Source organism: Nomascus leucogenys, chromosome 10 (assembly GCF_006542625.1).
Source record: "Nomascus leucogenys isolate Asia chromosome 10, Asia_NLE_v1, whole genome shotgun sequence".
Lineage (NCBI taxonomy): Eukaryota > Metazoa > Chordata > Mammalia > Primates > Hylobatidae > Nomascus > Nomascus leucogenys.
Genome location: NC_044390.1, coordinates 78,925,844 through 79,069,056, shown reverse-complemented (window position 1 = coordinate 79,069,056; position 143,213 = coordinate 78,925,844). Strand labels below are relative to the sequence as shown.

Sequence of the window (143,213 nt, the reverse complement as noted above, 5' to 3'; positions counted from 1 at the left end):
TTTAGTATTAGGGTAATGCTGGCTTCATAGAATGATTTAGGAAATGTTCTCTCAGCTACTGTTTTCTGGAAGAGATCGTAACTAATTGGTATTGCTTTTTTCTTTTTTCCTTTTTTTTTTTTTTTTTTTTTTTGAGATGGAGTCTCACTCTATCGCCCAGACTGGAGTGCAGTGGCGTGATCTGGATTCACTGCAACTTCTGCCACCCAGGTTCAAGCAATTCTCCTGCCTCAGCCTACCAAGTAGCTGGGATTACAGGCGCCTGCCATGGCACCCAGCTAATTTTTGTATTTTTAGTAGAGACAGGGTTTCACCATCTTGGCCAGGCTGGTCTTGAACTCCTGATCTTGTGAGCCACCCACCTCAGCTTCCCAAAGTGCTAGGATTACAGGTGTGAGCCACCGCGCCCAGCCAGTATCGCTTCTTTCTTAAATGTTTGGTGGAATTTACCAGTGAACCCCCATCTAGGCCTGGTGCTTTCCTTTTTGGAAAGTTACTAATTATTGATTCAGTTTTTAAATAGATACAGGCTACACTAAAATGATCTGTTTCTTTTCGTGTGGGCTTTAACAGATTGTGTCTTTCTGGGAATTGGTCCATTTCATCTCTTATCAAATTTGTGAGCATGGAAGTATTCCTAATATTTATTATTCTTTTAATGTTTATGGGATCAGTAGTGATGGCCCCTCTTTCATTTCTGATATTAGCAATTTATGTCTTTTCTAGTTTTTTCTTGGTTACTTTGCCTAGAGGTTTATCAATTATATTGATTTTTCCCAAAGAAACATATTGGTTTCATTCCTTTTCTCAATAGATTTCTTATTTTCAGTTTTATTTATTTCAGTTTTTATTTTTGTATCTCTTTTCTTCTGTTTGCTTTAGGCTTACATTTCTTTTCTTTCTCTAGTTTCCTAAATTGAAGCTAAGATTATTGATTTTAGATGTTCTTTCCTAATATATTCATTAAGTGCTATAAATTTCATTGAAGTATTGCTTTCACTGCATCCCACAAAATTTTGACAAGTTGCATTTCATTTTAATTTAGTTCAAAATATTTAAAAATTTCTCTTGAGACTGCTTGACCCATATGTTATTTATTTATTTATTATTTTTGAGATGGTCTTACACTGTTGCTCAGGCTGGAGTGATCCTCCTGCCTCAGCCTCTCGAGTAACTGGGACCACAGGTGCACACCATCAGCTAATTTTTAATTTTTTGGAGAGATGGGGTCTCCCTGTGTTGCCCAGGCTTGTCTTGAACTCCTGGGCTCAAGCAATCCATCCCTTTGGCCTCCCAAAGTGCTGGGATTACAGGCATGAGCCACCATGCCCGGCTGACCCATGTGTTATTTAGAAGTGTGTTGTTTCATCTCTAGATATTTTAGGATTTTCCAGCTATCTCTCTTACTGACTTCTAGTATAATTACATTTTTAAGAAATTTATTTTTTATTTTTTAAATTGAAATAAAAATATAGATCTGATTTACCATCTTTACTATTTTTAAGTGTACAGTTAATAAATACTTTATATATTTTTTCAAAAATAATTTCATTGTGGTCCAGGAGCATACTTTGTATGATTTCTATTTTTAAAATTTTGCTAAACTATGTTTTATGGCCCAGAATGTGGTCTTAGGGAATGTATCATATGAGCTTGAGAAGAATGTGTATTTTGCTTTTGGCGAATGAAGTGTTCCATAAATATCTTCAATTCTCAGCTACCTTTCATGTCTTCTTAGTGGAGGTAGGAGTAGACATAACTTTTTTTTTTTTTTTTTTTTTTTTGTGGTGATGAGGTTTCACCAAGTTGCCCAGGCTGGCTTGAACTCCTGGGCTCAAGAGATCCGCCCACCTCAGCCTCCCAAAGTGCTGGGACTACAGGAGTGATCCACCACACCTGGCTGGGTATAACTTTTTAATAAATTATCCACTGCTTTCAACATAAACCACTTCTATATCCAATTCCCAAATCTATCTTGGAATTTTTATAGCTCTTCTAAGAGGATTTTAACTCTAAGGGAGCAAGCCTTTACAACAGTGTCAAAATTACCTCACTGGTCTGTTTGAATATTCTCCAAGGTTCTTCCTCCTTCCTTTACCCAGAGAGGATTTTTATTTCTTTTTTTTTTTTTAATAACAAATAAACTGGTCTTTTTTTCCTCTCTGCCTTATAGTATGAGCCCTATTCTCTTAAGGAATCCAGGTCTTGACTTCTAGGAACATGACTCTCCTAGCTTCTCAAAAAAGCACCCCCACCCCCCCCTTTTTTTTTTTTTTTTTTTTTTGAGACCGAGTCTCGCTCTGTTGCCCAGGCTGGAGTGCAGTGGCACAATCTCAGCTCACTGCAAGGTCGGCCTCCCGGGTTCACGCCATTCACCTGCCTCAGCCTCTCAAGTAGCTAGGACTACAGGTGCCACCACCATGCCCGGCTAATTTTTTTGTATTTTCAGTAGAGATGGGGTTTCACCGTGCTAGCCAAGATGGTCTTGATCTCCTGACCTCATGATCCGCCCACCTCGGCCTCCCAAAGTGCTGGGATTATAGGCGTGAGCCACTGCACCCAGCCTTCTTTATTTTTTTTATTTTTTATTTTTTTTGACAGAGTCTCATTCTTGCCTAGGCTGGAGTGCAGTGGCGCAATCTCAGCCCACTGCAACATCCGCCTCCCAGGTTCAAGCAATCCTCATGCCTCAGCCACCCAAATAGTTGGGACTACAGGTGCACACCACCACCCCCAGCTAATTTTTGTATTTTTAGTAGAGACAGGGTTTCATCGTGCTGGCCAGGCTGGTCTCGAATTCCTGGGCTCACTTGATAGGCACACCTCGGGCTCAAAAGCACAACTCCTGTTTTGTTTTGTTTTGTTTTGTTTTGTTTTGCTTTTGGAAACAGAATCTTGCTCTGTCACCTAAGCTGGATTGCAGTGGCGTGATCTTGGCTTACTGCAACCTCCACCTCCCAGGTTCAAGCGATTCTCCTGCCTCAGCCTCACAAGTAGCTGGGATTACAGGCATGCATCACCATGCCCAGCTAATTTTTCTGTTTTTAGTAGAGACAGGGTTTCACCACTTGGCCAGGCTGGTCTCAAACTCCTGATCTCAAATGATCCACCCTCCTCAGCCTCCCAAAGTTCTGGGATTACAGGCATGAGCCACCACCCCCGGCCATCCACTCTTAATAAATAAAAAATAATTTGATCCTAAGACTATTTTTTTCTGCCAAGGATTCAGCTTCCCAAGTAGCCACCATGCTGGGCTAGTTTTTTGTTTGTTTGTTTGTTTGTTTTGGTAGAGATAGGACCTCACTATGTAGCCTAGGCTGGTCTCGAACTCCTGGGCTCCAGCAGTCCTCCTGCCTTGGCCTCTCAAAGTGCTGGGATTACAGGTGTGAGCCACCATGTTCAGCCCTGCCAAAGATTTTGAGAGCCCATTTTGGAACTCAAAACCAAAAATTTGACTCTGCATTCTTATTATTTGATTCCTTTCTTCCTGGGACAATAAACTTCAGCCTCACTGTCTCTATTTAGTTAGAAGAGCTTTCAGTAAGAAGGAATTACTGAGAAGGAAATTATTAATAAGAGGAGAAAATACATTGTCATCCAATTCAGAATGCTATTCTGAAAATTATATAATATTTATTAATACTTCTATTGCTTCCCTTTTTTTCTCTGTCTTTCGCTGGCTTGGATAGATTTCCTTTATTCCTTTTCTTATTCCTATGTTAATTTGTAAAGTTTTACTTTGCTTGTCAATACTCAGTTACTCTAGTGGTTACTTTCCTATTTCTAATAATCATGAATAAAGCTCTATCATTATATCAATATAAATAGTAAGTTATAGCAGTTAAGTGCTCCATCAAAATAATTTACTTGTGGCCAGGCACAGTGGCTCATGCCCGTAATTCCAGCACTTTGGGAAGCCAAAGCAGGCAGATCACTTGAGATCAGGAGTTTGAGACCAGCCTGGCCAACATGGTGAAACCCCATCTCTACTAAAAGTACAAAAATTAGCTGGGACTGGTGGCATGCGCCTGTAGTCCCAGCTACTTGGGAGGCTGAGGCACAAGAATCACTTTAACCTGGAAGGTGGAGGTTGTAGTCAGCTGAGATCACACCACTGTACTCCAGCCTGGGCGACAGAGCAAGACTCCATCTCAAAAAAAAAAAAAAATTTATTTGCCATTCCCCTTACCTTTTTCTACCATGAAAATATAATTAAAAGGTTGAGCACAAATATTCCAGGCAAAAACAAATAAGAAGAAAGCAGGGATTGTAATGTTCAAAACAAAGTAAAATTCAAGATTAAAATCATTAATTTTACAGGCAGTGGCTCACACCTGTAATCCCAGCACTTTGGGAGGCCGAGGTGGGCAGATCACAAGTTCAAGAGATCAAGACCATCCTGGCTAACATGGTGAAACCCCGCCTCTACTAAAAATACAAAAAATTAGCTGGGTGTGGTGGCAGGCACCTGGAGTCCCAGCTACTCAGGAGGCTGAGGCAGGAGAATGGCGTGAACCCAGGAGGCAGAGGTTGCAGCGAGCTGAGATTGCGCCATTGCACTCCAGCCTGGGCGACAGAGCGAGACTCCATCTCAAAAAATAATAAAATAAAATAAAATAAAGTAAAATAAAATAAAATCATTAAAGAGGAAAAGAGTATATGTAGTTATAAGAGGTACACCCAAAAAAGAAAATTTAAGTCATAAATTCTTGGTTTTTCTTTTCTTTTTTTTTTTTTTTTTTTTGAGATGGAGTCTTGCTCTGTCACCCAGGCTGGAGTGCAGTGATGCTATCTTGGCTCACTGCAACCTCTGCCTCCCTGGTTCAAGTGATTCTCCTGCTTCAGCCTGCCAAGTAGCTGGGACTACAGGCACGTGCCACCACGCCCAGCCAATTTTTTGTATTTTTGGTAGAGATGGGGTTTCACTGTGTTAGCCAGGATGGTCTCAATCTCCTGATCTCATGATCCGCCCGCCTCAGCCTCCCAAAGTGCTGGGATTACAGGCGTGAGCCACTGGGCCCAGCCTAAATTCTTGTTTTAAAACAATATGGCAATCAAGAATGAAATAATATATCACTGCAGACCTAACAGATACCAAAAGAATAATGAGGAACCACTACAAACAGCTTTACAGACGTACATTTGATACCTTAGATAAATAGACCGATTTCTCAAAAAGCACAAACTATTACATCTCACCCAATGTGAACTAGATAAGTTGAATATCTTTATAGCTATTAAGAAAATTGAATTTCGCCAGGTGCAGTGGCTCATGCCTGTAATCCCAGCATTTTGGGAGGCTGAGGCGGGCGGATCACCTGAGGTTGGGAGTTTGAGACCAGCCTGACCAACATGGAGAAACCCCGTCTCCACTAAAAATACAAAATTAGCCAGGCATGGTGGCACGTGCCTGTAATCCCAGCACTTTGGGAGGCTGAGGTGGGTGGATTACCTGAGATTGGGAGTTTGAGACCAGCCTGACCAACATGGAGAAACCTCGTCTCTAGTAAAAATACAAAATTAGCCAGGCATGGTGGCACGTGCCTGTAATCCCAGCTACTTGGGAGGCTGAGGCAGGAGAATCGCTTGAACCCAGGAGGTGGAGGTTGCGGTGAGCCGACATCATGCCATTGCACTCCAGCCTGGGAAAACTCCATCTCAAAAAAAAAGAAAGAAAAAAGAAAATTGAATTTATAACTTCAACTCTCCCAAGAAAAATAATCAGGCCCAGATGGTTTCACTGGAGAATTCTAACAAACCTTTAAAAATGAATTAACACTAATTCTACACAATCTCTTCTAGAAAAATAAAAGAGAAGGAAAAGGAACCCTATGCAATTCATTTTATGAGGCCAGCGTCACCCTGATACCAAAACCAGAGAAAGACAGTACAAAAAAAGAAAACTACAGACCAATATCCTTCATGAATATAGATGCAAAAAATATTTAACCAAATATTAGCAAATAAAATTCAGCAATGTGAAAAAAAGAATTATACACTATGACCAAATTTTGTTTTTTCCAGGGATGCAGGATTGGTTTATATTTGAAAATCAAACATTGAATTCACCATGTTAGCAGGCTAAATAAGAAAAATCCCATGATCATATTAATTGGTACAGAAAAAAGCATTTGGCTAAGCTTTACATCCATTCATGATAAAAACTCCCAGAAAACTAGGTAGAGAGTGAAAACTACCTCAATGTAATAAGAACATCTACAAAAAGCCTATAGTTAATGTTTTACTTAATGGTGAAAAACTGAATCTTTCCCCCTGCAGGATACAGTAGCAACATATAAAAATCAATTATATTTCTGTATACTAGCAATGAACAATTTAATCAAAATAAAAATACAATTTAAAATCACTCAAAAAATGAAATATTTAGATGTAAATTTAACAAAATATGTACAGGACCTATTAAATGAAAACCACAAGACACTGATGAAAGAAATGAAAGATGTAAATAAATAGAGATTTGCTGTGTTTATAAATTGGAAGACACAACGTAATAAAGATACCAGTTCTCCTCAAACTGATACATAGGCTTAACCCAGTTCGTATCACAATCCGAACAAGATGCTTTGTAGATACAGAAAAGAAAATTTTAAAATTTATATTTTACAATATAAATTTTCTAAAAGACAAAGGAACAAGACTAGCTAAAACAATTCTGGAAAATAATAACTTGGAGAAGTCGCTCTTTTCTGTTTCAATAGTATGTGGTATTGCTGATGGGATACACACATAGATCAATGGAACACAGGAAACCCTTAAATAGAGTTTTTGCACTTTTTAAATTTAGCATAATATTCTTTTTTTTTTTTTTTTTTTTTGAGACGGAGTCTTGCTCTGTCACCCAGGCTGGAGTGCAGTGGCGCTATCTCAGCTCACTGCAAGCTCCGCCTCCTGAGTTCATGCCATTCTCCTGCCTCAGCCTCCCGAGTAGCTGGGACTACAGGCGCCTGCCACCACACCCAGCTAATTTTTTGTATTTTTAGTAGAGACGGGGTTTCATCATGTTAGCCAGGATGGTCTCGATCTCCTGACCTCGTGATCCGCCCACCTCGGCCTCCCAAAGTGCTGGGATTACAGGCATGAGCCACCGCGCCCAGCCAATTTAGCATAATATTCTTGAAGTTCATCCACATTGTAGCAGGTGTTATTATTTCATTCCTTTTTTTTTTTTTTTTTTTTTTTTTTTAAGAGTTGTGGTTGGCCGGACATGGTGGCTCACGCCTGTAATTCTACCACTTTGGGAGGCCAAGGCAGGCAGATCACAAGGTCAGGAGATCGAGACCATCCTGGCTAACACAGTGAAACCCCATCTCTACTAAAAATACAAAAACAAAATTAGCCAGGTGTGGTGGCAGGCACCTGTAGTCCCAGCTACCAGGGAGGCTGAGGCAGCAGAATGTTGTGAACCTGGGAGGCGGAGCTTGCAGTGAGCTGAGATCATGCTACTGCACTCCAGCCTGGGCGACAGAGCAAGACTCTGTCTCAAAAAAAAAAAAAAATTGTTGGGGTTTCACTCTGTCACCCAGGCTGGAGTGCAGTGGTGCAGTCATGGCTCACTGCAGCCTCAAACTCCTGGGCTCAAGAGATTCTCCTGGCCGGGCGCAGTGGCTCATGTCTGTAATCCCAGCACTTTGGGAGGCCAAGGCAGGTGGATCACTTGACCTCAGGAGTTCGAGACCAGCCTGGTCAACATGGTGAAACCCCGTCTCTACTAAAAATACAAAAATTAGCTGGGCGTGGTGGTGCACATCTATAATCCCAGCTATTTGGGAGGCTGAGGCAGGAGAATCCCTTGAACCTGGGAGGCAGAGGTTGCAATGAGCTGAGATCTTGTCATTGCACTCCATCCAGCGTGGGCGACAGAGCAAGATTCCATCTCAAAAAAAAAAAAAAAAAAAAAAAAAAAATGGAGATTCTCCTGCCTCAGCCTCCTGAGTAACTGGGACCACAGGTGCATGCCACCACAAACTGTTAAGTTTAAAATATTTTTAAAGACAGAGTATCACTATGTTGCCCAGGCTGGTCTGGAACTCCTGGCTTCAAGCAGTTCTCCCACCTTGACCTCTCAAAATGCTGGGATTACAGGCATGAGCGATTGTGCCCAGGTCAGCTCATGCCTTTTTATTGCTGAATAGTGGTCCATTGTATGGATATACTACATTTTACTTGATGATAGACATTTGGATTGTTTTCATTTAATGTATAAGTAACATGCTATAAATACTTATGTACAAGTTTTTGTATGGATATGTTTTTGTATTTCTTGGGTATATTATGCATATATGAGTGGAAGTGCTAGGTCATAGGATAACTGCATTTATTTAGTATTTTAAGAAACTACCAAGCTTTGATTCAAAGTGGCTGCACCATTTTACATTCACACCAGTAGTGCATGTGGGTTCTAATTTCTCTACATCCAGAATCTGTGTTTTTTATCTTTAACCATTTAGTTCCTAGCATATAAATATTTCTTAAAAGTAAATGTTTAAATTTAACAAATGAAGTCAATAGGAAAATAAACAAATGAACTGAGGTCAGATTAGTTTGTTGGGTCTTTTTTTTTTTTTTGAGACAGGGTCTCACTCTGTAACCCAGGCTGTAGTGCAGTGGCACCATCACAGCTCACTATAGCCTTGACTTGGCCTGGGCTCACTGAGTCTCCCACCTCAGCTTCCCGAGTAGCTGAGACTACAGGCGCAAGCCACCATGCCTGGGTAATTTTTATATTTTTAGATTATATTTTACCATGTTATCCAAGCTGAGCTTGAACTCCTGGATTCAAGTGATCTGCCCCTCAGCCTCCCAAAATACTGGGATTACAGGGATGTGCCACCACGTCCAGCCTGAAGCCCAGATTTGTATCCATTGCCTGTTTCTGTGGTATAAACACTCCCACCACCATAACATAACAAGATAAGGTGGTGGAGTGTACATATATACGGGGGAGAGTTATGGGAGATTTTCTCCCCATGGCAGAGTAGTTATCTGGAACCATATTACATATACAATGGGGATGTGATAAAAGACCTTACAATTTTTAAAGCTTTATGTCTAAAAGCGGGGTGAAAACATTTTACAGTTGTTCAACATTTTGCATTCTCATTAGTAGAGGAAGACTGCCTTTTTTCTTTTTTGAAAAAATACTTTAGTGATACTTTTGTGCCCCTTTCCCACAGCTTGCCCACAAAAAATGACAAAATTCAAGAATGAAGTTTGGGGGAATAAGAGGCTAAACTTTTTTCAAATTAGTGTAACACTTTGCCTTCATTGTGGGCAGAATTGCATCTATCTGAATTTATGATGGTGTGATCTGGGTTTTCAGTAAATTATTTAAAAAAAAAATTTTCCCTCTCACTGAGCCCAGAGAATGAAATGGAGTATGACCCCAGGTTAGGAGGAGTTTCCATCAGACATTCCTAAAAGGACAAGAAAAGATGTCAGGTTGGGGCCAAGGAGAGAGAGAGCCAATCCAAGTCCCCCAGGGAGGGGCTTGGCCCCTGGGCTCCAGGAATACTAATATCTATAACATCCAAATGTGTTTTCTTTCCCATATCGTCATTCCCTTTGTTTCCCTCAAGTGTAGATAAAACTAGAACTGAACTTGGCAGTGCTTTGGGTAAGTAAAAGAAGGACCTGGTTCTCCGCTGGCCTGAGGCAGCACAGAGAAGACAAAAGCGGTCCAGAGAAGGCAGATAGGATGGCAAGAAGTCACCAGTTAACACCAGAGTCTCTTGGGGCAGCACCTGGCTGGGTCACAAGTGACTACCAATGGCAACACGTAAACATTCCTCATAATTCCCCAACACACTGGGGAGAGGAACCAGGAGAAAGGCTATACTTCCTAGAGGCACAAACACACCATGCAGAACAGACTATTCTCCCTCATGCTTAAGGGAACTCTGACTCTTGAACCTAGACATTTAAGATCCCAAGTTCCATGTACCTGCTCATTCATTCCTGCCCCCATTAAAACTCATCCTTCCCTGCCACAGTCTATCCTAAAGGGCTTCAGCCTTATTTGGCTGGAGTTTGGGATTTATAAACATTCAAAATTTACCTAATGAGCTTTAAAAAATTAACAATATTGTATCTGAACAAGATTTTGTATTGTGCAGTGGCTATGGACTGGCAAAAAGCATCCTACCTGACTGGGCACAGTAGCTAATGCCTGTAACCCCAGCACTTTGGGAGGCCGAGGTGGAAGAATCACTTGAGGCCAGGAGTTCAAGACTAGTCTGGGTAACATAGACCTCCATCTCTAAAAATAAAAATAAAATACTTAGCACAAGAAGCTGAAGTAGGAGGGTTGCTTGAGCCCAGGAATTTGAGGGCTATGATTGTGCCATTTCACTCCAGCCTGGGCAGTAGAATGAGACCTCATCTCTCTTTTTTAAGAAAATTTTGGCCGGGCGCGGTGGCTCACGCTTGTAATCCCAGCACTTTGGGAGGCCGAGGCGGGCGGATCACGAGGTCAGGAGATCGAGACCACGGTGAAACCCCGTCTCTACTAAAAATACAAAAAATTAGCCGGGCGTGGTGGCGGGCGCCTGTAGTCCCAGCTACTCGGAGAGGCTGAGGCAGGAGAATGGCGTGAACCCGGGAGGCGGAGCTTGCAGTGAGCCGAGATCGCGCCACTGCACTCCAGCCTGGGTGACAGAGCAAGACTCCGTCTCAAAAAAAAAAAAAAAAAAAAAAAAAATTTTCTCCAAAGCAGTTTATTAATTTTTTTAATTCTAATTTTTGTGGGTACATGGTATATATATATTTATGGGGTACATAAGATGGTTTTATACAGGCGTGCAACGCATAATCTCATTATGGAGAACGGGGTATCTGTCCCCTCAAGCATTTATCCTTAGTGTTATAAACAATCCAGTTATACTCGTTTAGTTATTTTAAAATGTACAATTAAGTTATTACTGACTATGGTCACCTTGTTGTGCTATCAAATAGTAGGCCTTATTCTTTTTTTTTTTTTTTTTGTACCCATTAACCATCCCTACCTCCCCCTACCCTCAACTACCCTTCCCAGCCTCTGGTAGCCATGCTTCTATTTTCTATCTCCATGAGTTCAGTTGTTTTAACTTTTAGATCCCACAAATAAGTGAGAGCGTGTGATGTTTATCTTTCTGTGCCTGGCTTATTTTACTTAATGATCTCCAGTTCCATCCATGTTATTGCAAATGATAGGATCTCATTCCTTTTTATGGCCGAATAATACTCTGTTGTGTACATGTACTGCAGCCTCAACTTCTGGGGCGCAGGTGATTCTCCCACCTCAGCCTCCGGAGTAGCTAGGACTATAGGCATATGCCACCACTCCTGGCTAATTTTTTATACTTTTTGTAGAGACACGGTTTTGCCATGTTTCCCAGGCTGGTCTCAAACTCATGTGCTCAAGCAGTTCACCCACCTCAGTCTCCCAAAGTGCTGGGATTACAGGCATGAGCCACTGCACCCAGCCCACATTTTCTTTATCTATTCATCTGTTGATGGACACTTAGGTTGCCTCCAAATCTTGGCTGTTGTGAACAGTGTTGCTACAAATATGGGAGTGCAGCAGATACATCTTCAATATACTGATTTCTTTCCTTACCGAGCAATGAGATTGCTGGGTCATATGGTAGCTCTAGTTTTAGTTCCATAGTGGTTGTACTAATTCACATTCCCACCAACAGTGTAGAAGGGCTCCCTTTTCTCCACATCCTTGCCAGCATTTGTTATTACCTGTCTTTTGGATATAAGCCATTTTAACTGGGGTGAGATGATATCATATTGTAGTTTTGGTTTGCATTTCTCTGATGATTAGTGAACAGTCACCTTTTCGTATGCATGTTTGCCATTTGTGTGTCTTTTTTTGAGAAATGTCTATTCAAATCTTTTGCCTATTTGATCAGATTAGATTTTTTCCTATGGAGTTGTTTGAGTTTCTTTTTTTTGAGACGGAGTCTTGCTCTATCACCCAGGGTGGAGTGCAGTGGCTTAATCTCGGCCCACTGCAAGCTCCGCCTCCCGGTTCACACCATTCTCCTGCCTCAGCCTCTTGAGTAGCTGGGACTACAGGCGCCCATCACCACACCTGGCTAAATTTTTGTATTTTTAGTAGAGACGGGGTTTCACCATGTTAGCCAGGATGGTCTTGATCTCCTGACCTCGTGATCCACCCGCCTCGGCCTCCCAAAGTGCTGAGATTACAGGCATGAGCCACTGCACCCTGCTTGAGTTTCTTATATACTCTGGTTATTAATGCTTTGTTAGATGGATAGTTTGCAAATGTTTTCTCATATTCTGCGGGTTGTCTCTTCACTTTGTTGATTGTTTCCTTTGCTGTGCAGAAGCCTTTTCACTTGATGTGAGCCCATTTGTCCATTTTTACTTTGGTTGCCTGTGTTTGTAGGGTATTACCCAATAAGTTTTTGCCCAGAGCAATGTCCTGGAGATTTTTCCCCATGTTTTCTTGTAGTTGTTTCATAGTTTAATGTCTTAGATTTAAGTGTTAATCCATTTTGATTTGATTTTTGTATATAGCAAGAGATAGGAGTCTAGTTTCAGTCTTCTGCATATGGATATCCAGTTTTCCCAGCACCATCTATTGAAGAGACTGTCTTTCCCTGTTCTTGGCATCTTTGTCGAAAATGAGTTCACTTGGTGTGCGGATTTGTTTCTGGGTTCTCTATTCTGTTCCATTGTTCAGTGTGTCTGTTTTTATGCCAGTACCATGCTGGTTTGGTTGCTATAGCTCTGTAGTATAATTTGAAGTCAGGTAATGTGATTCCTCCAGATTTGTTCTTTTTGCTTAGGATAACTTTGGCTATTCTGGGTCTTTTATGATTCCATATAAATTTTAGTATTGTTTTTCTATTTCTGTGAAGAATGTCATTGATATTTTGATAGGGATTGCATTGAATCTGTAGATTGCTTTGGGTAGTATGGACATTTTAACAATGTTGATTCTTCCAATCCATGAACATGGAATATCTTTCCACTTTTTAGTATCCTCTTCAATTTCTTTCATCAGTGTTTTATAGTTTTCATTACAGAGATCTTTCACTTCTTTGGTTATGTTAATTCCTAGGTATGTAATTTTATTTGTGGCTATTATAAATGGGATTACTTTTTTATTTCTTTTTAGATTGTTCACTGTTGCATATAGAAATACTTCTGATTTTTTATGTTGATTTTGTATCCTACAACTTTACTGAATTTATCAGTTTTAATAGTTTTTTTGTGGAGCCTTGAGGTTTTTCCACATACAAGATCATATCATCTGCAAACAAGGTTAATTTGACTTCTTCCTTTCCAGTTTGGATGCCTTTTCTTTCTTTCTCTTGTCTTATTGCTTTAGCTAGGACTTCCAGCACTATATTGAATCACATTGGTGAAAGGGGGCATCCTTGTCATATTCCAGATCTTAGAGGAAAGCATTTCAGTTTTTCCTCATTCGGTATGATACCAGCTATAGGTCTGTGGTATATGGCTTTTATTATGTTGAGGTATGTTCCTTCTATAACTAGTTTTTTTTTTATAAGGGTTCTTATCATGAAGGTATGCTGAACTTTATCAAATGCTTTTTCAGTATCTACTGAAATGACCATATGGATTTTGTCCTTCATTCTGTTGATATGATGTATCACATTAATTGATTTGCATATGTTGAACCATCCTTGCATCCCAGGGATAAATCCCACTTGGTCATGATGAATAATCTTCTTAATGTATTCTTGAATTAGATTTGCTAGTAATTTTTTGAAGATTTTTATCAGATATTCATCAGAGATATCTGATATTCATTAGAGATCAATGCCTGTAGTTAGTTTCCTTCCTTCCTTCCTTCCTTCCTTCCTTCCTTCTTTCCTTCCTTCCTTTCTCTCTTTCTTTTTCTTGGTGTGTATTTGTCTGGTTTTTGGAATCAGGGTAATATTGGCCTTGTAGAATGAGTTTGGAAGTATCCGTTCCTCTTCTATAGTTTGAGTAGGATTGGTATTGGTTCTTCTTTAAATGTTCAGTAGAATTAAGCAGTGAAGCCATTGGGTCCCAGGCTTTTCTTTTTTGTTGTTTGTTTGTTTTTTGTTTTTTGAGATGGAGTTTCACTCTTGTTGCCCAGGCTGGAGTGCAATGATGCGATCTTGGCTCACTGCAACCTCCGCCTTCTGGGTTCAAGTGATTCTGTTGCCTCAGCCTCCCAAGTAGCTGGGATTACAGGCGTGCACCACTATGCCCAGCTAATTTTGTATTTTTAGTAGACAAGGGGTTTCTCCATGTTGGTCAGGCTGGTCTCAAACTCCTGACCTCAGGTGATCTGCCCACCTCGGCCTCCCAAAGTGCTGGGATTATGGGCATGAGCCACTGCACCCGGCCCTTTTTCCATCTCTTTATTTTCAGTCTGTTTGTGTCTTTATAGGTGAAGTGTGTTTCTTGTAGGCAAAAAATCAATGAGTCTTGCATTTTTACCCATTCAGGCACTCCATGTCTTTTGATTAGAGAGTTTAGTCCATTTACATTCAGTGTTGTTATTGATAAATAAGCACTTACTCCTTCCACTTTGTTATTTATTTTCTGGTTGTTTTGTGGTCTTCTTTTCCTTCTTTCTTTCCTTCCTGTCTTCTTTTTTTTGTAAAGGTGCTTTTCTCTGATGATATAGTTTCTTGTGGCCAGGTGTGGTGGCTCATGGCCATAATCCCAGCATTTTGGGAGGCCGAGGCAGGCAGATTACCTGAGGTCAGGAGTTCAAGACTGGCCTAGCCAACATGGAGAAACCCTGTCTCTACTAGAAATACAAAAATTAGCTGGACGTGGTGGTGGGCACCTGTAATCCCAGCTACTTGGGAGGCTGAGGGAGGTGAATTGCTTGAACCTGGGAGGCAGAGGTTGCAGTGAGCCAAGTTCGCGCCACTGCACTCCACCCTGGGCGACAGAGTGAGACTCTGTCTCAAATAATAATAATACTAATATAATAATAATAATAACAATTTAGTTTCTTGCTTTTTATTTTTTGTGTATCTATTATATGTTGTTTTGGCTTGAGGTTACCATGAGGCTTGCAAACACTATCTTATAACCCATTATTTTAAACTGATAACAACTTAACACTGTATAAACAAACAAGCAAAAAGAAAACTAGTAAGAACTCTACACCTTAACTTCGTACCTCTGCTTTTTAACTTTTGGTTGTTTCCGTTTATATTTTACTGTGCTATGTCTTGATAAGTTGTTGTTGTTGTTATTATTTTTGATTGGTATATTATTTATTCTTTCTACTTAAAATAAGAGTAGTTTAAACACCACAGTTACAGTGTTATAATATTATGTGTTTTTCTGTGTATTTACTGTTACCAGTGAGTTTTGTACCTTCAGGGTGATTACTTATTGCTCATTAATATTCTTTTCTTTCTGATTGAAGTGCTCCCTTGAAAGCATTGCTTGTAGGACAGGTCTGATGTTGATGAAATCCCTCAGCTTTTGTTTGGGAAAGTATTTCTCCTTCATGTTTGAGGGATATTTTCACTAGATATACTATTCTAGGGTAAAAGCTTTTTCCTTCAGAACTTTAAATATGTCATGCCACTCTCTTCTGACCTGTAAGGTTTCCACTGAGAAGTCTGTGACCAGAAATACTGGAGCTCCACTGTACGTTATTTGTTTCTTTTCTTTCTTTCTATTTTTATTAAAAAAAAAATTGATTTTCCCAGCTCCAGCCCCGGCAGTCCATGGGGCTGAGGAAGCCTGGCTGATTTGTTTGTTTTCTCTTTCTGCCGTTAGGATCCTTTATCCTTGATTTTTGGGAGTTTGATTATTAAATCCCTTGAAGTAGTTTTCTTTGGGTTAAATCTGCTTGGTGGTCACAACCTTCTTGTACTTGGATATTGCTACCTTTCTCTAGGTTTGGGAAGTTGTCTGTTATTATCCCTTTGAATAAACTTTCTACCCCTATCTCTTTCTCTACCTCCCCTTTAAGGCCAATAAATCAGATTTGCCCTTTTGAGACTATTTTCTAGATCCTGTAGGCATGCTTCCTTTTTTCTTTTTCTTTTTGCTCCTTTGGCTGTTTATTTTCAAATAGCCTTCTTCAGGGTCACTAATTCTTTCTTCTGATTGATCAATTCTGTTATTGAAAGACTCTGATGCATTCTTCAGTATGCCTATTGCATTTTTAGCTCCAGGATTTCTGCTTGATTCTTTTTAATTATTTCAATCTCTTTGTTAAATTTATCTGATAGAATTCTGAATTCCTTCTCTGTGTTATCTTGAGTTTCTTTGAATTTCCTCCAAGACAGCTATTTTGAATTCTCTGTCTGAAAGGTCAGGTATCTGTTTCTCCAGGATCAGTCCCTGGTACCTTGTTTAGTTCGTTTGATGAGGTCATGTTTTCTTGGATTGTCTTGATACTTATAGATGTTTGTCTGTGTCTGGGCATTGAAGAGTTAGGTATTTATTGTAGTCTTCGCATTCTGGGCTTGTTTATACCTATCCTTCTTGGGAAGGCTTTCCAGATATTTGTAAGGACTTAAGTGTTGTAATCTAAGCTGTATCTGCTTTAGAGGGCACTCCAAGCCCAGTAATGCTGTGGTTCTTGCAGATTCATAGAGATACTGCCTTGATGGTCTTAGACAAGATCCAGGATAATCTGGATTGCCAGCCAGAGACTCTTGTTCTCTTCCCTTAATTTCTCTCAGACATACAGAGTCTCTATCTCTGTCCTGAGCCACCACTGGGGGTGCAGTGACACAAACACCCCTGAGGCCACCACCACTATGACTGCACTGGGTCAGACCTGAAGCCAGCACAGTACTGGGTCTTGCCCAAGGTCTGCTGTAACCACTCCCTGACTATTACCTATATTTGCTCAAGGCCTTGGGGCTCTACAATCAGCAGGTGGCAAGGCCAGCCAGGCTTGTGTCCTTCCCTTCAGGGCGGTGAGTTTCCCCGGGCCCTGGGTGGGTCCAGAGGAGCCAGGGACTAGATTAAAAAACCTTAGAAGTCTGCCTGATGTTCTGTTGTACTGTGGCTGAGCTGGCACTCAAACCACTAGATGCAGACCTTCTCACTCTTCCTTTCCCTTTCCAAAGTCAGAGGAGCCTTACCCTGTGGCCACCGCCACCATGGGCCCATGGGGTGTACTGCCAGACTACTGCCAAAGTTCCCTTAAGGCCCAAGGGCTCTTCAGTCAGCTTGTGGTGAATGCTGTCTGGCCCAGGGCTCACCCTTCAGGAAATTGGGCTCCCCTCTGGCCCAGGGCAGGTCCAGAAATGCTGTCCAAGGCTAAGTCCTGGAATCGGGGACTCTAGCCCACTTGATACTCTACTCACCTGTGGCCAAGCTGGTACCTAAGGTGTAAGAGAAAGTCCCATTTACTCTTCCCTCTGCTTTTCTCAAGTGGAAGGAGTCTTGCCCCATAACCACCACAGCTGGGAATGTGCTTAGTCTCACCTGAAGCCAGCAAGTCTCAGACTCTCAGACTCTCACCCAAAGCCCTGGATGTAGTGCCTGGGTATTATTGCTGGTTATTCAGGGCCCAAGAGCTCTTCAGTTAGCAGGTGATGAACGCGGCCAGAACTGAGTCCTTCCTTCAAGACAGCAGGTTCCCTTCTGGCCCAGGGTGTGTCTAGTATTATCATCCAGAAGTTAGGACCTGGAAAGTGGGCCCCAGAACTCTGACCAGTGCCCTGTCTGGCTGTGGCTGAGATATAAGACAAAGACCTCCGTACTTTTCCCTCTCCTCTCCTCAAGTGGAGGGAAGGGGAGTCTCTCACAGCTATGAGCTGTGCAGCCTGGGGTGAAGGGGGAGGGGTGATGCCCTTAGCCACCCCAGCTGGTTTCAAAGTAGGTCATGACCCCACCACCCTCTCACCCAGTCCACTGTCTCAGGGCCAATTCAGCACTAGGACTCACCTAGATTTTGCAGTCCTTGTGTCCTAGACTGCCTTTCAGGTTTCTTTGGGGCCCCAGAACACTTTAGCCCATGGTGGTGAGGCTTGCAGGAACTCAAGTTCCAATGCTGGGATCTATCATTTCCCTCTGGCTAGAACTTGTTTAAATGCTCCTTCTGTTGGCAGGCATCAGCTGTGTTTGGTCCAGTTATCCTTTCTGATATTTAATTCTTATGAATGTGCTTTTTTGTGTGTAGATAGTTGTTAAGTTGGTGTCCTTGCTGCGGCGGGATGATTGGTGGAGCCTTCTATTCCACCATCCACCCTGCCTAGACACCATCTTTAAAAAAAAAAAAAAACATCCTGCTCAAGGTACAAATATTGCCACAGTTGTGACAGTTTGATTTGATTAAATTATTCACTTGGTCAACATTTATTGAGCATCTGCAGTGAGCTGGGCCTACAAAACTGAATAATGATGCCAACTTGCCACTCCATTCTGTCAGGATGTAGTAGGGGAAAAGACATTTTAACCCATAATAACTACACAATGCAGTAGATTCATGACAGATAGCAGCATCCATTTGTATGGCTTTGGTTTCATTAGAGTCACTGAAGAAGCACCTCTGTTCTGGGCAATTAAGGACATGTCTTTCCCTTCAGTTTTTTTTGTTTTTGTTTTTGTTTTTTGTTGTTGTTTTTTTAATGGAAGGAAAAGGTTCATGAGGCAGCAGATTCACTCATTTCTGGGGAGGGATGCAGGTCCCACCACTTACTAGCTAGCTCTAGAGCAAAGTCTTCAGTCTCTGTTTCCTCATGTACAAGATGGAGGTTTTATTGGGAAGTTGGGAGGATTAAATTAAGGCAATGAATGTAAAGTATTGCTGTAACACAGTGCCTAGAACAGAATGAATGGTTTTTATTTATTTGAGACAGGGTCTTGCTCTGTCGCCCAGGCTAGAGTACAGTGGTGGTATCATAGCTCACTGCAACCTCAAACTCCTGGACTCAGCAATCCTCCTGGCTTAGCCTCCTGAGTAGCTGGGATTATAGGTGCACACCACTATGCCTGGCTAATTTTTTTTTTTTTTTGTAGAGACAGGGTCTTACTATGTTGCTCAGGCTGATCTTGAATTCCTGGCCAAAAGTGATCCTTTCAACTTGGCCTCCCAAAGTGTGGGGATTACAGGCATGAGCCACCAAGCCTGGCCTAATGTTAACATTATATTTGCTTTGTGCTCTCTTCTCAGAGAAGTAATTGCCACCTCCAGAACTCTATTACCTGCACTGGAGAAGTTCCTTCTGATATTCAGTCAACAAGATATTAATGTAAATAAATTTTTAAAAAATGAAAACTAGAGGAAAAAATATTTATTTTTAGTTTTTTTTTTTTTTTTTTTTTGGAGACAGAAAAAAACCCCAGAGAAGGGAGTGCAGTATGACTCCAGGTTAGGAAGACATTCCATCAGGCATTCCTGAAGGGATAAGCAAAGATGTCAGGTTGGGGCCAGGGAGAGGGATGGCCGATCCAAGTTTCCCAGGGAAGGTCTTGACCCCTGGGCTGTCCAGTAGCATTAATATCTGCAGCATCCCATTTCTTTCTTTCCCACAGTATCATTTCCCTATGTTTTTTCCGTGTCAGGATAAAAATCTAGAGCCTGGGCTTGGCCATATTTTGGTGAAGTAAAGGAAGGGCCTGGGTCTCCACTGGCCTGGGAGAGCACAGATAGGACAAGATTGGCCCAGAGAAGGCAGGTAAAGAATGGCAAGAAGTCACCACCAGAGTCTCCTGGGGTAGCACCTGGCTGGGTCACGTGTGACCACCAATGCTATTGTGTTGTCACTGGAAGGTACAAGCATTACTCAGAAGCCCCCAAATATTAACAGCGAGAGGCAAAAGAGTGTACTTCCTAAAGACAGTCATACATGATGCAGAAAGCTGTCCCTTGAACCCTGGAGATTTCAGGCCTACCATATCTTCTTTGCTCTGCCCACATTAAAACTGGTCACTTCCCTGTAATGGTCTATTCTAATGGGCCTCAGCCTTCATGGTTAGAGTTTGGGGTTTCTAGACATTTTATAATTCATGTGAGAGTTTACAAATATGTCCAATTTTCTAACATCATTTCTGAGAACATTTATTCAAACACCTGTTCTAGGCAAAGCACAGTGGCTTATACCTGCAATCCCAGCACTTTGGGAGGCCAGGGCAGGAGGATCACTTGAGGCAGGAAGTTCGAGACCAGCCTGTGTAATATAGTGAGACCCCCCATGTCTTAAAAAAAAAAAAAAATGGCTGGGCGTGGTGGCTCACGCCTGTAATCCTATCTCTATTGGAGGTCGAGGTGGGCGGATTGCCTGAGCTCAGGAGTTCGAGACCAGCCTGGACAACATGGAGAAACCCCGTCTCTACTAAAATACAAAAAAAAAAAAAGAAAAGAAAAAAAGAAATTGGCCAGGCATGGTCACAGGCATGTGACTGTAGTCCTAGCTGCTTGAGAAACTGAAGCAGGAGGACTGCTTGAGTCCTGGAGTTCAGGGCTGCAGTGAGCGATGATCATGCCACTGTACTCCAGCCTGGACAACAGAACTAGAACCTGTCTCAAAAACAAAAGAACAAAAACCAAACACTTGTTCTAATCTTGGTTTCCCATCTTCAACATGGTCTTGATAGGGTTTGAGCTACAACAGGGTTTGAGCTACCAACCCTGAAGCTCAAATCAGTCATAAGAATAAGCAACTAAAATCTTAAAAGTCTATTACAAAAAGACTCCTTATTTGCTAAATTTTGTAACTTCTTTGTCCAAGGCTGTGAAATCCTGTATTGGCTTTATGTATTGATTCCCAGTTATCTACTTGCCTTTTGGTCCTTAAAGAGCTCTATTAAATCAGCCAAGAATCATCATCCTGTGTATAAATCATGATTTATATTGTGATTCCCTTACCCTTGATGCTTTAAATATGTGATGATCATTCTCTTTCATTACAGTCACCATCAGCATGCCCACTATGAGGGTTACCCCTTCTGTAACAGTTCTCTGTACAAATGCTTTTCAGCATTTTCACATCTGTTTTTTTTTTTTTTTTTTGAGATGGAGTTTCGCTCTTGTTGCCCAGGCTAGAGTGCAGTGGCACGATCTCAGCTTACCGCAACTCCACCTTCTGGGTTGAAGTGATTCTCCTGCCTCGGCCTCCTGAGTAGCTGAGATTACAGGCATGCACCACCACGCCTGGCTTATTTTTTATTTTTAGTAGAGATGGGGTTTCTCCATGTTGGTCAGGCTGGTCTCCAACTGCTGACCTCAGGTGATTTGCCCACCTTGGCCTCCCAAAGTGCTGTGATTACAGGCCTGAGCCACCGCGCCCAGCCTAGAGACCTTTAGTTACACAGTTTCACTTTTGTCTTCAAAACTCTCAAGTGCCTACCAACTGATAGCATGAGTTCTTTCTTTTTTATTTTGTTTTTTTGAACCAGAATCTCACTCTGTTGCCCAGGCTAGAGTGTGGTGGCGCGATTGTGGTCCACTACAGCCTCTAACTCCTAGGCTCAAGGGATCTTCTCGCCTCAGCCTCTGAAGTAGCTGGGACTACAGGTACATACCAGCATGCCCAGCTAATTTTTTAAAATTTTCTTGGTAAATTTTTTTATGTTGCTCAGATTGGTCTCAAAGTCCTGGATTCAAGCCATCCTCTTGCCTTGGCCTCCCAAAGTACACTATGATTACAGGCATGAGCTCCCACGCCCAGCCTGATATCATGGTCTCTCATTGTGAATTTTGATCTTTTGGCATAAAACTCATCGTGGATTTGATTATCAGAATCAGACCTGAGAATTTGTGACCTGGTTTTCCTACCTGTTTCCCTTGTAGTCACGTATCCACAACTGAAGACTTCGTTTTGGATTTTGCTTTGAAGTTTTTATTGCACTCAGAGTAACTAACATAAGTTTCTTGAAAGCAGACAGTAGGTGTTATCCTTTGGTTTGCTCTGTTATCGTGCATAGAGTGGGCAGTTAGAAGAGAGGCTCGGCAAGTGTATGCTCGGGGACTGATGCTCAGGACCTTCCCTGAGACAGAACATTTGCTCAGTCTGTAGCTCTATCGTACCTGAGAAAGATTTTGCATGTGCCATGCCTAGAGACTAGCAATTCCCATATTTTGAGGTTGGCTCTGGTTAAGTCATTGACTTGGCCAACACTTATTGAGCACCTACCATGAGCCAGGCCCTCAGAGCTAAATAAGATGCCAACCTTATTGACAGCCATGCTGTCAGGATGTAGTAGGGGAAAAGATACTTTAAACTGTAATGACTACACAATGCCATAGGTTCATGATAGGATCGACATTCATTTGTATGGCTTTGGTTTCATTAGAGTCACTGAAGATAAAGCCGTGTTCTGGGCAGTTAAGGACATGTCTTTTCACTCACTTTTTTTTTTTTTTTTTTGAGACAAAGTCTTGCTCTTGTCCCCCAGGTTGGAGTGCGATGGCATGATCTCTGCTCACTGCAACCCTGGCCTCCCAGGTTCAAGCGATTCTCTTGCCTCAGCTGGGATTACAGGCGCCTGCCACCATGCCCTACTAATTTTTGTATTTTTAGTAGAGATGGGGTTTCACCATGTTGGCCAGACTGGTCTCGAACTCCTGACCTCAGGTGATCTGCCCGCCTTGGCTTCCTAAAAAGTGCTGGGATTACAGGTGTGAGCCACTGCGCCCAGCCTTTTTTTTTTTTTTTTTTTTTTTTTTTTTTTTTTTTTACCTGAAGGAAAAGGCTCATGAGGCAGTAGATTCACTCATTCCTGGGGAGGGATGCAGGTCCCACCACTTAGTGGCTAGCACTAGAGCAAACTCTTCAGTCTCTGTTTCCTCATGTACAAGTTGGGGACTTCACAGGGCAGTTGGGAGGATTCAATGAAGACAGTAAATGTAAGGTGTTTAGCACAGGGCCTGACACAGAATGGAGAATGTTACTGTTATCTTACTATGTCCTTACTTCACAGAGAAATGACTACCACATTGAAAGTTCTGTTACTTGTAATTTGAGATGTTCCTATCAATTGCCAATAAACAAAGTATGAACTTCAGTAGAATTATTAAGACAAAAAAATGAAGAAACAAATACTTCAAACAAGAAGTTAGCACCTTAGCAAGGGGCATCTTGCCTAGGTTGCCTTCCCATTCTTTAGGTACCTGGACTGAGAGTTCGAGAAGTGCCTGGATCAGGTCTAGCCTTTTCTAGAGAGCCCCAAACATTAGGAGTCCCAGTTATTAGGTCACAAAAAGCCTAACTTACACATTATCCACAAACAGGCATTTCTGTAGCTTTATGTTAAAATCTCATTTTATGAATAAACTTCACAGGGCAAATTAAAACAACACATCACATAAACAACTTTTGTAATGTAATGTGTAGTTATGATTGGGATATAAAATTCTAGAAAAGCAATATGTACATATGCAGATAGTATTGCATGTTAAACAAAGTAGATGGGAGATGGCATTACCTAAAAACAGGCAACTCAAAAATTGGTCCTAATAAGACAAGACATTGATAGGAATGCTTCATAACAAAAATTTAATTAAAATGGTTTCATTAAATGTGATCATGTAAAAACAGTAGTTTCTCTTACATATAATTTTAAATTATAGGTACTCGATTACTAAATGTACCCAATTACTAAAATGAAAGTAGAAAAAAATCCCTCCTTCCACATTAGTACATTTTACAGATTACAGACTTTTGATCAGAAGCACAGCAGCATAAATGCCTACTTCATCTCTGGAGTACTGAGCCTCCTCCTCACCCAGTGTATCCGCTGTTAGCTTTATTGGATGACTCATTTTTTGCCTCTTCTTCCTGTCCTTTGCCTAGTTTCTGTTCTGGTGCAACCTCTTCTGGAGTTCCTTCTGTGTAATCTTGTGACCTCTGTAATATCTCCTTTCTAGCTCCCATACTGGCAAGAATAATTAGACCTGCAAATAATGCTAAAAGCAACAGGGGGACTATGTACACTAACTTCCCTAGGCTTTTGTTTTTATCATTACTCACATCACCTCTTTGGGGATTACCATGACCAACACTATGATTTCTATTTTCTTCTGTACTTATAATTTCATCACTTGGCCTACCAGCAGGGCCACTATCCACACTGCCTCCATTTCCTGGATTTTTACAGTCAGGAGGGGCAAAACCAGACTCACAATGGCAGTGCCTTAAATTGTTGCAAACTCCTTTCCCATGACACGATTCCTCTGGTCTGCAGTCATACAGGAGTACGGAGTGATGAACACAGGAGTGACCCATGCAGACTTTGTTTGGGGCACAAGAAGTGCCGACACGCACATCTCCATCATCAGGGATATCAGTAATGTTATGGGCATCCATGCTCCAGCACCAGTCATTGTCATGAGGGATCTGGATCACTGTATGTTGAACTTTGACTCGTGGTAAGGATTGAACACCTGTACATATGAGTTTCCCACAAAATACACTATCATCTGAACATGTAACATATGTTTGCTGATCCTCAGTGGGATGGCCACAGTTTCCAAACCGGTCTCCTCTGGTATTTATTGAAATATAACAGTCTTCCGGGGCAGATCTTGCAGGGTACCCATATATATTCGCACATTGGTTATCAGGGTTCTTACACTGACCCCCAGAGCAATAGTGAATTCTATCACACAACGTGCCATCTTGTTTGTAGCTATCTGCAGGGCATTCTGCAGAGCTACCGTCACAATATTCTGGGAGGTCACACTCATCCTGAGTAGGACGGCATAAAAACCCCTTCCTTCTGAAAGTGCAGCCCAGACAGCAGAGGCCATGGCTGCACTCAGCATTCTCCTTCAGAGTACATGTGGGATCACAGCATGGGTCGAGGTGACAGGCAGAACCACAGTCACACTGCTCCATGTCCTCCACCACGCCATTTCCACAGGCAGAATCCCTACGCTTGCGGCCCCTGGGCCATGGCTTGTTAAATAGGCAGGCCCCTTTGTGTTCTCGAAGGAACTGGTAGAAGTAGTCAGAGCTGCAGTTGCTGAAGCCACTTTGTTTTGTGATATTTTCATGCATGAGGCAAAAGTGCTTATCTTTACAAAAGCAGGCCGAGTGGTCATGCTGAATACCCAGGTTGTGCCCGAGCTCATGGACCATCAGGGCTGCAAACAACAGCACATCTTCATGATGGAAGGATTCAACAGCTGCTGCAAAACCGCTTGAGCAGGCACCACTGAGAAAGGCCTGGCCCATATTCTGTCCAGGGCGATGCCCAATGATCATGTGGGCAACATCGTGCTTTGCACGATGGAAGAGCATCTCTTGTCTCCAGCGATTGAAATTCCTGAGTGTGATTTGCAAGTCCACTGCGACATCTATTAGGTCCCCCTCGGTCCAAATCTCCATTCCAGCCAGCACCACCCTTGTGTTTATTCCCCTAGTGAAGCTGTTGGCCAGAGCAATGACATCCACTACTCTCTGGACCGTCTCATTGACATTACTGTCCCACATCTGGAACCGCTGGTTGTTGACCACGACAAACATCTCCACGTACTTTTTGTGTGACCACAAGTAGGACAGCGCCTGTAGATCATGAGGCTTCCTGCTCCCTTGTTGCCAGCTAGTGGACACCACATGGCTGTCTCTGGAAGTGACACCACAGGAGACTCGCGCTTGATGTGCCATGGTGTATAACACATGTTCAAACCGTCTTGAAGAGTCCATGGGCTCAATGCTGTAAGATTTTTCCTCCTTAATCAGGATGCCCCTGAGACCTGCACAGGTGTTGACAGAAACAAAAGAACCTGACACTCCTTCTATGTAGCCTTCATAGTGGCAGTCATGTGAGATGAAAGGTAATTCTTGCCCTAGGATGCCATTGTGGTAACTGTAGACTGGAAAGTTATTCACAAAATGGTTTCTCTTCACCTTCAGGTGAACCAGGTGCTTCTGGCCTTGCATAAATAGCAAGTAGGACAGTCCTTCCACTGGGCCATCTCCTCCCTGGACTGTCAGCCTCTTTGGAATAATTATTTCATAGAAAGAGTAATAGATTGATCCCAGGTGACAGTACATGCTTGGCACAAAAATCACCAAAAGCATCAAAATCTCTAACCTGATACATGAAGGTCCTGGTACTAGCCCCAGCCTCAAGTTCCACTTCTGTGGAGCCCAAGTTTGAAACTTTATCTTAGCCTCTTCCAAGGCCACTTGGTTTTTCCATAGAGAAAGCAGGATGTTGGCAAAGTCTTTTAATAATGCCACCACTGACATGGCCCAAATAAATCAGTTTGATTCTGGGCCTATGTCCATCAGCAGAGCTCTCCCTCGCACAGAAACCCTTGGAGGCTCAGGTGTTAGTCTCAGGTCTACACTGGCTCCTTTATTGGCAGTTCTTGCCCAACTCTGAGTCTTAAACAGAACTTCAAGCTGTGTTTCTCTTCCTGCTTCTCTCCTGGACTTCGGCAGTTTCTTTAGTATGTCTTCCTTCCAACAGCAACAACTTTAATCTTCCTTAGTTATATTCCTTTTACTTTCATGGGAAGATATTCCAAGTAGAAGGCCTGTAGTGATCTAGCCAGTACTGTAACTCAGGCAAATTGTTCTTTATCCTCAGCTCAGGCCACACAACTTGATATCCGTTAATCTCCTCATTCTTTGAAACCCAACATTCTGTCAGGGGGTGGGGGGAAGGGGGCAGGGCTTCTCTGGGGATCTCTGAAAAGGACCAACAAAGTTCTTTGTGGCCCACTGCCTCTTTCCCTCATTTCTGCAGTTTTCAGGGTACCGTTTCTCAGTTCAACTCTCCTTTGTCAGTGTCTGGGTTTTTTTTCTTTAATTCAAGAAAATCTGTATGTGGATGTCCAAGTTTTCCCTCATTATCGTTGGTTCCTAACAAATGAGTTTAGATATTTTATATCTGCATATAATCTTCTCTACCAAGTTTTCCTAATGCACAGATATATTACGTGTTAAGTAAAATGGGCTCAGTTTCACCATGGGAGTATATAAAGGATCAGGATCAAAGTTCAGTTCCTCCAACTGCCCTAACATAAAAACAGTGTGGGGCCCGGGCACGGTGGCTCACCCCTGTAATCCCAGCACTTTGGGAGGCCGAGGCGGGCGGATCACTGGAGGTCAGGAGTTCGAGACCAGCCTGGCCAGCATGGTGAAACCCCGTCTCTACTAAAAATGCAAAAATTAGCGGGGCATGGTGGCAGTTGCCTGTAATCTCAGCTACTCAGGAAGCTGAGGCAGGAGAATCGCTTGAACCCAGGAGGTGTAGGTTGCAGTAAGCCAAGATCACACCATTGCACTCCAGCCTGGGCAACAGAGAATCCGTCTCAAAAAAAAAAACTGTGGGGTCAAAATAAAAGCTGACTAATGAGGTGTCTAGTTAACATTTCATCAAGAAAGAAAACTGGGCTATATAAGAACTTTTAAAAGATTTCTTCGGTTTGGAACTAAAATTGACCTGAAATGTCTGTGGAAGTCCTTGAATTTGGTTTTGATGTCAATTTCCTTGGTGTATTTAGCAGTACAAATTTAAAAGGAAAAGAAGCCCTATGCACCCATTCCTTACGCAGTTATTCTGTGCATTCTAGATGAAGAAAAATAAAACTCTACATTTTTTATCTTGTATAATTTTACAGCAAGTCAAATATTTACAACATGAAACCTTTCAAATATGAGATATGACTACAGAAAGGAATGTAATGGTAGCATAAGATCTTAGATAACAGCATGAGAGCAGATCAATTTATTCACTTTTCCTATTAAATATTTAATTCCTAATACAGATAATACAATGTATCATTAGCATCTAGCAAGAAAATTTATACTGTCACAAACCCACTAAAAAAATTTACAGCAAGAAAAGTGAAATGATTTCCAGCTGTATTTCTTCTTGTGATTTATGTAAGCACAAAGTTTCTTAAAATTATATTTTGAAAATTATCACAGATTTTAGGGTGTTTCCCTGTTTCTTAACCAAAATAGGCATGGCAAATTAGGTTAAGCCATTTGGTGGGATAAAAGAAGATTCAATAATGGAAGAACATTCTACTTTTTAAATAAATAATTAAAATAAAATACCCAATTTTCTAATTCTCAAATTGAAACATATTTTCTTCAATAAATACATGCACATACACATACCCACACACAAGACCTTATTTAAATCTTTTGGCTTCTTTGACCAACAATTACCATTTCTTCAACTTGTTTTTTCTCAAATGAATACAAGCAACATAAACTCTTTTTAAAGAGTAATTCCTGCCAGGCACAGTGGTTTGCTCCTGTAGTCTCAGCTACTTAGAAGGCTGAGGCAGCAGGATTGCTTGAGTCTAACCTGGGCAACATAGCAGGATCACGTCTTTTTTAATTTTATTTATTTCTGAGACGGAGTTTCGCTCTGTCACCCAGGCTGGAGTGCAGTAGTGGTGCGATCTCCACTCACTGCAACCTCTGCCTCCCGGGTTCAAGCAATTCTCCTGCTTCAGCCTCCCGAGCAGCTGGGATTACAGGCACATGCCACCACGCCTGGCTAATTTTTGTTATTTTTAGTAGAGACGGCATTTCGCCATGTTGGCCAGGCTGGTCTTGAACTCTTGACCTAAGGTCATCTGCCCACCTCGGCTTCCCAAAGTGCTGGGATTACTAAAGGCATGAGCCACCACGCTGAGCCATATCTGTGTTTCGAACAAATTCAGACTGGCATTCTCCTATGTTCATACATTAGTCAGAGAGAGGTAAGTTTTTTTTTTTTACTAAATCAAGCCGACTTTTATAACTGTGGTAAAGTCTAAAAGTATCTGATTGACCAGTAATGGCTTTAATAAGCAGGTTAGTAAATCATGTAGGCAAACAAGAGAGCATAACCGGCTGCTTTATAAGAATTGTTTTTACAGTGTTATGTTTCCACAGGTATAGGTGTTAGGCCAAAAAATATGAGAAAGATATCGTTTCACTTCCAGTTATGTGCAAATTTCGAGTAGCAAACCTGACAGTTATGTTAAAGCAGAATTTACTGCTGGACTAGGAATACACAAACAAAACTCCACTTCGAAGACCAAGCCATGCTGAGTCCCTTGGGAGCTACTGTTTTTTTCAAGGCATGCTGTTGCATTACAACAGCTGGGGCATCCTCCAGAGTGTTCACAAACTTCCAGCTTGGTGCTCATTTGGATGTGTCTGGACACAGCACTTACATTGAGGGCCACATGAATTCAGCTTGAAGTGACTGAAACATGGGCAACAGATGCTCAGAGTCAAAGGAAGTATCACTTTGGATACCTTTTCCATCGCACCTAAAATTCAGCAAACACTGAAGGAAAAAAAATCATCCTGAGCCTTTTTAGAAGACACCCAAGTCACAAATTTAAGAAGTTACGGATATACTGGATATGCTAGAATATTCTTCTAAAGAAAGAGAAGACTAACAAAGGTAATTACTGCTTTTTTCTCCTCATGGAATACTGAACCTCTGCCCTAAGATAGGAAAACTACAGTTGTTCTAATATTACACAAGGAAGTGCAGTTTTCCTAACTGTAAGAAGTGATCTGTAAGATTTGCATTTCACTGAAAAACACGACAGGCACTTAATTCAACTCTCAGCCAAGTTTTCTGGTCAGTAAATTTAAAAACATTGGTTTTTTTTCTGTTGCCTGTTAGATTTTGCCATCATGAAAAGTATTCAGGTCGCGCGCGGTGGCTCACGCCTGTAATCCCAGCACTTTGGGAGGCCGAGGTGGGCAGATCACGAGGTCAGGAGTTTAAGACCAGCCTGGCCAATATGGTGAAACCCCGTCTCTACTAAAAACACACAAATTAGCTGGGCGTGATGGTGTGTGCCTGTAGTCCCAGCTACTTGGAAGTCTGAGGCACAAGAATCGCTTGAACCTTGGAGGTGGAGGTTGCAGTGAGCCGAGATCAAGCCACTGCACTCCAGCCTGGGGGACAGAGTGAGACTCTGTCTTGGTGGCAGCGGGGGGTGGTGGGGGGTGAGACATATTCAATTCTCCTTACAGGAAATCCATTTGTAACAGTTATCAGTCACCTAAGATTAGTGAACTTTATCTCAAAAAATATCTTTTAATTACAAATTCTCCAAGATAAAAAGGAACCAATGTAGGCCGGGTGCAGTGGCTCACACCTGTAATCCCAGCACTTTTAGAGGCTGAGGTGGGCAGATCACAAGGTCAGGAGATCAAGGCCATCCTGGCTGACACGGTGAAACCCTGTCTCTACCAAAAATACAAAAAGAAATTAGCCGGGCGTGGTGGTGGGCGCCTGTAGTCCCAGCTACTCGGGAGGCTGAGGCAGGAGAATGGCGTGAACCTGGGAGGCAGAGCTTGCAGTGAGCCGAGATCACGCCACTGCACTCCAGCCTGGGCGACAGAGCGAGAATCCGTCTCAAAAAACAAAAAAAGGAAGCAATGTAATAAGGTAATTCTTAAGACACTTTGTGTTTTTATCATCTGTTCCCACAGGCAGTCACACACGTACAGGGCATACTAACCAAATGTCACCCTGAAGACTCAGGGTGGAGGCATTACTCAGCACAGTGGAGGAGTTAGAAAGTAAGTTGCTGGTGAGATCAATTTTGATCAAAGAGAAAGCAATGAGAAAAAACTGAATAACAGATGACTATCCTCTCCCTCTGCTCTGCGAGCTGGAGTCTACCTGCCAGCTTTTCTATGTACCAACATAAGTACCCACCCAAAACTGCTACACACACACACACACACGAAAATTGGTTATGGAAACCCATACGACAACAGAAAACTGAAAAAGGACCTAGCCTTATTTTTCCTTCAAACAGCTGCTCTCGGGGCCAAAACCACGCTTCCTGAAAATGAAGGGTAATAAACAAGATAAATGCAGCCCAGAGGATGCCAACACAAAACCCAGGCAGACATATTAGAGAAACAAGGCAGTCTTATGAAAAACAAAACCAAAACTGGATCATCTTATATGATAGTCCAACAGTCCCACTTCAATTATATGTAAATTTCTCAGACAAATTATTCCAAAAACAGGACCAGAGGAACAGGGAACAGAAACAAGGAGTGATGGAGCTGGTGAAGGCTGCAGAGAAGGGTAAAGGACAAAGCAGGACCTCCTGGAAGGGGAAAGGGAAGCTCCGGTTAAACAAAGAATAGGCCAGGCTTGGTGGCTCACGCCTGTAATCCCAGCACTTTGAGAGGCTGAGGCGGATGGTCAGGAGTTCGAGACCAGCCTGGCCAACATGGTAAAACCCTGTCTCTACTAAAAATACAAATTAGCTGGGCATGGTGGCGGGCGCCTGTAATCCCAGCTACTTGGGAGGCTGAGGCAGGAGAATCACTTGAACCTGGGAGACGGGTTGCAGTGAGCCGAGATCGTGCCATTGCACTCCACCCTGGGTGACAAAAGCAAGACTCCATCTCAAAACAAACATATAAAGAATAAACCCAGGCCGGGCGCAGTGGCTCACGCTTGTAATCCCAGCACTTTGGGAGGCCGAGGCGGGTGGATCACGAGGTCAGGAGATCGAGACCACGGTGAAACCCCATCTCTACTAAAAATACAAAAAATCAGCTGGGCGTGGTGGCAGGCGCCTGTAGTCCCAGCTACTCGGAGAGGCTGAGGCAGGAGAATGGCGTGAACCTGGGAGGCGGAGCTTGCAGTGAGCTGAGATTGCGCCACTGCACTCCAGCCTGGCGACAAAGAATAAACCCAAGGCTGGGCACAGTGGCTCACGCCTGTAATCCCAGCACTTTGGGAGGCTGAGGCAGACAGATCACCTGAGGTCAGGAGTTCAAGACCAGCCTGGCCAACGTGGTGAAACCCTGTCTCTACTAAAAATACAAAAATTAGCCAGGCATGGTGGCGGGCGCCTGTAATCCCAGCTACTTGGGAGGCTGATGTGGGAGAATCGCTGGAACCTGGGAGGCGGAGGTTGCTGTGAGCAGAGATAGTGCCACTGCGCTCCAGCCTCCACTACAATAGCAAGACTCTGTCTCAAAAACAAAAACAAACAAAAAAGAATAAACCCAAAAGAAAACCCTGTTAGATTTAAAAAACACACAAGTACCCTTTTAACAAATATGACAAAAACGAAATGTTCCTGCTTTTCTCTTGGGAATTGGGGCAGGAGAAATGAGGGCTCAGCTCCCTCTTCTTCCATCATGGAAGTTGGCTCCCCAAGCTCAAGTGTGCCTCCTTTGAGTTCCAGCAAGCAGTCTGCAATGACAGTCACAAAAATGTCTTGGCAGTAGAGCTAATCTAGCAATGGTGTGGAAAATACACACACAGGGCAATTGAAACCAGAATCCAGAGTCCTTGATTCAACTGTTTACTAATCAGAAAGGTCAGTATAGTCGGTCCTTTATCTACTGCTGGCAAGTGATTTTTGTATATTTTATTACAAATAAAACAATATTGCTTGACAGCATCATCTGTCATCTTACAAATATACAACTACACAGTCCTAAAGTAATAGTATATCTCTAGAACTGAGCTTTTCTTAAAAACAAACAATAACTATACTATTATTAAGTCCTGCACCCTAAATCTATACAGCAACTTTAATCAATGTGGAAATGAAATTATGATTTATTAATTTACATAAAATTACTTTATACATTAAAGAATAATTTTTCAAATTGTTAAAAAAAACAAAGTTTGAAGCTGTCATTATTGGGATTCATGGGACGTGGTTTGCTCTTCTATCACCTGCTTCACAATTTCTGCCAGTTTTAGTCGATCTACTTTATCTGTGAATCCACGACCTGAAAGCCAAAAAAGAACAAAGTCAGTCCTCAAATTCTTTTAGAGGTGGCAGACTCTTGACAGAGACCCAATAAGGTCCACCTTACCAGTATCAAATTCACCCTCACCAGTGGAGGAACCACCCCCACCACTGATCAAAAGCAGTTCAGATCCATTTTTCAGGTAGCAATTGTATAGTTCCACTAACCTGGCAGTAAAAATCCAAAGCTCACAACACACAAGCAAACCACAAAGAGAGACAAGATCTTTGTAGTACAGACAGCTGACAAAAGACTCATATCCAGAATATGTAAAGAATTCCTATATATCTATAAGAAAGACACAACTCAGTGAAAAAAAATGGGCAAAAGACTTGAATAGGTACTTCACAAAAGAGGAAATCTAACTGGTCCATAAACATTTAAAATGCACATCAGTACATTTTAAGGGTACATTTAAGGGTAATGCAAACTAAAACCACATTGCAATACCACCTACAAACTAACGAGGATAATGAAGATTTTTTTAAAAGACAATAGCAAGAGTTGGTGTGGACGTGAAGTAACCAGAACCCCCAAACACTGCTAGTGGGAGTTCATAAATTCATACAACCACTTTGAAAAACTGGTACCAGTACCCACTAAAGCCAGACAGATGAAGACCTCCATGAACCAGCAATTCTAATCCTATACATGTCAGATAAATGAGCTCATCAAAAGACATTCACAAGAATATTCACCACAGCCCTTTTCTCAATTCCCCAAATCTGGAAATAAACCTAAAGTCCATTCAACAGTAGAATGGAGAAATATAGCACACATTCATATGGTGAAAATGAATGATCTGCTGCTACACACAACATGGATAGATGTCACAAATATAATGACTAAAATTTAATTGACTAAAAGAAGCCAGACATAAAAGAACACAGACTTGTCTGACTCCATTCACAAAGAATACAAAACCAGGCAAAATTAGGCTACAGTGCTAGAAATCAGGACTGTGATTACCCTTGAATGGAGGGAGGGAGTGACTGGAAGAGGACTCATGTTCTACTACATGATCTAGGTGCTGGTTACAGAAGAGTGTTCACTTTGTGAAAATTCATTGAAGTCCGTATTTCATATGTGATCACTTTTCTAAAATGACATATTTCAAGTTTTTTTTTCTTTTTTTTTGAGACGGAGTCTCGCTCTGATGCCCAGGCTGGAGTGCAGTGGTGTGATCTCAGCTCACTGCAACCTCTGCCTCCCGGATTCAAGCGATTCTCCTGCCTCAGCCTCCTGAGCAGCTGGGACTACAGGCGCATGCCACCATGCCCGGCTAATTTTTTTTTTTTTTTGTATTTTTAGTAGAGGTGGGGTTTCACCATGTTAGCCAGGATGGTCTTGATCTCTTGACCTCATGATCCGCCTGCCTCGGCCTCCCAAAGTGTTGGGATTACATGCATGACCCACCATGCCTGGCCCTCAAATTTTTCTTTAAAAAAATCCCAGGGAAGTGAATCTCCTCCAAGAATGGGAATGGCCAGGCTAGCACTTTAGATTTCTTATGGCATGTCTAAGAAACAAGAAGGCAGGCCGGGTACAGTGGCTCACACCTGTAATCCCAGCACTTTGGGAGGCCAAGGTGGGTGGATCACTTGAGGTCAGGAGTTTGAGACAAGCCTGGCCAACATGGTGAAACTCCATCTCCACTAAAAAAAAAAAAAAAAATACAAAAATTAGCTGGGCATGGTGGTACGTGCCTGTAATCCTAGTTCCTTGGGAGGCTGAGGCAGGAGAATTGCATGAGCCCAGGACGGGGAGGTTGCAGTAAGCCAAGATCGCACCACTGCAATCCAGCCTGGGCAACAGAGTGAAACTCCAACTCAAAAAAAAAAAAAAAAAAAAAAAAAAAAAAAAAAAAAAAAAAACCCGGAAACAAGTGAGGCATTGAAATCTTAAGTTTGCTCCCTTCCCTGAGCATCCTGGAGCATAAGTCTAGTACAGTTTGCTCAACTGGAAAGACGATATTAAAATCAGTTCAAGCCAGGCACAGAGGCTCACGCCTGTAATCCCAACACTTTGGGAGGCTGAGGCAGGTGGATCACTTGAGGCCAGGAGTTCAAGACCAGCCTGGCCAACATGGTGAAACCCCATCTCTACTAAACAAAAATTAGCTGGACATGGTGGCACTTGCCTGCAGTCCCAGCTATTCGGGAGGCTGAGGCAGGAGAATCACTTGAACCCGGGAGGCAGAGGTTGCAATGAGCCAAGACTGCGCCACTGCACTCCAGCCTGGGGGACAGAGTGAAACTCCACCTCAAAAAAACAAGGCAGTTCAAGAAATTCATCTCTACCTTATTTGCTTCAGGAAAAAAATTTAACCAGCAGTAGATTTGGCAAACTTTCTCCTCTTTTGTGAAACAGCTCTTCTCTAAGTTAAGCAGATCAGCGGGATCAGCAGGGTGGACTCGCTGGCACTTTGTCCTCTTTCTCCCCTTCAGCATCTGTTGCTTCTTAATGACCTGGTGAATAGTCCTGGTATCTGAGAGAAGTTCTGAAATTTGGATTTTTTTTTACCCAAGTGGTGTGTGATGGGGGCTTTCTAGTGTTGAATCTGCAATACACAATTCACTTCAACTCCGGAAAATAAGTGAAAGGGCCAGATATCCAGGTATGCCTGGGTAGTTAATGTAGAGCTAACCCCCATTCCACAATGCTCCACTCACTCTCCAGCCAGCCTCACTTCACTTCAAAACAGCCACAGCTCAGGCCCCAAAGAGATCCTATATGTTCTAAACATAATCATTTGTCTGCATTCCTGGGGAAGGGAGTTGATGAAGGCTCCTACCATTCCAGCTGAAGCTCTGCAGAGTATCTCTTAGGAGTTTGCATTCCCGGTTATACTTCCAAGCCTCCTGCATTACTTCATTCAGTTTCTCATCTTCATTCTCTCCTGTTGGTAAGGATGAAGAGGAATTTGCATTTTTCCTGCAGCATCATGGGGTTTTAGTGTAAGAGACGGAAGGACGTGATGTCCAACTAGTTGAAAAATGATGACTGAATGTGCAAAACTTCACCAGACAAGGGCTTTACTGCTAGTCCCTACATTATGTAGACCGCATCTGGTATTTGGACTCTTTTTTACTCTGACGTCTTTATACAGATCCACTGATGGCCCCAGGGTCTTAGCACCGGGGGATGGGAAATAGGCTGTGGCAGACTCTATTGCTGAACAAAAGACACCTGGTCAACCAAAGACCAAAAAGTGGGAGAGTGGGCTACTTTCTCTCCCCTAAGCTCATTTCTTACTTTAGAAAGCTATCTGAGCTACACTACATGAGTTCTCTTAAAACCCAAGGAATCTAGGGAGATAGACAGGTCAACCCAACTGTTTTCTGGCCTAGTACATGAAGCATCTCATTTATCTGCTGAGAATAGCCCCTCACCCGCCGATGAGTGGAGAGAGAACATACCGAAAGAAAGCTCTCACTCCAAAGGACCCACGTGTAAGTCACTCTGCCCATGATATGAGTAGCAGCACGAGCTGCTTCTGAACTAGGGATGTGTTCTCTTATTTATGAGCTAATGGCAGCCCTGCACTCTAAAGGATCTGGAAATGGTGAACAGCCTGCAATGAGATTCAGACCCTACCCACATTTTCCATTCTCCATCCCCCGACCTGTGCCCTTGTTGTCAAACTAAGAAAACACAAAATTGCATGCTTGCACCTGACACTGCCAATTAAGTCTAAACTAGAAATTTCACAGAAACAAAAGAGGGGCAGAACTTAACTGCATTTCTGAGCTCCCACTGTCCAATCTTTTTAGTGGGCACAGACTACCTTATATAATGTACTTTTCTTATAACACAAGATGAAACAGACAACCCGAAATGAAACCATTCCTTTTGCCATGTGCATGCATACACCCACCCACCCCCGCACACACACACTCACAGACACACAGAGGATTAGTAAATGGTGTGACCTTTACCAGCCTGGGGGAGAATACACTGAGCAATCACATCTCGGAGTTTTTCCAAGGCAACATTGGAATCCTCGGCTCCATTCTCATGGTCGTGGATATAGACACTGTCCTTTGGCTTGGTGCTTTAAGAGTTTGAGGGAGGGGTAATGACAACGTGAGACCCCAAAAACCAACTCTGGACGATATTAACTCTAATACAATAAGGCAACAGATATATCAGAAAAATAACAATAGAAAAATAACAATAGTGTCCAACTCCTGATACTATTTAAAGAGCTTATCCTCTCCACCCTCTTCAGAGGCTAAAGAAAGACCCCTAGCTGAGCAAGTTAAATTTCTTAAATTTCAGAACCCAGCACTCAGCCATTCCAGCCATGAAGAAGAATCGAAGAAATAAGCTCAGTTACCCAAGTAACTTCCTCTTCCTCAGAATGGGGTTGTTCACTGAGTGCAGGGGTTTGAGGCTGACTTTCAGATCCTGGATTCTCATGTTGGCCAACTGTTCCGCGTGAGCCTGCTGGATTCCTGCAACCACTGCCTGAATGCAAACACTGCCGTCAGTTTTTCATATTCATTGCTGGGCACCTAAAAAGCCAGTCTAAGAAAGTGGAAAGGAAAAGCTCAAAGTACTAAGAATGTAAGTTCACTCTTATGATGAAGGAATATAAATATTTTGATAAGGCAGAGGACTCTTCCCCACGGATCAGCAGGAACCAGGAAACACCAGGCAACCAAAGGTCACACAACAACTAGCCCTTCTTCCCTGGTGGGGGGACAGAAATGTGAGTAAGAAATACCAGCAGGACCCCCACTCACAGCCACTACTGAGGGGAAGTGTAAAGAGAGGCACATATGGACATCAGCAGAAAGGCTGGCAGGCTGCTGCCCAAGAAGCCTTACAGACGGTATTGATTCACCTCAGCCCTGACGGCTCAGAGCCCTGACCATCTCACATGGAGGGCATGGCCAAGGCTGAGGCCACATGACCGAGGCCACAACCAGTCAAGTAATTTACAGTGAGAAATAGCTGTCATGGTGTCTGGAACTCTTGAAGTTTGTGCTTTTATGAACAGTGTATGATCTCACTAGAGGCAGACCAAATCATCAGAAGGCTTCATAGGAATATGATCCCATTTTTGTATTTTTTTTTCCATTTTTGTATTTTAAAAGAAGGACAAAATGGGTGTATGTGTATGTGTATCCCAGAAAACGATCAGGAAGTATACATCAAGCCATAGATTACCTCACCTCTGAGGGGTGTGACTGTGGCAGGGGAATGAAAGGGAACTTTCACTTTTTCTTTTAACACTGCTGTACCACCTGAATTTACACAACAAGAATTTTTTTGAGACAGAGTCTTGCTCTGTCTTCCAGGCTGGAGTGCAGTGGTGCAATCCTGACTCACTGCAACCTCTGCCGCTGTCAGGTTCAAGCAATTCTCCTGCCTCAACCTCCCGAGTAGCTGGGATTACCAGCGTGTGCCACCACGCCCAGCTAATTTTTGTATATTTAGTAGAGATGTGGTTTCACCACGTTAGCCAGGCTGGTCTCGAATTCCTGACCTCAAATGATCCATCCACCTCAGCCTCCCAAAGTGCTGGGATTACAGATGTGAGCCACCGCACCCAGCCAAAATTTGACAATTTTAAAAAGTAGTTCTGTGGTGAGCATGAAATTAGATCAGGAAAAGTTGGAACTCATTTAAGGGCTCTGTATACTCATGGCCAGCCCTGGCTATGCCTTTCTGCATCTTCACATCCACCTCATCAGTAACAACCTGACAGAAGAAGGAAACAGCTCAAAGTCATGAGCTTAGGCTCCTAGACAGTGCACTTGGGTGGACAGTGTTCTACACTTCCAAAGTTGACCATTCACATCCTCATCACTTTTTTTTGAAACAGTCTCACTCTGTCGCCCAGGCTGGAATGCAGTGGTGGATCTTGGCTCAATGCAACCTCCGCCTCCTGGGCTCAAATGATTCTCCTGCCTCAGCCTCCTGAGTAGCTGGGATTACAGGCGCATGCCACCACACCCAGCTAATTTTTGTATTTTCAGTAGAGGTGGGGTTTCCTCATGTTGGCCAGGCTGGTCTCAAACTCTTGACCTCAAGTGATCCGCCCGCCTCAGCCTCTCAAACTGCTGGGATTACAGGCGTGAGCCACCATGCCTGGCCTTATCTCCTCATTTTTAAGATCTTGAGTAATGCCACATTGTAACCTCTATGTGCTGACAACCAGGATCTAAGTAATCCCTTTGGATTTTTGAATGACCAAACCATTTCTGGACTACAGAAGACAACCACCCACAAATCAAAGAGAAGGCAGAGAACTGTACTTTCCAGTTCTCCTTTTTCTTCCATGCTCCAGCTAAACTTAGAAAAAGACGTCTTACACTTCCACCCTACCCCTTCAAAGCTGGTAACACTCAAGTCTGTGTCACCACTTTGAGCTCACAGCCACACTATGGTCCCACCCTACAAATCTCATTCATTTGAATGTTCCTCTGCCATCTCAAACAATATCTAAAACCTAAGAGACTCCCTCTCACCCAACCAGCCTCCTTCCTAATCTGTCAATGTTATCACCAGATATGCCACCCCTGTCCCCTTATATCTAGTCTATCACGAAAAACTGTAGAAATTTTTCTTCAAAAATATTGAGCCTGTTTATTCACCTCTACTTCTCTGCTCCCACAGCCACCCCCGACTTCTAGATTACTGCAGAATTATTAGGCTGGCAAGTCTGTGAGTTGCCAAGTCTGACTGACTATCTCTAAATACCTTCCTAGGGGCAAATCTCTTCTCAAAAAGCTACCATGGCCTCTCAGTTGCATCCCACTAAGACTTAAACCCCTCTGTCTACTTGTAAAGCCTGGCCCTGCCACACCCATCTCATTAACTTCCCATTAGTGAGGCCAAATTATTTTTCCTGATGATGTATTTGCACGTGTTTTTTTGCTTATGCTGTTCACCACGCATGGCATTTACACTGTCTACTCAAATTCTTCAAGGACAGTGCATGCCCAAACATGAGAAAGAACTCAGATGCTGCAACACAGAAGACAGTTAATACATGTGAGGGGTTCTGCCTTCTGTTTGGGCAAATTACATCCCTTCAAAGATGTGCTCTTTTTCTGAATTCCCACAGCATTCACAGAAAAGTTAACATGCAAAGCTCTGATATTTGAAATGTTCCCTCTTTGTTTCATGTTTATTGGTCTTGCCTTCCCAGCCAGTCTTGTTTAAACCCCTTGGGGAAAGGGAGGGTATCTTAAACTGTTCTGGGCCCACAGCCCCGTAGCAGAAATATGGAGGCTATTCCTTTGAGTGCTCCCTTAGTTTATATTCACCAGGCCTTGACTTGGTCTTTTACCGAAAGAAGTTCCTTATTTTGGATCCTGACTCTCAGGAAACCAGAGATGTTTCTCTGGGAAGGATCGTGCACTCTGCACTGTTTTGCCTTTAACCCCTCACTGAGCCAAGCCCCAGCATTCCTTCCCGACACAGTCTTTTCAGCCAACAAAGTAAACATCATTCAAAACCTTGTCCATCATCAGCTGAGCAGAAGGCAGCACATTATCCAGGGCCTCGGTGGAATTGAGCCAGGGGTGGTCCAGCACTCCCTCGATGGTGAGTCTCTCCTCCGGTTTGACCTTCAGGAGCCTGTGGAGAAAACGCCAACAGGGCTGCCATGCAGTTGCTACCAAAAGGCCATAGGAAGTTCCTGGATCTGGCTCTAAACAGCTCTGGTTGCTTCTTACTTCTGCAAGCCTGGGCTTTCCACCTGCAGATCACAGGTGGGATTCTAGTCTCCAACCACTTGTAGGAGTACTATGGCTTGAGGCAGTCCTTTCTATATTGGAAAAAGTGAGATTAAAATGGTAGAAAAGGGCTTAATCCAGTGATACTTTTGAGTTCTAGGGTTTAATAAGGTAATCCTACATATGGCTTATAGTTCCTCAGACCTTGAATCTCCATACTGAGGTTTCTAGGACAATGGGCTTTAACTTCCAAAAGGAACTCAGAGTGCTCTTTTTGGCTGACAGTGGCTGCAGAATTAGTTGAAGGGTCATGAGGTTCTGGAAAAGCAGGTTGCTACCCAATATAAAACTCTTAGATGTTACCATATGGCAGGACATGAGCCCATTATTCCACAGACATTCAAAAGCTAAAAACCTAGAGCCTCTGAGACGGGGATGGCATTTCCTTCTAAGCCCAGGGTGTTGCTTCTGTGCTGTCTGCCTTCAGATCATGCTTCTTTCCATCTTGTTCATTCCCACTGATGTGGTTCCTAGCTCATCTCAGCCCGTTCTCTCCTTCCAACTCCATCTCTCATTACAAATGTCAGGACAACATGCCTAACTGCTCCTTCAGCTTGTCTGCCACCTTCTTCTGGATCATTCTGAACAGATGGCTTCAGATTCTAAAGAAAGGATTATCTGGAAGATCCCAAAACCAAAAAGATAATCAGTGTTGCTCTAGGGACAGGAAATGTATTCTATAGAAAACTGGCAAAGAACTACTTACAGGACACTGAGGTTTTGGTCAAATAGCTGGGAATACAGCAAGGAAATAGCATGTCAAGACAGATGGTGATTTAATCGTTGCACCCATGTTCCTAAAAACTTGTACTTGTCTATTTTAGAAAACAGTCCTCTTTATAGCATACAGAACCTGCCCCCAACCCCCACCCTGTAATCAACAGGACAAGCTTACTTTTGAAAGGGAGTAATGTCCATGGAGAAATGGCTGTACTGTCGGGAGACAGCTCCCAGGTGTTGCCCCTAAACACGTACCTTCATCCCATTACAGAGGAAGAAACTGAGACCAACAAGGGAGACACTGCTCAGTGAAGACCCAGCAGTGGGAAGACAGGAGCAGTGCCTAAGTCCACGGACACCCAGCCTCCCACACAGGTGGGCAGAAAAAACAAACATATTCGAATTTAGGCCTGACTTCTTACCTAGTCCTCCAGCTACCAAAAGCCTCTGAATAACAACTCTCCGTCATCCACTCACTAGCCCTAATTCTGGATAAATCTTCCCATCTTAAGATATGCCAGAGCGGCTGGGTGCGGTGGCTCACGCCTGTAATCCCAGCACTTGGGAAGGCCGAGGCAGGAAGATCGCTTGAGATCAGTAGTTTGAGATCAGCCTGGCCAACATGGTCAAACCCCATCTCTACTTAAAATACAAATATGAGCTGGGCGTGTTAGCGGGCGCCTGTAATCCCAGCTACTGCCGAGGCTCAGGCAGGAGAATCACTTGAACCCCGGAGGTGGAAGTCGCAGTGAGCCAAGATTGTACCACTGCACTCCACCCTGGGCAACAGAGCGAGACTCTGTCTCAAAAAAAAAAAAAAAAAAAAAAAAGGTATGTCAAAGCAACCAACTGGCAGTGCAAAGGTGGAGAGTGGGGTCCAGGCCTGACAAACCCACATGCCCACAGCATCCAAGGATGCTGTTTGTCATCTCAGCACCTAGTTCACCTCCTGGCATTGTGTCTGTCCCAAATGACATGCCAGCTCACACGTAAGAAGGACAGCACACCAGGTTTATAATTTAGGGTCCTGAATTAATGTGCAGAGACTGCCTATGGAGGGACCTGGGTTCACACCCTGGGACAAAGTCTAGGGATGCAACAGGAGGGAGGAAAGCTTCATTCGCACCAAGGTGTGGACACTGAGAACAGTCACTTCAGGCTCTAGAGAGATTTCTGAGATATTAAAATGGAGAGGAGCCTGCCTAGGAAACCAATGACTTTTCTCTACCCACATTCCCTTGAGCTCCACCACCTAGAGGCCTCCTTGGCCTCCCTGCCCAGCAGCCCGTGAACTCACTTCCTCACAACATCTTTGGCCATCTCTGAGATCTGACTCCACTCTTCCTCTGGGAACTCAAAACTGCCTGTCATGATCTTTCTTCGCATATCCTTTGGGATAGTCCGGCTGTGGTGTTTGGAGTAAAAAGGAGGGTATCCGCACAGCATCACATAGATAATCACCCCTAGGGACCACAAGTCACAGCTCTGAAAGCAAAAAAGAAAATGGTCACTCACAGCAGAAGCAGAGCCCCCAAATAAACACCCCATGACAGGCTCAGGAATAGCCCCTGCAATATATAGGCTGATATAAACTAGAGTCACTTAACAGAGACTAGGAAAGCTGAAGGAAGTCTTAGGAGAACTAGTCTTTATCTCCATATTTTCTTTCTTTTTTTTTTTTTTCTTTGAGACAGAGTCTTGCTCTGTTGCCCAGGGTGGAGTGCAGTGGCATAATCTCAGCTCACTGCAACCTCCGCCTCCCAGGTTCAAGCAATTCCTCCTGCTTCAGCCTCCTGAGTAGCTAGGATTACAGGCGTGTGCCATCATGCCGCCTGGCTAATTTTTGTATTTTTTTTTAGTAGAGACAGGCTTTCACCATGTTGGTCAGGTTGGTCTCGAACTCCTGACCTCGTAATCTGCCCACCTCGGCCTGGGATTACAGGCGTGAGTCATCACACCCAGCCTCTCTCCATATTTTCAATAAGCTACCAATACTACATACATGCATCCCATCATACAAAGCCAGTCTGGGATAAAATGTACAAGTACTTTCATTCTCACTCTTTAGGCCCAAGCACCTATCTGATCCCTGTGTACAGGTGTAGGATGCTTTGCCCCAGCCAGAAAATAAATAAATATAAACCAGCTGGTTGTGAAACCTCTATGTAGAAACAGAGCAACTAAGAGACAGGTAGGCTCACCTACAGTACAGCACAGGCCACTTCATAAAGGCCCAAAGCAGTTTGACACAGATCATGGAGAGGACTGGAGGGAAGAACAGAAGGTCTAAATGCATTCCTTTGACCATGAAGGACTCACTAGGTCCATTTGCAAGCTCTTACACCATTCTGGGGGAAGATACTGTGAAAAAAAGAAAACTGCTACCAACTACCATGTCTGCAGGTAGTAAGGTGACTCCACGGCCTATATTCACTGCATAAAGAAAGGACTCCTATTTTAGTTAAATGCAGCTCCATTTGCTTTGAAAACTGGGTTTGCAGAGGCTTCAATTCAAGCCTTTCTTGAACAGCGAGATAAAAGAGGTGCCTGCCTAAGATGGCAGCCCAGTGAGCCTGCCACTGGGGCCCCACACTCCCCCTCACACCACAGCTCTGTGGTGCTCTGCACAAAGGCTGAATAATGGGGTGTCTCAGGTACTCTCGCCTGTGTTTTCTTTTTTTGAGACGGAGTCTCGCTCTGTCGCCAGGCTGGAGTGCAGTGGCGCGATCTCAGCTCACTGCAACCACTGCCTCCTGGGTTCAAGCGATTCTCATGCCTCAGTCTCCCAAGTAGCTGGGACTACAGGCGCCCGCCACCACACCTGGCTAATTTTTTGTATTTTTAGTAGAGAGGGGGTTTCACCATGTTGGCCAGGATAGTCTCGATCTCCTGACCTCGTGATCCGCCCACCTCGGCCTCCCAAAGTGCTGGGATTATAGGGGTGAGCCACCGCACCAGGCCTGCCCATGTTTTCACATTATACTAGTAGATATTTGTGGATGACACAGCCCATGCTGTAGAACAGAATCACAGAATAAAATTACAGGGGTGGAAAGGGACCTTCAATCCCTCACTTTCCAGAAAGGGAACTAATACTGCAGAGATCATGTCATCTCTCAGGTCCTCTGTCAAGAGTGAAACCAAGTGACCTCACCAATGTCACACAGATTAAGAGTAGTGGAGCCACAGCAAGTGTCCCAGCCTAGTGCCTTTTTACCATTCTCAGCCCCTTCTGTCATCTATATCTAGCCTCAAGTCCCCAAGTAGCATCTTTTTTCTGATCTACTTACTCAGTGACTCCAGGGCCTATTTCAAGAGGCCCTAAGCCTCTTGTGCTTTAGAACAGACAGGATCGGCTGGGTACGGTGGCTCACGCCTGTAATCCCAGCTCTTTGGGAGGCCGAGGCGAGTGGATCACCTGAGGTCAGGAATTCAGGACCAACCTGACCAACATGGTGAAACCTCATCTCTCCTAAAAATACAAAACATTAGCCAGGCGTGGTGGCAGGCACCTGTAATCCCAGCTACTTGGGAGGCTGAGGCAAGAGAATTGCTTGAACCCAGGAGGCGGAGGTTGCAGTGAGCCAAGATTGTGCCACTGCATTCCAGCCTGGGCGACAGGGTGAGACTCTGTCTCAAAAAAAAAAATATAAGACAGGATCAATATATGGGCTACAGGCTGGGTGCAGTGGCTCACGCCTGTAATCCCAGCACTTTGGGAGGCCAAGGTGGGCGGATCACTTGAGGTCAGGAGTTTGAGATCAACTTGGCCAACATGGAGAAACCCCGACTCTACTAAAAATACAAAAATTAGCCGAGTGTGGTGACATGCACCTATCATCTCAGCTACCTGGGAGGCTGAGGCAGGAGAATTGTTTGAGCACAGGAGGTGAAGGTTGCAGTCAGCTGAGATCACACCATTGTACTCCAGCCTAGGCGACAGAGCAAGACTCTGTCTCAAAAAAACAATAAAAAAAATGTGGGCTACAGATTAAGAACCATAATATTACCAAGTAACACTTAGGAGCCCTTGCTATGTGTATCAGATACTGTTCTAAGCTGGGTATTTTATGGGGTAAGAAAGAATGGTGCCATAAATGACCACAAAGTGTTCTCTAGCGTCTGTGTCTCAGAAATGGCCTCCACCTCAAAAGCACAAGCCAACCATATCTCTTCAGTGTGGCCAGTGGACCATATGGACAGTCAAAAAAATAACCTGATTGATGATCACAGTCCCTAATTACCGCTGCAAAAGCTAATTGGGTACAAACTTTATTTGATATTTCATTAAACAAAAACTTGAATTCCAAATACTTTTCTGCGAGTCTGGCTGAACCTTATCTGATATTTCATCAACAAAAACTTGAATTCCAAATACTTTTCTGCAAGTCTGGTTGCTTCTTTGGGGCAGGAATATTAAGGGGTGAGAAAGGAATTGGCCACACTCCCAGAGGGCCACAAACACCTCACTAAAGGAGAGGGGCTGCATCTGTCAAATGAAGAGAAATATCTCTTCCTGTACCTTGTTGTAAGTGTAGGGCGTCGGTGAGGTAGGTATGATGCCAGATTTCTCCTTCTGATGCCTTCTTTGTGCCTCCAGTACCTGTCAAGAGTCAGACCAAAGGGGACCATTTAATGAAAATCACACCACCAATAACCTGGCCTTGAGACAGGCTACTATAAGACTGAAGGAGGTAAACAACTGGCAATCAGCCATCGAAAAAAAACTCCACATAAACACTACACTTCCAAAAACATTTTTTTCTTACAACCAGTAATTTATCCATCAGCCAAGGAAACACTCAGGTCAAGGACATGAAGACGAAGTTCCTAGGAGATTCCTCTCTTCTTCCTGCCCATCAAGGAATCTGAGATCACTGACTTTTTCCTGGGGATAGCCTTTATGCCTATGCAAAAGCAGATGAGCTTTAAGCCATCTGTTACCATCAGGGACTATGACAGTCATGTCAGTCTAGGTGTTAAGTGCTCCAAGGAGGCAGCCACTGCCACCGTGAGATCATTATCCTGGCCAACCTCTCTAATGTCCCATGAGGAGGGACTCCAGAGGGGGGCACAACATTAGCGGCCCCACACTGTTCCTTGAAAAGTGACAGGATGCTGAGGCTCTGTGCAAGGGGACTTCATCTCACACCCCGACCTACTTGATACTGTCTCAGCCCCTGTGCCCATGAAGCTGGGGCAGATGGGATACAACTGTTACCGCTTAGCCAGGGACTGCAGTGCCATCTTGGGCAACTTTGCAAAGGCTATCTTCAGTGCCACCTCTAAGACCTGCAGCTATCTCACCTAATAGAAATTCACTGACCATCTTATAAAAACCTACACTAGGCTGGGCGTGGTGGCTCACACCTGTAATCCCAGCACTTTGGGAAGCCAAGGCAGGCAGATCATAAGGTCAGGAGTTCGAGACCAGCCTGGCCAACATGGTGAAACCCCCATCTCTACTAAAAATACAAAAATTAGACGGACAAGGTGGTGGGCGCCTGTAATCCCAACTACTTGGGAGGCTGAGGCAGAAGAATCACTTGAACCCAGGAGGTGGAGGTTGTGGTGAGCCGAGATCGTGCCATTGCACTCCAGCCTGGGCAACAAGAGCAAAATCCCATCTCCAAAAAAAAAAAACAACCTACTCTAAAGTCTCCATGCAGAGGACCTGGGCTCCAACCATGACCACCATATAGAGTTTTTACACAAGAACAACAAAGTGAGTTAATTAAACCTGAAAAATAAAACACCATTCACAATAGCAGAAAAAATATTAAGCATTAAGAATAAATCTCACAAAGATGTGAGAGACCTATAAACTGACTACATAATATTGCTGAGCAAAATTATGAGACAAACATGAATGGAGTGATATAGCTTGCTCATAGGTCAGAAGACTCAATATCACTAAAATCTCAGCACTCCCACATTGAATGATAGCTCTAAAACAACCCCAGTCAAAATTCCCAGTAGGCTTTTTTATAGAAGTCAACAGCTGACTGTGAGGTTCACATGGAAATGCAAGGAAGTCAGAATAGCAAAAACAACTTTGAAAATGAAGAACAAAGGTGGAGGGCCAACGCTACCTGATTTCAAGAATTATTATAAAGCTACAGTAATCAAGACAGTGTGGTACTGGGATAAAGACAGAAAAAGAGATCAATGGAATAGAATAAAGAGTCCAAAAATAAATTCACACATACATGTTGAATGATTTTTGACAAAGGCTCAAAAGCAATGCCGCAGAGAAAAGATAGCCCTTTTCATGAACGGTTACTTCTGAGGGTGGGGCTTAAAAGATAAAAATTAAGGCCGGGCACGGTGGCTCACGTCTGTAATCCCAGCACTTTGGGAGGCCGAGGCAGGCAGATCACGAGGTCAGGAGATCGAGACCATCCTGGCTAACACGGTGAAACCCCGTCTCTACTAAAAATACAAAAAATTAGCCGGGCATGGTGGCAGGTGCCTGTAGTCCCTGCTACTCGGGAGGCTGAGGCAGGAGAATCGCTTGAACCCTGGAGGCAGAGGTTGCAGTGAGCTGAGATCCGCCACTGCACTCCAACTTGGCGACAGAGCGAGACTCCGTCTCAAAATAAATAAATAAATAAATAAATAAATAATAAATAAACAGAACAACAAATGGTGCTGGAACAACTGGATATCTAAATGCTAATAAGTGAACTTGGATCCATACTTCATGCATTATATAAAAATTGACTCAACATGGATCACAGACCTAAATGTAAAACCTAACACTATATAAAACTTCTAGAGGAAAACATAGGAGACTGATCTTGGGTTAGACAAAAATTTTCAACATAGGAAACCAAAAGCACAGGCCTTAAAAAAGTTTTCTGATAAACTGGCATTCATGAAAATTAGAATTTTCTGCTCCTCAAAAGACACTGTTGAAAGAATGAAAAGATAAGCCACAGACTGGAAGAAAATCTTTGCAAAGCACAGATCTAATTAAAGATTCGTATCCATCTCTTGACAACCTGGGAGAGTTTAAAAAAAAAAAAAAAAAAGAGTCAGAGTCAGTTGGATGTGGTAGATCATGCCTGTAATCCCAGCAAGTTAGGGGGCTGAGGCAGGAGGATCACTTGAGCCCAGAAGTTCGAGACCAGCCTGGACAATGTGGCGAGGCCCCATCTCTTAAAAAAAAAAATTTTTTTCTTAATTAGCCAGATGTGATGGCGTATGCCTATGGTCCCAGCTCCTAAGGAGGCTGAGGCAGGAGGATCGCTTGAGCCCAGGAGGTTGAGGCTACAGTGAGTCGTGATCGTGCCACTGCATTCCAGCCTGGGTGGCAGAGCAAGACCCTGTCTCCAACAAAAAAAAAGAAAGAAAGGAATTCATATCCAAAATATGCAAAGAACTCTCAAATTCAATAATAAGAAAATAACCCAATTCTGTAAATACAGAAAAGGTCTGAACAGACACTTCCCAAAGAAAATATACAGAAGGCAGGTGCACACACAAATGTGTACACAAAAGAAAAGATGGCAGACATCATTACTCATTAGGGAATGCAAATTAAAACTACAAAGAAATACCACTACGTATCCACTAAAATGGCCAAAATTAAAAAGACTGACCATACCAAATGCAGGTGAAAATGTAGAAGACCTGAAACTTTCATATACTGCATTAAAAAAATGAGCAAATGGAGTCATTTATAGGCCAGAAATATTAAAGAAAAAAATAGGCTGGGCATGGTGGCTCACGCCTGTAATCCCAGCACTTTGGAGGTCAAGGCGAGTGGATCACCTGAGGTTAGGAGTTCAAGACCAACCTGAACAACATGGCGAAACCCCGTCTCTACTAAAAATACAAAAAATTAGCCAGGCGTGGTGGCACATGCCTTTAATCCCAGCTACTTGGGAGGCTGAGGAAGTAGAATCCCTTGAACCCGGGAGGTGGAGGTTGCAGTGAGCACTCCAGCTTGCATGACAGGAGCAAGACTCCATCTCAAAAAAAAAAAAAAAAAAAAAAAATTAAAATTAAAATTAAAACCACAATGAAATATTACCTCACACCTTTTACAGTGGCTATTAAAAAAGATAAAAGATAACAACTGTTAACAATGATGTGGAAAAAAGGGAGCCTTTGTACACTGTTTGTAAGAATGTGTATTAGTATGACCACTATGGAAAACAGTGGGAAGGTTCCTAAAAAAATTAAAACTAGAAATACCTTATCATCCAACAGTGCCACTACTGAGTATGTATCAGAAGGGAAGAAGGGAAGGGAAAGCAGAAAGAAAAAAAGGATGAAAGAAAAGGAAAAAAGGATGAAAATACAAAAGATCAGAACTCCAGTTCCCTGTACAGTCTAATATACATGTCATTGATTGGAAGTCTCAGAAAGCAAGTAGAGGAGTAGAAAAATCGTTGAAGAGATGATGTCTGAAAAATTTCCTAATTTTTATTTGATATGGTGTTTATTTGATAAACACCATAAACCAACAGATCCCGGGAGCTCAAGAGATCCCTGGCAGGAAAAACAAAGGAACAAGAATGCACACATCATCAAATTGTTGGGACTTTTTTTTTTTTAACTTTTATTTTGGGTTCAGGGGTACATATGCGTTATACATGTTAATTATATAGGTGAATTGCAGTGGTTTCACAGGGGTTTGTTACACAGATTATTTCGTCACCCAGGTTTTATATAAGCATAGTATCAGGTAGGTAGTTTTTGATCCTCACCCTCCTTCCACCCATTGTTGGGATTTCTGTTTCTGCTAGGATATAGAAAGCTGGAAAGTGTCAAAGATAAATTATAAAATCATCATTTTTTTTTTTTGAGATGGAGTCTCGTTCTGTCACCAGGCTAGAGTGCAACGGCTCAATCTTTGCTCACTGCAACCTCCACCTCCTAGGTTCAAGCAATTCTCCTGCCTCAGCCTCCCGAGAAGCTGGGATTACAGGTGGCTGCCACCACACCCGACTAATATTTTGTCTTTTTAGTAGAGATGGGGTTTCACCATGTTCGCCAGGCTAGTCTTGAACCCCTGACCTCAAGTGATCCGCCCCCCTCAGCCTCCCAAAGTGCTGGGATTACAGGCGTAAGCCACCGCGCCTGGCCTATCACTTTTTTTGAACCCATCAAGGATCAGGTCTCAGGGCAAACAATTATTCTGAAATCTTTCAGTCAGGCCCTTCCAAGGAGAGATGGGGAGTGAAAGCTGGCTCACCTATGGCAGAGCCCAGGAGGAGGTGATATCACATGCCATTTGGGTAAAAAGAATTCAGCGAGGTTTTTAACAAACTGCTAAAGGCAAAATGTGGGCTAGGATAAGAGTACAGACCCTCTAGGAGCCATAGAAACAAGGAAGACTCATGCCTACTCCCATGCTCTTCTGCACAGACTTCCACCAGATGTTCATGAGACTCAAGAACACAGGTCCTGCCCAACAGCAGAGAAACAGATACCTCTCGGTCCCCCACTGCCATCTCCCTTTCTGCAGGCTTGCAGGGACAAAGCAGTAACTGACAGCAATCTATTGCTAAGGGGGGGCCAAGACTGTAAAGAGAGATCCCCTCTAAGGTACAGGTGCACTAGCAAGGCCAAGACTGAGGGTAGAAGTGGAATATTTTTTTAAAAATGGCACTTCAGACCCCACCTAACCATAAGGTAACAAAACAGGAATCCCATGCCACTGAGGCACTGAAGACAATGATAGCAACAACAAAACTCACACTCAGCTCAACTTTTGAGTAGACTGATTTAACCCTCAAACTCAACACTAAAGGCCGAGCAACAGAAGAGGCACGCCCACTTTTAGGCTCTCAAAAAAGAAAAAGAAAAAAAAAGAAAATCCTAATAAATCTACAAAAAATTTACTAGATTTAATAAATGAATTTAGCAAGGTCCCAAGACACAAAGTCAATATACAAAAATCACTAGTATGGGCCGGGTGCAGTGGCTCACGCCTGTAAACTCAACACTTTGGGAGACCAAGGTGGGCGGATCATGAGGTCAGGAGATTGAGACCATCCTGGCTAACAAGGTGAAACCCTGTCTCTACTAAAAATACGAAAAAAAATTAGCCAGGCATGGTGGCAGGCGCCTGTAGTCCCAGCTACTCAGGAGGCTGAGGAAGGAGAATCGCTTGAACCTGGGAGACGGAGATTGCAGTGAGCAGAGATCGCACCACTGCACTCCAGCCTGGGCAACAGAGCAAGACTCCATCTCCAAAAAAAAAAAAAAAAAGGTCACTAGTATGGCTGGGGGCAGTGGCTCACACCTGTAATCCCAACACTTTGGGAGGCCAAAGCAGGTGGATTACCTGAGGTCAGGAGTTCGAGACCAGCCTGGCCAACATGGTGAAACCCTGTCTCTACTAAAAATATACAAATTAGCCAGGTGTGGTGGCGGGCGCCTGTCATCCCAGAGGCTGACAGGAGAACTGCTTTAACCCAGGAGGCAGAGGTTGCAGTGAGCTGAGATTGCGCCACTGCACTCCAGCCTGGGCAACAAAGAGCAAAATTACATCTCAAAAAAAAAAAAAAAAAAACCCAAAACAAACAAACAAAAAAAAACACTAGTATTTCTATAAACTAGTTACAATTAGAAAATGAATTTTTTAGCCCTCCCTCCCTCCCTCTCTCTCTCTCTGTCTCTCTTTCTTTCTTTCTTTCTTTCTTCTCTGTGGCCCACGCTGCAGTCTACTCGGCTCCCTGCTGCCCCACCCCGCAGGCTGCCTGGAATTGCCGGCGCCCGCCACCACCGCTGCCTGCTTTTTCTCCTTTGCCTGCAGGCGCGGTTTCGCCATCTTGGCCACGCTGGTCTCCAGCTCCTGACCCCGAGTGCTCTGCCCGCCTCGGCCTCCCAGGGTGCTGGGACTCCAGACGGAGTCTCGCTGACTCGGTGCTCGGTGTGGCCCGGGCTGGAGTGCGGTGGCGTGGTCTTGGCTCGCTGCAGCCTCCGCCTCCCAGCCGCCTGCCTTGGCCTCCCAGGGTGCTGGGATTACAGCCCCTGCCCGGCCCACGCCCCGTCTGGGAGGTGGGGAACGTCTCTGCTCGGCCGCCCCTCTGTCCGGCCGCCCCGTCTGGGAAGTGAGGAGCGCCTCTGCCCGGCCACCCATCGTCTGGGAAGTGAGGAGCGCCTCTGCCCGGCCACCCATCATCTGGGAGGTGAGGAGCGCCTCTGCCCGGCCACCCATCGTCTGGGAGGTGAGGAGCGCCTCTGCCCGGCCACCCATCGTCTGGGAAGTGAGGAGCGCCTCTGCCCGGCCGCCCCGTCTGGGAAGAAGTGAGGAGCGCCTCAGCCCGGCCGCCCCGTCTGGGAAGAAGTGAGGAGCGCCTCTGCCCGGCCGCCCGTCGTCCGGGAAGTGAGGAGCGCCTCTGCCTGGCCGCCCCGTCTGGGAAGTGAGGAGCACCTCTGCCCGGCCTCGTCTGGGAAGTGAGGAGCGCCTCTGCCCGACTGCCCCGTCTGGGAAGTGAGGAGCGCCTCTGCCCGGCCGCCCCGTCCGGGAAGAAGTGAGGAGCGCCTCTGCCCGGCCACCCATCGTCTGGGAAGTGAGGAGCGCCTCTGCCTGGCCGCCCCGTCTGGGAAGTGAGGAGCACCTCTGCCTGGCCTCGTCTGGGAAGTGAGGAGCGCCTCTGCCCGACTGCCCCGTCTGGGAGGTCTACCACGGAGGCCAGAAGCAATGTGGGGGCTGGACGTGGTGGCTCACGCCTGTGGTCCCGGCACTCTGGGGGGCCGAGGCGGGTTGATCACTTTGGGCTAGGAGTTCGAGACCAGTCTGGCCAACATGGCGAAACATATGAAAAATACAACAGACAAACCAACCAACCAACCCAGTGACAAGGCAAGTCTACCCTGGAGTCATACTCTAGTTTTTTCTATTTTCCTCCCTTTCTGATCCTTTGTCCCACTTTCTTTTTCTTCCTCTTCCTTCTCCTTCTTCTTTGTCAGAGAGAGGATTGAGTTGTTGTCACTGATCCATATAAAGTCCCTCTCTCATTTGTTTTCTTTGATTCCCACTCCCCATTTCTATTCCCCATCTTCCCATGTGCAACCTCCCTAGTATGTTTGATACGCATCTTTTTGTTTGTATGTATTTTCAGAAAATGTTTATTGTTTTGTGTGCAAAAAATTAATTAAAAAAAAAAAATGAAATTTTTTTTTTTTTTTGAGACACAGTTTCACTCTAGTCACCCAGGCTGGAGTGCAATGGCATGATCTCGACTGACTGTAGCCTCCACCTCCTGGGTTCAAGAGGTTCTCCTGCCTCAGCCTACCAAGTAGCTGAGATTACAGGCACCGGCCACTACGCCCAGCAAATTTTTGTATTTTTAGTAAAGATGGGGTTTCACCATGGTGGCCAGGCTGGTCTCGAACTCCTGACCTCAGGTGATCCGCCTGCCTCAGCCTCCCAAAGTGCTGGGATAACAGGTGTGAGCCACTGCGCCCAGCTGAAATGTTTTACAATATCATTTCCAACAGCAGCCAAAAACAAAATTTAAGGATAAATTTAAGAAAATATGTGCAAGACCTGTAACATTAGGAAGCATAAACATTTTTGAGAAAAATTGAAGACCTAAATAAATGGAGAGATATATACCTTGTTCATCGATTGGGAGACTTTTATATTGTTAAGATATCAATTCTCTCCAAATTCATCTATAGATTAAATACAATCCCAGTCAAATCCCAGGAGGCTTTTCTGTTATACAGAAGTGAATTCTAAAATGTAGAGAAATACGAAGGATCTAGAATAGCCAAAACAATTTTGAAAAAGAATGAATCTGAAGTCAAGATATAATATAAAGCTACAATAATGCAAATGCTCTTGCTATAGACACATACATAAATTAAGCAAACAGAATAGAATCCAGAAAAGACCAACAGATATATGGCCAGCTGGTTTTCAACAAAACTGCAATTCAGGCCAGGCGCAGTGGCTCATGCCTGTAATCCCAGCACTTTGGGAGGCCGAGGCTGGCAGATCACGAGGTCAAGAGATCAAGACCATCCTGGCCAACATGGTGAAACCCTGTCTCTACTAAAAATACAAAAAATTTGCCGGGCATGGTGGCGGGCTCCTGTAATCCCAGCTACTTGGGAGGCTGAGGCAGGAGAATCTCTTGAACCCGGGAGGCGGAGGTTGCAGTGAGTCAAGATTGCGCCATTGCACCACTCCAGCCTGGGCAAAAAGAGTGAAACTCTGTCTCAAAAAAAAAAAAAAAACAAAACTGCAATTCAATAGTGCAATCCTTTTACAAATCCTTTCACAAATGATGATTTGTAAAAAATATTTTACCAATGATGCTGCAACAACTTGACACCCTTAAGGGGGAAAAAAAGAACCTGGTCTCTCATTTCATACACACACAAACTCAAATGAATTACAGACCCAAATGTAAAAGCTAAAGCTATAACCTCTTATAAGAAAACATCAGAGAAAATATTTATGCTTGTGGATCTTAGGAACAAAAAGTACTAAGCATTAAAAAAAAATGGTGAAATAGACTTCATTAAAATTCAAAATTTCTGCTATTCAAAGGCCATTAAGAAAATTAAAAGGCAAGTCACAGACTGAGATAAATATTCATGATATATATATGGAAGGCAGAATAATGGCCCCCCCAAGATGTCCATGTTATCCCTGGGATTATGTTACCTTGTATTGCAGAATAATTAAGAATCTTAAAATGGGGAGTTATCCAGGTAAGGCCAATGTGATCAGTAGGGTCCTTTTAAGAGGCAGGCAAGAGGGTCCAAGTCATAGAGAGAGACATTCATTGGAAGATGCTATGCTACTGGCTTTGATGATGAAGGAAGAGGCTACAAGCCAAATAATGTAGGCAGCCTCTAGAAGCTGGAAAAGGCAAGAAATGCCTCCAGAAGGAACACAGCCCTGCTGACACCTTGATTATAGCACTGAGTACCATTTCAGACTTCTCATTTCCAGAAGTATAAGATAATACATTTCTGTTGTTTTTGTCTACTAAGTTTGTGGCAATATGTTACAGTAGCAGTAAGAATACAACATACATATGGCAAAGAACCTGTGTCCAGAATATTTTAAAATTCTTATACCTCAATTCTTTAACAAGAGACCAACAATAACAAAAGGGCGAAAGATGAATGCCCATACTTCACAACAGAATGGCCAATACACATGTACAAAAAGTGCTCCAAAACAGTGGCCATCAGGACAATGTCATGATTAAAACTATAATGAAGTAACACTGTGCCCCCTACCAGAATGACTAAGATGACAAATGCTGACAAGCAACAACCATGAGGCGTTAGTAAAAATGTGAAATGACTGGAACTCTATACGTTGCTGGTAGAAGCATAAAATGGTATAGCCATTTTGGAGAAAAGATATGGGCATGGGGGAACATGTCCCCCAAAAACTGTAAATGAAGTGTTCCTAGCAGCTTTCTTCATAATAGCCAAAAATGAGAAACAACCCAAAATCCTGTCAGTGAATGGAAAAAACAAATGCAGCTTAGGTATATAATGAAATACTACTTTGCAATGAAAAGGAATTAATGAGTGATAAATGCAGGAACATGGACGAATCTCAAAAACATGCTAAGCAAAAGAAATGAAGCATACAAAGTCCACGATTACATTTTTCTGAAATTCTTCAACAGGCAAAACTAACCAATAATGACAGAAAGCATGTCAGTGGTTGCCTAGGGCCAGGGGTTAAGTTGGGAGGGGACTGACTGTAAAGTGGCACAGGCAGCTTGTGAAGTGAGGGGCGTGTTCCACATCTTCAATGTGGTGGTCGCCATATGGGATATATATTTGTCACAACTCATCAAACTCTCCTTGAAGTGGAGGTATTTTACTGTATGTAAATCATACTTCTAAATCATACCTCAATAAAGTTTATTTTATTTAATTTATTTTTTTGAGACGGAGTCTCGCTCTGTCGCCCAAGCTAGAGTGCAGTGGTGCCATCTCGGCTCATCGCAACTTCTACTTCCCGGGTTCAAGCGATTCTCCTGCCTCAGCCTCCTGAGTAGCAGGGATTACTCCACCTGCGCCACCACACTCAGCTAATTTTTTGTATTTCTTTTAGTAGAGACGGGGTTTCACCGTGTTAGCCAGAATGGTCTCCATCTCCTGAACTTGTAATCCGCCCACCTCAGCCTCCCAAAGTGCTGGGATTACAGGTGTGAGCCACCGCGCCTGGCTAAAGTTGATTTTAAAAGAATAAAAGATCTACACCAAATAAAGCAATCTGTAGGTTTCTAAAGCTAAGTTCTCCCCCTCCCATCTGTAATATATGCCTACTTGTGCTGTAGAATAGAAGGAACACGAGTCGATGGGCAGCTTGGTGACAGATCTTAGGACAGAAACCGCACATGCTTACCTGGGGTGCTACATAATAAGGGGTGAACTGGGGTGTCATCAAGTCACCTTGGTCAATCTTGGCAAATCCAAAGTCACACAACTTCACTGGGGCATCCTGAAATTAAAAAAAAAAAGGAGTCACTGCTCCAGAGTGCTCAGTAAACATTAAAGGAAAATCCAGGTGCAAGACATGTTACCCTGAGCTCTAACAAGTTTCTTTCTGGCTGAGATGTGAACTTATGAAAATAACATGTCCCCAGGTCTGGAGACAAAGATTCACACTGAGGAACTGTTCTCAGTAATGCAGAAGTAAGGAATTCCTACCCACTCACACAGCTATTTTTGTTTTAGAACTTGTAAGGGCAGCACTAACGTCAAGGTCTTGGCCTAGGGTCCCTTCACTCTATGAGCCTATCACCTCTCATCAATCTGGGGTGCTACTTCACTTTTAATATCTGCCATAAGCTTCATGATAGCCAGAGCAACTTATCTGGTGGGACATGGGGCAGGGGACAGGGCTGAAAGGGAAAACAGCAAATGAAACGAGATCATATGTAACAGCATACAGATTCCTGCCCCTTCCCAAAGGTCCTCCAAATAATATCTAAAATCATAAGTCCCACAAATACATATTAGTATCATCCAAAATTATCAATGCCGGGAGTACAGTAGTACAGCTTTGAGCCTCTAGCAAGGGAACGAGTTGAAGAAATAAGCTGTTTGAAGCACTCTGGCTTAAAGCTTTTTCACCATGAATTCAGAGCGCTCCAAACACACCCACTCCTGAACTATGTTAAGAGTAGCAGCACTAAAATGCAGAAAAACAGTCTTCTCACCAAAGAGTTATCCTTAAAAAGCAGATTTTCGGGCTTGAGGTCTCTGTGTGCAATGTTTAACAAGTGACAGTGCCGCAGAGCCAAAGCTATCTGAAAAAAGACACAATGGAACAGCCACTTCTTAGAAAAGATCACTCTTTAATACACCTGGTGTAGAGAACTCAGGATGTTAAAAAACAAGCCTTCATTAAGACTGCATTCAGTTTCAATTTTAAAGCAGAAATTAAGAAAAACTTGGAATACCAAGAAACAGAATGGATTAAGCTTAGTTTAACTGCAACTTGTATTTTGTCAAACAGAAAGAAAAATATGATGGTACAGCAATTCTTTGTCAGAATAAACTGATGGGTAAATCCTGTAAGAAATGGGAAAAATGAAATGCTGCCACTTTCATTCATCTGAGGTATGACAGGCACTGCAGAAGAAACGCCTAAGCCAAGCAATGGTCAGCAGTCGCAGTTCCCACAGCAGGGCTACTGGCAGGCTCGCCTGGCTCAGACAAGAATGGCACCCTCCAGGGAGCTGAGGGTCAAGAAATCAGCTGACTGGGTTTTTCCAACCAATACTAGAAACTCATTTTGCTCATCATGCTTGTTGAAAATGTTGCCTGTTTATGTGGATTTGAAGGGGTTTTATTTTATAGATTATCAGAGCTCACCCTTTAATCCTAATATTTGAAAAAATTAAAGGTATAATTTTAAAAATCAAACAGAAAGAACAGATTCTACTTGTTCTTTAACTCTTAATATGGAATTTTCTCAGCAATCCAAGTATCAGTTCCTCCCTACCAGAAAGGAGGCATCCAAAATTGCTTAAGGTTCATGGGAAACTTGGAAGAACTTTTTATTAAGAAGCAATTGGGTTGTGCTTCCTAATTCTCTTTGCTTTGCTTGCTTGGTATGAAGATAAGCGTTGAGGGTTTAGCTTTTCACCTCTGCAAGAAGTGATTATCAGCTGGATTCCTAGTACTGTTTGTGACATAAATCATTTCTACAGCAATAAAATGTGATGTCAACATAGAATATAACCAGGAATAATCCAGAATTACAAAGATCTTAGGATATTATTAAATCTGAAGAAATCACAGAAAGGTGGCTCACATGCAGGAAGCATCTTATGTACAATTCTCTTAGAATATATTTTTATACCATACAATCTTTCAGGTGGTATCAGCAGCACTTTATCGCAAAGTCTAATAACAGTACTTGGTAGCTACATGCCTAAAGATACCTGCAGTCTACAAAGCAGTTAAGATCACCTTCCTTCCAGAGTTTATTGAAATCTCACAGCAGCCTCAGGAAACAGTTGAAAACCAATTAAGAACACAATACCCCCACCCCCAAGTATAAAAGGGGTCACATTTCTCCTGTCAAAACATGTTTTCTGATTACATAACAAAGCAGGCAATGAGAAGTCAAATAGAGCTTTTCTTTAAGTTTTCTTTTCTTCCCCCCAATGAAATTGCGCTTGTTAACCAACTTTGTTGGCAGTTTGATTGGTACCTGGGGTTAACTTGCCTGCTTTGTTACTTGGCTGGCTTGCTTCTCTGTAAAGTGCCGGTGCTGGCTGATTCTGTGAAATAGCTCTCCCCCTTCCATCATCTCCATTACAATTAAGAGTCGAGCCCTGTTTGAAAGCATTTGATTTTGTTAAGTTAAAAAAAAAAAAAAAGAAAAAAAAGAAAAAGAAACAAAAAAACCCCGAAACATTAAGAAGCTGACCTAAAGATACTGCATCTACAAAGTGTGTAACAACTTCCTAAGTCCAGGATAACACAGTTACTAAGAGCAAAAATTCTCATGTTCTGAAAAAAAATTTTTAATGTGATTTTTGGCTACCATTGTTTCATATATGCTTCCAGCTTCCATCCAAATGCTTTCACCAACAGAGCACAGTTGTGAAAAATAATCGTTTGATTTCTCATTTGTTTTTAAAATTCTATCTTCTTTTGCCATCTGGAAAATTCCTACCCTTCCTTCAAGTCCTAGCTTCCACACAGCCTTTGTGAGACACCTCTCCTCCCAGACTATAGTTAGCAGCTCCTCTCCTTTGTAAGCTTAGAATATTTTAGGGATGCCTGTCCTTAGTGCCTATTGCACTGCTATGATGATGGGTTTACATCTCAGTCTTCCCCCAAAAAACCATACCTTATTTAATTTTGAATTTCATCAAAGAGACTTAGAATGCCACCCAATATGCTTGCCAAACATTTGGTAACTAAAAGAATAATGTTGATTTCTTTCTTTAAAAGGAAAGTCAGACTAAGCAATAATAAAGGCTTTTTGTTTTATTGGCCTCTAAGACTTTGCCTAGAATAATATTTGGGCCCCTTTCACTGATTTGAAATAGAATCTGTTTAAATTCTACATTAAATGCTTTCTTGAAATGAGAAAGTAATCAGAATCATCAGGGGACCTGAAGAGTGGTAGGGGCATAGATGAAATTAGACTGGCCACGAGAGGATTACTGTTGAGGATGGATCATGAGAACTTGGGAATTCATTACATAATTCTGTCTGCTTTTACAAATGCTTGACATTTTCCAAATTACAAAAAGGGAGATGGAAGGGGAGGGGGAGAAGGAAGGGCAGAGGAAGGGAGGGTAGGAGGAAGAAGGAGAGGAAGGGGAGGGAGCACATAAAAGAGAGGACGGCTCCACTACACATTGGCCTACATATGGGCATTTGATGATGACACTGTGTAATCTTACCTAGGGCTGGACTCATGAGGAAACTGGACACTGTTAGCAAACACTTCAATAATCTGAACTATGTTTGGGTGTGTAGCACACATCATGTGCAGACGTACCTTAAAGAGAACAGAGGAAATGTTTCCATAGGTAGGGGACACCAACATTTTCTCTCCAAAAACTGACCATACTAGGTACAAGCTAATTGCAATAAAAACTTTATCACCCAGAATGATGTAAAAACCCAGTGTTTTCAGAGATTATCTCCTTAATGCTTTTTCCATGAATAAAACCTCACCAGCAGATTTACTTCCTACTGTTCCGTATATTTGCAAATGAAAATCTGGCAAACAACTCATTTCATTTTAGAAATTATTCACATCTCTTTATGCAAAAGAAGTCCTTCATTGCACATGTTATTAGAATGTCATTACCATATCCAGATAATTTAAAACCAATGTATAGCCAGGGGCAGTGGCTCGCACCTGTAATCCCAACACTTTGGGAGGCCAAAGCGGATCGCTTGAGCCCAGGAGTTTGAGACCAGCCTGGGCAACATGGCAAAACCCCATGTCTACAAAAAATACAAAAAAAATTAGCCTGGCATGCTGGCAAATACCTGTGGTCCCAGCTACTGAGGAGGCTGAGGTGGGAGGATCACTTGAGCTTAGGGAAGTCAAGGCTGCAGTGAGCCATGATCGTGCCACTGCATTCCAGCCTGGGTAACAGAGCAAGACCCGGTTTCAAACAGAAGCAAAAACAAACCCAATGTATATTTTTAAAAACTAAAGGCCAGGCACGGTGGCTCACGCCTGTGATCCCAGCACTTTGAGAGGCCGAGGTGGGTGGATCACCCAAGGTCAGGAGTTCAAGGCCAGCCTGATCAACATGGAGAAACCCTGTCTCTACTAAAAATACAAAAAATGTGTGGTGGCGCATGCCTGTAATCCCAGCTACTCGGGAGGCTGAGGCAGGAGAATCACTTGAACCCGGGAGGCGGAGGTTGAGGTAAGCCGAGATTGCGTCATTGCACTCCAGCCTGGGCAACAAGAGTGAAACTCTGTCTCAAAAAGAAGAAACAAACTAGAAACATCCTCAGAGTCCTCCTGTAGCATCACTTTTATACACCATTCACCTGATCCTTCCTCGTGCTATTTTATCTCCACCTTTAAGTACCTTTTTCAGTAAGCAAAACTGAGGCAAATCTGAATACATGAGGGTACAAGAATCACATTAATTTTAAAAGAACAAGAGGTGGCTGAAAGGAAATGACTCAGTGGCCTTTGATACTGACAGATCTAGGACTACTTTACTATGATAGCATGAATGGGGAAGACAGGTAAAGTTTGGACATAAAACTTTTTATGCATCACTGTATTCTCTCTAGGCAGCTGCCTTACTTGCAAAAGAACAATTCTTAGGCACTTCAAATATTTAATTAAGTCGGGGGCAATAAAGCATACCTCATTTCTAGCTTTTGGACGATCAAGAAGAATTTTCAGTGCAAACCGTTCTTGAGTAGATTTCTTTACACAGACTCTAGATTTGGAGAAAAAAAATCAATCAGAGATCATATATGTTAGAATGAAAATTAATTTAACAAGTTTTTTCTTTGAGACGTATACTTCTCATCAAGGATATGGCCAGGTGCATCAGAACAAACTTGCCCCCAAGGGTAGCAGGTGGGGGAAAGAAGCATCTCACCCCTCTGCCCAGCAGCCAATGCTCAGGCCTCAGCTTCTAAGCCATGCAACAGCAACTTGCTGCTGTGGGTCAATGAAAAAATAATGGCCTCAGCTGGCTACAGGTGACTCTCACAGTGGTCCCACAGTCTCGACACCTTTTTTTTTTTTTTTTTTTTTTTTTTTTGAGACAGAATCTGGCTCTGTGGCCAGGCTGGAGTGCAGTGGCATGATCTCAGCTCACTGCAATCTCTGCCTCCCTGGTTCAAGTGATTCTCCTGCGTCAGCCTCCCGAGTAGCTGGGATTACAGGAACCACCACCACACCTAGCTAATTTTTGTATTTTTAGTAGAGATGGGGTTTCACCATGTTGGCCAGGATGGTCTCGATCTCCTGACCTCATGATCCGCCTGCCTCGGCCTCCCAAAGTGCTGGGATTACAGGCATGAGCCACCGCACCTGGCCAGTCTCAACATCTTAAATGACTCTATAAAAAGACCATGCGACTCAGTCACTCTTAACTAATTTCTAAATACATGAGAAAAAGCCTAACATAAAAACCTGTACTTGTTAAATTCAGCCTATTTCTCAAACCTGGCACACCTGATGTGTCTAATTCAAGATGTATTTAAAATGGCCCTTCTCAGAGTTTGCACTTGCCAACATTTTGCCATAGTTTCTCATATGGATCTCTTACCTAACTGGACCACTAATTCCAGCTCCCAGCTTCTGAGTCCAATTGATACTGTATTCTTCTAAAATGGAAGTTTCCTATTAATATAAAAAAAGGGAGAGGACAGAGAATGATTCCCCAGTTAACAAGCTGAATAAGCAGAGATGGGACAACAGAAGACCTGTCGCTCAACAGCTCATCTTCTAAGAGAATCTGATAAGCAGAACTTTGTGTTCTACAGGGCTTTATAACATTTTGTCTAAATGACAATGACTCAGTTAGACATTGTTTTCCAATTTTCCAACAAGAAAGCAGACTTCAGGATAAAAGGAAATTATTCAGCTCATCTATAAGGTACATTTCCACAGGCAATCAATGCTTTTGGGGGGATCTCAGAGGAAGATACTCTTTCAAAACGCATCAATTACTAAATGCCTCTTTGCTACAATGGTCAAGTATATTTTATGAGATTCTAGAAAGACTAGTCAGATATATGCTGCCAAGCTGTAGAGGCCTATATCCCTGAACAAGTTGATTACATTATTGGAATAGCTGAATAAACTGAGACTTAAAAGTTCAAAAAAAAAATAGTAACTAATCAATATCATAGTAAACATCTAATTTCCAACAGCATCATTTTGTGTACAGATATATTCTGTCAATTTCATTATGTAAGTATATTTCTGATATAAATAACTTTCAACAGTTTAGGAAAGAGCCGCTACTACAGTTTAATGAAAGTTGTAATGGAATTCTTGGCTAACTATTGCATGTTAGCCTCTGTTGCCATATGCTTTTAGATAAAAAAGAATTTAATTAATTCATTCATTCACTCACTTATTTATTATAAGAGACAGGGTCTCGGCCGGGCTCACGCCTGTAATCCCAGCACCTTGGGAGGCCGAGGCAGGCAGATCATGAGGTCAAGAGATCGAGACCATCCTGGCCAACATGGTGAAACCCCGTGTCTACTAAAAAATACGAAAATTAGCTGGGTGTGGTGGCGCGTGCCTATAGTCCCAGCTACTTGGGAGGCTGAGGCAGGAGAATTGCTTGAACCCAGGAGGCGGAGACTGCAGTGAGCCAAGAAGACCGAGGGTCACCCAGGCTGCAGTGCAGTGGTGTGACCATTTCTCACTGCAGCCTTGAACTCCTAGGCTCAAATGATCCTACCACCTCAGCCTCCCAAGCAGCTAGGAAGACAGGCACACACCACAACATCTGGCTAATTTTTTTCTTTTTTCTTTTTTTAGAGACAGGGTCTTGCTATGTTGCCCAGGTTGGTTTCAAACTCCTGACTTCAAGCAATCCTCCTGCCTCAGCCTCCCGAATAGCTAGGGTTACAGGCAAAAAAGTCATATATTTAAATTGTGATAGTCTAAAATGCATTTTTGCAGGGTTCCACAGGTAAAATAGGAAACCAACTGCAGACCTTAAGAAATAAAATCCTGCCGGGCGCAGTGGCTCATGCCTGTAATCCCAGCACTTTGGGAGGATGAGGTGAGAGGAGCACCTAAGGTGGGAGTTCGAGACCAGCCTGACAAACATGGAGAAACCCCATCTCTACTAAAAATACAAAATTAGCCAGGCATGGTGGCGCATGCCTGTAATCCCAGCTACTCAGGAGGCTGAGGCAGGAGAGTCGCTTGAACCCAGGAGGCAGAAGTTGCTGTGGGCCAACATCACGCCATTGCACTCCAGCACGGGCGACAACAGCGAAACTCCATCTCAAAAAAAAAAAAAAAAAAAAAAAAATCAAAATCTGTAAGACTTTCACATTGTTTTATTGCAACGAAAATCTGATAGACCACATATAGCACAAGAATCCTGCTCTCTAGTATACAGGAATAGGATATTTGCTCATGTAACACACACTCACTGAGCAGCTAGTATACCAGGCTAAGTTCAGGCATGAAAACAAGGCCCCTATCCAGTGAATGTGTCAGGCTTGGAAAGTCTTCATCTCCACCCCTTTCTGTGTCCAATTCTTGGTAAAGGTTCTCAGCATACAGTAAATAACTATGGAATGAATGACTAGAAAGGAATTAATCCCTAGAAAGCCAGACTAAAGCCTTATGATGAAGGGATATTGAGTTAGGAGGACCCAGCAAGATCGCTACACAAACTCCCTTCTGAAAAACTGTGCATCAGGGTTATGGAGCTTGTCAAGGTCACACAGTGAGTTATGGGCACTATCAATGCTATAATCTATGACTCTGGCATCCTCTACCATCTCCTACCCTAAGCACCTTTCCATCTATTAAGGGTAACTGCCCAGGCCCCAGCATAAAGATTAGGAACAAGTACTGCCCAGTCAGAGAGGTCCTAGGCTCCATCTTCACTCACCGCCTCCTAAACAGAACTCAAACCTACCCACTTAACCTGCCTACTTCCTTCACTTATCTGCTACATGACCTGTTTGACTTAGGAGTGTCTGACGAGACCCAGGGGAATAGAGTAGCGGGAAGGAGGGAGTTGAAGCAGAATTTAAGCATCGTGGTAAAAACTGTTCCACTCAACTAATGGAATCATACACTCACAGGAGACTCTATGGAAAATAAGATTTGTTCTACTGAACTATTCATTATAATCAGAGTTTATATGCCCAAACCCCTCGGATGTAAAAATAAGTTGTCTGACCAAATTCTCCATTGTACTTACTTTTTTAATTTTTTGAGACGGAGTCTTGCTCTGTCGCCCAGGCTGTAGTGCAATGATGTGATCTGGCCTCACTGCCTCCCGAGTTCAAGCAATTCTCCTGCCTCAGCCTACCAAGTAGCTGGGATTACAGTTGCGCACCACCACACCCAACTAATTTTTGTATTTTAGTAGAGATGGGGTTTCACCATGTTGGCCAGGCTGATCTTGAATTCCTGACCTCAGGTGATCCGCCCACCTTGGCCTCCTAAAGTGCTGGGATTACAAGCATGAGCCACCACACTCGGCCCTCCACTGTCCTTATTAAGTTAGTACTCTACCTGATGGACAGCCAAGAAAGTTCAACTTTAGAGACTCTGACTGGCGTTTTGACACTGAACTTTGCAGAAGGTAGGAGAACCACTACCAGGCTCCCCTACAGCTGAATTTCTGGACCCCATTTTTTATACCTCCTGTCCTTTTTCCCAGGCTTAATTCTTCCATCTTTGTTGATGGTGCCATAAACACTAGCCTGCTAAGGCTTCACTGAGCCCAACTGGGCCAAAAAAGTTCACACACACCTTTCAACTAGACTGCCCACAGCTGGCACATTTTCTCACATATTTTAATGACAAAGGAGAAGGTAGGAAGGCATGGTCAATTAAAACACTTTTACTGAAGGAAATTATGGACTAATTCTTCAAAGACATCAATGACAAATGCAAAGGCTGGGTTGTGCTAAGAAATATACACACCTTAAATTAACAAGGATACAAACACTTGGAATAAAATCATTTTTGAGAATTCTCCAAAACAAGAGGTCAGCAAATTCAGCCATTGCCTGTTTTTGCAAATAAGGTGTATTGGAATATAGCCACATCTACTTGCTTTCATACTATCTTTGGCTGCTTTCACACTACAACAACAGAGTTGAGGGGTTGCAACAGAGACCATAGGGACTGCAAGACCTAAAATATTTCCTATATCACCCTTTACAGAGAAAGCTTGCTGTTCTAAACACTGTTCTAGACCACTGGATCTCAACAATAACTGCACATCACAATTACCTGAGATTTTTTTAAAGCTACCTGATGCAGGCCGGGCGTGGTGGCTCATGCCCGTAATCCCAGCACTTTAGGAGGCTGAAGCGGGCGGATCACGAGGTCAGGAGTTCGAGACCAGCCTGATCGACATGGTGAGACCCCCCCCATCTCTACTAAAAATAATTAGCCGGGTGTGGTGGCGGCGCCTGTAATCCCAGCTACTTGGGAGGTTGAGGCAGGAGAATCGCTTGAGCCTGGGAGGCAGAGGTTGCAGTGAGCTGAGATCACGCCACTGCACTCCAGCCTGTGACAGAGTGAGACTCCATCTCAAAAAACAAACAAAACAATAACAACAACAACAAAAACAAAAAAACTACCTGACACAAAGGGGATTCCAATACGACTTGTTTGAGAAGTGGCCTGGGCATTAGTCCTCTATTCCTACCTTTATCTCTAGTAAGGCAGACCCTAGTCATTCTCTGAAGCTCAAAAACTAAGAAAAAATGGAAATTCTTTTTTTTTTTTTTTTTTAGACAGTCTCGCTCTTGTTGCCCAGGCTGGCATGCAGTGGTGTGATCTCGGCTCATGCCAACCTCCACCTCCTGGGTTCAAGCTTCTCCTGCCTCAACCTCCTGAGTAGCTGGGATTACAGGTGCCCACCACTGCATCCAGCTCATTTTTGTACTTTTAGTGGAGACAGGGTTTCACCATGTTGGCCAGGCTGGTCTCGAACTCCTGACCTCAGGTGATCCGCCTCCCTCGGCCTCACTTGCCTATCACTTCATGCTGTGAATACAAGAATTTCCATGCTCGTGCTGGGATTACAGGCGTAGAAATTCTTGTATTCACAGCATGAAGTGGCAGGCAATTCCTCACCACAATGGAAAAGTTAAAAATTAAAATTGTCGGCTGGGCGCAGTGGCTCACGCTTGTAATCCCAGCACTTTGGGAGGCCGAGGTGGGTGGATCACGAGGTCAGGAGATCGAGACCACGGTGAAACCCCGTCTCTACTAAAAAAAAATACAAAAAAAATTAGCCGGGCATGGTGGCGGGCGCCTGTAGTCCCAGCTACTCGGAGAGGCTAAGGCAGGAGAATGGCGTGAACCCTGGGAGGCGGAGCTTGCAGTGAGCCGAGATTGCGCCACTGCACTCCAGCCTGGGCGACAGAGCAAGACTCCGTCTCAAAAAAAAAAAAAAAAAAATTAAAATTGTCAAAAAGAACTATTTCAATACAGTGTAAATCAAACAAACTGAGAAGTACAGATTCTTGAAAATCTGCTAGAGGTTCAGGTAAAAATAGTAAGCTTTCTAGCCTAGGATCCTGCCATCCTTCTACCCCTCTATCCCCACTGCTTACAGCATAGTCAGCTGCTGACAATGCTAGTTTTCCCAACATGGGGGCAGCTATGAAAATCAGCAGTTCTGCTGCTCTAGGTGGTGGACTCAATTTGGGGTGAGGAAGAAAATTCATGGATCTACCAGCTAAAAGTGGTGAATGTGGATGGAAATGAATAGCTTTGGCAGTGGTCCTTGTTAGATGGGCAGAACATCTAGAGATTTAATGGGAAAATCCTGAAACAGAGCCATAGAAAGTCTGAGTTAAGCTCTTCACATGACCATCATTGACTGGGAAATTATACCTAAGAGAACCAGGAAAAACTGAAAACCAAAGGAGACTTTAGAGCCAGCTGCAATTTTTTAGAGTTTCTCCAAACCCACATACACATTGATCAGGGGGGTATAGCTCAGCAGTAGAGCATTTGACTGTAAGTTGATCAGGATAGGGTACAAGCCTCAGGGGCTGAAAGTATTTGAGAATCTCTGCCCAAATCACTGGCTGACAACTACATTAAACAGATACAGGGACAACCCACCAAAAGCCAGGCTGGGAAGAAAAAATGAAAATTTTTTTTTTCTTTTGAGACGGAGTTTCACTCTTGTTGCCCAGGCTGGAGTGCGATGACGCAATCTCAGCTCACTACAACTTCCACCTCCCAGGTTTAAGCGATTCTCCTGCCTCAGCCTCCCAAGTAGCTGGGATTCGCTGGGCACAGTGGCTCATGCCTGTAATCCCAGCACTTTGGGAGGCTGAGGCGGGTGGATCACCTGAGGTCAGGAGTTCGAGACCAGCCTGACCAACATGATGAAACCCCGTCTCTACTAAAAATACAAAATTAGCTGGGCATGGTGGTGGGCGCCTGTTATCTCAGCTACTCGGGAGGCTAAGGCAGGAGAATCGCTTGAACCAGGGAGGCGGAGGCTGCAGTGAGCTGAGATCATGCCACTGTACTCTAGCCTGGGCAACAAGAGCGAAACTCAAGTCTCAAAAAAAAAAAAAGAAAAGAAAAGAAAAAAAAAGTCTCAGATAACAGGCGTAGGACACTGAGCCCAGCTGAAAATAAACATTTTAAAATTGACCAGGCGCAGTGGCTCATGCCTGTAATCCCAGCACTTGGGAGGCCAAGGCGGGAGGATCACGAGGTCAAGAGTTTGAGACCAGCTTGAAACCCCATCTCTACTGAGAATACAAAAATTAGCTGGGCGTGGTGGCGGGCGCCTGTAATCCCAGCTACTCGGGAGGCTGAGGCAGGAGAATCACTTGAACCCGGGAAGCGGAGGTTGCAGTGAGCCGAGATCGTGCCACTGCACTCCAGCCTGGTGACAGAGTGAGACTCCGTCTCGAAAAAAATAGTAATAATTTAAAACTAAGCAGAGACATTAGCACACCAAAGGAAAAACAGATTCTGGTTTAATTCTAAGCAATTAACTATAAATATAAAAAGCCACAGGGGGGAAAACTCAGAATCCAGAGTTGCTATATTATCTAAACGTCCAGTTTTCAACCAAAATTTTCTAGACTTGTAAAAACCAGGAAAGTGTCACCCAAGCTCAGGAAAAAGAGAAATCAATAGCATCCATCTCTGATTGGATGCAGATACTAGATTGAGCAAGTAGTTGCACTTAAAAGCAACTATTTTAAATGTCCAAAGAATTAAAGAAAACTGATGATGAAGTAAAAAATAATGATAAATGGAGATTTTCAGCCAAGAAACAGAAAAAACATGGAAATCCTAGAGTTAAAAATTATAATTAGTGGCATGAAAAACTGATCAGAGGTGCTCAACAGGCCGAGTGCAGTGGCTCACGCCTGTAATTCCAGCACTTTAGGAGGCCAAGGCGGGCGGATCATGAGGTCAGGAGTTCGAGACCAGCCTGGCCAACACAGTGAAACCCCCTCTCTACTAAAAATACAAAAATTAGCCAGGCACAGTGGCAGGTGCTGTAATCCCAGCTACTAAGGAGGCTGGGGCAGGAGAATTGCTTGAACCCAGGAGGTAGAGGTTGCAGTGAGCTGCGATCGCACCACTGCACTCCAGCCTCGGTGACAGAGCAAGACTCCGTTCTGGAAAAAAAAAAAAAAAAAAAGACGTGCTCAACAGATTTTCAGGTGACAGAATAATTAGTGAACATGAAAACACATAGAAAGAAATGATCAAATCCAAAGAATAGACAGAAAAAAGATTAAAGAAAAATGAGGCCTGTAGAATGTCAAACATTCCAACATATGTGTAATGAAAGAGCCAAAGAGGGGTGAAGTGGGGGAGGTGGGAATATTTGAAGAAATAATAGGCAAAAGCTTCCCCAACTTGATGAACAGTAATAACCTATGGCCTCCAAGAAGCTCAACAAACTCTAAATAAGATAAACACAAAAAGAACCACACCTAGACATATCACAGTCAAAACACTGAAAGACAAGACCAGGTGCAGTGGCTCACACCTGTAATCCCAGCACTTTGGGAGGCTGCGGGGTGAGGATCACTTGAAGTCAGGAGTTCGAGACCAGCCTGGGCAACATGGCAAAACCCCATCTCTACAAAAAATACAAAAATTAGCCTGGTGTAGTGGTGCATGCCTGTGCCTGTGGTCCCAGCTACTGGGGAGGCTGAGGTAGGAGGGTTACTTGAGCCCAGCAGATCGAGGTTGCAATAAGCTGAGATCATGCCACTGCACTCCAGCCTAGGCAACAGAGCGAGACCCTGTCTCACACACACGCACACAAACACACACACACACAAACACACATACACAAAAAACACCGAAAGAGAAAGAGAAAATAACGTAAGCACGAAGGAAAAAATGACAAATCATTGACAGCAATATAAATAATGGCTGACTTTTCATCAGAAACAATGGAAGCCAGAAGACAGTAGAATCACATAATGAAAGTACTGAAAAAAAAAAAACTGTCAAGCATAAATTCTATATTGAACAAAACTATCCCTCAAAAATTAACAGTGAAATAAAGGCATTATCAAATAAATAAACACTGAAAGAATTCGCTGCTAGTAGACTTGGCCTACAAGAACTACCAAAGGGGCCGGGCACGGTGGCTCACGCTTGTAGTCCCAGCACTTTGGGAGGCTGAGGCAGGCGGATCATGAGGTCAGGAGATCGAGACCACGGTGAAACCCCATCTCTACTAAAAGTACAAAAAATTAGTCGGGCATGGTGGCGGGCGCCTGTAGTCCCAGCTACTCGGAGAGGCTGAGGCAGGAGAATGGCGTGAACCCGGGAGGCGGAGCTTGCAGTGAGCCGAGATTGCGCCACTGCACTCCAGCCTGGGCGACAGAGCGAGACTCCGTCTCAAAAAAAAAAAAAAAAAAAAAAAAAAAAAAAGAACTACCAAAACAAGTCCTTCGGAGAGAATGGCAATGCTACTGTATGAGAACTTGGATCAAGCTGGGCACAGTGGCTCACCTCTGTAATCCTAGCACTTTGGTAGGCCAAGATGGGGGGGATCACCTGAGGTCAGGTGTTCAAGACTAGCCTGGCCAACATGGCGAAACCCCGTCTCTACTAAAAATAAAAATAAAAATAAAAAAAATAGCCAGGCATGGTGGCACACGCCTGTATTCCCAGCTACTACAGAGGGTGAGGAAGGAGAATTGCTTGAGCCCAGGAGGTGAAGGTTGTAGTGAGCTGAGATCATACCACTGCACTCTAGCCTAAGCAACCAGAGCGAGGCTCCATCTCAAAAAAAAAAAAAAAAAAAAGAAAAAAGAAAACTTGGATTCACAAGAAGGAACAGAAAGTACTAGAACAGGTAAACATGGAAAAAAATTATTTTCTTCTCTTAATTTCATAAATATACATAAGATAGGTTATAACATATAAAGATGTACATGACAATAAGAACACAAGGGAGAAAGGAGGAAATAGAGCTACCTTGGAGCAAAGGTGCTATATATTACCAGACTTTAGTCAATTTTAACCCCAAGTGGACTGTGATAAATTAAAGATGCATATTATAATCCTCATAAAAGCATTTCAAAAATATATATCCCGAAAATCAACAGAGAAATTACATCAGATAGTAACTTGGATCAAGAGGGAAAAAATGAAGAATAAGAAAAATGGTAAATATACTGTAGGTCAACATAAAAGGCTGTAAATATATTTTATTCCTTTCTCTCTTATTTAAAACACATAAGATTTGACTGCATAAACAAATAACTACAACACTGTATTTTCTGGTTTGTAATATCTACATACATAATACATAGACAACAGTAACACAAAAGAAGAGGGAGAAGGCTGAGCGCAGTGGCTCACACCTGTAACCCCAGCACTTTGGGAGGCCAAGGCAGGTGGATCACCTGAGGTCAAGAGTTTGAGACCAGCCTGGCCAACATGGTGAAACCCCATCTCTACTAAAAATACAAAAATTAGCCGGGCATGGTGGTGCACACTTGTAATTCCAGCTACTCAGGACGCTGAGACGGGAGAATCACTTGAACCCTGGAGGCGGAGGTTGCAGTGAGCCGAGATCGTGCTACTGCACAGCAGCCTGGGTAGACAGACTGAGACTCCATCTCAAAAAAAAAAAGAAAAAAAAAAAGAAGACGGAGACAATGGAGCTAAACTGGAGCATTTTCTATATTTTACTGAAACTATTAGTATTAATTTAAAGTTAGTCTTAATCTGAAATGGCTTATGATAGGCCATATTCTAGACCATAAAAAAAATCTAGGCCAGGCGGGGTGGCTCACACTTGTAATCCCAGCACTTTGGGAGGCCGAGGCGGGCAGATCACGAGGTCAGGAGATCGAGACCACGGTGAAACCCCGTCTCCACTAAAAATACAAAAAATTAGCCGGGCGTGGTCACGGGCACCTATAGTCCCAGCTACTCAGAGAGGCTGAGGCAGGAGAATGGCGTGAACCCGGGAGGCGGAGCTTGCAGTGAGCCGAGATCACGCCACTGCACTTCAGCCTGGGTGACAGAGCGAGACTGCGTCTCAAAAAAAAAAAAAAAAAAAAAAAATTAAATAAATTGAAAATAAATTATATGAAGTTCTCCAACCACCATGGAATTAAGTTAGAAATGAACAGAAGGAAACTTGGGAAATCCATACATATTTAGAAATTAAACAACACGACTGGACACAGTGGCTCACGCCTGTAATCCCAGCACTTTGGGAGGCCGAGGCGGTCAGATCACCTGAGGTCACAAGTTTGAGACCAGCCTGATCAACATGGAGAAACCCAGTCTCTACTAAAAGTACAAAATTAGCCAGGCATGGTGGCGTACGCCTGTAATCCCAGCTACTCGGGAGGCTGAGGCAGGAGAATCACTTGAACCCAGGAGGCAGAGGTTGTGGTGAACCAAGATCACGCCATTGCACTCCAGCCTGGGCAACAAGAGTGAAACTCCATCTCAAGAAAAAAAAAAAGAAAAGAAATTAAACAATGCATTTTTTCTTCTTGAGATGGAGTCTCACTTTGTCACCAGGCTGGAGTGCAGTGGCGCAATCTCGGCTCACTGCAATCTCTGCCTCCCAGGTTCAAGCGATTCTTCTGCCTCAGCTTCCCAAGTAGCTGGGACTACAGGTGCACACCACCATGCCCAGCTAATTTTTGTATTTTTAGTAGAGATGGGGTTTCACCATATTGGCCAGGCTGGTCTCGAACTCCTGACCTCATGGTCCGCCTGCCTCGGCCTCCCAAAGTGCTAGGATTACAGGCGTGAGCCACTGCACCCGGCCTAAACAACACACTTATAAATAACCAGGAGGTCAAAGAAGATTTAACATGAGATATTAGAAAATATTTTATCTCAATGAAAATGCAAACACAATTTGCCAAAAATAATGAGATGAAGTGGTGCTGAAACAGAAATTTATAGCTGTAAATGCCTACCTTAGAAAAGCTCACAATCACTAACCTAACCTTCTACCTTTAAAATGTAGAAAAAGAGCGGACTATACTCAAAGCAAGCAGAAAGAAGAAAATAATAAAGATTTGAGCAGAGAGCTATAAAACAGAATACAGAAAAATAGAGAAAATCAATGAAAACCAAAAGTTGATTATTTGAAAAGATCAACAAAGTTAACAAACCTTTAGCTGAACTGACCAATAAAAAAAGGGGAGGACACAAATTACTAATATTAGAAAGGAAAGAGGGAACATCACAATTGACTTCATAGAAATCAAAGTATTAAAAGGGAAAACCATGAACAACTTTATGCCAACAAATTAGAGCACTAGATAAAATGGACAAATTTCTAGAAAGACAGAAATTACCAAAACTCACTCAAGAAGAAAAAGAAAATCTGAATAGACCTATAACAAGTAAAAAAAACTGAGTTAATAACTGAGTATCTTCCCATGAAACAAAGTCTAGGCCCATAGGTTTCAGTGGTAAATACTACACATTCGTAGGGTTTCTCAACCTCAGCACCACTGACATTTTGAGCCAGATAGTTCTCTGTTGTGGAGTTGCCTTGGCCTTTTAGGATGTTCAACAGCATTCCTGCCCTCTACCCACTAGGTGCCAGAAGCACCCGCTACCAGCTGTGATAACCAAAAATTTCTCCAGATGTTACCAAATGTCTCCCAAGAGGTAAAATCCCTGCCCCTTCCATTGAGAACCACATATTTAACAAAATAATGTATTCCAAACTTTGGCCTCCCAAAGTACTGGGATTACAGACATGAGCCACCACACCTGGCTGTAAAATACCCTTTTATTTCATATTGAAAATCATTACTGGCCGAGCGCGATGGCTCATGCCTGTAATCCCAGCACTTTGGGAGGCCGAGGCAGGTGGATCACGAAGTCAGGAGATCAAGACCATCTGCCCAACATGGTGAAACCCCATCTCCACTAAAAATACAAAAATTAGCTGGGCGTGGTGGCAAGCGCCTGAAGTCCCAGCTACTTGGGAGGCTGAGACAAAAGAATCGCTTGAACCAGGGAGGTGGAGGTTGCAGTGAGCCGGGATCGTGCCACTGCACTCCACTCCAGCCTGGCAACAGAGTGAGACTCCATCTCAAAAAAAAAAAAAAAAAAAAAAAAATCTTTACTATGTTCATAGTAATGATCCAATAGAGGAGGGTATACTTTCTAACTTGTTCTATAAAGCTAGCATTACATTCATACCAAAACCAGAAAAAGGCATTCACAAGAAAGTATCTATCATGAATATAGATTAAACAATCCTCAACAAAATATTAACAAACTGAAACTAGCAACATGTAAGAATGATTCTACACCAGACTAAGTGGGTCTGAGTGGGGTTTATACCAGGAATGCAAGATTGGCTTAATATCTGAAAATAAAGTAATATTACCATATGCTATATTAAGAATAAAGAACAAAAACCACATAATTAACTCAATAGATGAAGAAAAAATATTTAACAAAAACTCAACACCCATTCCTGATAAAAATTGTCAGCCAGGCCGGGCGTAGTGGCTCAAGCCTGTAATCCCAGCAATTTGGGAGGCCAAGGCAGGTGGATCACCTGAGGTCAGGAGTTCGAGACCAGCCTGACCAACAAGGTGAAACCCCATCTCTACTAAACAGATAAAAATTAGCCAGGCGTGATGGCAGGCACCTGTAGTCCCAGCTACTCAGGAGGCGGAGGTTGCAGTAAGCTAAGATCACGCCACTGCACTCCAGCCTGGGCGACAGAGAGAGACTCCATCTCAAAACAAAAAAATTTTGTTTTACATGTAGAAAATCCTAAGGGATCTATAAGAACTAGTATGCAAATGTACTAAGGATATAAAATACAAAATCAATATACAGAAATCAACTGTATTTCCATACACTAGCAACAAATAATCCAAAAATGAAATGAAGAAAACAATTCCATTCTTTTTTTTTTTGAGATGGAGTCTCGCTCTGTCGCCCAGGCTGGAGTGCAGTGGTGCCATCTTGGCTCACTGTAAGCTCCGCCTCCCAGGTTCACGCCATTCTCCTGCCTCAGCCTCCCAAGAAGCAGGGATCACAGGCGCCCGCCACCACGCCTGGCTAATTTTTTCTATTTTCTTTTAGTAGAGAGGGGGTTTCACCGTGTTAGCCAGGATGGACGCAATCTCCTGACCTCGTGATCCACCCACCTCAGCCTCCCAAAGTGCTGGGATTACAGGCGTGAAGAAGAAAACAGGAATACATTTATCAGGCTGGGCATGGTGGCTCATGCCTGTAATCCCAACACTTTGGGAGGCCGAGGCAGGTGGATTGCCTGAGGCCAAGAGTTCAAGATCAGCCTGGCCAACATGGTGAAACCCTGTCTCTACTGAAAATACAAAAGTTAGCCTGGCATGGTGGAGCGAGCCTGTAATCCCAGCTACTCAGGAGGCTGAGGCAGGAGAATCGCTTGAACCCAGGAGGCAGAGGTTGCCGTGAGCCGAGATTGCACCACTGCACTTAAGCCTGAGAGACAGAGTGAGACTCTGTCTAAAAAAAAAAAAAAAAAAAAAAGGAATACATTTATCAAAAGGCAAGATTTATAGATTTATACACTGGAAACTAGAAAACACTGCTTAGAGAAACTGAAGAAGCCCTAAAGAAATGGAAAACTCTAGTACGTTAATAGATAAGATAATATACTTGACCCTTGAACAACGTGAGGGTTAAGGGCACTGACACCCTGGGCAGTCAAAAATCTGCACATAACTTCTGACTCCCCCAAAATTTAACTACTAATAGCCTGTTAACCATACTGACAACAGAAAGTCAATTAACACATATTTTATGTATTACATACTATACTGTTACAATAGAGTAAGATAGAGAAAAAATGTTAAGAAAATCATAAGAGAAAACATATTTGCTATTCATTAAGTGGAAGGGCATCATCATAAAGGTCTTCACCCATCTTCAGGATGAGTAGACTGAGGGAAAGAAAAGTAGTTCGTTGGTCTTGCTGTCTCCGGGTAGCAGAGGTAGAAGAGGTGAAGGGCATGGAAAGGAAGGCAGGAGAGGCAGGCAAATCTGGTGTAACATTACAAAAATACATCCTCATTTCTGTCTGACATTTTTGCTTTTCCATTTCTCTAAAAACATTTCTATACAATACTAATCCTTCTTCCACCATTTGCTTTCACTTCAGTGCCAGTATCATAGAAGGTTCCATTCCATATTCCATAAACAAAGCCAAAGGAAGTCTTGAATAATTGGAACCCTTCTGGCAAATTGTCTAATGTCAATTTTTTCCTGCCCCCGTTTCTTGTACATCTTACTCCTTACTGTCTGGCACGGAAGCACTCATCTCCATCAAGTCATCTTCTATTAAATTCCTCAGGTGTGGTGTCTATTAGCTCTTGAATTTCTCCAAGATCTGTACCTTAAAACTCTTTACCCTTCACCTTTTGTGCCATATCCACAATCTCCTTCATGATTTCCTTAACCAGCTCTGTCATAAATCCTATGAAGTCATGCACATCTGGACAGAGTTTTCTCAACCAGGAATTTATTGTTTCAGGCTTGATGGCTTCCACAGCTTTTTCTATAACAATGGCATCTTCAGTGGTATAATCCCTCTAGACTTTCATTACGTTCTATCAGGATTCTCTTCCTTGGTGTTAACAATCTTTTCCAGAGTATCCTATGTAATGAGTCTTGAAAGTCCTGGACCAGGTGCAGTGGCTGAAGCCTGTAATCCCAGCACTTTGGGAGGCTGAGGCGGGCAGATCACTTGAGGCAGGAGTTCGAGACCAACCTGGGCAAAATGGTGAAACCCCATCTCTCCTAAAAATACAAAAGTTAGCCAGGCATTGTGGAGCGTGCCTGTAATTCCAGCTGCTCGACAGGCTAAGGCATAAGAATTGCTTGAACCTGGGAGGCAGAGGTTGAAGTGAGCTGAGATCACCCCACTGCACTCCAACCTGGGCGACAGAGCCAGACTCTTTCTCAAAAAGTCCTTGAGACCTCCTGATCTACAGGCTGAATTAGAGACACTGTGGACAAGTAGACCACTTCAAAGCCTAGTGTTGAACTCATGGGATTCTCAGTGGCCAGGGGCATTGTATCAAAAAAACTTTAAAAGGCAGTCCTGGCCGGGCACGGTGGCTCACGCCTGTAATCCCAGCACTTTGGGAGGCCAAGGCAGGAGGATCACTTGAGGTTAGGAGTTCAAGACCAGTCTGGCCAACATGCCGAAACCGTCTCTACTAAAATACAAAAATTAGCTGGGCGTGGTGGCAGGCAACTATAATCCCAGCTACTTGGGAGGCTGAGGCAGGAGAATGGCGTGAACCTGGGAGGCAGAGCTTGCAGTGAGCCGAGATCGTGCCACTGCACTCCAGCCTGGGCCACAGAGCAAGACTCCTCTCAAAAAAAAAGAAAAGAAAAAAAGAAAATGGGTTTTCATTATCCAGGCTTTCTTTTGGTAAAAACAGACTGGTAGCTGGTGTTTTCTCTTCTCCCTTCAAGGCTCAGAGGTTAGCAGCTTTATAGACAAGGGTAGTCCTGATCATAAACTTGACTGCGTTTACACAAAACGGCAGTTAACCTAGCTCTTCCTGCCTTAAGTCCTGGCACTCACTGCTCTTCCTTACTAATAAATGTCCTTTGTGGCATTGTTTTCCCCAGAATAGGGCATTTTTGTCTGCATTAAAAACCCATTCAAGCAGATATCTTTTCTCCTCAATGATTTTCTTAATGGCATCTGGGAACTTGTTTGCCACCTCTTGGTCAGCAAAAGCTGCTTCTCCTGTTACCCTGACATTTTTTAAAGCCAAACCTCTCTACAATTACCAAACCATCCTTTGCTGGCATTAAATTCTCCAACTTTAGATCCTTTACCTTCCTTTTGCTTTAAGACACAATGACTTTGATTTTTCTCAAAAAATATTAGAGTCTATAGGTATGCCTTTCTTATAGCACTCTTGCACCCACGTAAAAGCTGCATCTTCAATATGAAATAAAAGGGTATTTTGGCCAGGCACAGTTGCTCATGCCTGTAATCCCAGCACTTTGGGAGGCCGATGCAGGCAGATCACAAGGTCAGGAGTTCGAGACCAGCCTGGCCACCATGGTGAAACCCCGTCTCTATTAAAAATACAAAAATTAGGCGGGCATGGTGGCACACACCTGTAATCTCAGCTACTTGGGAGGCTAAGGCAGGAGAATTGCTTAAACCTGGGAGGTGGAGGTTGCAGTGAGCCGAGATCACGCCACTACACTCCAGGCTGGTCAACAGAGCAAGACTCCATCTCAGAAAAAAAAAAAAAAAAGGGTATTTCACAACCAGTCGTGGTGGCTCATGCCTATAATCCCAGCACTTTGGAAGGCCAAAGTGGGACGACTGCTTGAGCTCAAGAGCTGGAGACCAGCCTGGGCTATATAGTGGGACCCATGTCTCTACAAAAAAAAAAGTTATTTTAATTAGCCAAACATGGTGGTAGACACCTGTGGTCCCAGCTACTCAGGAGGCTGAGGAGGGAGAATCACTTAAGCCTAGAAGGACATGGCTGCAGTGAACTGTGATCACACCACTACACTCCAGCCTGGGTGACGGAATGAGACTGTCCTAACAAAATAAAAGAAAAAGAAAAAAATGTGCTAAACTGGACTTCATAAAATTTAAAACCTTTTGCTCTTCAAAAGACACCATTATAAAATGAAAAGATATGCCACAGACTGGGAGAAAATATTTGCCAATCACATAGCTGATAAATGACTTTTATTCAGTTTATAAAGAACTCTAGGCCAGGTGCGGTGGCTGACGCCTGTAATCCCAGCACTTTGGGAGGCCAAGGCAGGCAGATCACAAGGTCAGGAGTTTAAGACAGGCCTGGCCAACATGGCAAAACTAAAATTTTTAGTCTCTACCAAAAATACAAAAATCAGCCAGGCATGGTGGTGGATGCCCATAATCCCAACTACTTGGGAGGCTGAGGCAGGAGAATCACTTGAACCTGGGAGGTGGAGGTTGTAGTGAGCTGAGAACATGCCATTGCACTCCAGCCTGGGCGACAAGAGCAAGGCTTTGTCTCAGAAAAAAAAGAAAGAAAGAAAGAAAAAAAAGAACTCTTGGCCAGGTGCAGTAATCCTAGCACTTCACGAGGCTGCGGCAGGTAGATCGCTTGAGCCCAGGAGTTCAAGACCAGCCTGGGCAACATTGTGAGACCCCGTCTCTAAAAAAATTAATAAAAAAGTAGCCGGGCACGGTGGCTCACGCCTGTAATCCCAGCTCTCAGGGAGGCAAGAGGCGGGAGGATAGCTTGAGCCCAGGAGTTCGAGACCTGCCTGGGCAATATAGCGAGACCCCGTTCTCCCGAAAAAGAAAAAAAAAAAAAAAAAAAAAGACAGGCCAGGCGCGGTGGCTCACGCTTGTAATCCTAGCACTTTGGGAGGCCGAGGCGGGCGGATCACGAGGTCAGCAGATCGAGACCACAGTGAAACCCCGTCTCTACTAAAAATACAAACAAAAATTAGCCGGGCATGGTGGCGGGCGCCTGTAGTCCCAGCTACTCGGAGAGGCTGAGGCAGGAGAATGGCGGGAACCCGGGAGGCGGAGCTTGCAGTGAGCCGAGATCGCGCCACTGCACTCCAGCCTGGGAGACAGAGCAAGACTCCGTCTCAAAAAAAAAAAAAAAAAGTAAATAAATAAATAATTCTATAACTCAATAAGGCAAAGAAATCAATTTCAGGCCGGGCATGGTTGTTCACATCTGTAATCCCAGCACTTTGGGAGGCCAAGGCAGGCAGATCACTTGAGGTCAGAAGTACGAGACCAGCCTGGCCAACATGGTGAAAACCTCATCTCTACTAAAAATACAAAAAAAATTAAATAAACAAAAATAAAAATACAAAAAATTAGCTGGGCATGGTGGCACACGCCTGTAATCCCAGCTACTTAGGAGGCTGAGGCAGGAGAATCGCTTGAACCCCGGAGGCAGAGGCTGCAGTGAGCCAAGTCTCGCTTTGTCACTGCATTCCAGCCTGAGTGACAAAGCGAGACTCTATCTCAAAAAAAAAAAAAAAAAAAAAAAATTTTTAAATGGGCAAAAACAGGCCGGGCACACTGGCTCATGCCTATAATCCTAGCATTTTGGGAGGCCAAGGCGGGCAATCACCTGAGGTCAGGAGTTCAAGACCAGCCTGGCCAACATGGTGAAACCCCATCTCTACTAAAATACAAAAATTAGCTGGGCATGATGGCAGGTGCCTGTAATCCCAGCTACTCGGGAGGCTGAGATGGGAGAATCACTTGAACCCAGGAGACGGTGGTTGCAGTGAGCCGAGATTGTGCCACTGCGCTCCAGCCTGCGTGGCTGAGCAAGACTCCATCTCAAAAAAAAAAAAAAAAAAAAAAAAAGGGGCAAAAGATTGGAACAGACCCTTTGCCAGAAAAGAAACACAAATGTCAAATCTGCACACGAAAAGATGTCCAACAGCATTAGTCATTAGGGAAATGCAAATTAAAAGCATAATACCACTACACACCCACCGGAAGGACTAAAACAGCATGACTGAAAATACCAAATATTTGTGAAGATGGTAGAAAAAACTAGGACTTTCAAACACTGCCAGTGTGAATGTATAATGGTACAACCACTTTGGAAAACAGTTTGGTGGTTTCTTAAAAAGTTAAACATAAATTTACTGTACTGCCCAGTTATTCCACATCTAGCTATCTATACAGAAATGAATACATATATTTACACAAAACTTGCACAGTTTTATCACTTTATTCACAACAGCTAAAAACTAGAAATAATCTAAATGTCCCATAACTGAGAATGGATAAGCAATAAAGACTACTGCTCAATAAAAAGAATGAACTGCTAAAGCACACACTAACATGGATGAACCTGAGAAATTTGCTAAGAAATCAAACATATAAAATTGGTAAGCTACTAAGGAAATACTTTCTAGAGAAGGCAAAAACTATAGTGACAAAGCAAATTAGTGGCTGTAAGGGGCGAGGAATGGGAACGGGGCTGACCGCAACCAGGCGGACGGAACTTTCTAGTGGGGATGGAAATGTTCTGCACCAGACTGTGATGATGGCTGCACACCTCTATAAATTTACTAAAAATTACTGAACATTCACACTGAATGTACTGAACTGTACATTTATATTGGGGGTATTTTTATGATGTGTAAACTATACAATTTTTTAAATTTTAAAAACGAAGGAAATGGATTTTCACAAACTCCATCAAATATTAACGACTCGCCATATGTAATAGAAGACAATATGTAAGAATCCCTAATCCCAAAATGCCCACTCTCCAGGTTTAGCTAAGTGCCCGGGGCGTAGCAAAGTCATGGGGCTATGGGACTAGAGATACATGTAATAAAAGATACAGGGAATAGAAGATAGAGCCTCCACTACAGCCATTTGATCTTATCCTAATTTTTTTTTTTTGGACAGTTTCACCCTGTCGCCCAGGCTGGAGTGCAGTGGAGCAATCTCAGCTCACTACAACCTCCGCCTCCCGTGTTCAAGTGATTCTCCTGCCTCAACCTCCCGAGTAGCTGGGACTACAGATGCCCGCCACCACACCCAGCTAATTTTTTTTGTATTTTTTAGTAGAGATGGGGTTTCACAATGTTGGCCAGGCTAGTCTTGAACTCCTGACCTCAAATGATCCACCCACCTCAGCCTCCCAAAGTGTTGGGATTACAAGCGTAAGCCACCACGCCCAGCCCCTTATCCTAAAGTTTTTAAGAGTACAGTAGTCCCCACAGATAAGGGAGGATATGTTCCAAGACCTCCAGTGGATGCCTGAAACCTTGTATAGTAGTAAGCCCTATACATACTGTTTGTTCTGATAACCAAGATGACTACTAAGTAACTACAGGACAGGAAGCATATATAGTGTGAACATGCTGGACAAAGGGATGATTCATGTCCCAGGCAATATGGCAAGAGATTTCATTACACTACAAAGAATAGTGCTTAATTTGAAACTTATGAGAGCCAGGCGCGGTGACTCACACCTATAACTCTAGCACTTTGGGAGGCTGAAGAGGGCGGATCATGATGTCAGGAGTTCGAGATCAGCCTGGCCAACATGGTGAAACCCTGTCTCTACTAAAAATACAAAAATTAGCCAGGCATGGTGGCACACACCTGTAATCCCAGCTACTCGTGAGGCTGAGGCAGAATTGCTTGAACCCAGGAGGCAGAGCTTGCAGTGAGCCAAGATCGCGCCACTGCACTCCAGCCTGGGCATCAGAGCAAGACTCTGTCTCAAAAAAAAAAAAGAAACTTATGAATTACTGATTTCTGGAATTTTCCACTTAATATTTTCAGACTGCAGTTGACCATATGTAACTGAAATTGTGGAAAGCAAAACTGTGGATAAGGGAGGATGAGATCTTAAAGTCCAGTCAGTCCACTCTCAGGTAGTCTGGCAGCAAGAGTTCAAGTGCTGTGGCTGGAGGCCAGGAAAACAGCTTTTCCAGCTGAACACTACAGGTTTGTCTCAGTGCTCACCATCTGCTGAACACCCTAAAAAAAGCAAAACAATGAATACAACACAATGCCACAGACCAAATGTTTTTTATTTAGTGTAATGCTGGCTTGCTTCCAAAGCAGTACATCCTCATCAGTACTGATTTTCAACTCCAATAGGTATTGGTTGGACATGCCCAAATTAGTGTAGATTCACCATGACCTATTAAGTACTTTTCAGTGAAGAAAAGCCAAAAAAATTTTAAGAAAATTGGGCTGGGCAAGAGTCAAGTGAAAAAAACAACTCTTTCTAAAGCACCTTTAAGTTGCTATGAGCTAATATTCATTGAGCTCTTGCTGTTAGGTATTATTATTTTTTTGAGAAGGAGTCTCACTCTGTCGCCCAGGCTGGAGTGCAGTGGCATGATCTCAGCTCACTGCAACCTCTGCCCCCCAGGTGCAAGTGATTCTTCTGCCTCAGCCTTCTGAGTAGCTGGGATTACAGACATGTGCCACCACACTTGGCTAATTTTTGTATTTTTAGTAGAGACGGGGCTCTCGCCATGTTGGCCAGAGTGGTCTCCAACTCCTGACCTCCGGTGATCGGCCCGCCTCGGCCTCCCAAAGTGCTGGGATTACAGGTGTGAGCCACCGTGCCTGGCCTAGGTATTATCATAAGCACATTTGGGTGTATCTGCCCATTTAATCCTCAAAAACTAACAAACAAAAAACCCTATGAGCTGGGAGTGCTTTTATCCCATCTACAGATGAGGAAACTAACGAGACACAAGTGAAGTGATGTCGTACTCAGACACACGGCTAATAAAATAGAAAGGCTGGGCTGGGCATGGTGGCTCATGCCTGTAGTCCCAACACTTTGAGAGGCCGAGGCAGACAGACCACCAGAGGTCAGAAGTTCGAGACCAGCCTGGCCAACATGGTGAAACCCCGTCTTTTCTAGCAATACAAAAATAGCCAGGCATGGTGGTGTGCGCCTGTAGTCCCAGCTACTCAGAGGGTCAAGGCACAAGAATTGCTTGAACCCGGGAGGAGGAGGCTGCAGTGAGCCGAGATCACGCCACTGCACTCCAGCCTGGGTGACAGAGTGAGACTATGTCTCAAAAAAAAAAACACAGGCTGAGATTTCAACTGGGTCTACCTAGAGAAACTATAACAACCACTAAGTGACGTTGCTGCCCTATTTGTATACTTGTCCCCTGGAACTATGTCTCCTGCTCAAAACTCTCCTATAGTTCCCCTTTTAATCAGGGTCAAAGCCAAAGTTCTTACGATGGCCTACAAGGCCCTAAGTGCCTTGCTTCCCGTTGCTGCTCTACATCATCTCCACTGACCCACTGCATTCTAGCCACCTTGCTCTTCCTACATCACACTACACCTGCTTCTGCCTCAAGGTCTGTCCTTGCTGTTCCCACTGCCTGTTATACTCTTCCCTGAAACAGTGGTGGCTTGCTTTCGCATTTCCATCAGAACTGTACAGTGTCACCTCCTCAGACTACCCTATTTAACACAGTACTCCTCACCCTTTCCACACGTAATTTAAACCACCTAGCAGTAACCCCACCCTCTAGAATATAAGCTACATGACAATAGGGACATCTAGGAGTCTGGCTTGTACCATTTGTGTCTAGGACACCATCTGGCACACAGGAGACAATGTTTAAAATCTGGCCACATATGCTCTGATTCACAACCCAATTAAATAACTTCAGGTGGCATATCATGCCTCTGTGCCAATAAAACCCAAATCAAGGCTGGGCGCGGTGGCTCACGCCTGTAATCTCAGCACTTTGGGAGGCTGAGGCGGGCGAATCACGACGTCAGGAGATGGAGACCATCCTGGCTAACACAGTGAAACCCCATCTCTACTAAAAATACAAAAAAATTAGCTGGGTGTGGTGGCACGCGCCTGTAGTCCCAGCTACTCGAGAGGCTGAAGCAGGAGAATCGCTTGAACCTGGGAGGTGGAGGTTGCAGTGAGCCAACAGCGTGCCACTGCACTCCAGCCTGGACGACAAAGCTAGACTCCAACTCAAAAAAAAAAAAAAAAAAACACCCAAAACAAAAGAAGGATATATAAAAGCAGTCTTTTAGAATCTTTATTTTTATGATTTAAAACCCAGTCTTCCTTGGGCCAGGCACGGTGGCTCACACCTGTAATCCCACCACTTTGGGAGGCCAAGGCGGGCGGATCACGAGGTCAGGAGATCGAGACCACGGTGAAACCCCGTCTCTACTAAAAATACAAAAAAATTAGCCGGGCGTGGTGGCGGGCGCCTGTAGTCCCAGCTACTCGGAGAGGCTGAGGCAGGAGAATGGCGTGAACCCGGGAGGCGGAGCTTGCAGTGAGCCGAGATAGCGCCATTGCACTCCAGCCTGGGCGACAGAGCGAGACTCCGTCTCAAAAAAAAAAAAAAAAAAAAAAGTTAAAAACAGGTTTTAGAAAACTTATTTTATTTGTGTAATTTTCGAACACACATCTGCTTTTCTTTTGGTTTAAGTGCAGTTAAGTCACAGGAACTGTTAACTTTTCCTAAGTAAACTCAATGCTTCCTAGGAGAGAGAAGAGGAAAAATAAGGGGAGAACACACAGAAAAGTGAGGACAACCTATTCCCCAAAGGACAGGTTTTGTACGGCGAACCACCTTCTTCCAACTGCAGATTTCCAGAAGGCTGATTTCAAACAAATCGGGAGGGATGGATAAATTCCAACTCTCCAAGTGCTGTAGAACATCCGGAAGCAAATGCTGGCGGCCCTTGGGGAGTGACTGAAAAGTGTAGTAGTAGTAGGGCTCTCTTCGTCCCATTCATTGACACTTGATAGTGTCTCCAGGCCACTCATCTCCGTTCTAGCTGAGCACAAATCACACTCACCAGTGAAGCTGGAGGGAGGCGGACACACACCCACACCCACACCCATACCCTTGGCCCCAGGGCTGTAAAGCGCGATCCACGGAATCCGGGGGAGGCCGAAACCCGGTAGTCGATGGAACCTCTCACTGCAAAATCTCCCCGCTTTTTGAGGCTGGAGCCGAGAAGAACGCCACAGGACAACGCGGGGGAAGAGGGGGCACCTCCCTCTTACCTTGATGGCTTTCTCCATGTCGCTCTCCTCCGACATACTCAGTGGGGCCCCCACAGCCGGGAGAGGCGGAGGCTGCTCAGCCGCCCTGTCCCCGCGCGGCCGAGGGAGCAAAGGGCTCGGCACTCGGGCCCCTGGGCCTCGTGGCGACGGGCAGCAGCCGCCCCTCGGGACCGGTGGGGATGAGGACCCCGGCGCCGGCTCTGCTTCGGCGGGCGGCTCTAGGCTGGCGGCAGCAGCAGCGGCGGAGGCGGCGGCCCCTGGGGACAAGTCTTTGTGCTGGGCCCCGCGCGGCCGCCTCCTAGCCTCATCCCCAGCTGGGGAGGCAGGCTCCCGGGGTAGGGCGAGGCGGGGAGGGCCTCGACCCGGGGCGCTGTGCAGGGGCCTCGCGGGGCCGCCGCTTAGACCTGGGCTCGCCAGGTCCTAAAGAGGAGCCTGCGCCTCCGCCTCCGCCGCCTGCACCGCCGCGAAGCCGAAGCCGAAGCAGAGCTCGGCGCCGCTGCTCCCGCCGCCGCCTCAGCGCCACACATCGCCAGGACACCCGCGCCGGGCAGCCCCGCCGGCCGCCCTCACGCACGCGCTGTGCCCCGCGGGAGCTCCGAGTCGCCCCTCCTGCCGCCCAGCTTCGTCACTCCACGGCCCCACGCGCCCCTTGCTGCCTTCCGCTGGGGTTTCCGAGCTGCCCCCGAGCCGCGCACCCGACTTGCAGGCGCCCGCCTGGGCCTCCCTAAGACGCGCCGCATACAGGACAGGCCACTGGGCCTTCCGCGGCGATGGCGCTGTTCTAGTGACGTCATAGGGCCGGACTCGCGTGAGTGCGCGTGCGTTGGGGCCTCAGCGTTTATCTCCACTCTGCGGAGATTCACACCTGGGAAATGCTCTTCTGAGAGGACCGGTGGAAGTCAACCCAGGAGAGAGAAGAGAGGACTGAAGCACCGAAAGGGTCCTGCCGTAAGGGAGCAGGATTGTGTAGAATATATAATAGCAGTAGCAGATCTGTTTACGGAGCATTAACCTTACGTGGAGTTATTTCCTGCATTTCCTCCTTTCATCTTTACAAGGTAGCCATTTGGCGTTGTGAGGTATGGATGTTCCCATCCCTAATTTGCAAAATAGGTAACTGAGGCTCAAGAGAGCTAGACTAGTTTGTGCACAGCCAAGAAGTGGTCAAGCTAAAATGGGACCCCAGGTTTGTGCTCCCTACTCTCCACCGATAACCTATCAAAGGGCTTTGCAAGAGCTTTTGACTAATCGCCTCTCAATGGTTGTTATTCATTTATTAATTGCACATCAGTATGTGCCAAATCTACTAGACATTGGAGAAACAGTAGGAACAACACATGGTACCTGCACATGGATCTTTCAGGAAAAGGAAGTAGGTAATAAACAGGAAAAAGCCCGAGTCTGATGCTAAGAACATAAACAGGATGCTGAGGTAAGAGAATAACTGGATGTGGGGACTGCTTCGTGTTAGATGATTAAGGAAGGAATCTCAGGAGGTAACATTTAAGCTGAGACCCCTGAGGAATGAGAAAGGGCTGCCTATTGGAAATCCAAGGAAAGATTTCTGGGCAGATGGGTAAAAATTTTAAGGTGGAAATAAGCTGAATATGTTCAAGGATCAGTTAGAAGATCATTGTAGCTGGAGTAGATCGAGTAGGAGGACACTGATAAAGCATGAGGTTGGAGGCTGGGCGCGGTGGGTCATGCCTGTAATCCCAGCACTTCGGGAAGCCAAGGCGGGTGGATCACTTGAAGTCAGGGGTTCGAGACCGGCCTGGCCAACATGACGAAACCCCGTCTCTATTTCAAATAAAGAAAAAAAAAGTATAAAAAGGATGAGGTTGGAGATGTGGGCAGGGGCTGCATCATATGTGGCCTTTGGGGTTCATAACCAGGACTTTGGATTTTATTCTAAGCTATTGTAAGGTTTTAAACTAAAGAGTGATGTGATCAAATTTGTTTTAAAAGATCATTCTGCTTTCTAGAGAATAGAATATAGGAAAGCAAGAATGGAAACAGCTATTAGGAGGCTATTGGAGAATAATGCAGATGAGAGATTATTACACTGTCTGAACTAAGGAGGTGTCAGTAAAGGTGTAGAGAAGATGGATTTTTTTTTTTAAACAGGGTCCCACTGGCTAGAGTGCAGTGGCGTGATCACAGCTCACTGCAACCTAGACCTCCTGGGCTCAGGCGATCCTCCCATCTCAGCATCCTGAGTAGCTGGGACTATAGGCGCATGCCACCACGCCTGGCTAACTTTTCATATTTTTTTGTAGAGATTGGGTTTCTCCACATTGCCCAGGCTGCTCTCCAACTCCTGAGCTCAAGTGATCGACCTCCCTTGGCCTCCCAAAGTACTGGGATTACAGGCGTGAGCCACCGTGCCTGGCTGAGAAGATGGATTTAAGACATGTTTTGGAGGTCACATTGTCAGGACTTCCTGAAGGATTAGATGTGGAAGGGAAGGATAAGAAACAGACCAAGGATAACTTTCAAATGTATGCCTAAGCAACTGGATGGATAATGATGCCACTGAGTGAGTGAAAAACTTGATGGAAGTGGAAGATCCAGTTCGTTTCTATATAGGTTAATTTAAGACATACCAGAGCATAAGTCAAGTAAGTAATTGAATATTGGAGTGGAGACTTAGTTGTCTACCGAATTATTGTTTTCTTTGTTGGACATACACCTACACTGCATTCCTCAAAGTAAAATAAGTGTGGCTCTGTGCCTATGCTCTCCCCAGCGGAAAGTAAGCAGAAGAGGTGTGCAGTTTCCAGCCCTGGCCCATACAGACCTCCAACAGGTGCTCCCCCGTGCTCTTACTCCTTCTGCCAACTGGAAGCAGATGGTGACCAGGCTCTGGAGAAGGCAAGGCCTGAAGATGGGAGATTCCTGAGTGGAGGAGAACTGCCTTACTGACCTAAATATCCACTTAATATTGTTATGTGAGAATAAATAAACTTGTGTTGACCTTTTACTTACTTTGAGTCTTTTGTTCTAGCAGTTTTGCCTATGCTACCTAATATGAATAAGAGCAATGATCCGGTAGTGAGCTTTGGGAGAAAATTTTTAAATGACTTGAATTGACATCTGTAACAGGAAATATTCGTGCAAAAGTAATTGTGATTTTTGCCATTTAAAAGTAATGGCAAAAACTGCAATCATTTTTGCACTAACCTATAGAAGATGCCTTGGATTTATTCATTCATTTCATCCAGTAAGAATTTCTCTCTGCCAGGCTCTGTGTCTTGTAATAGAGATGCAGAGATGATGTCGTATAATAGAGACGCAGCGATGAAGAGACAAGGTCCCTGCCCTCAAGCAGCTTTTAGTCTAGCTGCTCATCTTACTGACTTATTTGCACATGCTTTCCCACTACCTAGAAACTCACACTTCTCTCCTAACACACACACATACACACACACAGCCTAGTTTCTACTCATTCTTCAACTTTATTCTTCTTTGAGGCGGAGGCTCACTGTGTCCCCCAGGCTGGAGTGCAGTGGTGTGATCTCGGCTCACTGCAACCTCCGCCTCCTGAGTTCAAGTGATTCTTCTGCCTCAGCCTCCCGAGTAGCTGGGATTACAGGCACCTGCCACCACGCCCAGCTAATTTTTGTATTTTTAGTAGAGACAGGGTTTCACCGTGTTGGCCAGGCTGGTCTCGAACTCCTGACCTTAGGTGATCTGCCCACCTCAGCCTCCCAAAGTGCTGGGATTACAGGCATGAGCCACCACACCTGGCCAATTCTTGATAATGTTTTTTCAGAAAGACATGCCTTGCTCATACCCTCCTTTCCTAATCTAAATCAGATGTTCCTATTATCCTGTAACTAAATAATCTCAACAAGGGAAAGAATCTTACTTGTCTTGTTGGTCATATGTCCCTAATACCCAGTCCATTGTAGGTACTTAATAAATTTATTTGTTGAAGGAATCAATGAATGGAGAAGGCAGAACCCTGAAGAAAGCGGTTTCTTGCAATGAAATTCCTCCATTTTTTGCTGGTGAGGCAGCCCTGGTTCACAGCCTCCAGTGATGCTCACCTCTTGGTATTTATGATCTTATGTAGTCCTCTTGCCCTGCATGTGGGCTGGATCAAGTGGTTTGCTTTCAGTGAACGGATGTCATGTTCAAGATTAGGTAACAGAAACACTCTGGCTTCCACTGGGGCCCTCTGACTCTTTTTCTCATCTGCTCTTAGGGAAGCCAGCTCACTTGGTTCCTAAGGCTACTGTAACAAAGTATCACAAATTGGGTGGCTTAAAACAACAGAAGTTTTTTTTTTTTTTTTTTTTTTTTTTGAGACGGAGTCTTTCTCTGTCCCCCAGGCTGGAGTGCAGTGGCACGATCTCGGCTCACTGCAAGCTCCGCCTCCCGGGTTCACGCCATTCTCCTGCCTCAGCCTCCCGAGTAGCTGGGACTACAGGCGCCTGCCAACACGCCCAGCTAATTTTTTGTATTTTTTAGCAGAGACGGGGTTTCACCGTGTTAGCCAGGATGGTCTCGATCTCCTGACCTCGTGATCCGCCCGCCTCGGCCTCCCAAAGTGCTGGGAAAAAAAAAAAAAAAAAAAAAAAAAACAGAAGTTTATCCTCACAGCTCCAGATGCTAGAATGCTAGAAGTCTGTAATGAATGTGTCAGCAGAGGCCAGGCACTGTGGCTCACTCCTGTACTCCCAGCACTTTGGGAGGCCTAAGCAGCCAGATCACTTGAGGTCAGGAGCTCGAGACCAGCCTGGCCAACATGGTGAAATCCCGTCTCTACTAAAAATAAAAAAAAAAAATTAGCCAATCATGGTGGCGGGCACCTGTAATCCCAGCTACTCTGGAGGCTGAGCCAGGACAATCACCTGAACCCGGGAGGCAGAGAGGTTGCAGTGAACTGAGATTGCACCTGTGCACTCCAGTCTGGGTAACAGAGCGAGACTCTATCTCAAAAAACAAAACAAAACAAACAAAAAAAAAGTGGTGGGGCACAGTGGCTCATTCCTGTAATCCCAGCACTTTGGGAGGCCAAGGTGGGCAGATCATGAGGTCAGGAGATCGAGACTGCCTCAGCTAACACGGTGAAACCCCATCTCTACTAAAAATACAAAAAAATAGCCAGGTGTAGTGGCGGGCTCCTGTAGTCCCAGCTACTCGAGAGGCTGAGGCAGGAGAATGGCGTGAACCCAAGAGGCACAGCTTGAAGTGAGTCAAGATCACGCCACTGCACTCCAGCCTAGGCGACAGTGTGAGACTCTGTCTCAAAAAAAAAAAAAAAAAAAAAAAGTGTCAACAAAGCCATGTTCCCTCTGAAGGCTACAGGGAAGACTCCTTCCTTCTGGTGGCTCCAGACAGTCCTTGGCATTCTTTGGCTGTATCACTCCAGGCTCTTCCTCTGTCTTCACATGGCCTTCCCTGTGTGTCTCTCTGTGTCCTCTCCTCTTATTAAAACAGTCATTGGATTTAGGGCCCAACATCATCCAGCACGATCTCATCTTAATTACATCTGCAAAGACCCTATTTCCAAATAAGGTCACATTCTGAGCTTCTGTGCAAACATGAATTTTGGGGCAATATACTATTCAGTCCATTACAGACATGGCGAGGAACTAACATCTCTTACCAGCTGCCAGTGAGTACCTAAGGACTACCAACACATACATGAGCTTAGAAAGGATACTCACCAAATTGAGCCTTTAGCTGACGGCATCCCCAGCCCACAACTTGATTGTGGCCCTGTGAGAGACTATGCCAGGCGCATCCAGCCAAGCCATACCCAAACTCCCGACCCACAGAAACAGATTTTTTAATGTTTTGAAGTACTAAATTTGGCCGGGCACAGTGGTTCCCGCCTGTAATCCCAGCACTTTGGGAGGCCGAGGTGGGTGGATCGCTTGAGGCCAGGAGTTCAAGACCAGACTGACCAATATGGTGAAACCCCGTCTCTACTAAAAGTACAAAAATTAGCCGGACGTGATGGCGCCTGCCTGTAATCTCAGCTACTCAGGAGGTTGAGGCAGGAGAATTGCTTGAACCCGGGAAGCAGAGGTTGCAGTGAGCCAAGATCACACCACTGCACTCTAGTCTGGGCGACAGAGCAAGACTGTCTCCAAAAAATTTTTAAAAATTAAAAAATTAAAAATAAATAAGGTTGGGAACGGTGGCTCATGCCTGTAATCCCAGCACTTTGGCAGGCTGAGGCGGGCGGATCACTTGAGGTTGGGAGTTTGAGATCAGCTTGGCCAACGTGGAGAAACCCTGACTCCACTAAAAATACAAAAATTAACCGAGTGTGGTGGCATGCACCTATCATCAAAATAAATAAATAAATAAGCAGATTCTGATTCCTTAGGTGTGGGGTGGGGCCTGAGATTCTGCATTGCTAAGAAGCTGCCCAGTGATGTAGATGCTGTTGCTTGGTCCAGGACCATACTTTGAGGAGCGGATGTCAACACCTCCATGGTGCCTGTCACTCAACAGCCCCTACTTATAGGATAGGCCTTGCTTCATGTGGGTGCCATGTGACCCCATCCCCTGGCCATAGCTGAATGGCTCAGGAATGGCCATCTGACCCAAGTTGGGCCCTTCAGAGGCTCCTGGGAAGTGAGACTGGAACATTATGCCAATTGTGGGTGGCTGTGGACACAGAGAAGTCGTTTTGTCCCAGGCTGAGGCAGTCCTTGTCTGCCTCAGGAAATGGAAGCAGTGAGGCTGTGGAGAGGCCAGAAGGAGCAGCCTCCCAGCTCAGAGAGACTTAGCCCTGCCTCCCATTCCTCACTGCACTAACTGTCCCTTGTCCTTCCCAGGTGTACCCCTATTGCCTGATAGTTGTGTTACCAGTGGAGGGTGTCCAGGTTCTTGGTGTCTTGAACAAAAAATTGGACAAAACTCACAAAGCAAGGAAAGAAATGAAGAAAATTATTGAAAATGAACGTATACCCCACAGTGTGGTAGCAGGCTGAGCATAGGGGCTCAAGGGCCCCATTACAGAATGTTTTGGGGTTTAAATACGCTCTAGAAGTTTCCATCAGTTCCTTGGTGTATGTCCTACGTAAATGAAGACGATGAAGTAAAGCTACAAAGTCATTTACTTGGTGTACGCCATATGTAAATAAAGAGGAAGAAGTAAAGTTACAAGGTCATTTACTCAGTGTACGCCCTATGTAAAAGAAGAGAATGAGGTAAAGTTACGAAGTCATTTACTTGGTGTACGCCCTATGTAAATGGAGAGGATATTTCCTGTCATAGCTGAAGTGTGAATTGGGCTTATGTTCCCTGCCTCCAGACCCTATTTTCGTGGCTCAGTTGGAGTGATGTCTCATCCTTCTGAATGCTGCCGAGCTGTCACCGGTTTTTCTCAGGCCATCTTCATTGGTTGAAGTTCACAACAACAGTGCTCTTCTCTAACTTCACACGCTTGGCCGATTGTGTTCTTGGATTAAGTTCTTAGTCGTGAATGCCTGCCAGGAAGGTTGTGCCTTCTGGGCACCTTGGCTCACACCTGTAATCTCGGCACTCTGGAAGGCCAGGAGTTCAAGACCAGCCTGAGCAACATAGCAAGACTTTATCTCAATAAAATAAATAAAAAGATTGGGCATGGTGGCTCACGCCTGTAATCCCAGCACTTTGGGAGGCTGAGGCAGGCGGATCACCTGAGGTCAGGAGTTTGAGACCAGCCTGGCCAACATGGAGAAACCCCATCTCTACTAAAAATACAAAAATTAGCTGGGCATGGTGGTGCATGCCTGTAGTCCCAGCTACTCAGGAGACTGAGGCAGGAGAATTGTTTGAAACTGGGAGGCAGAGGTTGCAATGAGCCAAGACTGTGCAAGTGCAGTACAGCTGGGGCAACAAGGGAAAATCCATCTCAAAAAAAAAAAAAAGAAATAATAACAAAATTTAAAAATAATACTAATATAAATGATAATAATAAAGGTTGTATCACATTATGTTTTCCTAGTAATATGAGAGCATGCCCTGGTTTCTGACCTGTTTCTGTTCCTCAAATATAGCAAAACTGGACAGTCTGTGAATGGAAAGTTCTAGCATCTGCTGACCTGACTCAGCTCAAATCCTTCAGACCTCTGAGCTGGAAGGGGCCCAGAGGTCTCCAAGGCCAGCCTCACCTCAGGTGCAGCATCCATGCTGGGGCTCTGTGGGCCAGCTGGAGCACTCAGTGGTTGCTAACTGGCTCCTGTCTCCCCTTTCAGAGCTCACAGAATAAATATCATCCCTCTCCTGGGACAGCTTTTTAGGTATCTCACGTGGTGGTCATTTCCTTAAAAATTTTGTTGTTCTGAGAAACAATGCATAACATAAAATGTACCAGCCTAACCATTTCTTTTTTCTTTGAGATGGAGTCTCGCTCTGTCACCTAGGCTGGCGTGCAATGGTGCAATCTCAGCTCACTGCAACCTCCGCCTCCTGGGTTCAAGTGATTCTCCTGCCTCAGCCTCCCGAATAGCTGGGATTACAGGCACCCACCACCATGCCCGAGTAATTTTTTGTATTTTTAGTAGAGACGGGGTTTCACCATGTTGACCAGGCTGGTCTCAAACTCCTGACCTCAGATGATCCACCCGCCTCTGCCTCCCAAAGTACTGGGATTACAGGCATAAGCCACTGTGCCCAGCTTCACCCTAACGATTTCTAAGAGTACAATTCAGTAACGTTAAGTATATCCACACTGTTGTGCAGCCAGTCTCAAGAACTTTTTCATGTTGCAAAACTGAAACTCTATACCCACTGAACAACAGCTCCACATGGTAGCCTTGTGAAGCTGCTGAGGAGGCATGATTCCAAAGAATTTTAATATCTCATTTTGCAATGATTATTCTCACTTTACAGCTGAGAAAAAAAGACTGTGTGTTAGTCTGTTTTGCATTGCTATAAAAGAATACCTGAAGCTGAGTAATTTTTTTTTTTTTTTGAGACAGGGTCTGGCTCTGTTGCCTAGGCTGGAGTGCAGTGGCACGATCTTGGCCCACTGCAACCTCTGCCTCCTGGGTTCAAGCAATTCTTGTGCCTCAGCCTCCTGGTAGCTGGGATTACAGGCATGCCCTACCATGCCTGGCTAATTTTTGTATTTTTATTAGAGATGGGGTTATACCATGTTGGTCAGGCTGGCCTTGAACTCTTGACCTCAGTAATCCACCTACCTCGGCCTCCCAAAGTGCTGGGATTACAGGCATGAGCCACCATGCCCAGCTGTGAAGCTGAGTAATTTATAAAGAAACGAGATTGATTTAGCTCATGGTTCTGCAGGCTGTACAAGCACAGCACTGGCATCTGTTCTGCTTCCAGTGAAGCCTCAGGAAGCTTAGAAATCCTGTCAGAGGGCAAAGGGGGAGCTGGCATATCCCATGGCAGGAGGGAGCAAGAGAGATGCCAGGCTCATTTTCATAGAGAGCTGAATGCCCGTGGGTCATGACCAACTCAGCATTCCACTGAGGCTATATGATCAAACAGCAAACGGTTTATCATGAATGCAGAATGTGGGCAAACTTGCTTCTGCTCCAGCCGCCAGAAGGTTTGCTGAGGGCAATCACTCCGTGGCACTGTGCACCTTGAGGTTATCTACTGGGACATCTAGAGCCTACTGTTCAAAGAATGCAGTCTTGCAAGCCTGCTGTAAATCAAGCTGCTGACCGACAACCACCCGCCCTTCTCCCTATCTCCTTTACCCAATAAATACGAAGGGCTCTAAAGCTCAGGGCCCTTGTTCACTAGAAGCAAGGAGCCCCCTGACCCCTTCTTCCAAAGCTTTTTTGTCTTTATCTTTATTCTCGCATTCGTCCCCCTTTGTTCAGTCCACCAAGGTCCGTTCACGCATCAAAGTGACACCCCAGAACAGGGACTCCGAGGACATGAATGAAGAAGTTCTGCTGGAGCACAGAAGCTGAAATTGACAAGACGAACGGGGACCCTGGGATGAGTCCACTGGCAGCAGATATAAGGTCAGTGCCCTAAAGAGGTACTGGGAGCAATATAAGGTCAGTGCTCTCTTAAAGAAGTACTGGGAATGGGAAGTTTTCTGAATCAGGTAACACGGGGCAGAATTTGTCTGTTGAAAAAAAAACGTGCAGTTGCTTAAAGTTTTGTTGAAACAATCTGGTGCTCAGGTTAATTCTCAGACATTAACTAAGATGCTGCAGGAGGTTATTATGCATAACCCATGGTTTCCACAGGCAGGCACTCTTGATGTAGAAAATTGGCACAGAGCAGGAGAAGGATTAAAACAGGCTCATCAAAAAGGTCTTAAAGTCGATTCTTCTGCTTTCTCCACTAGGAGTTTAGTTTGTACTGTCCTTCTGCCATTATCTCCTTCTTATTCTGCTGGACAGCAGGAGTCATGTTCTGAGTCTAAAAATCTGAAAGAATCTGTTGTCCCACCCACAGCACCAACTGAAAATAAAAAACAGGAGAGGGAGGATAAAAATTGGCCTATACCGCCCCCTCCAGTTGCAGAAACATCTGTACCTCCTCCTTCAGTAGCAGAAATAGAGACCTCAATACAAAGAATTTTATGCCCTGCTGCCTTGCACTTTTCCTATTTCCATAAGGCCTGATCCAAACAATCCACAGCAGTTTATTCATGAACACACCCCACTAGAGTTTATGTTGTTGAAGGAATTAAAAACTAGTGTAATTAATAATGGGGTACAGAGCCCATTCACCTTAGGATTGCTAGAATCTGTATTTGGTGCTATGCACCTTCTACCCTTTGATGTAAAACATTTGGCTTGCACTTGTTTGTCTGCTACTGCATACCTGACTTGGAATTTAAATTGGCAAGAAATGTGTGCAGACCAGGCTAGACAGAATCATGCTCCTGGACACGGAAACATTACAGAGAGTATGCTGTTAGGTAATGGCCCTTATTCAGACCTGGAATGTCAAATGGCACTCCCAGATGTTGCTTATCAGCAGTGTGCACAGGCTGCTAAACACACCTGGGCCACAATTCCAGAAGAGGGAGTCCCAGTACAATCCTTTTTACATCTCATGCAAGGGTCACAGGAGCCTTGCAAGATTACAAGAGGCAGTGAAGCATCAAATTCCTCATACCGCTGCCACAGAAATGCTAACCTTGAGAATGCAAACGTGGATTGTAAACGTGCACTGGCACCTGTGAGGTGTACAAAACTTGGGAAATTTTCTCAGAACTTGTCAGGATGTAGGAACTGAGCTTCATTGCTCTGCAATTTTAGCTCAAGCAATGGCTAATTTAGTAGTTGACAAATCTAAAAGGAGCCAAGGGTCAAACCCTAAAGTGGGAAAATGTTATAATTGTGGAAAAACTGGACATTTAAAAAAGGAATGCTGCCTGATCTCAGGGCAGAAAGGACCTTATAATGCAGTGCCCCCCACCCCACCTGGCCCAGAGGAAAAAAGCCAGGACTCTGTCCTTGCTGTAACTAAGGAAATCACTGGGCTATTCAATGCCGCTCAAAATTTCATCAAAACCGCACCCACCTGTCAGGAAACGAGAAGGGGGCCTGGACCTGGGCCCCTCAAACAATGAGGGCATTCCCAGTTCAGACCACAACCCCACTTCAGGGGTGGGTCCCAGGAGGAACATTGATTCCCTCACCCCAGGAACACCAGGAAGTGCAGGATTAGATTTTCCAGTCAGAGAAAGAATTACATTAGTTGGTGGAGACAAACCTATCAAAGTTCCCACTGGCATTTGGGGACCTTTACCAGCAGGACACACGGGACTAATTTTAGGCAAAAGCTGCCTTAACTTGCAAGGCATTACTGTAGTCCCAGGAGTAGTTGACTCTGATTATGAAGGAGAAATTCAAGTAGTTTTAATGTCACAAGATCTTTGGGTTTTTGAACCGGGAGAATATATTGCTCAATTATTGCTTATTCCCTGCAAATTACACCCTTCTCCATGAAAGGAGAAACGAGGAAATAAAGGGTTTGGGAGCACAACCACATGAGAAATCTATGTATCACAACCTATAGCTTCTAATAGACCCAGCTGTGTAGTACAAAGTAAAGGAAAGAAATTGTATGGGCTTATGGACACAGGAGCTGATGTGTCAGTAATATCCAGTAAGGACTAGCCCCCAGCATGGCCTCTCAGACTAACCTCCACATCCCTAGTGGGAGCAGGAGCAGCTAAAAGTGTTCAACAGAGTGCTGAGATTTTACCTTGTCTTGGTCTGGATGGACAATCTTGTACTTTCCAGCCTTATGTTGCAAATATAGCTATCGATTTATGGAGCCAAGACTTACTTACAGCATGGGATATGAGACTTACAAATGAAAACTTTGATAACCCAGGATTTAAAATGTTGAAGGACATGGGATATCAGAGTGGAAAAGGTTTAGGGAAATTCCTACAAGGAAACCCTAACCCAATATCTATAACTGGAAAAACAGAAAAGGGCTAGGACGTCAGGATTTCTGATGGGGATCATTGATATTTCTCCTCGACCCACAGCCTTACCATTAGAATGGCTTTGTGACAAACCTATATGGGTGGTTTAATGGCCTCTAACACAGGAGAAGCTAGATCAACTTCATCTGTTGGTAAAAGAACAATTGAATGCAGGACATAGAGAGAAGTCAGCCCCTGAAATTCACCGGTATTTGTTATTCCAAAAAAGTCCGGAAGATGGTGACTACTGCATGATTTGAGAGTTATTAATGCACAAATTAAACCGATGGGTGCCTTACAGCAAGGTTTACCTTCCCCAGCAGCCATTCCAAGAGACTGGCCTCTTGTAGTAATAGATCTTAAGGACTGTTTCTTTACTATACCATTACATGAGAAGGATAAGCCTCGATTTGCCTTCTCTCTGTCTTCTATTAATCATAGAGAACCTGTTTCTCACTATCAATGGAAAGTTTTACCTCAAGGCATGCTTAACAGTCCTACATTATGTCAGCATTTTGTGGGAAGAGCATTAAAGGAGCCTTGAAATATGTTTCCCACTGTGTATATCATTCACTTTATGGATGATATTCTTTTGGCCGCTCCTACAGATCAAATTTTACATCAGTTATTCAGAGAAACAAAACAGGCTTTAATTAAATGGAATCTCAAAATTGCTCCAGAGAAAGTGCAAACAACTTCCCCATACCAATACTTAGGAACGATTGTTACAGAGGGGAGTGTACTGTTGCAGGAAGTCAGGGACCCCAAACAGAGGGACCGGCTGACGCCATGGCAGAAGAACGTGGATTGTGAAGATTTTATGGACATTTATTAGTTCCCCAAATTAATACTTTTGTAATTTCTTATGCCTGCCTTTACTGCAATCTCTAAACATAAATTGTAAAGATTTCATGGACACTTATCACTTCCCCAGTCAATACCCCTGTGCTTTCCTATGCCTGTCTTTACTTTAATCTCTTAATCCTGTCAGCTGAGGAGGATGTATGTCGCTTCAGGACAATGTGATAATTGCGTTAACTGCACAAATTGTACAGCACATGTGTTTGAGCAATATGAAATGTGGGCACCTTGAAAAAAGAACAGAATAACAGCAATTGTTCAGGGAACAAGAGAGATAACCTTAAACTCTGACTGCCAGTGAGCCGGGCAGAACAGAGCCATATTTCTCTTCTTTCAAAAGCAAATGGGAGAAATATTGCTGAATTCTTTTTCTCAGCATGGAACATCCCTGAGAAAGAGAATACGCGCCTGGAGGTATAGGCTTATAAACAGCTCCCCCAGGTGCACCTGTCTCTTATGGTTGAGGCTGCAGAGATGAAACAGACTCCAGTCTCCCATAGTGCTCCCAGGCTTATTAGGAAGAGGAAATTCCCGCCTAATAAATTTTGGTCAGACCAGTTGATCTCAAAACGCTGTCTCCTGATAAGATGTTATCAATGACAATGGTGCCTGAAACTTCATTAACAATTTTAATTTTGCCTGGTCCTGTGGTCCTGTGATCTCACCCTGCCTCCACTTGCCTTGTAATATTCTATTACCCTGTTAAGTACCTGATGTCTGTGACCCACACCTATTCGCATACTCCCTCCCCTTTTGAAACTCCCTAATAAAATCTTGCTGGTTTTTGCAGCTTGTGGGGCATCACGGAACCTACCGACATGTGATGTCTCCCCCGGACACCCACCTTTAAAATTTCTCTCTTTTGTACTCTGTCCCTTTATTTCTCAAGCTGGCCGACGCTTAGGAAAAATAGAAAAGAATCTACGTGAATATCGGGGCAGGTTCCCCGATAGTGTCCGGCCTCAAAAAGTAGTTCTCCATAAATGCAGGTTACAAATGCAGGTTACAGACTTTAAATGATTTTCAATAATTATTAGGAGATATTAATTGGCTGTGATCAATGCTAGTTATTGCAACTTATCAACTTACACATCTTTATCAAACCCTGCAAGGAGATTCTTCCTTAAATTCCCCGCAGCAATTGACCAAAGAGGCAGAAGTGGAGTCACAACTTGTAGAGCAGATGCTACAGCAATGATATGCCTCACGGCTAGAGCCACAAAAACCTTTGCATTTGTTTGTTCTTCCTATCCCTCACTCTCCAAAAGGACGTTTAGGCCACTGCTTGACAAATCTGTAACAGTAATAGAATGGCTCTTTCTACCTAATCAGTCAAAACTTTGCAAGTCTATCTTTCTTTAATTACACAAATTGTGACTATGGGCAGGCATAGGTCAAAGATACTTATGGGATATGATCCAGATAAAATTATTGTTCCTTTAGACTCTCAGCAACAGTCCGCAGCTTGGGAAATGTCAACGGCCTGGCAAATCACTTTTGCAGACTTTGTGGGTGCAACAGACAACCACTATCCCTCAGACAAAATTTTGCAGTTTTATAAAGTTCATTCTTTCATTCTTCCTGTGATTACTCATCACAAGCCTATTTCAGGTGGCCAGACTTGTTTTACTGATGGCTCTTCTAAAGCTCATGCAGCTATTTATGGACCTAAACATACTCAAACAATAATGACCTCAGGGGTTTCAGCTCAGCGCTCAGAGTTAATTGCAGTCATTCAGGTTTTACGGCTCACAGCTGCAGATCCTATCAACATTGTCTGTGATTCAACTTATGTTGCAAATGTAGCCAGTTGCATAGAAACTGCTATAATTAAAAATACACTAGACCCAGTACTGCTTAATTTGTTTCTAAGACTTCAACAAACTATTGGCTCTCCTTCATCTCCTTTTCATATTTCTCATATTCGCTCTCACACACAACTTCCTGGACCACTATCTCTAGGTAATGATAGAGCAGATAAACTGATTAGTTCTGTGTTTCAGCAAGCTCAAGCCTCTGCACCAAAGTACTTCTGCCCTACTCGCATGTTCCATTTGTCTCGCAGCCAAGCTAGGGCTATAATACAAGCCTGTCCTACTTCCCAGCATGTCCCTGGAGTCACACCTGTAGAAGGTTGTAACCCACAAGGTTTGGCTCCAAATGAAATCTGGCAAATGGATGTTACACATGTAGCAGCCTTTAGTAAACTTAGCTACGTTCACTGACTATAGACACTTATTCTCATATGCTGCATGCTACATGCCAAACAGGTGAGACAGCTGGTCATGTACGGCAACATTGTCTGTCATCATTTGCTCATATGGGGATACCTAAACAATTAAAAACTGACAGTGGACCCGCTTATACTAGTCATGCTTTTCAAAATTCTTACAGCTTTGAGCTATAACCCATAAAAAAGGAATTCTTGTAATCCTAGAGGACAAGGAATTATAGAGTGGGCACATCAAACATTACAACATGTGTTGAAAAAACAGAAAGGGGCCGGGTGCGGTGGCTCACGCCTGTAATCCCAGCACTTTGGGAGGCCGAGGTGGGCAGATCACGAGGTCAAGAGATCGAGACCATCTGGCCAACATGGTGAAACTCCGTCTCTACTAAAAATACAAAAATTAGCTGGGCGTGGTGATGTGCACCTATAGTCTCAGCTACTTGGGAGGCTGAGGCAGAAGAATCGCTTGAACCCGGGAGACGGAGGTTGCAGTGAGCCAAGATCGCGCCATTGCACTCCAGGCTGGTGACAGAGCAAGACTCCGTCTCAAAAAAAAAAAAGGAAAAACAGAAAGGAGGGATAGGAGACCAGTTACCACCTCAAACAAAACTACACTTAGCCTTATTTACTTTAAATTTTTTGACTCCTGGTACAGATGGTAAGACTCCAGCAGAAAGACACTGGCAAGTGCTAGAGGAAAAGAGGAACGTTTATCCCAAAGTGTTATTGAAATCCCCAGGAAAAAAGACAGTGGAAAGGTCTGGTGGATTTACTGACATGGGGATGAGAGTATGCTTGTGTTTTTATGGGAGACGGACAAGCCATGTGGGTGCCCTCAAGGTGCATATGACCATGGAACGGGAGACTAGAGGAACCCAGGGTGGCCAACAATGGGCCTGGTCCCTCTGGTACGAGCCATGAGCCAGCTCAGCCTGAGTGCAAAGATGGAGAGAAGGCTGACCGGAGTCATGACGACATCAACTCCCATAACCTGGGGGCAACTCAAGAATACCACTCAGGAAGCTGAGAAACTACTGGAGCATCAGAGCCAGGCAAAAACCCCTGATTCCATGTTCTTGGCCATGTTAGCCATAATGTCCTGTGTGGTATGTTTTCCCTGTGCAGAGGCAAAAACATTTTGGGCATATGTTCCCAATCCCCCAGTAGTACAACCTATACTTTGGAGTGACACTCCTCCTGAGATTTGTCATGATCAGGGAGTGTGGGCTTCAGGACCCCTAACTCCCCCTGACATAGAACAGTTAGACTCTCAGAACAATGTCATTAATTATACCCCCCCACTAGAAGGACTCCCCTTGTGTATCACTACAAAGACATCACTTAACTGTAGCTGTCTTATAATTCAAGCTCAAGAATGGTTGAGTCATTATGGAAAAGTCATGTGCCTATTAAGTCTTGGTTCTATTAATGTAGCTGGTGTGCTAACCAACCATTCCCAGCCCAATCACCCTAATTGTGCTGACTATATGGAATGGATTCCCTTCAATAGTTACTACCCCCCTCCATGGACCCAATGTCTTGGCCCACTGACTAGGAAACAATCTATGTTAACTGGAGACATTGTGGGTTGGGGACCTAAAGGTCAACTATATGGAAAACATGAAAATCAGAAATCATGGCGCAAACTTCGCTGGCATTGGTGGCAAGCTTTTAATGCTTCTTCTTTATACCGCACTGGGATCCAATCCCAGTCTGCCACCCAGATTGCTTAGCATGGAGCAGGATTTAGCCCGCCTCTTCCTCAGTGGCATTATCTAGGGAGGAAAGGACCAATCCAAGAGACGTTATAGAAGGCAGCACTCCCATTTATGAATGGCAGCATCTGGGATGGGATACTATCCAGTGATAGCAATAGTAAGCAACACAGTCTTAATGTTACATTTGTAAAGAATATCACCACTCAATTTATGGTTTGTGTTTCTAATCCTTATGTCTTTTTGGCAGCTAAGAAGGACCAGCTCCAGGTAAACAATACCCAATTGACCTGTAAATCTTGCCAGTTATATCACTGCATTAATCATAGCACATTGCAAACACATAATGTCTCTACTTTGATAATTTTGGGTCGCATCCCTGGGCTATGGATTCCTGTTAATCTGTCCCAGCCTTGGGCTACCACCCCTGCTTTGCACTTCATGAAACAGCTTCTAACTCAACTTACTCATTGTGTCCATAGGGCCTTAGGCATGATAATTTTTGCTATTGTTTCCTTGGTCACATTAATAACTTCTGTTGTGATGTCCTCTGTAGTTGCATAGTTCTACTCAAACAACTCAGTACATGGAAAACTGGATGCGTGTAGCCAACCAAGCGTGGCTACTTCAGAATAAAATTAACACTGAGTTACAAATTGAAGTGGCAATGTTGAAATCCATGGTTCTATGGCTAGGAGAACAAGTACAAAGCTTGCAGTTGCAACAGCAATTGCACCATCATTTTAATCACACTCATATTTGTGTAACCAACTTAGAATATAACCAAAGTGAGTATCCATGGGACCTTGTGAAAGCCCATTTGCAAGGAGCTTGCACATCCAACCTCACCTTTGATATTGGTGAATTACAAAACAAAATTCTTGATTTAAATAAACAAACTCAAGAGTTTCAGCCTTCTTTAGAAGACTGGACCGAATTCCAGCAAGGCCTGGAGAGCCTCAACCCTTGGACCTATCTAAAGCACCACATTAACATCTTATATGTAGTCCTTGGAATAATGTCGTTTTGTCTCTGTCTTCTGTTCATAGTCTGTAAAATTGGATGGATTGCCAATCAGAAAATGAGAGCTGCCCAGCCTGGCCTTACATTCTTTCAATTAACTCATAAACAGAAAGGGGGAAATGTAGATAGCTGAATGCCCATGGGTTGTGACCAACTCAGCATTCCACTGAGGCTATATGATCAAACAGCAAACTGTTTATCATAAATGCAGAATGTGGGCAAACTCACTTCTGCTTCAGCCGCCAGAAGGTTTGCTGAGGGCAATCACTCCCTGGCACCATGCTCTTTGAGGTTATCTACTGAGACATCTTGAGCCTACTGTTCAAAGAATGCAATCTTGCGAGCCTGCAGTGAATCAAGCTGCTGACCAACAACCACCCCCACTTCTCCCTATCTCCTTTACCCAATAAATACAAAGGGCGCTAAAGCTCAGGGCCCTTGTTGACTAGAAGCAAGGAGCCCCCTGACCCCTTTCTCCAAATATACTCTTTGGTCTTTATCTTTATTCCTGTGTTCGTCCCCCTTTGTTCAGTCCAACAGGGATTAGGTCCGCGTCACCTTTTAAACAACCAGCTCTTGTGTGAGCTCATTACCATGGGGGAGGACACCAAGCCATTCCTGAGGGATCCACCGCCATGATCCTAACACCTCACACCTTGCCCTATCTCCAACACTGAAGATTACATTTTTTTTTTTTTTTTTTGAGATGGAGTCTTGCTCTGTCACCTAGGCTGGAGTGCAGTGGCGCAATCTTGGCTCACTGCAAGCTCCACCTCCTGGGTTCACGCCATTCTCCTGCCTCAGCCTCCTGAGTAGCTGGGACTACAGGCGCCTGCCACCACACCCAGCTAATTTTTTTTTTTGTATTTTTAGTAGAGACGGGGTTTCACCGTGGTCTCGATCTCCTGACCTCGTGATCCGCCCGCCTCGGCCTCCCAAAGTGCTGGGTGAAGATTACATTTTAACATGAGATTTTGAGGGGATAAATATCCAAACTATCAGAGTGGTTACTTCAAATGTTCAGGTGCATGACATTTTGATATAGCTTTAAAAATAAGCTATTAGGGCTGTGCCCAGTATCTCATGCCTGTAATCCTAGCACTTGAGAGGCCAACCCAGCAGGATGACTTGAGGCCAGGAGTTCGAGACCAGCCTGAGCAACATAGCAAGACTCCATCTCTCTCTCTCTCAAATAAAAAAAAAAGATATATATATGCATGGTAGTGCATGCCTATAATCCCAGCTACTCAGGAGGCTGAGGTGGGAGGATTGCTTGAGCCCAGAAGTTTAAGACCAGCCTAAACAACACAGTGAGACCCCATCTCTACAAAAAATAAGCCATTAGACTCTCAGGTTATTATTTTTATTATTGCCAGGTATCCTCACCCTTACTCCTGGCATGGAAGATACAGTAGGAGTCATAGATGGCTGTAGGTCAGGTGCTGTCTCATAAGTAAGCCACATATCGCCAGGCATCGCATCTATGCTCTCACTCTAATATATGTATATTGTAACCCCTTCTATGTGCCAAGGCAGGAGGATCACTTCAAGCCAGGAGCTGAAGACCAGCCTGAGCTACATAGTAAAACCCTGACTCTCCAAAAATAATTAGCTGAGTGTGGTGGCAAGTGCTTGTAGTACCAGCTATTTGGGAGGGTGAGGCAGAAGAATCATCTGAGCCTAGGAGGTAGAGGCTGCAGTGAGCTACGATCGCACCACTGCACTCCAGCCTGGACGACGGAGTGAGACCCTGTCACTAAAAAATATAAAAAATGAAAATATTGTTAAAAAGCTCTTGAGAAGGCTCCAAGTACAGTTCCTGGCATGTAGTGGGTGCACAGTTAATACTTCTCGGGGCCACAGGATTGGGCATCAGATTTACATTTCACTGAAACTTTCTATACCATCTGCATATATTTCCTTTTGAAAAATGTAAATAAAATCAATACAAATGAACAAATGTCAGCTGTTTTATCCTTCACAGAATAAGCCAAATGAGAGGCTGGAGTGCAGTGGCACAATCTTGGCTAACCGCAACCTCTGCCTCCCAGGTTCAAGCGATTCTCCTGTCTCAGCCTCCCAAGTAGCTGGGCACGTGCTACCAAGCCCAGCTAATTTTTTGTATTTTTAGTAGAGACGGGTTTTCATCATGTTGGCCAGGCTGATCTTGAACTCCTGGCCTCAGGTAATCCACCCGCCTCAGCATCCCAAAATGCTGAGATTACAGGCATGAGCCACGGCACCACCTGGCCACTTTTTTTTTTTTTTTTGAGACAGTCTTGCTCTGTCACCCAGGCTGGAGTGCAGTGGTGCAATCTTAGCTCACTGCAACCTCCGCCTCCTGGGTTCAAGCAATTCTCCTGCCTCAGCCTCCCGAGTAGCTGGGATTACAGGTGCCAGCCACCATGCCTGGCTAATTTTTGTATTTTGGGTAGAGATGGGGTTTCACCATGTTGACCACGCTAGTCTCGAACTCTTGACCTCATGTGATCCGCCCACCTCGGCCTCCCAAAGCGCTGGGATTACGGGCGTGAGCCACTGCGCCCGGCCTGAATTTGTTGTTTTTAAGTGAGCAATTTGGTTGCATTTAGTAAATTCACAATGTTGTACAACCACCACCTATATCTGGTTCCAAAACATTTTCATCACCCCAAAAGGGCACCCCACCATTAGCAGTCACTCCCCCTTGGTCCCTTCCCAGGGCCCCCAGCAATCGACCTTCTCTCTATATAGATTTGCCTGTTCTGGATATTTCCTATAAGTGAAATCATACAGTTCTTCTCCTTTTGTGTCTGGCTTCTTTCACTCAGCATCATGTTTTCAAGGTTCATCCACATCGCAACATGCATCAGCACTTCCTTCCTTTTTATGGCTAAATAATATCCCACTGCATGGATATGTCACATTTTGTCTGTCCATTCATCTATTGATGGATACTTGGGTTGATTCCACCTTTGAGCTGTCGTGAATAGTGCTGCTGTGAACGCTCGTGTACAAGTTTTTGTTGGGAGTCCCTGTTTTCAATTCTTTCCAGTCTGTGATCCTGGTCTTTGATTCCCTCATTACACTGCCTGCCAAATGTACAGCCAAATTGTATGCAAAACCGTTGGAAGGACACCGGTGGGAGGGACTGTCCTGTTAATTCTTGGAGAAATAGCGTCGTAGTTCAACGTACGTCCCACAAGGTGGCGCCCACACTTAGGAAGCTTCTCCAGGCTGAAGGAAAAACTCTGTGCCCTCTGTGCAGCCATAAGTGGAGGCTCTACCCAGAAACAGCGGCTTTACACCTAATACTCCTGTGACTGACCCACATCCGAATACCCAGAGAGATTAGGTGGTTCATCACCTGAGAGCTTTGTTTTTACTTCAGACAGCTGCTTAAGGTTCTAATGGGTTCCTGTCCCTAAAAGTGCAAGGAGATTAATGTGTCTAGGATGTCAAAATCAACATGATAGACATTTCTTCATAGCTAGTATTTCCTTTCTTATCTGTTGGTTAAAAGAGCCAATTCTCTCACAGTTACACTGAGTACAGCAGGAAAGAAATATTACATTTCTCTACTTTTTCCAATTCACCACTACCAAGGTTCTTTGCAGTATTCTTTTCTTGTTTTTTGTGTTTTTTTCAGAGATGGGGTCTCACTCTGGGCTGGAGTGAAGTAGCGCAATCACAGCTCACTGCAGCCTTGACCTCCTGGGCTCAAGTGATCCTCCCACCTCAGCCTCCAGAGTAGCTGGGACCACAGGCACACATCACCACGCCCGGCTAAGTTTTGTATTTTTTTGTAGAGATGGGGTTTCACTATATTGGCCAGGCTGATCTTGAACTTGTGGGCTGAAGCAAATCACCCACCTCAGCTTCGCAAAGTGCTGGGATTACAGGCATGAGCCACAGTGCCTGGGCCTAAAATACTCTTAAATGATGTACTCTCCATACATAGAAAATCTTCCTAGAAGTAATATCATCCTATATAATGAGATGAGGGTTAAGCTGGTGATAAAGTTAGGCATAAGTAGGGCATCTCCCTAAATCCTGAGTAAAGAGGAGTTTGCTGTAGTTTGGGGAGTATATTGAAAACGCGTTGTTGGCCAGGCACGGTGGCTCACACTCGTAATCCCAGTACTCTGGGAGGCAGAAGTGAGTGGATTACCTGAGGTCAGGCCTTCAACACCAGCCTGGCCAACATGGCAAAACCCCGTCTCTACTAAAAACACAAAAATTAGCCAGGCATGGTGGCACACACCTATAATCCCAGCTACTCAGGAGGCTGAGGCAGGAGAATTGCTCCAACCCAGGAGGCAGAGGTTGCAGTGAGCCAAGATCACGTCACTGCACTCCAGCTGGGGCGACAGACTGAGACTCAGTCTCAAAAAAAAAAAAAAAGAAAATACGTTGTCAAGACTGTCAAATCACAGAGTGGTGTTTCACATGATGGTAGAGACTGCTGATTGCCCTCTTGAACCCAGCTTCCATTTCTTCTTTTTCTTATTTATTTATATTTTGAGACGGAGTTTCGCTCTTGTTGCCCAGGCTGGAGTACAATGGAGTAATCTTGGCTCACTGCAACCTCCGCCTCCCAGGTTCAAGCGATTCTCCTGCCTCAGCCTCCTGAGTAGCTGGGATTACAGGCATGAGCCACCATGCCCGGCTAGTTTTTTTTTTTTTTTTTGTATTTTCAGTAGAGATGGGGTTTCTCCCTGTTGGTTAGGCTGGTCTCGAACTCCCAACCTCAGGTGACCCGCCTGCCTTGGCCTCCCAAAGTGCTGGAATTACAGGCGTGAGCCACTGTGCCCAGCCTTTGCCAGGTATCTTGACTAGAGGAAGCTAGTGTTTGGGGTGGTAGACTCAAGAGGTCTGGTTACTAAAGATACAGATCTCACTTAAGGTGAGTAAATTGACATCTGGTTTCCAAATCCATCTATTATGAAATTGGCTAATGTCACTTTTATTTGGCCTGATCACGTTTTTACTGAGAACTGAACTGGGCACAGTGGCTCACACCTGTAATCCCAGCACCTTAGGAGGCTGGGGCGGGAGGATCACTTGAGTCCAGGAGTTTGAAAACAGCCTGGGCAACATAACAAAACCCCATCTCCACAAAAAATACAAACATTAGCCCAGGAAGCTGAGGCAGAAGGATCATTTGAGCCCAGGAGGTCGAGGCAGCAGTGAGCTATGATCGTGCCACTGCACTCCAGCCTGGATGACAGAGCAAGACCCTATCTCAAAAAAAAAAAAATTTGAGAACACTGGACATTCAGTATCTCTTTTCTGGCTTACTTCTCCCCTCTCTTGGACATTATGTTTAGGTTCTGTCTCTAGAGCACATCTCAGAGCCTGCTACAGGTAAACAGGCCAGAAGTTAAATGCATGAAACAAGTTAAATGCATGAAACATTCAAGCACATTCTTACTGTTGTAATTAAAATAAAAAAGTATATGCACGAAACAGAAGCTGTTTACCCACAGCAGAGGAGGGGCAGAAATCATATCCAGTGTGCCATATCATTGCTGCCTGCCAGCGTTTCCTTAGGCTATTTTATTTATCTACTTTTTTTGAGATGGAGTCTCGCTCTGACTCCCAGGCTGGAGTGCAGTGGCGTGATCTCCACTCACTGCAACCTCCACCTCCCAGGTTCAACCAATTTTCCTGCCTCAGCCTCCCAAGTAGCTGGGATTACAGGCGCCAGCCACCATGACTGCCTAATTTGTGTATTTTTAGTGAGAGACAGGGTTTCACTACGTTGGCCAGGCTGGTCTCAAACTCCTGACCTCGAGTGATCCACCCGCCTCGGCTTCCCAAAGTGCTGGGATTACAGGCGTGAGCCACCACGCCCGCCTTCCTTTGGTTATTGAGATGGACAAAGAGTTACCCAGTAAGTTAAGAGTAGCTTGTTTTTAATGAATCTTAGCCCAGAACACAAAGCAGGGTGTAGCAGTTGCCTTGATGCTGATATAATTGTAAACAGTGGCTTTTTCTTCCCCTATAAACGCGAGTTACAGGAAGCGTTTCAGAGAGAGGATAAGACATTTGAATCTATTTTTTAAAAATCACCCTGAAAGCTAGCAGTATTGTTGTCATTTAAAAGGTTCCTCATATACTCTTACCCTCAGCCAATCCACCATGTTTATCAGTTCAAATTCTAGAACTTTCTTGACCCAAGAGATTTTGTAGGAAGAATTTCTCTTTTCAGATATTCAGCACTCAAGGATCATTTTTCTTGGTTTTGTTGCTGATCTTGCTGAACTTTCCATCAATGGCTGAAGGAGGAAGCTTGCATGGTTCTTACGAGTTCTTCTGAGGCACTTTGACTGTGACCTGTAAGGGGGACAGAGAAGCCGTTAGATCTTCCTGCTTCCCTGTGATCTGTAGGCACCCTCAGCTAGGAGCTGACTGAGTGGTAGCAGAAAGGGCTTTTCCTTTTTTTTCCCCAGACTGGAGTACAGGGGTGCAATTACAGCTCACTACCGCCTTGACCTCTTGGCTCAAGCGATCCTCCCACCTCAGCCTCCCAAGTAGCTGGGACTACAGGCGTGCACCATAACACCCAGCTAACTTTTTGTATTTTTATTAGAGATGGGGTCTCACTGTGTTGCCCAGGCTTGTCTCGAACTCCTGGGCTCAAGCATTCTGCCTGTCTGGGCCTCCCAAAGTGCTGAGATTACAGGCGTGAGCCACCACACGTGGCCTGTAACTATGATTTTGATGAACAGTTATAGGCCAATGATGTCAGAATTTCTATTGCAAATCTGGGTCTTGCCCCTGGAGCTCCAAGCCCATCTCCCTAGATGTGTTCTCCACATCACCTCTTGGGTTTGGACAGGTACCCCAAACACAACCCTAAAGAGAACCACAGTACTTCATTCAGTGTTCCCTATCACAGGACTGGCGTCACCAATCAACCCCTCCTTGGAAACCTGGGTGCCATCTTTGATTCCTAGTTTTGCTTTTCCTCTCTATATCTAGAGTCGCCAATTCTACTTCTGGCTTCCCGTCACATATACTCTCTTTTCTCCACCTGCACTGCACCACTCCAATCCAAACCACCATCTTTCTCCTTGGAGCAGTCTCCTGACAGCTCCCTCATCCCTCCTCTTACCGGATGGTCCATTCTCCCTACGGCAAGCAGAGTGAGGTTTCTTAAAATTTTTTTTTTTTTTTTTTTTTTTGAGACAGTCTTACTCTGTTGCCCAGGCTGGAGTGCAGTGGCACAATCTCGGCTCACTGCAACCTCCGCTTCCCAGGTTCAAGCAATTCTCCTGTCTCAGCCTCCCGAGTAGGTGGGACTACAGGCACCTGCAACCAAGCCTGGCTAATTTTTGTGTTTTGTGTGTTCAGGTGTCTTGTTTTGTTTTGTTTTTTGAGACAGAGTCTCGCTCTGTCACCCAGGCTGGAGTGCAATGGCACCATCTCGGCTCACTGCAAGCTCCACCTCCCAGGTTCCCACCATTCTCCTGCCTCAGCCTCCCAAGTAGCTGGGATTACAGGCGCCCGCCACCATACCTGGCTAATTTTTTGTATTTTTAGTAGAGACGGGGTTTCACCATAGCCAGGATGGTCTCCATCTTCTGACCTTGTGATCTGCCCGCCTCGGCCTCCCAAAGTGCTGGGATTACAGGCGTAAGCCACCATGCCCGGTCTGTTTGTTTGTTTTTTTGAGACAGAGTCTTGCTCTGTTGCCCAGGCTGGAGTACAGTGGTGCAATCTCAGCTCACTGCAACCTCTGCCTCCCGGGTTCAGACAGCTCTTGTCTCAGCCTCCCAAGTAGCTGCGACCACAGACACATGCCACCAGCCTGGCCAATTTTTGCATTTTTAGTAGAGATGGGGTTTCACCATGTTGACCAGGCTGGTCTCAAACTCCTGACCTCAAGTGATCCGCGCATCTTGGCCTCCCAAAATGCTGGGATTACAGGCATGAGCCACCACGCCTGGCTAATTTTTGCATTTTTAGTAGAGACAAGGTTTCACCATGTTGGTCAGGCTGGTCTCAAACTCCTGACCTTGTTCGTGATCCACCCACCTCGGCCTCCCAAAGTGCTGGGATTACAGGTATAAGCCACCGCGCCTGGTGAAAATCTGAAAAGATTCTTACTAGAAACTTTTCCTCTCGGCTCCACCCCCTGAGGTCTCTCCCTCTTCTCAGGTTCTACAGGCCTGGGCATATAATGAAGCCCAGCAAATGACCGTATAGGCCTGGTGTCCCTCAGTATTTCTCACGGGACAGAGCAGAGGCTGGGTCTTTACCCTCTCTTGTCACTTCTCAGGCTTAAAATGGGAACTTAGTAGGAAACACTGATGGCCTCAAGCATGAGGGAGAGGCCAAAAGGTGGCCCGCCCAGCAGACCCTAAATCCCTGGCAGGCCCTGAACCCCCAGCAGGCCCTGAATCCCCAGCAGGTCCTGAACTTCCAGCAGGCCCTGAGTCCCCGGCAGGTCCTGAACCTCTGGCAGGCCCCAAGCCTCCAACAGACCCCGATCCCCCAGCAGGCTCCGAGCCACCAGCAGACCCTGAACCCCCAACAGGCCCTGAGCCCCTAGCAGGTCCCACACTCACAGTTTTCACTTCAGTGTATGCCTGCAGGCCGTACTCGCCCAGCTCCCGGCCACTCCCCGACATCTTGTAGCCACCAAAGGGTGACTGGGCTCCAAACACATCATAGCAGTTGACCCTGTAATTTGAAATGAAATTGCAGAAATCACTCTTGGGGGTTATGGGTTACACTCCCAGGACCCCCTGTATTGCCCCAAATAAAAGTCTTTATTTTTAACTTAAAAAAAATTTTTTTTTTTTGAGATGGAATCTTTCTCTGTTGCCCAGGCTGGAGTTGCCGTGGCGTGATCTCAGCTCGTTGCAACCTCCACATCTGGGGTTCAAGAGATTCTCCTGCCTCAGCTTCCTGAGTAGCTGGACTACAGGCACGTGCAACCACGCCTGGCAATAAATTTTTTTTTTTTAAGAGACAGGGTCTGACTATGTTACCCAGGCTGATCTCCAACTCCTGGCCTCCAGTGATCCTCCTGCCTCAGCCTCCCAAGTAGCTAAGACAACAGGTATGTGCCACTATGCCTGGCTAATTTTTTTATCTTTTATTTTTTGTAGAGATGGGGTCTCACTATGTTGCCCAGGCTGGTCTCGAACTCCTGGCCTCAAGTAATTCTCCTGCCTCAGGCTCCCAAAGCACTGGGATTACTGGTGTGAGCCACTGCACCTGGATGGCTTTCTTTTCTTTCATTTTTTTTTGCAATTTAAAAAAATTATTAAATTTTATGTGAATTTGAAATTCACTATTTATTTATTTATTTATTTATATTTTTTATTATTATTTTTTGAGATGGAGTTTCGCTCTGTCGCCCAGGCTGGAGTGCAGTGGTGAGATCTCAGCTCACTGCAACCTCCACCTCCCAGGTTCAAGCGAATCTCCAGCCTCCTGAGTAGCTGGGATTATAGGTGCGTGCCACCATGCCCAGCTAATCTTTCTATTTTTAGTAAAGACAAGGTTTCACCATGTTGATCAGGCTGGTCTCAAACTCTTGACTTTGTGATATGCCTGCCTTGGCCTCCCAAAATGCTGGGATTACAGGTGTGAGCCACCACGCTCGGCCTATTTTTCTTTTCTTTTCTTTTTTTTTTTTTTTGAGACAGTCTCGCTCTGTCACCCACGCTGGAGTGCAGTGGCGCGATCTCGGCTCACTGCAAGCTCCGCCTCCCAGGTTCACACTATTCTCCTGCCTCAGCCTCCTGAGTAGCTGGGACTACAGGTGCCCGCCACCACACCCGGCTAATTTTTTGTATTGTTAGTAGAAATGGGGTTTCACCGTGTTAGCCAGGATGGTCTTGATCTCCCGACCTTGTGATCCACCCGCCTCGGCCTCCCAAAGTGCTGGGATTACAGGCGTGAACCACAGCGCCCCGCCCTTTTTCTTTTTCTTTTTTTGAGACAGAGTCTCACTCTATGGCCAAGCTGGAGTGCAGTGGTGTGATCTCGGCTCACTGCAACTTCTGCCTCTAAGGTTCAAGTGATTCTCCTGCCTCAGCCTCCTGAGTAGCTGGGATTACAGGTGCCTACCACTGCACCTGGCTAATTTTTTTTTTTTTTTTTTGAGACAGAGTCTTGCTCTGTCACCCAGGCTGGAGTGCAATGGCATGATCTCAACTCACTGCAACCTCCGCCTCCCAGGTTCAAGCGATTCTCCTGCCTCAGCCTCCCAAGTAGCTGGGATTACAGGCACCCGCCACCACGCCTGTCTAATTTGTGCATTTTTAGTAGAAACGGGGTTTCACCATGTTGGTCAGGCTGGTCTTGAACTCCTGACATCATGTTCCACCTACTTCAGCCTCCCAAAGTGCTGGGATTATAGGTGTAAGCCACCACGCCCAGGCCTAATTTTTGTATTTTTAGTAGAGACGGGGTTTCACCATGTTGGCCAAGATGGTCTCGATCTCCTGATCTCGTGATCTGTCCACCTTGGCCTCCCAAAGTGCTGGGATTACAGGAGTGAGCCACTGCACCCAGCCTAAAATTCACCATTTTAAAGTGTACAATCACTGGTTGACAGCATATTCACAGTGTTGTGTGACCATCGCCACTGTCTAATTGCAGAACATTTCTATCACACTGAAAGAAACCCTATGCCCAGGAGGCAGGCACTGTCCATTCCTCCCTCCCCCAGCCCCTGACAACCACTAATGTATTTTCTGTCTCTACGGATTTGCCTATTCTAGATATTTATAATACTGTAAATGGAATCACACAGTATGTGGCCTTTTATGCCTGGGTTTTTTTTTTTTTTTTTTTTTGGAGTCTTACTCTGTCGCTCAGGCTGGAGTACAGTGGCATGATCTCCACTCACTGCAATCTCCGCCTCCCAGGTTCAAGCGATTCTCCTGCCTCAGCCTCCCCAGTAGCTGGGACTACAGGCACCTGCCACCACAGCCAGCTAAGTTTTGTATTTTTAGTAGAGATAAGGTTTCACCATCTTGGCCAGGCTGGTCTCAAACTCCTGACCTCAAGTGACCTACCCACCTCGGCTTCCCAAAGTGCTGGGATTACAGGCGTGAGCCACTGCACCCAGACAGTCTGGGTTCTTTCACTCAATGTTATGTTCAAGATTAATCCATGCTATTGCATGCATGGCTACTGATATGGCTTGGCTGTGTCCCTACCCAAATCTCATCTTGAATCGTAGCTCCCACAATTCCCACGTGTTGTGGGAGGTAACTGAATCATGGGGCCAGGTCTTTCCCATGCTATTCTTGTGATAGTGAGTAAATCTCACAAGATCTGATGGTTTTATAAAGGGGAGTTTCCCTGCACAAGTTCTCTTCTCTTGTCTGCCACCACGTGAGACATGCTTTTCACCTTCCACCATGATTGTGAGGCCTCCCCAGCCACATGGAACTGTGTGAGTCCATTAAACTTCTTTCCTTTATAAATTACCCGGTCTCTGGAATGTCTTTACCAGCAGTGTGAGAACAGATTCATACAGCTACTTCATTCCTTTCTGTGGCTGAGCCACATTTCATTGCATGGACAGATCACATTCTGTATCCATTCATCTACTGATGGACATTTGGGTTGTGTTCACCTTTTGGCTGTTACAAATAATGCTGCTGTGAAGATTCATATACACGTTTTTATGTGGGAGCATGTTTTTCTTTCTCTTGGATAAATACCTAGGAGTGGAATTGCTGGGTCATATGGGGGCTTCATGTTTAATTTTTGAGGAGCTCCCAAGCTATTTTCCACAATGAGTGTGCCATTTTCCATTCCCATCAGCAACATAGGAAGGTTCTGATTTCTCCACATCCTTACCAATACTTTAAAAATTATATACATATAGCCCAGCCTGGGCAACATGGCAAGATCTCATCTCTACAAAAAAAAAAATTTTTTTTTTAATTGTCCAGGTGTGGTGGTACACACCTGTGGTCCCAGCTACTTGGGAGGCAGAGGTGGGAGGATTGCTTGAGCCCAGGAGTTCAAGGCTGCAGTGAGCTATAATCCCACCCCACAGCACTTCAGCCTGGGTAGAATATTTTTTTCTGTCTCAAAAAATAAAACTAAGAATAAATAAATAATAAAAATATAGCCATCCTAGTGGGGGCTAAGTGTGAAGCAGAGGCTAAGCTTTTAGGATCAGTGTCACAATCATGGGTCCCTCTGCTCTGGTCTCCTGCCCTGAGGCAGCTGGGGAGGAGCCCCGCCACCCTGCTGCCTGCCAAGGACAGGTGCAGGGCCTTTGCACCGCAGAGAAGCTTGATCCTTCGGAGGCGAGGTGGCAGGACCTCTCAAATCGACATCATACCCTGACCCAGGAGAAACTGAGCCCAGCTCCCCAAATTCCAGGATGGTGACCACTGGATTCCAGAAGGCCCTGCCTTTGAGGAATCTCTGTTGGGTTGTGAGGGGCTGCTGGGAGGCTCTTACCACACAGTGCCTGCCTGGAGGGCCTGGGACAGGTAATTGGCCTTGTCCAAATCCTTTGTGAAGACAGCTGCGGCCAGCCCGTACGTGGAATTGTTGGCTCTCCCAACAACCTCCTCTATGGTCTTGAACTTCAGGATCTGCATCACCGGCCCGAAGATCTGGAGTGAGAGAGCAGAGTAGGGGGTTTCGGCAACACGGAGGCACCTGCCATCAAGCTCTCTCAGAGCAGAACAGATGATTCCAGATTGGGGGATGAGCCCCCAGTCATGCTTTAACAGTTCCAGGGGAAGACAACAGCCATCAAGCTCAGCAGAACACAGAGGGAATGGAGCCAACAGGGGCCAACTTCCTCCTGTGGGCCCCAGGCTTTACATAGAGTATCCCGTTTCTAAACAATCCTGCCAGGTATGTTATTCACATGTGACACATAGATTTAGTGTCAAACAATTTAAGTCAGCTGGGCATTGTGGCTCACGCCTGTAATCCCAGCACTTTGGGAGGCCAAGGTGGGAGAACTACTTGAGTCTAGGAGTTCGAGTCCAGCCTGGCAAACACAGTGAGACCTTGTCTTTACTCAAAAAAAAAAAAAAAAAAAAAAAAAATTTGGCCGGGCATGATGGCTCACACCTGTAATCCCAGCATTTTGGGAGGCTGAGGCAGGTGGATCACCTGAGGTCAGGAGTTCGAGACCAGCCTGGCCAAAATGGTGAAACCCCATCTCTACTAAAAATAAGAAAAATTAGCTGGGTGTGGTGGTGTGCGCCTGTAATCCCAGTTACTAGTAGGGGCTGAGGCAGGAGAATCACTTGAACCTGGGAGGCAGAGGTTGCAGTGAGCCGAGATCGTGCCACTGCACTCCAGCCTGGCGACAGAGTGAGACTCCATCTCAAAAAAAGAAGAGAAAAAACAAGCCGGGCATGGTGGCTCATGCCTGTAATCCCAGCACTTTGGGAGGCCGAGGCAGGCAGATCACGAAGTCAGGAGTTCGAGACCACCCTGAACAACATGGTGAAACCCTGTCTCTACTAAAAATACAAAAATTAGCCAGGCGTGGCTAAAATCGGAGATGGAGTCCCGCTCTGTTGCCCAGGCTGGAGTGCAGTGGCATGACCTCAGCTCACTGCAACCTCTGCCTCCCGGGTTCAAGCGATTCTCCTGCCTCAGCCTCCAGAGTAGCTGGGATTACAAGCAAGCACCACCACGCCGGGCTAATTTTTTATTTTTAATATAGACAGGGTTTCGCCATGTTGGCCAGGCTGGTCTCCAACTCCTGACTCAGGTGATCCACCCGCCTTGGCCTCCCAAAGTGTTGGGATTACAGGCGTGAGCCACTGCGCCCAACCTCTACTAAAAATTTTTTTAAAAATTAGCCAGGCATAGTAGTGAGCACCTGTAGTCCCAGCTACTCAGGAGGCTGAGGTGGGAGGATCATTTGAGCCCAGGAGTTCAAGGCTATAAGGAGCCATGATTATACCACTGCACTCCAGTCTGGGCAACAGAGCAAGACGCTGACCGAAAGTAAAAAAGTCATGGGAAGGAACAGACAGTGTCATTCCTAGACTCCTGGCTCTGAGGGCCAGGACACGAAGGCCTGCAGGCCATGCTGAGGAATGCAGACAATCTCCCAGACAGAGGGTACAAGCTGAAGAGGAGTGACAAGATCAGATACATACTATGAATAACTTGTTATGGGCACTGGTTCTGGGCATAACTCGAGATCTGGCCCCAAGCTAGCAGATGGGTGACAGCGTCGGGATGCCAGGCTGAACTGTTTACCTCACCTCCCGCCAAGAACGTTCCCAAAGCACCGGCCCCAGGTGCTCACCTCCTCCTTGGCGATGGTCATGCCATCCTGCACGTCTCCAAACACGGTGGGCTGGATGAAGTAACCACGGTCAGCAGCAATGCCCCCACCACACAGCAGCTTCGCCCCCTCTTGTTTCCCAGTGTTGATATAGCCGAGGATCTTCTTAAACTGAGTTTCATCCACCTGTGGGAGAAGGAACCCAGAGTTATGGAGACATCGGATTCAGACCTCTCCTAGGCTTCAGGCTTAGAATTATGCGGCAACAAGACAACTGGGAAATGGACCAACGTCATGAGTAAGCAAGATCAGAAGAGGAAACACACAGGGCCAATAACAGAAAACACAAAAAAAGGCCCAGCTTCCTCAGCCTACCAGAGAAAAGGACATCAAATCAATTTTTACTTTTCAACTATAAGATTACCAAAAAGTTTAGGAAGAAAATACACTGATAGCAAGAGACTGTTACATACACTGTTAGAAGGATGACAGGCTGATACAGCCTTTAGAGCAAGTGGTTTATTAATATTGCTCAAAAATTATATGCTCAGACCCTTTGGCCCAGCTATTTAACTTCCAGGAATTTATTCTACATATGCACAAAGAGAAATGAACAAGGATATTCACTAGGGAGTATTTTTTTTTTTTTTGTATTTTTGTTTTTGAGACGGGGTCTCACTCTGTCACCCAGGCTGGAGTGCAGTGGTGCAGTCTCCACTCACTGCAACCTCCATCTCCCATACTCAAATGATCCTCCCACCTCAGCCTTCCGAGTAGCTGGGACTATAGGCATACGCCACTATGCTGGGCTAATTTTTGTATTTTTAGTAGAGACAGGGTTTTGCCTTGTTGCCCAGGCTGGGGGAGCATTTTATAAAGGCAAAAGATGGAAACAATTCTAAGTATAAATCAGTAGAGGGGTTGGTTAAAATTATTACGGTGCATCCAATATATTCGGTTGCCACTAGTAGATCTGTGAACTGACACAGAAAGATGGCCCAAGATATTCTGTAAAAAGAAGGAAAGCTTGGGCCGGGTGCAGTGGCTCACGCCTGTAATCCCAGCACTTTGGGAGGCCGAGGCAGGCCGATCATGAGGTCAAGAGTTCGAGACCAGCCTGGCCAACACAGTGAAACCCCGTCTCTACTAAAAATACAAAAATTAGCTTGGCATGGTGGCACGTGCCTGTAGTCCCAGTTACTCAGGAGGCTGAGGCAGGAGAATCGCTTGAACCAGGGAGGTGGAGGTTGCAGTGAGCCGAGATCATGCCACTGCACTCCAGCTTCGGCAACAAAGACTTCGTCTCAAAAAAAAAAAGAAGGAAAGCTTGTAGAACAATATGCACTATATACTCCTTTATGGGGTAGGGGAGAAGGGCGACAGGGTCTCACTCTATTGCCCAGTCTGAAGAGCAGTGACACAATCATGGCTCACTGCAACTTCAACCTCCCTGAGCTCAGTTATCTTCTCACCTCAGTCTCCCGAGTAGCTGGGACCACAGGTGTGCGCCAACACACCTGGGTAATTTTTATATTTTTAGTAGAGATGGAGTTTTGCTATGTTGCCCAGGCTAGTCTCGAACCCCTGGGCTCAAGTAATTGACTCACCTTGGCCTCCCTCCCAAGTGTTAGGATTACAGGGGTTAGCCACCACACCCGGCCTATTTTAAAAAAAATAAACATACAACATAACTGTGTGTGCATGTGTGGTTACCGATGGAGAATAAAAGAAATGCAACAATGTCTTATTTTTTACATTAAATACCTTTTTTTTAAAAGAGTCAGGGTCTCACTCTGTCGCTCAGGCAGCAGTGCAGTGGTGTGATCACTGCTCACTGCAGGCTTGACCTTCTGGGCTCCCACCTCAGCCTCCCAAGTAGCTGAGAGTATAGGCACGCATCACTATGTCTAGCTAATTTTTTTTGCTTTTTTGAAAAAAAAAATTACTTATTTTTTGAAACAGAGTCTCACTCTGTCACCCAGGCTGGAGTGCAGTGGCGCGATTTTGGCTCACCACAACCTCTGCCTCCCAGGTTCAAGTGATTCTCCTGCCTCAGCCTCCCGAGTAGCTGGGATTATGGGCGCCCACCACCATGCCTGAATAGTTTTTGTATTTTTAGTAGAGATGAGGTTTCACCATGTTGGACAGGCTGGTCATGATTTGCATTTTTTTTTTTTTTTAGTAGAGATGAGGTCTTGCTGTAGTGCCCAGGCTGATCTTGAAATCCTGGGCTCAAGAGATTCTCCTGCCTCAGCCTCCCAAAGTGTTGGGGTTACAGATGTGAGTTGCCACATATAGCCTAAACACTTTCTCATTAAAATTATTAATGCAAGTTTATATTACCTTAATAATTAGCCACAAAGAGAAATGAGACAAAAAGAAATGTTAGGACGGGTGCAGTGGCTCATGCCTGTAATCTCAGCACTTTGGGAGGCTGAGGTGGGCGGATCACGAGGTCAGGAGTTCAAGACCAGCCTGGCCAACATGGTGAAACCCCGTCTCTACTAAAGATACAAAAAATTAGCTGGGCGTGGTGGTGGGCACCTGTAATCTCAGCTACTCGGGAGGCTGAGGCAGGAGAATCATTCAAACCCAGGAGGTGGAGGTTGCAGTGAGCCGAGATCGTGCCACTGTACTCTAGCCTGGAGACAGAGCGAGACTCTGTCTCAAAAAAAAAAAAAAAAAAGAAAAGAAATGTTAGGACAGGTGCGGTGGCTCATACCTGTAATCTCAGCACTTTGGGAGGCCAAGGCAGATGGATCACCTGAGGTCAGGAGTTCAAGACCAGCCTGACCATCTTGTGAAACCCCGTCTCTACTAAAAATACAAAAATTAGCAGGGCGTGGTGGTGTGCACTTGTAGTCCCACCTACTCAAGAGGCTGAGACAGGAGAATTGTTTGAACCTAGGAGGTGGAGGTTGCAGTGAGCCGAGATGGTGCCACTGCACTCCAGCCTGGGTGACAGAGCGAGACTGTCTCAAAAGAAAGAAAGAAATGTTAGTGTTCCTAGCTGCACTATTCACAGTAACCAAAAGGTGGAAACAATCAAGTGTCTGTCAATAGATTAATGGAAAAATCAAAATGTGGTCTATCCACACAATGGAATATTACTTGGCCTTTTATATTCTGACACATTCTTGTTACAACATGGATGAACCTTTAAAACATGGCTACGTGGAAGAAGCCAGACACAAAGAACCATGTAGTGTAGGATTCCATTTGTATAAAATGTCCACAATAGATAAATCTACAGGCAGAACATAGATTGTTGGTTGCCTGGGCCTGGTGGGGGGAGGAATGGGGAGTGACTGCTAATGGGTACAGGATATTTAGGGGAGGTAATGACAATATTATAGAATTAGTGGTGATGGTTGCACAATGTTGTGAATATACTAAAAATCACTGAATCGTACACTAAAATGGTGCATTTTATGCTACATGAATTATATCTCAATAAAGCTATTAAAGATAGAGATGTTGAAGGCCAGGCACAGTGGCTCACACCTGCAATCCCAGGACTTTGGGAGGCTGAGGTGGGAGGACTGCTTGAGCCCAGCAATTCAAGACCAGCCTGGGTAACATAGCAAGACCTCATCTCTACAAAAAGTATGAATATTAGCCAGGTGTGGTGACGTGTGCCTGTAGTCCCAGCTACTTGGGAGGCTGAAGCAGGAGGATCACTTGAGGCCAAGAGGTTGAGGCTGCAGTGAGCCATGATCACACCACTGCATTCCAGCCTGGGCAACAGAACAAGACCCTGTCTCTAAAAAAAAATCAAAGAGGGGGATGTTGGGCACATAACCCTGTCCCATGGCAAGGCCAGTCCATCCTCAGACATGGCTGTGACTCTCCACTGAGGAACCAGAAATGCAAACTGCTAAAAGAAGGAAGCCAGTCTGAGAAGGCTACCTACTGTATGATTCGTATAAGACAATCTGAAAAAGGCAAAACTATAGAGACAATAAAAAGATTGGCCAGGCACAATGGCTCACACCTGTAATCCCAGCACTTTGGGAGGCCGAGGTGGGTGGATCACGAGGTCAGGAGATTGAGGCCATCCTGGCCAACATGGTGAAACCCTGTCTCTACTAAAAATACAAAAATTCGCTGGGCATGGTGGCATGCACCTGTAAGTCCCAGCTACTCAGGAGACTGGGGCAGGAGAATCGCTTGAACCCAGAAGGTACAGGTTGCAGTAAGCCGAGATCTCACCACTGCACTCCAGCCTGGTGATGCAGCGAGACTCTGTCTCAAAAAAAAAAAAAAAAAAAAAAAAAAAAAATCAGTGGTTGCCTGCCAGGGCTCAGGGGAGGAAGAGAGGGAAGAATAGGTGGAGGACGGGGGTTTCGGGGCACAAATATATTTACATGATACTAGAATGATGGTATCATACATATTATGATACATTTGTCTAGGCCCATAGTAAGTACAACAACACAAAAAATGACCCCAAGGCTGGGTGCCTGATGGCAGATTGCCTGAGCTCAGGAGTTCGAGCCCAGCCTGGGCAACAGAGTGAAACCCTGTCTCTACTAAAATAGAAAAAATTAGCCAGGCGTGGTGGTGTGCACCTGTAGTCCCAGCTACTCAGGAGGCTGAGGCACAAGAATTGCTTGAACCCGGGTGGCATGAGTCGAGATCGCGTCACTGCACTGCAGGCCTGGGCGACAGAACAAGACTCTGTCTCCAAAAAAAAAACTCAAATATACACTACAGACTTAAGTTAATAATAAGGTACCAGTATTGGCTCATCAATACTAACAGATGAACCACACTCGTGCAGGATGTGAATAAAGGGGAAACTGGGGGAACAGGGAGGTGCAAAGTAATATATGGGCACTCTCTGTACGTTCAGCTCTATTTTTCTATAAACCTACAACTGCTCAAAAGTAAAATCCAGGCCAGGCGTGGTGGTTAATGTCTGTAATCCCAGCACTTTGAGAGGCAAAGGCAGGAGGACTGCTTGAGCCCAGGAGTTCAAAGCTGAGGTGAGGTATGATTGCACCACTACACTCCAGCCTGGTCAACAGAGACCTTGTCTCTAAAATATAAATAGGTAAATAAATAAATAAATAAAATCAAACAGCTCAAAACATGAAGTGAAATAAAGTCCCTACACCAGCCATACCATGGCTCTCAGACCATACCAAGGTTCACAGGGCTGTGTATCTTCTGGTGGATACATTTCTACTGATGACCAAGGTCTTGGAAACACACACTCCCTTTTGCAGACACTCCTGGTATTTGTTACATATATGCAATTTACAAAGTGCTTCCCAGGATTAATTTCCACATCACAGCCACCCCGTGAATGAGGCAGGGCAGGGCTCGAGATGGGGAAATGAAGGCTGAGGGAGGGAACATAGCTTCCCAAAGGTACACAGCTGCTGTGTGGTAGAGCTGAGACCTGAACCCAGTCCCAACTGATCTGAGCCCGATGCCCTCTCTGCTTCTCATGCTGGCTCTGGACACCCAGACCCTGCTGCACTGCCTGGCTCACCTGCGGCCCCTGCTCGGTCTTGCTATCAAAGGGGTTCCCAACCACTCGGGACTTGGCCCGGGCAACGCTCCGCTCCACAAACTCATCATAGATGTCCTCCTGCACGAAGGTCCGGGAGCCGGCACAGCAGCACTGGCCCTGGTTGAAGAACAGGGCGAAGTGGGCCTGTTCCACGGCCCAATCCACTGAGGGAAATGGACAGGGGACAGAAAGGTAACAGTGAGAAGAGGAGGAGGACCCTGGCCCCGGTGGCTGCCTGCCCAATGGAGCCTGTTCCCACCACTGTCAGGGTTGATGCCTGCTGGGTGCCAGAGACAGATACAAGGAGAAGAGGGGCGATCTGGGAGCCCACTGCCAACCAGGACAAAGGGCGTGATGGCGGCGAGCGGATGAGTCAGATAGCAGGGGCGTGGCCTAGCCTGATGATGCAGAGAGCAGCCAGGGAGAGGCTGGGGACAGGCCAAGGCCAGGCCACACAGGCCCTGCGCTGGCGTCTTATCCCGAGGCCCAAGGGACAGCAACCAATGCCATTGGGCACTGGGGGCGACAGGATCGGCTGGAGCCACAACCCAGGCGGCCAGGACTGCCTTCAAGGCCAGGCCTCCTCCAGCTGGGAACTCACTATCGGCATCTGACATGATGATGTTGGGGCTCTTCCCCCCCAGCTCCAGGGTCACTCTCTTGAGGTTGCTGCTCCCAGCAGCAACCTGGATTACGCGGCCAATCTGTGGGGACAGAGAGACAGGAACGAGCTCTCAGTGCAGGGAGAAAGAGTCTAGCACTCTATAGACACAGAACAGAGTCCCCCACGGCTTGAGCGAGCAACTGGACCATGAGAGACCTAGAGAATTTCACCAAATAGACATTCACTTTTTTTTTTCTTTTAGACAGGGTCTCGCTCTGTCACCTAGGCTGGAGTACAGTGGCGTGATCTCAGCTCACTGAAGCCTTGACCTCTCAGGCTCTGGCAACCCTCCTGCCTCGGCCTTCTGAGTAGCTGGGGCCACACGCACACACCACCACACAGGGCTAATTTTTAACCACCGTGGTAGTCCTGGTCAAGGAGTCTGGCCTGGCCAAGGTGCTCTGATTTGGGGCAAGCGGTCAGCTCTGGGCTGTGTGGAGTCTGGCTAGGCCTGGCCTCCTTAGTCCACATGGGACACTGGCCCCTCCCAAGGGCAGCTAGTGTGGCAACCAGACCACAAAGGGCTCAACCCTGCCCACCCCTCCTGGTAACTACAGGGTCCTCGCCTGAGCTCTGCAGAGGGCAAGTCCTGGAGGAAGAGACCTCCACTTGACACCCAGGAGCTCACCTTGAGCATGTCGTCCACTGAGGACAGGGGGAGCCTGGGCCAAGGAGGCTGCAAGCTTGAGGCCAGGGTCACCTTACCTCGGTGGAGCCTGTGAATGCCACTTTGTCCACATCCTCATGGGAGGCAATGGCGGCCCCAGCCGTGGGGCCAAATCCAGGCACAATGTTGACCACACCAGGGGGAAAGCCGGCCTGTGAGCAAACAGCCAGGGGACACTGGGAGTCACCCTCCTATTCTGAAGGGCTCCACCAGGGGAAGATGCATCCTTTCTCAGAGAGGGTGGGACAGTCTGCCAAGGACACATGTGGTCAGAAGCTAGTTGTATGGGGCACTACATGGGAATTCTAAATGGGACGGAGAAGAAGCCTGTTCGCTGGGGTTCCCTGTGTCTTTGCCCCTCCCCTGACAGCATTCACTTAGAACAACAGTGGGTTTTGTTTGTTTTTTGAGACCGAGTCTCTCTCTGGCACCCAGGCTGGAGTGCAATGTTGTGATCACAGCTCACTGCAGCCTCAAACTCCTGGGCTCAAGTGATCCTCCTGCCTTAACCTCCCAAGCAGTTTGGACTACAGGTGCGTGCCACCCAGCTAATTTTTAATTTTTTGTAGAGACGGGGTCTTGCTGTGTTGCCCAGGCTGGTCTCAAACTCCTGGACTCAAGCAATCCTCCTGCTTTGGCCTCCCAAAGTGCTGGGATTAGGTGTGAGCCACCGAGCCTGGCCTACAGCAATATTTTTAATTCTTCAAAGGGGATCTTGCGGTGAAGTCCAATGTGGAAAAAAGCTAAGAGGGAGCCACTCTGGTTCACATGATGATGGGGGCTCCACAAACACGCCTCCCTGTTTAGGGACCCCTGAGACCCTCCTCAGAACTCCTTTAGAACAAGCCTCAACAAGGGCATTTAGAGGTTAAGACCGGGACAAGCCACGTACCTCCTTGATCAAGTTGGCCACATAGAGGGCGGTGAGGGGCGTCTGCTCAGCTACTTTCATCACAACCACGTTTCCAGTCGCCAAGGCTGGGCCCAGCTTCCATGCTTGCATCAGGAGTGGGAAATTCCACTGCAACAAATAGCAGCTGCTGTTGAAATCCAAGCTTCCTCAGAGAACTACACTGGGTAGCAGAAGGTGGCAACCCCAGAGGGCAGAAGCAGCACCGAGTTCTCTGAACCCTGCGTTTCCTCCCCTAACGCCATCCATCGTGGTTTTAAGATGGATGGACGAGGCAGGCGGTGCACAAGGATGACAGACTCACATTTATCCGTGTTTTTACGTCCATGACACCATGCTAAGCCCTAATTACCTCCCTAAGACAGGCACTATGCCCACTTCCACTTTTCAGACGGGGAAACTGAGGCTTGGGGGATAAGTGACTTGCCCAAGGTTACAGAATTCACGAGTGGCAGGGCTGAGACTCAAACCAGATTGGCTTTGTCAGAGCCCATCTTCTTACCTGCCACCCAGGCTGCCTTCCAACACCACCCCAGAACCTCTGCAATTAGCCTGGCAGACTGCCAAATCTCAGGGCACCCTGAAGAAACTCCAGGGAGGCTGGACTCACCGGAATAATCTGCCCGCACACCCCCACGGGTTCATGGCGTGTGTAGCTGAAGAAGTCTCCGTCAATGGGAATGGTTTTCCCGTGGTACTTATCAGCCCAGCCGGCATAATACCTTTAAAAAAGAAACGCTCAAGCTCAAATCAATGATTGTCAGGGACCCCTGCAAACCCTGGCAGAAAGAGAAGACTCAAACTGGTCCAGCTGAGTCTTTCTGAAAACTGCCCTTGCTTTTGGCTTATTCAGAGAAAGACAAGTGACTGCGAAGCTCACAGTAATCTAGGTAGCTAACCCTTAAGCCTCAGAATCGCCTGGGGTTCTTGTAAAAAACACCAGATCCCACTTCCAATCTACTCAATCCCACTCTCTGGGGCTCATGCCCAGGAATTAGAATTTTTTTCTTTCTTTCTTTTCTTTCTTTTGAGACAGAGTCTCGCTCTGTCACCCAGGATGGAGTGCAGTGGTGTGATCTCGGCTCACTGCAACCTCCGCCTCCCAGGTTCAAGCGATTCTCTACCTCAGCCTCCCGAGTAGCTGGGATTACAGGCACCTGCCACTATGCCTGGCTAATTTTTTGTATTTTTAGTAGAGACAGGGTTTCACCACCTTGGCCAGATTGGTCTCGAACTCCTGACCTCGTGATACCCGCCTCGGCCTCCCAAAGTGCTGGGATTACAAGTGTGAGCCACCATGCCTGACCTTCTTTGTTTTTTTTTTAAGAAACAGGGTCTTGCTGGGCATGGTGGCTCACACTTGTAATCCCAGCACTTTGGGAGGCCTAGGTGAGCAGATGACGAGGTCAGGAGTTCAAGACCAGCCTGGCCAAGGTGGTGAAACCCCATCTCTACTAAAAATACAAAAAATTAGCCGGGCGTGGTGGCTGGCGCCTGTAATCCCAGCACCTTGGGAGGCTGAGGCAGAAGAATCGCTTGAACCTGGGAGGCGGAGGTTGCAGTGAGCCGAGATCACACCACTGTACTCCAGCCCGGGCGACAGACCGAGACTCTGTCTCAAAAAAAAAGAAAAAGAAAAGAAAAAAAGAAAAAGAAAGAAACAGGGTCTTGCTCAGTTGCCCAGGCTGCAGTGCAGTGGCACGATCATAACTCACTGCAGCCTTGACCTCCTGGGCTCAAGTGATCCTCTCACCTTAGCCTCCTGAGTAGCTGAGACGACAGGCACATGTCACCATGCCTGGCTAATGTTTTCAAATTTTTTGTAGAGATGCGGGTCTCCCTATGTTGCCCAGGCTGCTCTCAAACTCCTGAGCTCGAGTGATCCTCCTGCCTTGACCTCCCAAAGTGCTGGGATTACAGGCTCGAGCCATTAGCACCTGGCTAGTGACTTGGGTTTGAACACGGGTTTGTGACCCTGGAAGAAAGCTAGCTAGGGGGTTGCCAATCTATGCAAGCCCAGGCATTGCACCTTCCCTCCCCCAGATCTATACAAACGCAGTCTACATGACGTGTTTTGCAAGCCCCAGAAGTTATTTCATCAGCACAAAAGCAAAATCCCAAAATTCAGGAAAGCGTTTGGCCCCAACTGGGATGTACCAGGCTGCTCTCTCTGGGGTGTCCTTGCAGAGAGAGTTTTGCAGCCTTGGCACTGCTGACATTTGGGGCTGGAGAATTCTTTGTTGTGGGACTGTCCTGGACATTGTACGATGCTGAGCAGCATCTCTGACTTCTATCCACTAGATGCCAGTAGTACCCTTCCCCTCACAGTCCAGGCTGCCAAAAATGTCTCTGGACATCGCCCAGTGTCCCTGGGGAGGCGTGATTGCACTGGCTATGTGCGCCTGTTGTGAAGGATACCGACTGTTTTCTTTTTTTTTTTTTTTTTTGTAAGACAAAGTCTATCGCTTGTCCCCCAGGCTGGAGTGCAGTGGCGCAATAGATCACTGCAACCTCCGCCTCCCAGGTTCAAGCGATTCTCCTGCCTCAGACTTACAAGTAGCGTGCCCGCCACCACGCCCGTCTAAGTTTTGTATTTTTAGTAGAGATGGGGTTTCATCATGTTGGCCAGGCTGGTCTCGAACTCTTGACCTCAGGTGATCCACACGCCTTGGCCTCCCAAAGTGCTGGGATTACAGGCATGAGCCACCGCGCCTGGCCCAACTGTTTTCTTGTCCAGCCTCTACTCTTATGGCACTGCTTCCTCCCCACCATCTCTGTTTATATGTCATAGGGAGGCAGCCGCTATGTACACAAATGATCTGTCTACCCTTGGCCACAGCTGGTCAGAACCAAGGCCAGCCACTCAGGGTCCTCCCTCAGGAATATGGCATTACAACTAAAAGATGACAGCTTAGCCTGGCTGGAATCAGGCATGGAGGTGCAAGAACAGGTGGTGTGGGCTACCAGGTCTCAACATAAAAACTGGCCCTCGGCCGGGCACGGTGGCTCACGCCTGTAATCCAAGCACTTTGGGAGGCTGAGGCGGGTGGATCACGAGGTCAGGAGATCGAGACCATCCTGGCTAACACGGTGAAACCCCATCTCTACTAAAAATACAAAAAATTAGCCGGGTGTGGTGGCGGGCGCCTGTAGTCCCAGCTACTTGGGAGGCCGAGGCAGAAGAATGGCGTGAACCTGGGAGGCGGAGCTTGCAGTGAGCCGAGATCGTGCCACTGCACTCCAGCCTGGGCAAAAGAGCAAGACTCTGTCTCAAAAAACAAAACAAAACAAAACAAAAACCTGGCCCTCAAAGCCAGTGTCGCTGAGGAGAATGAAGCAAGCAGGGAGGTGAGTGAGACTCAATGGCCTTTTCCATTAGAGACCCCTTGACTCTATCGTCTAAGTTGGGTTACACTGAATTTCTTTTTTTTTTGAGATGGAGTCTCAGTCTGTCACCCAGACTGGAGTGCAATGGCATGATCTCGGCTCACTGTAACCTCCACCTCCTGGGTTCAAGTGATTCTCGTGCCTCAGCCTCCTGAGTAGCTGGGACTACAGGCATGTGCCACTACTGCCTGGTTAATTTTTGTATATTTAGTAGAGATGGGGTTTCACCATGTTCGCCAGGCTGCTCTTGGACTCCTGACCTCAAATGATCCACCCACCTCAGCCTCCCAAAGTGCTGGGATTATAGGTGTGAGCCACTGCGCCCAGCCTCAGTGAATTTCTGGCAGCTCCAACACAAGGGCTCTAACAAAGCTCTTGTTCCTTGGTCATTGAAATGTTTATGGTTGTTGGGCATAGTAACTTGTGCCTGTAATCCCAGCACTTTGGGAGGCCAAGGTGGGAAGATCGCTTGAGCCCAGGAGTCCAAAACTAGCCTGGGCAACATAGTAAGACCCCCGTCTATACAAAAAATTTAAAAAGTATCCAGGCGTGGTGGTGCACGCCTGTGGTCCCAGCTACTTAGGAGGCTGAGGTGGGAAGATTGCTTGAGCCCAGAAGGTCAATGCTGCAGTCAACTATGATTGTGCCACTGCACTCCAGCCTGGGCAAGAGTGAGACCCTGCCTCAAAAAAAAAAATTAAAATTATCAATCAATCGGCCGGGTGCAGTGACTCACTCCTGTAATCCCAGCACTTTGGGTGTCCAAGGAAGGTGGATCACTAGGTCAGGAGATGGAGACCATCCTGGCTAACACGGTGAAACCCCATCTCTACTAAAAATACAAAACATTAGCCGGGCATGGTGGCGGGCGCCTGTAGTCCCAGCTACTCAGGAGGCTGAGGCAGGAGAATGGCGTGAACCCGGGAGGCGGAGTTTGCAGTGAGCGGAGATCGCGCCACTGCACTCCAGCCTGGGCGACAGAGCAAGACTCTGTCTCAAAAAGTAATAATAATAATAATAAATCAATCAATCAATAAAACATTTTTCATTAAACTAAACCCAGAGCTAGTAAAAGGAAGGAAATAATAAAGACTGAAACAGAGATAGACAAAATAATAAAGACTGAAACAGAGAGTATTTTCTTGAATAGAAAAACAATAAAATAAACAAAACCAAAAGTTTGGTTCTTTGAAAACATTCACGAAATAGACAAACTTTAGCTAGGCTAAGAAACAGAGAGAAGACCCAAATAAGTAAAACTGAAAATGAAGACATCACTACAGATCTTACAGAGATAAAAAGGATTATAAGAGAATACCGTGAACAATTGTATACCAACAAATTAGATAACCTCGATAAAATGGACAAGTTCCAAGTGACACAGAAAGTACCAAAAGTGACTCAAGAACAAAATAAAGCATTTATGACTGAGTCACAATTTGTGATATTGAAGGATTTTCCCATGAGCCGGAGTCTAAATGGAGTAGGCTTCTCTGACTCCTGTGATCCTTTTGAAGTTTTGTAATTTATTTGTTTTTCGTTTTTGTTTTTGAGACAGAGTCTCACTCTGTCACCCAGGCTGGAGTGCAGTGGCATCATCTTCTCTCACTGTGACTCCACTTCCAGGGATCAAGAGATTCTTCTACCTTAGCCTCCTGAGTAGCTGGTATTACAGGTGTGTGCCACCATGCTCAGCTAATTTTTATATTTTTAGTAGAGATGGGGTTTCATCATGTTGGCCAGGCTGGTTTCAAACTCTTGACCTCACATAATCCACCTGGCTCAGCCTCCCAAAGTGCTAGGATTATAGGCATGAGATACCACGCCCTGCCCCTTTGGAATTTTTGTAATTTAATTTTTACCTCCTAACAATGTCGCCTCCCCTTTTCCCCTGCCAGAACAAAGAACAGGAAAGCTGAGCCCATACCGGAGACATTTGAGGACCATGTCCAAATCCACCAGGTAGGAGATAACATAGGGCTTGCCATTGTCCAGGGTCTCCAAGGCCTGAGAAGAAAACAAGGTCAGCAGAGATGTGGGTGCAGGAATGAGAGGAAAACAAAGGGCTGACAGAGGGCGCCAAGGCTGGGACTGAGAAGGGCTGGTGCAAGCCCAGGGTGAGAGTCCCCTTTGTGCTGCCAAATATCACTGGCATCTCTGGACTATTGACATGGTCTCTCCAAAGGCAGGGAGGAGGAGGAAGGGGGCCAGGCGGGATGAGGCACCAACTTCTCACTCAGTGATTTCACAAACACACTCTTTTAGCTTCTGCTCTCTACCATATCCAGGTGTTGGGATGGAGACCAGCGTGGAACTTACAGAGCAAAGAGACCGTGCATAATGACACAAGTCCTCAGTCACATGTGTTAAGAGTGCTAGAGGCTGGACATTGTGACTCGCACCTATAATCCCAGCACTTTGGGAGGCCGAGGCGGGTGGATCACCTGAGGTCAGGTGTTTGAGACCAGCCTCGCCAACACAGTGAAACCCTGACTTTATCAAAAATACAAAATTAGCTGGGCGTGGTGGTGCACACCTGTAATCCCAGCTAGTGGGGAGGCTGAGGCAGGAGAATTGCTTGAACTCGGGAGGTAAAGGTTGCAGTGAGCCGAGATCATGCCACTGCACTCCAGCCTGGGTGAAGAGTGAGACTCCATCTCAAAAAAAAATAATAAAAAAAAAAGTGCTAAAAAATAGAAAGCAGGGAGCCAGGCTGCCCAGCCCTATCTAGAAACATCAGCCAGAGATGAGCCCTTTAGGCTAGAACCTAAATGATATGTAGGGGGCAACTGGGCAAAGGGGGTGGTACGATGGCAGCAGGGTGAAGAGCATCCCAGGCAGGTGCAAGTGCTGATGCTCAAAGAGGCTTGGCCATCAAGCATGGGAGCCCAGGCTCAGGAGCACATGTGAGTGTGAGGACTGCAGTGCAGCATGACTCAGATGATGGAACTAGAACAGGCTGGGTCATTTTTTTTTTGAGATAGGATCTGACTCTGTTGCCCAGGCTGGAGCGCAGTGGCGCCACCACAGCTCACTGCAGCCTTGAGCTCCTGGACTCAAGCAATCCTCCTGCCTCAGCCTCCCATGTAGCTAGGACTACAGGCATATACCACCATACTCCGCTAGTTTTTTAACTTTTTGTACAGACAGGATCTTGCCATGTTGCAGGCTGGGTCTTACAGAAAATGTTGAGGATTTTATCCTCAGGATACTGCATGCCATGCAGGGATAAGAGCAGAGTGCCAGGCCGGGCGCGGTGGCTCACGTTTGTAATCCCAGCACTTTGGGAGGCTGAGGTGGGCAGATCACAAGGTCAGGAGATCGAGACCACGGTGAAACCCTGTCTCTACTAAAAATACAAAAAAATTAGCCGGGCGTGGTGGCGGGCGCCTGTAGTCCCAGCTACTCGGAGAGGCTGAGGCAGGAGAATGGCGTGAACCCGGGAGGCGGAGCTTGCAGTGAGCCGGGATTGCACCACTGCACTCCAGCCTGGGTGACAGAGTGAGACTCCGTCTCAAAAAAAAAAAAAGAGCACAGTGCCATGTATAATCTACCTTCTGGAAGGTTTGCTCTGGCTTCTGTGTGAAGAATCAATGGTGGCTCAGAGGAGATTGCCTCCTGGTTTCTTCTCCTCTTGAGCCAGGGAGAAGGCCCACCATGGAGGGGCCCAGGGAGAGGTGTCCATTCCCAGGGGTCTCTCTCCTGGGAAGGCCTCCCTGACACAGCTCCTCTCCCCTCCTCCAGATCCTTCTTGCTTAGCCAAACCCGCCGCATCAAAGGAGACACTAAGGCCGGGTGTGGTGGCTCATGCCTGTAATCCCAGCACTTTGGGAGGCTGAGGCAGGTGGATCACTTGAGCCCAGGAGTTGGAGACCAGCCTGGCCAACATGGTGAAGCCCTGTCTCTACTAAAAATACACAAATTAGCTGGGCATGGTGGCTTGTGCCTGTAATCCCAGCTACTTAGGAGGCTGAGGCAGGAGAATCACTTGAACCCAGGAGGTGGAGGTTGCAGTGAGCCGAGATGTCACCACTGCACTCCAGCCTGGGCGACAGTGAGACTCCATCTCAAAAAAGCAAAACAAAACAAAAAAACAAAGAAGACACTGAAAGGGCTCCTCTGGTTAGTACAGAGGTGCCCCCTAAAGGTGTCCATCCTACGCCATTCCCATCAGTCCCATGTCAGATGTGTGGCCCCTGGCTGTTCACAGGATGCTTGGTTCCTGGCTGTTCACAGGATGCTGCGAGCCCATTCGCCACGTGGGATCTGAGGGGGAGAAGGGCTGAGGACTCACCGCCAGGTAGGTCCGGTCCCGCTCGATCAGATCGGCCAGGCGGTTCAGCAGCCGGCCCCTGTGTGATGCGTCCATGCGGCGCCAAGGTGAGCCCAGCTGGAAGGCAGCCCGGGCGGCCTTCACTGCCTTGTCCACATCTTCCTAGAAAACACAGGAAAACTCAAGCCTTCCTGGAAAACTCAGGCCTTCTCAGTAATAACCAGCTCCGAATACAAACACATCCAGAAGGTCATCAGCACATCGCTGCACAGAAAACCTGCCCCATAAACAATGCTCCTAGCCCGGCAGAGCCCTGATGAGCACCAGACTTCAGCAATGGGGTTGAATAACATGAACGTCCCCTCCTTTCATGAAGTCCTGGTGGGAATGAGAATCCGGATAATTTCTGTATTTTCTTTTTTTTCTTTTTTGAGACAAAGTCTCGCTCTGTCGCCCAGGCTGGAGTGTAGTGGCGCAATCTCGGCTCACTACAACCTCCGCCTCCCGGGTTCAAGCAATTCTCCTGCCTCAGCCTCCTGAGTAGCTGGGATTACAGGCAGACGCCAACACACCCGGCTAATTTTTGTATTTTTAGTAGAGACGGGGTTTCACCATGTTGGTCAGGCTGGTTTCAAACTCCTGACCTCATGATCCGCCTGCCTCGGCCTCCCAAAGTGCTGGGATTACAGGCGTGAGCCACCGCGCCTGGCCTGTATTTTCTTATTTTTAAATTATTTACTTGTTTCTTTGTTTACTTTAGAGATGGTATCTCACTATGTTTCCCCAGGCTGGTCTCAAATTCCTGGGCTCAAGTGATCCTCCCACCTCAGCCTCCCAAAGTGCTGGGATTACAGGCCTGAGCCACTGCGCCCGGCCAAAAACACAAAGTATTTTTACTAAGAGTCTAATTAAAAAATTTTAAACATAATATTATCAGTTTCGATTGGTTCCTACAGTCTATACAATTCAAACCTCCAGAGGAGCTAGATCTTAGGAGACCCAAATTCTACCCAACAAGGTTTCCATCTCTGACCTTCAACTTCCAGGTCTGGAAAGGAGACACTCTATTAGATATTTGCCGAATTCACTTCCAAGTCTATAGTTCTACACTAAGTGAATTAACACCATTGTCTGCAGGCAAGTTTCTATTGAATAATTTACTCGGAATTTTTCATTGGCATCTGTTACTTGTGAAAGTAATACACATATATGGTAAAGCTTTCGCCACACAAAAACATATAAAATAGAAAATGAATCCATCCCTCCCCCAAGGTAAGTCACCAGTTCTCACCTTGTCCCCTTCAGCTACCTGACAGATGACCTCTCCAGTGGACGGATTGACGGTGGGGAATGTTTTCCTGCTGACGGCATCGTGCCATTCATTGTTTATGAAGATCTACAGTGAGAAGGAAAGAAGTTCTTAGGACCAGCTCTCAACCTAATACTGACTACCAGTATTGTAAAGAAAAAAAAAAAAAAAAAACAAGAAAAAGCAAATATGAATTAATTTCAGAGTGGTGTAGCCTAGAAATGAAAAGCACAGGCCTTGCAGACAATCTAGGCCAGAATGCCCACTCCATCAAGTGATCTTGGGTAAGTCATTTGACTTTTCAGTGCCTTGGTTTCTTTAAAAAATGATGAGAATGTTCCTACTTGTTCTACTTATCCATTGCTGTGTAACAGCACCCTAAAACTTAGTGGCTTAAAACTATTTCTTATCTCCTACAGTAGAGTCCCCTGGTTGGGCTCATCTGGGCAGAGTTCCCTTGTGTGGCTACAGTGTGAGGACAGCTGGAGCCACAGTCATCTAACTCTGAGGCTGGATGTGCAAGATGGCTTCTGCACTTACTCGTCTGGCACCACATGGCTGCTTGGGCTTCCTGACTGCATGGCTGGCTCAAGCTAGTCCGACTTCCCACATGGCAGTTGGCTTCCCCTGAGACAGTGTTCCTAGAGACCCAGGTGGAAGCTGAAAGGCTTCCTAAGATCTAGCTTCAGAAGTCACTTGGCCTCATTTCTGCCACCAAATTCTGTTGGTCAAAGTGAGTCATAGGCTCAGCCCAGAGTCCCAGGTTGAGGAGAGAGCCTCCCCTTCTCCCTAGAAGGAATGGCAAACAATTTGCAACCACCTTCATTCTATTCCACTCCCACACAAATTTGTTGGGAGAACTAAATTATTCTTTTCATTGTTTTTTTTTTCTTTTTTGAGACAGGGTCTCACTCCGTTGCCTAGGCTGGAGTGCAGTGGCGCGATCACGGCTCCCTGCAGCCTCTTCCTCCCAAGCTCAAACGATCCTCCTGCCTCAGCCTCCTGAGTAGCTGGGACTCATAGGCACATGCCACTACGCCTGGCTAATTTTTGTATTTCTTGTAGAGACGAGGTCCCTCTGTGTTCCCCAGGCTGGACTCAAACGATACTCCCTCCTCAGCCACCCAAGGTCCTGGGATTGCAGGCGTGAGTCACCATGCCCAGCCTTAGATTATTATTTCAGTCACTCAGCAAATACTTAATGAACACCTGCAATGGGCCAGGCACAGTTCTAGGGCTGAGGACACAGTAGAGCCAAAAGCCAACCAAGACCATGCTCTCGTGGTGCCCAGGAAATAAAGAGGCAATCAAACATGGAAAGCCACCTCAAACTGTACAGATGAAGGTGAAGGGAAGAACAGGATCCAGAGGAGGTGACTAAGGTGGGGAGTAGAGAACTCCAGCCGTGGTGGTAGGGGCAGGTCGCCCTGAGGAGCAGACATTCGACCGAGTCCTGAATGATGAAATGGAGAGGTCCACAGGAAGAGCCGGAGGACCAGCAATCCAGGCTATGGAATAGCAAGTGCAAAGGCCCCAGGGCAGGAATAAGTCTGGTAGATTTGAGAAAAAGCAAAGGTGGCCAGAGTTACTGGTGAACCAGAAAGGAAGTGATAAAAAACGGGGTCAGGGAGGAGGGTGGGTCCCAGGATGGTTCCGCCTCTATAATGTAATTCAGACCAGGCCATCACCCACCCAAGCCACATCTGAAAGAAAGACTTCCTTCCTCATGAGGCCAATGTCAGAGAGCTAAAGCCCCTCCATTTGCTCAGAAGAAGGGTCCTTACCTATTACCTAAAGTCACCTATTAAAGTACAAGGCTGTGCGCGGTGCTCGTGCCTGTAATCCTAGCACTTTGGGAGGCTGGGGTGGGCGGATCACCTTAGGTTCGGAGTTTGAGACCAGTCTGGCCAACACGGTGAAACCCCATCTCTACTAAAAATACAAAAAATTAGCCAGGTGTGGTGGCGGGCACCTGTAGTCCCAGCTACTTGGGAGGCTGAGGCAGAATTGCTAGAACCTGGGAAGCTGAGGCAGGAGAATTGCTAGAACCTGGGAGGCAGAGGTTGCAGTGAACCAAGATCACGCCATTGCACTCCAGCCTGGGCAACAAGAGTGAAACTCCATCTCAAAAAATAAAAATAAAAATAAATACATAAATAAAGTGCCAGAGTTCGCCCTCTGCTTTCCAGGCTCTGGGCGATGGTCTTGGGGAGCGCAGAGAAGACATCTCCCAGCAAGCTGTTTCTTTCGGGCTTGGTAAACCAGTCTCTTGGCAGGGTCCATGGTCACCTCGCCAGTGCTGGGGCAAAGGCTACAGGTGACATGAAGGCAAAGACATTTGCTCTCTGCCTGCCTTCCTTGGGAGTCCCTTTGGCCCCAGCATCCCTGCATGTCCTGGCCCTGGCCCTGGCCTAGAACTCCAGTGAGACATCCGTGGTCACTCTGGGCCAGAGTGTTGGACCATAAAGAATACTGAGCTGCCAAGCAAAGCCTGGAGCGAGGCTCACAACAGGGCTGGGGAGGGGTGGCCAGGCTCACTGGTCAAAAGCAGACATTTGGCCTGGCACAGTGGCTCACACCTGTAGTCCCAGCACTTTCGGAGGCCAAGGAGTGACAATTGCTTGAGCTGAGGAATTTGAGACTAACCTGAGTAACATGGTGAGACCTCCATCTCCACAAAAAATGAAAAATTAGCCAAGTGTGGTTGCGTGCGCCTGTAGTCCCAGCTACTTAGGAGGCTGAGATGGAAGGATCACTTGCTTGAGGCTGGGAGTTTGAGGATGCAGTGAGCCATGATCACACCACTGCCTCCAGCCTGGGTGACAGAGCAAGACCCTGTCTCAAAAAAAAAAAAAAAAAAAAAAAAAAAAAAACCACAAAAAGGAGCAGAGGTTCAAGACAAGAATCTGGGTGGCCAGGCGCAGTGGCTCACGCCTGTAATCCCGACACTTTGGGAGGCCAAGTGGGGAGGATTGCTTGAGCTCAGGAATTCGAAACCAACATGGGTAAAACATGGTGAGACGCTCTCTCCACAAAAAATGAAAAATTAGCCAGGTGTGGTTACATGCCTATAGTCCCAGCTACTCAGGAGGCTGAGGTGGGAGGACCACTTGAGCCTGGGAGGTTGAGGCTGCAGTGAGCCGTGATTGCACCACTGCACTCCAGCCTGGGTGACAGAAAAAGACTCTTGAAAAAAAAAAAAAAAAGAATCTGGACGAATATGGGCTTTTTTTTTTTTTTTTCCTGAGACGGAGTCTCATTCTGTCGCCCAGGCTGGAGTGCAGTGGCACAATCTCAGCTCACTGCAAGCTCCGCCTCCCAGGTTCACACCATTCTCCTGCCTCAGCCTCCCAAGTAGCTGGGACTATAGGCACCTGCCACCATACCTGGCTAATTTTTCTGTATTTTCAGTAGAGATGGGGTTTCACCGAGTTAGCCAGGATGGTCTCAATCTCCTGACCTTGTGATCCACCTGTCTCGTCCTCCCAAAGTGCTGGGATTACAGGCATGAGGGGCTTTTTTTTTTTTTTTAGACAAAGTCTGGCTCTTGTCCCCCAGGCTGGAGTGCAATGGAGCGATCCTGGCTCACTGCAACCTCTGCCTCTCAGGTTCAAGTGATTCTCCTGCCTCAGCCTCCCGAGTAGCTGGGATTACAGGTGCCTGCCACCATGCCCAGCTAATTTTTGTATTTCTAGTAGAGATGGGGTTTCACCATGTTGTCCAGGCTGGTCTTGAACTCCTGACCTAAAATGATCCACCTGCCTTGGCCTCCCAAAGTGCTGGGATTACAGGCGTGAGCCACCGCACCTGGCCGAATATGGGCTCTTTTGCTCCTGATTTTGTCACATGGGACAAGGACCTCACCCGTGTCTTTGTTTCCTCATCTGTAGGATGGGAATCACCCTAGAGCCTCCTTTATAAAGCTGTTTGAGGGTCTGAAGTCTCTGTGCCAAGCATGGTGTGAATGCCCAATGCCGTGACGAGGCAGGGTGGAAACAGAGTACCCCAGGAAGGAGTTGCTCAGGTAAGGGCCTAGCAGGAATCATGTTCCTAGGCTGAAATTTGTTCCGCATAATCTCTATGGTGGAATCCGCAGTTGTGCACCCACAGGAAAGGCTCTTGGCACCAGAGAAGAACATGGGTAAACATTAACCGGGGTTCTGGAGGCCTGCTTGTGTGGTTTCATATTAGTTAGTCAATCGTTAATTTTTAGGGAAATGGCACCCTTCTTTCTTTCCACGGGAGGGCTGGGTCATTTCCATTGTGGGGACAGGTGTGGCAATAAAGAGCTCAGGTTCAAAGCCAGGAGACTGCCAGACGTAAGTTCAAGTTGGACTATGCTGTGCCTGGGCAGCAGGCCCTGGGTGTTTACTCCCCGACTCTGAAAGTCAGCTCATCCTCGAGGTGCCCATGGAGGAGAAGGGAGTTCCCGGGTCTGCCTGCTGGAAGATGGGGGCTCACAGGTGTGGGGGGCGGGCAGGCAGCCTGCAGCCATTGGGTGAGCATCCTTCTCTCCTTCCCCCTGCAGCACAGGCTCAGGGTTCACGCCTCACACACAACTGCCTCACAGCAAAGCACTTGGGTCAGCAGTGTTAGGAGAGTACAGAGAAGCACCAGGCTAGGCTGGGTGGAAGTTGGTCTGGTTGGCCTTGTACTATCCCCAAGCTTCTCCTTCCTCCCCCACCCAGGGAGGAAGTCCACTCAGCCCTCTGTGTGTCATGGACATGGCTAACATTCCCTAGCTACCCCTCAAGAAGCAGCCCCGCACCAGCGGTTCTGTGTACTTGGATTGTTCCCATTTAAACCTCATAGCAAACCTAGGAGGTGAACTTCATCCTCTCCAGTTCACAGCAGAGGATGCTGGGCACAGAAGAGTCCAGTCACTTGGCTCTAGGTCACACAGCAGCAAAGGCAGAGCCAGGATTTGAAGCCAGGTCTTTGGGACTCCAAGGCCTGTGTTTTTTCCTCAGTTCTTCCAACTCCAACCTCCAGCCATAGCCCAGGTCTGCCTTCAAGGAGGTTGGAATTCTGATTCCCGAATCTCCATCTTTATGGTTTACTTACTGACTCAACACAGGTTGATTTCAAATTTTGATTCTGAGCCAGGCACAGTAGCTCATCCCTGTAATCCCAGCACTTTGGGAGGCCAAGGCAGGTGGATCATTTGAGGTCAGGTGTTCGAGACCAGGCTGGACAACATGTTGAAACCCCGTCTCTACTGAAAATACAAAAATTAGTTGGGCGTGGTATCACTTGCCTGTAATCCCAGCTACTCGACAGGCTGAGGCAGGAGAATTGCTTGAACCTAGGAGATGGAGGTTGCAGTGTGCCAAGATTGCACAACTGTACTCCAGCCTGGGCAACAGAGTCTCAAAAAAAAAAAATTTATTCTGCATGTTGTAAAAAGCACCAACCTCAAAGCCAAACAGATCTGGGTTTGAATTTTTTTTAAAGGTGGGTTTTATATTTTTTGTAGAGATGGGCTTTCACCATGTTGGCCAGGCTGGTCCCAAACTCCTGTGCTCAAGTGATCCTCCTGCCTCGGACTCCCAAAGTGCTGGGATTACAGCTGTGAGCCACCATGCCCGGCCTGGGTTTGAATTCTGACTCCATCCCTCACGGATTTGACCCTGGGCAAATCCCTTCACTTCCCAGATGCCTCATCGAATACTTCTGGGGGCCGAAGTGAAGGTTAAATGCAATAACGAGTGTACAGTTCCTAAGCTAGGACCTTGCCCGCAGGGGGTCCTGCAGTGTTCTAGATCCTGCAGCTCTCGTAGCTTAAAGATTCTTAGGAGCGAGGGCCAGGTATATACTCTTTATGTTGTTCCCTGCACCAAAGCATACTAAATTGCCCTGGATTTTAAACTTTATTTTGCAAAGATCAGGAAGTAGGAAGGGGAGAGGTAGGCCAGTCTGGCTAAAACCTCACCAGCCCCACCCCTTCCTCGCTGGGCTGGCCCCTCTGATTTAGATTAGGATCCTGGAAAGACCACTCCCTAGCATGTTTGCCTTTCAAAGCCTAGAATGTTCTCAGTCACCCTTCACCCTTGAATCAGGCTGCATTTTCAACAACCCATCCTCCCTTCTCCACTGATAAGATACACCTGGGTCTGCCGAGTAGGACCCTGGAAACTTCCTCCAGTTTACATTTCCCATTTCCCTTCTCCTAGAGCCAGACTCAGTGGCCTCCCTCCCCGGTGGGGGACTGGGTAGGAACTGTTCTCACACTGAGTCTCTGCCAAAGTTCTGCTTCAAGTGAGGAGCAGTTCCCCTGAATAAACACCAGGGCAGACTCTGGGCCAAATGCTTTATAACCTCCTGACCCGAAACCCGAAGCTCGACTTACACAACACACTTAACCCGGACGCTCTTGGGTGGGGCGGGGTGGGGGGGTGTCCTAGCTCCCACTTCCTCTTTATAGTTTCCAGAAGCAGAGTGATGTCTGGAGTTGACACTTTCAATCTAGACTGTTGGCAAAACATAAAGATTTTCTATCAAAAAACTCTAATTCCTACATATTTTAATAAATACGTCTCACTTTGTTTTGTAAAAGTTGGATTCATTCACCCACGCATTCCATAAGCTTTCACTTACAGCCCTGGCCACTCCAGCACAGGGAGTCCAACAGCCAAGTCCTGGCTTCTGGGAGCTGAAGTCTTGGTGAGGAGAGGGCGCGGTAAACAAGCAAAACCAAGCAAGTGAGAAGCGGAAGGAGGCTTGGCCAGCTGAGGAGTCTGAAGGGTGACTGCTAGGAAGAGCCTGGGGACAGGAGGAACTGAATGGGCCGATATGGCTGCAGGGTGTAGGTGAGGGGAGAGCGGGGGGCTTGCGATTCTACTTGCTGTGTGCCCAGATCTGCACTTGATGCTGGGAGGACCCAGGAGACCAGAGAACCGGGACACTGCTGTGTCCTTTCTAAGTGGGGGTAATAGACTTGCTATTTGCTAACTTGCTTTTCTCAGTTTCTCTTGGACATTATTCCACAGGCAGCTCTGCCTCATGTTAAGCCACACAGCATTCCTCAGCACGGTCAGGCCATGGTTTATTTAACGATTTCCTACAAATGCACTTTCAGGACAGTGATCACCATCCCAGCAACAGCTGCGGCGAACCCTTTCACATGCGTTTTTGCAAACATGGGGCAGATTACTGTGTAGAAATTAGAACTACTGAGTTAGAGGGTAACAGGATCCTTCTTCACCTTGGATATCTTGTTCTCCATGCCAGGCAGAGACTTAGTGGTGATTGTGGTGGTCGAGGGGCTCAGAAGCTGGGGCAGGGTCAGTGCCCAGAGCAGGATAACTGGACCTTGGGGGCGGAGGCCAGACCAAGGCCAGGAGAGAATGAAATTCTGGCCACCACCCCGAGACCTCATGACAATGGGTGGTTATCATCTGCCCAGGGTCTCCAGTGAAAGGCTAAACTGTGTTCAGTAGTTCTGATTTAAGGAGGCAAGACACATTCTAGAAAGATTTCAGTTCAAGCTTTGATGCATGAAAGAACTGGGCATGTTACCTAGGAAATCTCCGTCCCTGGAACACCGTATTTTCCCAAAGAGTGAGCAAGCTAATGGCGTGGTTTTGCAGCCTGGGATGATCCCAACGGCATGTGCTCTTTCACTTGCTAATCTGCGGTTAGGTGATTATGTCCGATGGAAAGCAGATGCCATTGCTTGTATTATAAGATTCCAGGGAGTAAAGTTCAAGACAAACACGGAACGCCACACACATTCTCTCTTCCCCACACATCATCCAGAACCCCAGGTTAGCTGGGGATCAAGGCAAGGGGCAGCCATCTCCCCAGGCTTGCTCAGGACACTCCCAAACCAAGACTAACCCAGGCAGACGACGCCAGCCCTCCTCCCCACTCCCCCACCCCAGGACCTTTTTTCACCACTTCAAAGATGGGAGGTTCGATTCTACTCTGGACTGTTGCCAGACAGGCACGGTTTCAACTTGTCGTTCTGCTTATGGTTTGGCAACCTCTATCTTGCTGCAATGGACTTTCCCTGGGCCAATTTCACCACTCCCTATGCGTCTCCACGTTCCCACTCTTTTAAACTTCCAAATACTTTGCAATAAGGCCCTTTTGAGTAGAAATACTGGGTTCCCATTAAGCAACCCTTTACCTCACTTCTGGAGCGCAAAACTGTAAATGTGGTTTCGTAAATGGCAACCATT

At 45.4% G+C, this 143,213-nt stretch overlaps 4 protein-coding genes across 8 annotated transcripts in view; 1 reads left to right on the top strand and 3 right to left on the bottom strand.

Annotated features, from left to right (window-relative positions):
- Positions 1-22,654: 22,654 nt before the first annotated feature.
- LOC100583209 (disintegrin and metalloproteinase domain-containing protein 1a-like) lies at positions 22,655-28,231 on the bottom strand. The gene has a single exon (XM_003274407.4). It carries the CDS (start codon positions 26,157-26,159, stop codon positions 23,685-23,687), a length of 2,475 nt encoding a protein of 824 aa, XP_003274455.1. The 5' UTR covers positions 26,160-28,231; the 3' UTR covers positions 22,655-23,684.
- Positions 28,232-31,966: 3,735 nt separating this feature from the next.
- MAPKAPK5 (MAPK activated protein kinase 5) lies at positions 31,967-86,636 on the bottom strand. Of its 4 annotated transcripts, XM_030821415.1 has the most exons (15): positions 85,853-86,141; positions 62,389-62,462; positions 61,473-61,548; positions 60,031-60,128; positions 58,839-58,947; positions 57,322-57,411; positions 56,505-56,600; positions 45,675-45,755; positions 42,450-42,637; positions 40,154-40,274; positions 37,021-37,151; positions 36,620-36,735; positions 35,476-35,580; positions 32,605-32,660; positions 31,967-32,112 (listed from the first exon to the last, which is right to left on the bottom strand). In XM_030821415.1, the coding sequence occupies exons 1-15, from the start codon at positions 85,886-85,888 to the stop codon at positions 32,056-32,058; spliced, it is 1,434 nt and encodes a 477-aa protein (XP_030677275.1). In that variant the 5' UTR covers positions 85,889-86,141; the 3' UTR covers positions 31,967-32,055. The 4 variants fall into 4 exon arrangements, with proteins under 4 accessions (XP_030677275.1, XP_003274454.1, XP_030677273.1 ...); XM_003274406.4 differs by lacking the exon at positions 31,967-32,112 and having other exon boundaries at positions 32,208-32,660; positions 85,853-86,636; XM_030821413.1 differs by lacking the exon at positions 31,967-32,112 and having other exon boundaries at positions 32,209-32,660; positions 36,614-36,735; positions 85,853-86,388.
- Positions 85,260-88,835, top strand: LOC101176310 (putative uncharacterized protein encoded by MAPKAPK5-AS1). 2 transcript variants are annotated; one of them, XM_030821416.1, is made up of 2 exons: positions 85,260-87,284; positions 88,132-88,835. In XM_030821416.1, the coding sequence occupies exon 1, from the start codon at positions 85,857-85,859 to the stop codon at positions 86,274-86,276; it is 420 nt and encodes a 139-aa protein (XP_030677276.1). In that variant the 5' UTR covers positions 85,260-85,856; the 3' UTR covers positions 86,277-87,284; positions 88,132-88,835. The 2 variants fall into 2 exon arrangements, with proteins under 2 accessions (XP_030677276.1, XP_030677277.1); XM_030821417.1 differs by having other exon boundaries at positions 85,855-87,284; positions 88,602-88,835.
- Positions 88,836-109,942: 21,107 nt separating this feature from the next.
- The window catches only part of ALDH2 (aldehyde dehydrogenase 2 family member), a 38,187-nt gene continuing 4,916 nt past the window's right edge, over positions 109,943-143,213 (bottom strand). Inside the window, exons 2-13 of the mRNA XM_030821412.1 lie at positions 135,013-135,117; positions 133,743-133,883; positions 131,376-131,455; positions 126,672-126,783; positions 126,044-126,172; positions 125,190-125,303; positions 124,422-124,524; positions 123,800-123,984; positions 118,321-118,485; positions 116,496-116,653; positions 112,622-112,736; positions 109,943-110,384 (exon numbers count right to left, since the gene is read on the bottom strand). Coding sequence (XP_030677272.1) covers positions 110,352-110,384; positions 112,622-112,736; positions 116,496-116,653; positions 118,321-118,485; positions 123,800-123,984; positions 124,422-124,524; positions 125,190-125,303; positions 126,044-126,172; positions 126,672-126,783; positions 131,376-131,455; positions 133,743-133,883; positions 135,013-135,117 — 1,440 coding nt within the window. The 3' untranslated portion in view covers positions 109,943-110,351. The remainder of the gene's footprint in view (positions 110,385-112,621; positions 112,737-116,495; positions 116,654-118,320; positions 118,486-123,799; positions 123,985-124,421; positions 124,525-125,189; positions 125,304-126,043; positions 126,173-126,671; positions 126,784-131,375; positions 131,456-133,742; positions 133,884-135,012; positions 135,118-143,213) is intronic.

What these genes read in the sequence shown, in the direction of transcription:
- LOC101176310 (XM_030821416.1), top strand. Translation starts at nt 85,857, where the DNA reads ATGGCTTTCTCCATGTCGCTCTCCTCCGACATACTCAGTGGGGCCCCC.
- LOC100583209 (XM_003274407.4), bottom strand. Translation starts at nt 26,159, where the DNA reads ATGTCAGTGGTGGCATTATTAAAAGACTTTGCCAACATCCTGCTTTCT.
- MAPKAPK5 (XM_030821415.1), bottom strand. Translation starts at nt 85,888, where the DNA reads ATGTCGGAGGAGAGCGACATGGAGAAAGCCATCAAG. An exon ending in TTTTTAAGGATAACTCTTTG is followed by an intron (nt 56,601 to 57,321) that starts GTGAGAAGACTG and finishes TTTTAATTTCAG; the next exon opens with GATGCCCCAGTGAAGTTGTG. An exon ending in GCCAAAGATGTTGTGAGGAA is followed by an intron (nt 40,275 to 42,449) that starts GTGAGTTCACGG and finishes TTTTCTCCACAG; the next exon opens with GCTCCTGAAGGTCAAACCGG.